We start from the raw sequence: 122,379 nt of genomic DNA, 5'->3' as shown, positions 1-122,379 counted from the left end.
CCTTGCATCTGTGGTCCCGGCGGCCCAGTAGGTGAGTCCAAGGCAATTCCAGTGAGCAGTCCTGCTTTTCTGACCCTTACGTGACAAACAGAGCCCACCCTCATCAAACCAGCAGGCGGTGTTGACAATCCAGCCAGCTGTGATGGAACAGCCCCCCAGCCAAGGGCGGGGAAGGACCCCTGGAGAAGTCCGAGCTGTTGAGGTGCCCAAGGAGCTGAGTATCTTTTACGGAGGGGGAGTCGCAGACCCACCAGCCTGCCCTCATTTTGCCCTCATTGTCTGAACTTTACCAAAAGCTTTCCCCACTCCTGCGAGGTAGGCAGGTGAGGGGTTTTATCCTTCATAGATGAAGATATTGAGTATCAGAAAGGTTTTCTGATGTTCCCAAGGTCTCAGAAAGTTAAGGAAAGTTCAGGATCCCTCCCCTGTGTCCCTTCTGCCACTCCTGCGAGGGCAGGAGGACATTATATACAAGCCCCATTTTACAGATGTGGCAACTGAGGTTCGGGGCGGGGCGATGACCTGCTGGGAACTGCATAAGCCCGGATATTTAGTCTGGACCATTCACACTGCTGCACGTGGTCAGCCGCCGTCTCAGGGCATGTGTCTAGCACTTTCTACATATTGGGTCCAGCAAACCCAGGGAAATGGTGTCATGGCTCTGTCTCACAGGTAAGGAAACCAGGGCTCAGACAGGTTTAAGTCATTTCTCCAAGCTTCAGGACTCCCCTGGGGGCTTACACCATCTGCCTGCGATCCAGGAGACCCAGGTTCAATCCCCGGGTGGGGAAGATCCCCCTGGAGGAGGAAATGGCTACCCACTCCAGTATTCTTGCCTGGAGAATCCCACGGACAGAGGAGCCTGGTGGGCCACAGTCCATAGGGTTGCAAAGAGTCGGACATGACTGAGCATTGCACAGCACCAAGCTTCTGAGTGTGGAAACGTCAGGGCTGTGGGATTCAAACCCCAAACTCTGGCTCTTTCCATGGCAGTCCCAGACCCATTCACTGAGCTAGATGCTTACTCAGCCTGATTCACGGGCTCCCGGGGGCAGAACAGGGGCTCAGCTGGCAAGACTTGGGGAGGTGGGATGGGGGACAAACGGGCCTCTCTGCCCCCTCCTGCTCAGCCTCTAACTATACCACTCATGGCTCTCTACCTGTGTGCCCTTGTGTGCCCGTGTGCACCTGTATGTGTGGGTGTATGTGATGTAACCGAGGACCCTGACATGGATCCATGCAAGGACAGGTTGTAGTGGACCCAGAGCATCCTGTGAAGCTTGTATTTATTTGTGAGCTTCCGTGTGCTTGTGTGTCTCTGTGGTTTTGCTCATTTATCTTTGCCTTGGGGTTTCCAGGTTTTCCAGAGGAGTGAGTGAGTTTGTGTGTGCATGTGCACACACAGTCACGGAGGGCTTCGTGACTTGGTCTAGAGTGTATTTTATTTTTTTAATGTTTACTTATTTGGCTGTGTAGAGTCTTTGTCGTGGAACATGGGCTTAGTGTCCCAAGGCATGTGGGATCTTAGTTCTCTGACCAGGAATTGAACCCATGTCCCCTGCCTTGCAAGGCAGTCTCAGCCACTGACCCACCAGGGACGTCCCTAGAGTCTATTTTAGATCCTCCTCCCATCTGTTGTCTGTTGTCAGGGCTCCAGCTCCTTCAGACTGAGAGGTTGAAGCTCCAGCGCCATCCCTCACCCTGAATAGAGGGTTCCCACGAAGCTTCCTCCAACCCTCAATCAGTGAGTGGCTTTTTGGGGAGTCAGAGCCCCAGGGGCGGGGGTGGGCAGTAGGGGGAGAAGGGCCGGTGGTCCAGAAGGCAGTGAATGGGGTAGAGGCAAATCAACCTTTCGGGGCGGTCCGGGTACTGAGGGGCCTGGTGGGCCCTTCTAGGGGCTGCAATTCCCAGACTGGCCTCGCAGCCCTCATATTTGCTGGGAAGGCTGATTTGCTATTCCAAGCCTCGGTATTTTCATCTGTAAGTGGGGATAATTATACCCCACATCACAGGCCAGTTGTACAGATAAACTACCTAAAGCACTTAGCCCAGCCTTGACATCCAGTAGCTAGAGAACCAGCCCAGGGACCTGGGGGCAGGGCATCTGGGGAGGGGGGAGGGCTCAGTGGGCATCAGTCAGGCCTGGGCATTCCTGGGCTGGTGGCAGAGAGCAGTGCCATGCTGGGCTGAACCCCAAATCCCCTTTCCATGTTAACACACCTTCTGCACAGTCATGCAGAATGGAAGTGGGGGGATTATCACACTCATGAACCCCAGCCCTTCATACACATACACACACACACGTGCACACACACACGTGTGCCCGCACACACACACACACACACACACACACACACAAAATGTGGGCAAGGACGAGAACAACATAGAGGAAGTGAGCATGTTCAGGCCTTTTCCTCACTGGAAACAGAAACCATTTATGAATATCATTACTGGCACCAATATATATTAGATTTAAATCATATCAATAGCCAAAACAACAACATTGCTATCATTACCATGGCCCAAGGAATGGCATTTGTGATAGTCTATCTGCCTCAAACCTTTGCCCTTTTATTACCTTCCTGGTAAAGTACATATTAATAGTATCACCTTCATCCACTCCGAATCACCCTCTCGGAAAACTGGGGCCCAGAGAAGCCAAGTGACTTACCTAAGGTCACACAGCAAGGACCAGAACCTGTGTATAAAAATCACAGCCCTTACTCCCCGCTCCAGCCCCGGTACTGGCCCCCCACCAGGCCCCCCACACACCCGTCAGGCTATTCCATACCCCAGTCACTCACTCACATTGGGCTATGGTGTTGTCCTGGTACAGGAGGGAGGGATCAGATGACCCTTAGAAAGCCTCACAAGGCAGGAGGCTGGGCTGCTAAGAGCCTCAGCCTTGGGTTTTCAAGGACCTAAGATGCTGAGGAAGCCTCAGTGCCTGTAAGGTGGGGACAGATGACCGCCCCAGAGCCTCAGCAGCATCCCCACCAGATCAAGGTAGGGGCCCTTTCCCTCACCGCTCTTGCTTCCTTGACCTGCCTCTAGGCCACCACCAACCTGGCTTTGTCCTTGCAGAATGGCGGGGTGGAGGCTGCAGGTAACTGTGGCACCCTGCGGAGGGTCCCTGGAGGCAAGGCTGATGCCGAGACACCCCGTTCCTGTGGTCCTGCCCTGCTGGATCCAGAAGCTTCGGGTGCTGGTCCCACTCTCAGCTGACCAAGATCTGAGCCAGAGGCCCGGCCACCTCTCCCCGGCGCACTCAGCCCCACCCCTGTGAATAATGCCACTTGCCTCATGGAACTGGACCTTTGATGATTTGGGGGGTGGCAGGAATGGCTGGAAGATGAGAAAGGGTTAAAGACCCATTCACCTAGACTTAGAGCACAGAAAGGGCTACCCTGCCGGCAGGAGGCGTCTTTCTAGCCCACCCTGTGCCCCCCAGACTCCCGGTCCCAACCCTCCAGGTCTCCAAACCCATCCCTGACTCTCAGGGTTCCACCTCCAGGCCCTGGGTCCCAGGCAATGCTCCCTCCCACCCTACCCCAACCACAACAGTAATTAACCCCAATGAACCCCAGCAAATAAAGATCTGGATTGCAGAAGGGAGGAATCATCGCTGCCCCAGGGTGGGGAACTCCAGAGTCTCCCAGGAAGACCCAACCCAGCATCATCTAACACCACACCCCCCGTGCTATTATTGATGCCTGGGTAGGTCCATGAGCACCCAGCCCGTTGGGGTCTGGAGTCTTCTCTATCCTCTATTTGTTTTAACTTTTTTTAAAAAAGCATAAAGTCTCCCTTTTTCAAAAACATATATTTATTTATTTATTTGGGGCTTCCCAGGTGGCACTAAAGAACTCACCTGCCAATACAGGAGATGTAAGAGACCCAGGTTTGATCCCTGGGTTGGGACGATCCCCTGGAGGAGGACATGTCAACCCACTCCAGTATTCTTTCCTGGAGAATCCCACGGACAGAGGAGCCTGTCAGGCTACAGTCCACGGGGTCGCAAAGAGTTGGACACGACTGCAGTGACTCAGCACACACGCACGCATGTGTATTTATTCAGCTGGACCTGGTCTTAGTCGTCATACATGGGACCTTTGATTTCTGCTGCATCATGCAGGATCTTTTAGTTGTGTCATGCGGGATCGAACCCTGGCCCCCTGCATTGGGAGCACGGAGTCTTAGCCTCGGGACCACCAGGAAAGTCCCTGGGGTTATTTGTTACAACAGCTAGTGTTAGTTTTCCTGATTAAGGCAGGCAGATGCCACAGAGAGCATTGAATCTTATGGCCAATAGTGTGACGGGGGATCACTGCTGGACAGTATATAAGAGCTGACGTTTGAAAGCAAGCTGTAGGGGGAGGGACTTCCCTGGGGGTCCAGTGGTTAAGACTCTGCCCTTCCGCTGCAGAGGACACAGGTCTGATCCCTGGTCAAGGAACTAAGATCCCGCATGCTGTGTAGCCAAAAAAAAAAAAAAAGGAAAGAAAAATAATGCAACTGGGGAGATGATGATGTCAGAGGAAGGAAAGACAGAACTGGAGCCCCTGGCCACCATAGATGCTCAATAAAATTGGTTGAATGGACTTCCCTAGTGGTCCAATTGGAGAAGGAAATAGCAACCCACTCCTGTACTCTTGCCTGGAAAATCTCATGGACGGAGGAGCCTGGCAGGCTTCAGTCCATGGGGTCGCTAAGAGTCGGACACGACTGAACGACTTCACTTTCACTTTTCACTTTCGTGCTTTGGAGAAGGAAATGGCAACCCACTCCAGTGTTCTTGCCTGGAGAATCCCAGGGACGGGGGAGCCTGGTGGGCTGCCGACTATGGGGTCGCATAGAGTCGGACACGACTGAAGCGACTTATTAGCAGCAGCAGCAGTGGTCCAATGGTTGAGAATCTGCCTGCCAATGCAGGGCATGTGGGCTTGATTCCTGATCAGGGAAGATTCCTCACGCCGCAGAGCAACCACACTCACGTGCCTCGACTACTGAAGTCCACGCTGCGCAGTGAGAAGCCCAAACACTGCAAATAGCAGCTCTCTTTTGCCACAACTTGAGGATGCCTGGGTGCAGCAACAAAGACCCAGCACAGCCAAAAATTAGATCAATAAATAATTTTAAAAAAAAAGTTGAACGAGTGGAATATATGAAAACCCTGGATAAACTTTGTAGGAGTGGGTGACGTCACCAGAGCCCCAGAGGATGGGCGGGGCTGGGATGGGGAGCGTGAGAATAGGAACAATTTCCCTGGGAATAAAGACATACAAGTGAGAAAAGGCAATCTCTATCCAGGGATCAGAGGTCAGGGAGAAGTCACTCTGCCCCAAGCCGGAGAGTAGTCAGATGTGGAGCTAGAACTTGGTAGCCCTCAAAGACCAAGCTGAGTAATTTACACTTTAGTCTGTGGTCTAGTCATCTCTACAGTGGGAGTGTACAATCTATTGGGATACAGAAAGGAAATATTAAAACTCCTATTGATATTTATCTCCCTCCTTTTTAGTGTATATGAAGCTACTACGGCTTGGGGAGGTTGAGTAACTTACCCAAGGTCACACAGCTAGTAAGCATGCCAGACTGCAAAGCTGCGCTCTTCACATGCCCTGAGTCTTGTGCAGACAGGTGAGAGGTTGAGTGGGAGCAGAGGTTGGTCTAGAGCAGAGTGGCTGGGAGGCGTAGATGGCCCCCAGCCCTGGCTCTCTCTGCCTAGCATCCCACTGTGGGCAGAGGGCCAGGAGCCTGCCCAGACCTGCCCCCTAGGACCTGTTGTGAGAAGCCAAGCAGAGAGCCTTGATGGCACCAGGCCTGCCTGGCCTACAAGCCAGAGCCTTTCACCCCAAGCTTTGTTCTCAGGTCTTTCTCATCTCTGCTGGGAGCCAGAAGGCAGTGGACCAGGGCTGAGAGCCCACAAGGAGCTCACAGAGAGGACTGAAGAATTTGGTAATTCAGCCGCTCTGCCACCCCACACACTCACTGTCAACCCCATGGCCAAGGGACCTCAGATGCCAGGCTCACCCTGCTTTCCCACACTTCAGTGTGCTACATTTATGGGTGACATTTACCATCTGAATTACACCTCTTAAAAAAACCATTACCGATTTTGAAAATAAAAAAATTGAAGTATAGTTGATTTACAATACTGTGTTAATGTCAGGTGCGCAGCAAAGTGATTCAGGCATATATGTGTGTGTGTATATATATATATATATATATATATACACATATATATGTATTTTTTCGGATTATTTTCCACTGTAGGTTATTCCAAGATATTAACCGTAGTTCCCTATTCTATACAGTAAATCCCTTTTGGCTTATCTACTTTATGTATAGCATTTTGTATCTGGAAATAATTACTTTTACTCATGTATTTGGCTGCACTGGGTCTCAGTTGCTGCATACAGCATCTTTAGTTGCGGCATGTGGAATCCTAGTTTCCCTATTAGTTCCCTGACCAGGGCTTGAACCCGGGCCCCCTGCATGGGGAGCGCAAAGTCTTAGCCACTGAGCCACAAGGGAAGCCCCAAGCTCTTTCCATTTTAAAGCAAAATCTTCTTTGCTGCTTTGTTTTTGCCCTGGTCGTCTTTACTGAGGTCTGATTAACTATAATAAAACACACGCGAGTTGAGTGTGCAGGTTAGTGACTTTTGATGGATGTATACACCCATGTAAACACCACCACAATCGCCATCTGGATTGTTTCCACCCTCCCAGAAAGGTTCCTCACATCCGTTTGCAATAAATGTCCCCCACCCAGCCCTCCCCAGGGAAGGATGGATGTGATTTCTACCGCTATACATTAGCTCCCCCCGTTCTTGAACTTCACATAAATGGGATCATGCAGCAATTGCGTCTTCTTAGCCTCCACCTAATGTCTGTGAGATTACACCAACTCATCTACACTGTTGCCTCTGCCAGTGCCCTTTTATTGCATAGGTTGTGTGAAGGTATCATATTTAGTGTGTCCATTCTCCTGTTGACAGACATTTAGGCTGTTTCCAACTTGGCTCTAATGAACAATGCTGCGATGATCGTTGAAGTTCAGGTCTTTATATGGATACGTTTTCATTCCCGTTGGGTGAATATCTGGGAACTGAATTACTGGGTGATAGTATGGAACTTTCCAGGTGGCGCTAGTGGTAAAGAATCCGCTGATTTTTCGCTGAGACTCCAGTGGGCTTCCCTGATGGCTCAGTCTCAGTGGTAAAGAAGTGCTATGCAGGATACACAGGAGACGAGGGTTTGAGCCCTGGGTCGGGAAGATCCCCTGGTGGAGGGCATGGCAAACCACTCCAGGATTCTTTCCTGGAGAATCCCATGGACAGAGGAGCCTGGCGGGCTACAACCATAGGATCACAGAGTCAGACAGGACTGAAGCAACTTAGCATGTACTGCAGGGTAGGTGTGATTTACCTTACAAGGAACTGTCAAACGGTTTTCCAAAGGGTGTGCACCGCTTCGCACTCTCCTCAACAACGAATGAGAGGTCCGTGACTTCACATCCCCTTGCCAAGGATTAGCACTGCCCGGCTATTTAACTTTAGCTATGCTCTGGATCTTATTGGGATTTTAATGTGCATTTCCCTCGAGACTAATGATGTAGAGCATCTTTTCCTGTGTTTATTGGCCATTTGTACCATTTTCTTTGGTGAGCTCTCTATTCAAGTCTTTCGGATTTTGTCATTCCCCCACCTCCCAACCCACAGCCCCTCCCCCGGCCATCTCCACCTGCAGTATCTTCTCTTGTTTTAAGTCGGTTCTAAATGAAGGCTGCCTGTCTCCAAGGAGACTACAGTCAGCTCCACCCCACGGGGATTCTTCACTCCTCTGAGCTCCTTCAATACACGCCTGCCTCTGCTCCTGTTTAATACAGCATCTGCCTCTGTATAGTACCACTTAGATGTCCAAAGGTTGGACGAGGCTGGGGAGGGGCTTCTTGGTACCAGGAAGTTCACAAGCAGTGGGATTCTGCCCTTAAAGAAGTATAATGCTGCACATTAATAGCAACTATGCTTTTTAAAATGATAGGTATCCCCCTCCCTGAAAAATGCCAGACTATCTGAGAAAGAGGAACATGAAGGTGGAATGGGGAAGGGGCAAGGGCACCCCACTACCACCACCCCATGCCTCTGTCTTAAGAATCTCTGATAAAAGCCAAAGATGATTGGGCTTGGAGGAGATGTCCTGGATTTGCGTTCTAGTTCAGCTGTTTAGTAACAGTTGGGGGGCTGTGGGCAGATCTGGGCCTCCATCAATTAAATGGGGATGACACCATCCTCTGGGAGTTGTGGGGGTTACACAAAACCTGTAAGTGCGTGGAAGCAGTGGTAAACTGTAAGGAACAAGGTGTGTTTGCTTGGGGGGGTGTGTGTTCGCCTGTTAAATTACAAACTCTTTAGAATACCTACCTGGTAAGAAAATCTTGCCTTTATATATATTAAAAAAAAAAAATTGGAGGGATAAACGCACAAGAAATCATGAAGGAAAATGCTAAGCAAGATAAAGGAATTGAAGTCCTGAGCATTCCGGACTCTTCCCTTTCCTCGCTGCCTCCTCCTGGCCTTCCTCTCCTCTTTCTCCTCCCTGGTCCAAAGGGCTCCTGCCCCCAGAGCTGCCGCCCCCACCACCCCAGGCCTCATTTTAGAGGGGCCTCCATATAAAACCAGGACTTCCGTACGAAAAAAGAGAAAGGACCCTCAGAAGTGGAGGAGGATGTTTGCACAACACAGCGGCTTTGCTCCCAGGGCCAAAGCCAGCCTCCCACAGCGCCGGGTCAAGGCCTGGGCGGATGCGAAGGGCTAGAGTAGGTGCTGCTCCCGTCTCCAGGGCCCTTTGCGGTGGCCTTCAGCCCCGGGCACCCCTGAGTGAGCGGAACCGCAGAGGGACCCCACCTGGATGGTCAGCTCTGAATGTGTTTCTCTACAGCAATCCCGTCTCACTCCCAAACCCAATGGGCTAGAGAGACAGCTCCCCACGTGCCGCTGCTAAAGCCAGATTCAGAGGGGGGCGCCCCCGCCCTGCCCCACCACCACTCAGAGGCCTGAGCGAGGCCTTCAACTTTCTGTCCCATGAATTCACACATATTTCCCTGCACTGTTTTAGGTCCTGAAGATACAGCTGGAGCAAAAGCGGCAAAGTGAGCCCTGCCGGTACCAGCGTCCCGTCTGTGGGTGGGGACATGGGACGAATGTCCGTGTCGGGTGTTGAGCGGCTGCTAAGTCCCACTGGGAAAAATACTTAAGTTCAGGGATAAAAAAAGGTCCCACAAACCCGAGCAGGGTGCGGCGCCGGAATTATATAAGGGAGTTATCTGAGGTCAGGCGGTCGGGGAAAGTCCTGGGGGAGGAGGGTCTCTACGGGGGTCCTCGCGCCCCCATCCCGCCCGGCCCGAGTCCCCTCCGCCGCGATTTGCTTCTGGCTCCAGGTGGCCTCCCCACCCCCGCGCATCCGTGCGCTCCTCCTGCGCCCGTTCCGGTCCCTCCCGCCAGGATGGTGGCCCCGGGCCGGCCGGGTCGCTCTGGGCGCGCACCGCGACACCGGGGGCGGGTGTCCCCAGCCGCGCGCGTGACTCCGCCCCGCCCGCCCCCGCTCGCGCTCGGCGCCTCGGCCGCCCGGCGCCGCAGACGCTCCCGATCCTCCGAGTCCTCGGCGAGTGCCCGGCCGGGAGCGCGGAGCCCATGGAGCCGGCTGGGGGCGCGCCCCGGGAGAGCGCCGGGGCCGAGGCGCTGCTGGGCGAGCTGGAGGCGCGGGTGCAGGACGTGGTGAGGGCGAGCTCGTGGTGGGAGCGCCACGGCGTGGACTGCGCCATCCTCGCGCTCAGCCTCCTCGCCTTGCCACCCGGTGAGGGACACGGGGACTGGGGCTGCAGGGCCCGCTGGGCGGCGGGGGAGGGTGTCGGGGACGGGCGGCGGGTGGGGTAGGTGGCGCGTGCCCAGTACCCTAGGACAGAGAGTCAACAAGGAAAGTCTGGTTGGGGTGTCCTGACTTGTGTACCCGGAGGTGCCCCGATGGATGAAGGGCAGTGGAGGAGAAAGTTGAGCCGAGTCAGGGAGAAGCGGGGGCGGGGTGGGGGAGGGGGGTGTTGGCGAGGTGGGGAGATGAGATGGCCTGGTGAGGGGGAGGGTGCTTCATGGGGCGCCCGGGGGAGGGGGCGAGGCGCCTGTCCCCTGGTCCTCGCCTGGCCTGGACCCCCCACCGTGCCCTCTCGCCACTCCTCTGGCAGGGGTGCAGAATCTAGACTTCCGGCCTCTCCTCGGTGAGTCACTGGGGCTCTATCTTGTCTCAGCGCCTTTAGAGAGAGCCAACCCATTCCACTCGGGCCTTCGTGGAACCTGCCACACTGCTGTCCGTGGCAGTCCCCAGGGCTGGGCCCTCTTTGGCCCGGGCTTCCAGGGGTGCCCGCTGGGGCTTTTGGGCCCAGATCTCCAAGAATCAGAGAAAGACCCGCCACCCTTACTGCTCTTCCGTTTGCAGCCAACCCTCTCTTCCCCACGCAGGGTTCCTGTGCCTGCGCTCTGACAGCCCCCTGGTCTTTGCTCTGGGCATCACCATCCTGGGGGTGTGCCACTACACGCTGACTGTCAAGGGCAGCCACCTGGCCACTCACGGCGCCCTCACCGAGTCCAGAGGCTGGAGCAAGGTCTGGACGCTTTTCTTTGTGGAGGTGAGCCTGGGACGGGGTGGCAGCCGCTGCGGGGCCTTGGTGTGAGAATCCAGGTGTGCACAGCCCTGTGAGCCCTCGAGGGCCAGCAGCTGCGGGTGTTGGCACGTGGGCCCAAGCGTGTCGCCTGCCTGCGCTATGGTCTGTGTGTGTCTGCGTGTGTGCACAACCCCAAGCCCTTGAGAGGGTAGAGGGCTGCATGAGGAATGACCAGTGCTCACCTGTGGCCTTGGACGCGGCCCGAGCACCAGTTTCTCCTGGGGGCCGCTCTCTTCTCTGCAGCACTGGTTCAGGGGGTGGACCTTCTTCCTCCCCCCAGGACTTCTGTGGCTGGCAGGTCCTGGCTGCAACCTTCGGGCTTCCTGGTTTTGCAGTTGCAGTTGCCCACGGACAGAGGGCAGGGGGAGCAGGGGCCTGGTATCTGTCCCAGCACCCCAGTTCCATAACAGCCCCCACCTCTTGACCCCTGGCGATGGTGGAGCCTCCTAGAAGCCCCCTGCTTCCCTGGGTCTGTACCAGGAGGGCCCCTCCTCTCTCCCGACTCTTGCCCCTCTTCTTCCACTGTCTCTCCCTCCTGCCTCAGCCTGTGGGCATGATCAGGAAGGCAAAGGTGTCTCGCCTGGTTCCCCTTCTGTCTGGACCAGTCTCAGGTCTCTGATGCTTTGAGCACCCCCTCTTCCCTCCCTTCCAGGTGACCCCCCACCATGGACCCTGGGTCCCTCATGAACAAATGTGAAAGGTGGTACCAGAGACAGTCCGTTTCTGCCAGGAACTGGTTACTGTGACCCATTAACTCAATTATTAGCTTTTCTTTTTTTAAAGAGCTTTTATTTGTTTACTGGCCGCACCACGAAGCAGGTGGGATCTTAGTTTTCCAACCAGGGATGGAACACTCGCCCCCTGCTTGGAAGCTCAAAGTCTTAACCACTGGACCACCAGGGAAGTCCCTCAATTACTAACTCTTAATAAAGTTATATAACTTTATAAAACTTTACAAAACTGTACACGCATGCACACAGGACGTTTTATAAAATTACAGTGCATGAGTTAGACAAGAGGAAGCAGGGTCTGTCCAGCACCCTCCATTGCCTTTGTCGTCCCCGAACCCACCTCTCCCACCTGCACACATTTCTATATTTTTTTCTTAAAGGGAAGGAGATTCCTTAATTTTTTATTTTTTAAAATATTTATTTATTTGGCTCCAGGTCTTAGTTGCAGCACTTGGGACCTTTGATCTTCGTTGCAGGGTCTTTAGTTGCAGCATGTGGGATCTAGTTCCCCAACTAGGGATTGAACCTGGGCCCCCTACATTTGGAGCGCCAAGTCCTACCCAGTGGACCACCAGGGAAATCCCTGCACACATTTCTAAAATGCAAAGGACAAGGGGGGGACTTCTGGTCCAGTGGGTAAGACATCAATGTAGGTTTCCCAATGCAGGTCCCTGGGTTTGATCCCCAGTCAGGGATCTAGATCCCACATGCTGCACCGAAGACCCGGCATAGCCAAATAAATAAAAATAAAGAAATATACTTTTTAAAAAGGACAAGGGGAACCAATGGGTCCTCGGGGTCCATTTCAAGACACTCTTCTTCCCAGGGACTCCTGAACGTTGGTATCAGCCTGACTCTAAGGTACAGACCCAACCCTGGAGCCAGGGTCAGACACCCGCCCCCCCATCCCCGAAAGTTTGTAATCACAAGCAGGGGAGGAACCAGGCACATTGTGCTATCACGTTGGTCGGCTCTGTCAAAGCTGCACTGAGCCCCAGGGGCCTGGGGGCAGCTGAGTAGGTGGACTCTTTCCAGGCTCCCCAGATGGAGGGCTCCAGCTGAACCACAGCCCAGAACCCTCCGGGAAGGACCCTGGCAGCCTGGCAGCCGCACCTCGTCTCGTCCCTGGGGACCCAGGGCAGTGGCCTCATCTTTGCCTCTTTAGTCCCTGGCACAGGGCTGAGCTCAATGTTTGTTGACGATGACCCTGCAGGGGACACGGGGACAAGGTCCAGGGAAGAGCGGGCTGCCGGAAGGTCACAGCCTGGAGGCGGGTGAGCCCCACTTAGTGGGGGAGGCTTGGCTTCCACCCTCGAGCTGTGACGGCTGGTATGCTGCAGGCAGACTGCAAATTCCTCGAGGACAACCTGAGTGGGAGGCCTCTGCTTTTCCACCCCCCATGCCTCAAGGCATGGCCCTGACTCTGGCCAACCTCAGGGAAGATCCCGCTCCCAGTGGGAAGGAGGGGACGGCTCCACCTCCTTGGCCACTGGCATGGGTGGGGCGGCTGGATTTTTTCCCTTTGTCAACCAGGCAGCGGACAGTGTCGGGGCCACCTTGGACTCACTGACTCCGTGACCTTGGACAAGTTACTTAATTTAGCATCTAAGTGTTGGTTTTTCCATGTAATAAATGGGAATAATGATGTCACCTCCTTTGTGAAACCAGTGTGAATATTAAACAAGACACCCTAGATCTTCATTAGGGCCTGGGCCTGACTCTTCAATGCCTGCTTCCAAGTAACAAGCTCCCCCACCACCCTCTTCACCTTTTTTCTCCCTCTGGAGGGAACCCACAGTCAGTTGCAAGGAAAAGGTTAGTGGTTTTTGTTACTTGTTTTGTTTTGTTTGTTAGCGTTTATTTTTTTTTAATTGCTTTAATCAAATGTTTTAGTTTTCTGGTTTTCTTTTTTTTAACACTTTTGTCTGCGCTGGATCTTTGTTGCTGCATGGGCTTTTCTCTAGTAGTGGCGAGCTGGGGTTACTCTCCAGTTGCGGTGCGCTGGCTTCTCATTGTGGTGGCTTCTCTTGTTGCGAGCAACAAAGCTCTCGCGCATGAGGGCTTCAGAAACTGTGGCTCCTGGACTCTAAAGCATGTGCTCATTAGTTGTGGCACATGGGCTGAGGAGCACCACGGCACGTGGGATCTTCTCGGACCAGGGATTGAACTCGTGTCTCCTGTATTGGCAGGCGGATTCTTTACCATTGAGCCACTAGGAAAGCCCAGCGTTGTTTATTTTTAACTGAAAGGTTGACCAACTTATACAAAGCTCAGTGGAGCTGTGTGTGTGTGTGTGTGTGTATTGAGGGGGCTGTTTGCTGAGGCCCTGAAACCATACCTGTCCTTTGCATCACACAGAGAACCAGCTCTTGCCACGCAGGATCTCAGCGGACTCCCTGGGACCCTCTTGGATCCCCGGCTCCCCCATCTTTCACGACCCGTTGTCTCTCTTTCATCCTCCGCTTCTCGACTGCCTGCGCTCTTTCCAAACTGTGACCCTCAGGAGGCAGCATCACTATAGAAGAACCTAGTCCCCTGGTCACAGCCTCAGGTGTCGACTGCGTGTCACTGGCTTTCCTGATGCACCCAGCCTTTGCCAGGCCTCTTTCACGATCTGCTGGCAAGAGCTGGGGGTGAGGGAGGTCACCCTCTCTTACCCGTTGGATCGGAGGGGAGGGTGGGCAGGATGGAGGGGGCAGCTGACATCCAGGTTGCTATTGCTTCTCTGCTAAAGTATCCAAAATCACATACGCCACTCACGCCAGGACTGACTTCCCTCCGAACACCGACTTCCCGTCTGTACCACAATGCTCCATTCCATTCTGTGCACCTCTGACCCTCTCTCTTGCCCACGGATTACCCTTTCCTGCCTGCTCCTTGTCCTGGGTTATGTCATGAGGACTTCCAGTTATCTTCTTGGGTACGGCCTGTCAAGGGCCACAGGAATGTAGGGGGCAGGCTGGAGTGCGCAGGCCCCCATGGCCCAAGTACTGAAACTTGGAAAAGTTTAGTTTTTAATTTATAGTTGATTTACAATGTTGTGTTAATTTCTACTATACAGCAAGGTGATTCAGTCACACACACACACTCTCACACACACACACACACACACATATACACACATTCTTTTTCATATTCTTTTCCATTATGGCTTATCATAGGGTATTGAATATAGTTCCCTGTGCTATAGAGTAGGACCTTGTTTTTCACCCGTTCTCTATGTAATAGTTTGAAACTGCTGATCCCAAACTCCCAGTCCCTCCCCCATCCCTCTCCCCCTTGGCAATCCCAAGTCTGTTCCTGATGTCTGTGAGTCTGTTCCCTATGTCTGTGAGTCTGTTCCTGATGTCTGTGAGTCTGTTCCCTATGTCTGTGAGTCTGTTCCCTATGTCTGTGAGTCTGTTCCTGATGTCTGTGAGTCTGTTCCCTATGTCTGTGAGTCTGTTCCCAATGTCTGTGAGTCTGTTCCCTATGTCTGTGAGTCTGTTCCTGATGTCTGTGAGTCTGTTCCTTGTGTCTGTGAGTCTGTTTCTGTTTTGTAGATAAATTTATCACATATAAGTGATATCTATCATATGGTGTTGGTCTTTCTCATTCTAATTTACTTAATATGATAATCTCTAGGTCCATTCATGTTGCTGCAAGTGGTATTATTTCATTCTTTTTTATGATTAATATTCCATATAATATATATATTATCACATCTTATAATGTAATCACATATTATATTCCATACAGTATATATTATCATATAACATATATATGTATGTATATTCCACATCTTCTTTATTCATTCATGTGTCAATGGGCATTTAGTCTGTTTCCATGTCTTGGCCTTGTAAATAGTGCTGTAGTGAACACAGGGATGCATGTATCTTTTCGAATTATAGTTTTCTCCAGATCCATCGGAGAAGGCAATGGCACCCCACTCCAGGACTCTTGCCTGGAAAATCCCATGGATGGAGGAGCCTAGTAGGCTACAGTCCATGGGGTCGCTAAGAGTTGGACACGACTGAGCGACTTCACTTTCACTTTTCCCTTTCATGCACTGGAGAAGGAAATGGCAATCCACTCTATTACTCTTGCCTGGAGAATCCCAGGGATGGCAGAGCCTGGTGGGCTGCCGTCTATGGGGTCGCACAGAGTCGGACACGACTGTAGCGACTTAGCAGCAGCAGCAGCAGCCAGATCCATACCCAGGAGTGGGTTGCAGGATCATATGGCAACTCTATTTTCAGTTGGGGAAGATTAACTCCTGCAATCAGGAGGGCTTTAGGGACTCCCTTGCAAGTCACTCACAGTCAAGATGTTCCCCTAAGTGGGAGCAAACAGGCCGTTACTAGTGCCAGTTACTAACCTCCATTGTGTCTCAACTTCCAACTCTCCTTTTAAAGTCGGCTTTGTGCTATGGGGGTAGCGTCACAGCTGGTTCACAGAGAGCCCAGGCTGGCTCTGCCCGGGGGGAGGGGTGTCACCCCAGGGGATGCTGTCACCTTCCTTCCAGCCCCCTGTGGTGGTGGTGGAAACCGAGCCCAGAACCCCCAGCCTGATTACTCAAAGGTTCTCTTCCCACCAGCTCCCTGTGGCCTTATCTTCTGGGCCCTCTGACCTTCCTTCTGTTTGGCCCCACCTGAACCCCAAGGGGTGGTCCTCTGAGTATGCGCCACTGTGATTTTTCAATTTTTTAATTAAAAAAAATTTTAGCAGGCAAACTCAGATCTGTAGTACAAAATATACTTTAAAAAAAACTTTTTTATTTTTGAAATAATTAGAGATTCACAAGACACTGCAAAAACAGATCAGAGAGGACAACGCGGTCCAGTGGACCCTTTACCTAGTCTCCCTCAATAGTTATGTATATTTAAATGTCATTCAACATTTGACATTCAGGACTTCCCTGGTGGCTCAGTGGTAAAGAATTCACCTGCCAATGCAGGAGACGTGGGTTCAATCCCTGGGTCAGGAAGGTCCCCCGGAGAAGGAAACGGCAACCCACACCAGTTTTGTTGCCTGGGAAAGAAAGCCCATGGACAGAGGAGCCTGGCGGGCTACAAGTCTGTGGGGTCGCAGAGAGTCAGGCACGACTGAGTGACTAAACAACAACAGCAATTCAGCACAACAGGACATTGACTTTGGCATGTGGTGTGTCTGTGCGATTTTATCATGTATGCAGATTTGTAAAATGTCCTTGCAAGGTGTCGTGTGGCAGCTCCCACACCTGTGGGTCTCCAAAAGCCTGGCCCCCTTGGGCTTGCCCATGGGCCTCCAGAGGCCGAGGATGCTGGAGCAGGATCAGGTGGTTGTCTGTGGGTGGTAGCACGGAGCCTGGTGAGTGTCCTTGGATCGGTGTGATGGTGGGGGGGGGGCTTGGAGAAAAGGGTGGGGCTGCTCCCAGGGGGCCTGGGGCTGCCCAGCAGGGAGGGGAGACTTGAAGGGAAGCTAGGTTTGCTGGGGAGATCTAGGGACTGAAACAGTGTCGATCAGTTGAGGCTCCATGTGGGCGCTGGCTGAGCAGCTCAACCTCACCGAGCTTTTGCTCCCGGCCCAGCCCTCTGCTGGGTGCTGGGGACACAATGGTGAACAGAACCCTCTTCCAGTTCCCCAAGGGCTCAGAGTCCAGTGGGTAAACAGGCACAGATGAATGACATCAAAATAATAGAAGTCGTAATTATATCAACTGACCCTTACTGGGTGCTTACTGTGTAGCTGATGTCAATTACTTAATAATCACGCCTCCCTGTGAGGTCAAACCTATTATCATCCTTACTTTGTAGACGAGGAAACACTGGTCTGGCAGGTTAGGTCACTTGCCCCCGGCTGCTCAGCTGCTACCGGAGAAGGCAATGGCACCCCACTCCAGTACTCTTGCCTGGAAAATCCCATGGACGGAGGAGCCTGGTAGGCTGCAGTCCATGGGGTCGCACAGAGTCGGACACGACTGAAGTGGCTTAGCAGCAGCAGCAGCTCAGCTGCTACACGGTGTAGCCCAGGGCCAGGGTAGGCAGATTGTGAAGGCGGTTGTGTGAAGGCCGTGGGAACACAGAGAGGAGAGAGCGTGCCAGGGACATGGGTGGTGTCTGCAGGTGTTTGGGGCTGTGAGGACTAGGGTGTGTCTGTGTGTATGCGCATCCGTCCAAGTGTGTGTGTGTGCTCCTGGCATCTAGCAGATAGGGGCCAAGGTTGCTGGTAGTCTACTATGCACAGGATATGGACCGAAAAATTGTGAAAGTGTTAGTCCCTCAGTGGTGTCTGACTCTTTGCAACCCCATGGACTGTAGCCTGACAGGCTCCTCTGTGCATGCATGGGTTTCTCCAGACAGGAATACTGGAGTGGGTTGCCATACCTTCCTCCAGGGGAATCTTCCCTTCCCTGGGATCGAACCCAAGTCTCCCGCATTGCAGGCAGATTCTTTACTGTCTGAGCCCACCAGGGAAGCCCCCAGTCCCCAAAGGCAATAGTGGCAAGGCTGAGAACCCCTGGTGAGAGGGTCTGGAGGAGACAATGTCAGAACAGGCTGGCTGGGCCCAGAAGTGGGAAGGTGGTTGCTGGTTCGACTTTTTGTGACCCCATGGACTATAGGACACCAGGCTCCATAGAGTTCTCCAGGCAAGAATACTGGAGTGGGTTGCCATTTTCGTTTCCACGTCCTATACTTAAAAAAAAAAAAAATTATTTGGCTGTGCCAGGTCTTAATTGCAGCATGTGAGATCTTTAGTTGCGACATGTGGGATCTAATTCCCTAACCAGGGATGGACCCCAGGCCCCCTGCACTGGGAGCATGAAGTCTTAGCCACGGGACCACCAAGTATGTCCCCAGGTATCCTATACTTTATTTGACAAACTTAAAGCGGGGAAGACTCCAGCCCACAGTCCCTCCTGCCTGAGGGATGCTGCCTCTGGGCCAACCCCCAGCCCCTCCTCCTCACCCTGCCCACCCTGTGGCCCTTTTCTCCTGTGCCCATCTCCGGAGTGACCCCTGCCCCCCAGGCCTTGAGCTGGAGACTCGGCTCCTGTCTTGATTGCCTCCTCCTCCTTGCCCCAGGTCCCTCCTTCTGCCCCTGCCCTTCTGGTCCTCACCTTTGTCAGTGGCCACACCTTCAGCCTCCGGCGGGCACCTGCCTCATCCTGACCCTCCCCTTCTGATCCAGTAAGTGACCTATTTGAAGCCCAAAGCTGTGTCCTAATCTTATAATGACGGTTTTCAATCCTGCAAAGTATTGTTTGCATAAAAATTAAAAGAGAAAAATATTAGAGGACACGTAAAGAGATAGAGGACCTCCCTCACCTCCCAGGAGGAAAATGGGGCAACTGGGGGGTGGGGTAGGAAAAGACCCCCCCCACCCCGTATACTTTTTGAATTATGCAAACATATTACCTGCTCAAAAAATAAATTATTTTAAAAAGTACCAAGTTTACCTTTGGCTGCTGGTGGAGGTCTGAGGATGCTTCATGAATAAACAACTAAATGAATGAATGAGAGATCTGGGAGGGACCCTGATTTATTTTAATTTTTATTTATTTGTTTTTGGCTGTCCTGGGTCTTTGCTGTTGTTCATGGGCTTTCTCTAGTTGTGGTGAGTGGGGGCTCCCCTTCGTTAAGGTGCTCAGGGTTCTCATTGCAGTGGCTTCTCTTGCTGTGGAGCACCGGCTTTAGGCGCGTGGGCTCCAGTAGTTGCCACTCGAGGGCTCCAGAGTGTGGTGGGTACCCCAGCTGTAGCTGAGAGACGTTGAGAGGAATTATACTGACGTCTGCCCCTCACTCACTTTGGCCACTTGAGGAGCCTGAGTGAGGCTAAGAGATCTAGGTTCTTAAGTCTGCCTGAGGGTTGTAGAGGGTAGTGATATCAAGAAGCTTCTGGAACTTTCTCTGGATCTGGATGGGAGATAGTCTTGGGCGAGGCCTGTAAATAATCCTTTGCAGCAGGACCGTCTGTAATGCATGGCCCTGTCCCTCTGCCCTTTGATGGGTGCACGTGATACACGCCGAACCCTGTGTCCAGTCTCTCTCCTCCTCCCAAGTCCACCGTGTTCCCTCTCGTTCTGGAAAGAACATCTAGATGGGAGGGAGAATTCCAGTGTATAGAAATAGCCTCAGATATGGGTTTCTTTTCTTTTTTAATGTGGGCCATTTTTAAACTTTTTATTGAATTTGTCGCAATTCTGCCTCTGTTGGGAAGCAGTGGGGTCTTAGCTCCCCAACCAGGGATGGAACCCAAACCCGAACCCCTTCATTAGAAGGTGAAGTCTCAGCCCTGGACCACCAGGGACGACCCCTCAGACCTGTTCTTATTCTTGCAAAAGGGCAGAGGTCACACAGATTCCAGAAGCTTGTGCTGAGTCATAAACCACGTGTAACATACACGGTGGCCCCTGCCCCCAATTCTCTGGTCTGGGCATGTGGCTGAGAACCTGGCCCCGGCAGGCCCCTGAGGTCAGGTTCCTACCACGCTCTGTAGGGTTCAGGCCCCAGGCTGTTTCTGGCTCAAAGCATGATCAGCTAGCTGCTCGTCTGAGCAGAGAAGTAGAGCTCGGGCAAGAAGGAAGAGCAGATTGCTGAGTGCAGCTAACATTTCTTGAAGCAAAAAGCAATGTAGACAGGCTCGGCCTTTGCAGCAGAAGTGTGAGGGAGGAAAACAGTTAGAAACAGCGTTAAAAACAGTCACGGACTTCCCTTGTGGTGCCAGTGCAGGGGACACGGGTTCGATCCCTGGTCCAGGAAGATCCCACACGCCCAGGGTCAGATAAGCCAGTGTGTCACAACTACTGAAGCCCGCACACCCTACACCCTGTGCTCGGGAACAAGAGAAGTCACCCTCGAGAAAGTCCACGAGCAGCCAAAAAGTAATTAGTAATTAAATTAAAAACAAACAAACAAAACAACAACAAAAGCCCAGTTGCTTTTTTCCAGTTATAGAACTGTGAGGCTCAAAATACACTTGCAAGCCTTGGGCAGAGCCAGGCTGGCCTCTGAGGAGGCCCTGGCAGATTCTGGCAACAGCTCCTTTGTGAACCAACTGTTTGGTCCTTTTTTTTTTTTCAATAGTTGATTATATTTTACGTTTTAAAATTTTATTTTTTATTTTTTTATTTGACTGTGCCGTGAGGCATTTAGGGATCCCTGACCAGGGACTGAACCCATGGCCCCTGCCCTGGGAGCCTGCAGCCTTAACCACTGGACCACCAGGGAAGCCCCCTGCTCTGCTCTTCGTGGCACTCACAGTGACTGGCATTGGGACGCCCTTCACATCCTCCAGGAAACAGGCAGGAAGCATCTTCAATAAAATTAGCAAAGTCTTCTGGCTTTTGGATAAAATATTGGAAGAGGCTGATGTTGGGTGTGTTGATTTGCATATATCTGCATGAGAAACACTTTTGTGCCTCTTTTACATTCAGAATGACTGCTCTTCTTGGAGTCAGGGAGCTGCTGCTGCTGCTCTCTACCAGCTTCAGACTTCCACGTGGGGTCATGCCAAAGAGTCACCCCTAGGAAGAAGTTAACTCTTGGCTGCCAATGGGGCACCCTCACCCTCAAAGCAGTGTCATTCAGGTGCAGATGTTTCCACGATGAACGCTTACGAAATAATTGCCATCAGATGCCCGGAGCTTTGCCTTCAGTGCGTCCAGTCCTCCAGCAGCCCTCTCAGACTTGCTGGCCTCCCGTCCCCAAATGCTTTGCAGCATCATGCTGAGTGGATGAAGTTGCTTTATTAAAAGATTATTTATTTGGTTGCATCGGCTCTTAGGGGCTTCCCAAGTGGCGCTAGTGGTAAAGAACCTGCCTGTCAGTGCAGGAGACAAGAGATGCGGGTTCCATCGCTGGGTTGGGAAGATCCCCTGGAGGAGGGCATGGCGACCCACTCCAGTATTCTTGCCTGCAGTGTTCCATGGACAGAGCAGCCTGGCGGCCTACCGTCCATGGGGTCTCCAAGAGTCCGAATGGACCAATGAATCGACGTAGCACGCTCACGGACGCACGCACATGCGCACCAGGTCTTAACTGCGGCACCCAACCGTAGGATCTTTTTCTGTGGCTCATTGGCTCTTCACTGCAGCGCGTGGGCTTCTCTAGTTGTGCTGCGGGACTCTTGATTGTGCAGACTCAGTAGTTGCTGCACACTGGGCTTAGTTGCCTCCAGGCAGGTGGGATCTTAGTTCCCCAACCAGGGATCGAACCCGCGTCCCCTGCATTGGCAAGCAGATTCTTAACCACCGGACCACCAGGGAAGTCCCAGGATGGGGTTGCGGTCCTAGATCCCCGAGAGCTGATGGTCAAGGCTGATGAGCTGGGAAGGCCCAGCTCATGAGGAAGGCAAGAAGGCCCTGGAAAGGCAGGGTCTGGGGAAGGAGGGTCTTTTGGAGGCTCCAAAGGTCCAGCTTTGCTCGCCTGTGATGTGGACCCCACCCCGCTTCTGGCTCCGTCCTCCAGGTATGCACGTCCTTCACTGCGGAGTACGCCAAGTATGGACACGTGAAGCTGCACCATGGCTACACCAACGTGCTGGGCCTGGGGGACTCAAGCACGTGGAGGCTGCCTTGCCTCAACCGCTACGTCTACATGTTCCTCGCTCCTCTCTTGATCCCCATCATAACCCCGCTGGTGGCTGTGGGTGAGTAAGCCAGGGCCGTGCCCTGCAAAGACCCGGTCCCCCCCACCCCTCTTCCCTTCTTCCCTCTCCGGCTTCGTGGAGGCTTCATGAAGGAAGCGAGGAGCCCTGAGTTGAGACCAGACAGAACCCTTCTGAGACAGCCTAGCAGGGCGGAAAGAACTTTGGAGCTGGGGCCCAGTCTGACTCTGCCGCTTACTGGCAGGTGATGACCGCAGGCAGGTATCTTAACGTCTCTGAACTTCAGGTTCTTACCTGCTCCTCAAGGATGGTGGGAAAGCCTAATGAGATCGTAGATGTAACAGTGCTTTGTAAATGCCTCACACTCTGTTGCATGTTATAATTTTTAGTCTCGTAGGAGCAACATCGTTAGATGGAAGGAGCAGGGCCTAAGGGGCTAAGGGCTCAAGCCCCATGCCACCACTTATTATTAGTATCAGACTGACCTCGCTCAGGTTGCTTAATGCTGTTTTCTATTCTAAAAATGGGTGAAAGAAAAAAAAAAAAAAGGGAATTCCTTGGTGGTCCAGTGGTTAGGACTTGGCATTTTCACTGCTGGGGCCCAGGTTTGATCCCTGGTCGGGGAACTAAGATATCGCAAGCCACACAGTGCAGCCAAAGGGGGAAAGAAAAGAGAATGAACCTACTTTTCAGGGCTGTAACTACCTCAGTCACCCGAGTTTGCACCACTCAGCCACCAGGGAGCCTGCTTATGTTGGATCGGAACCTTGCCAACCCCGACGCCCCAATCTCTTGCCCCTTCTGGCAGAGCGGCTGAGAGAGGTGGAGCTCAGGACGGCCCTGCGGACACTGGGTCTGATCTCCCTGGGCCTTTATTCTCAATACTGGCTGCTCCTCAACGTGTCTGGCTTCCGGAGCCCGGGCTCAGCCCTGGCCTGCATGCTCATCACCAGGTCCCTGCTGGCCCACCCTTATCTCCACGTCAACATCTTCCAGGTGAGGCCTCCCCTACCCTGCACACTGGGGAGGGGGGCATGGGGACCACCCTCCAGGGTGCCTGGCCGCAGGCTGGACTCTGGATTCTAGGGAGAGAGAGGCCACCAGCTGAAGCACCTCCCTACCCTTACCCTCTGCCCTTCTCCCTGTGCGTCATCACAGAGAGTTTTGGTCTCAGGTAAGGAGCTTATGTCTCGTTAACACTGGCTGCCGTTCGAGCACGGATGGGAAATTTATTAAGCAGCTTCTGCGCAAAGGTGCCACTAGTGGTAAAGAGCCTGCCTGCTAATGCAGGAGACGTAAGAGACCCGGGTTCCATCACTGGGTTGGGAAGATGCCTTGGAAGAGGGCATGGCAATCTGTCCCAGTATTCTTGCCTGGAGAATCCCATGGACAGAGGCGTCTGGCGGGCTACAGTCCATAGGGGTGCAGAGAGTCGGATATGACTGAAGTGACCTTGCACACACATGTGCAAAGTTTACTTGATTAAGCTCCTTAGGGACACAAGTGAATAGAACCCCAGCTCCTGGCCTCAGGGCTTTTACTGTGATGAGCCCGAGGGAAGTGAAACAAGGGCCATCACTGAGGTCCCAGCTGGCATGTGTCTAGGTAAGATGCTGGGGGAGCTGGAGATGGGAGGTCTTTGTAGGAGGCTGGCAGCTCAGCACTCAGTTCTGTGGCCACTTCTGTGGGGACGGTCACCTCCCTGCTCCCTGGACCAGTGAGGATCCCAGCCTAGCACTTACCACACGGCCATTAATGAGTTAATCTCATGATGCAGTCCCACGGTTGTGTTCCCTCTGCTTGTCCTGTGCGACGGGAAGTTCCCATTCACTTCCTCATCCTCTAGACCAGTGACAACACCTGGCAGAGGAGGTGTTTCATGAACCATGAGCAGGATTTTGATTGTTGAAAAGAGAGCAGAGAAGGGTCTCTTCGGGATGAAGTGAAGGCACAGGGATGTGAGGGACAGTGGGGGTAAGTCGTGGACTCAGAAGCCCATGGGGTCAGAGGGGCACTCAGACTCCCATTCATTGTGCTGACGGGGAGAGTGATCCAGGGATGGGCGAGGCTCAGCACAGGGCGCACACAGGGTCGAATCAAAGAATCTCAGCCTCCTCATGCCTCTTCTGGGTCCTGCTGGAGCAGGAGGTGAGATGGACACAAGGACCCACGGAGCCCCCGGGTGCCAGCTGAGGATGCCGGGGCGGGGTGGGGATGCACAGGTCTGCCCAGCCCAGCCCCAGGGCATGACCCTTGTGTCTGTCACAGCACATCGGGCTGCCCATGTTTTCCCCTGACAAGAAGCCCCGACGGATCCACATGATGAGCCTGGGGGTGCTTAACCTGCCCCGGCTGCCTGTGCTGGACTGGGCATTCGGCCACTCTCTCATCAGCTGCCACGTGGAACACCACCTCTTCCCCAGGCTCTCTGACAACATGTGCCTGAAGGTAGACGAGGGTGGGGCTGGAGGGGCTTGGATGAGGGAGCTGCCCTAGGATGGAGGGGGAGCCCCCTTCAGGGCCCTCTGACCAACTGACCTGGCCAGAATTTCCCAGGAAGGGTCCGCTCAGGGAACAAGCAGCAGTGTGGTTTTTGATCAGAAATGCTTGGGTTTTTGACCAGGCACTGTGACTCTGGACAAGTTAACCGAATGTCTCTGAGCCTCAGCTTCCTCATCTGTAAAATGGGACTAAGCCATGCTTGGGCTCCCCTGGTGGCTCAGACAGTAAGAATCTGCCTGCAATGTAGGAGACCCAGGTTCGATCTCTGGGTTGGGAAGATCCTCTGGAGAAGGGAATGGCTACTCACTCTAGCATTCTTGTCTGGAGAATTCCATGGACAGAGGAGCCTGGCAGGCTGCAGTCCATGGAGTTGCAGAGTCAGACACGACTGAGCAACTAACACTTTCAAGCAGTGCTTATGTTGACAGGTTTTGAGGATAATGGAGGAATGGACCTGAAATGTCAGGCATCTGTATGTGCTTGGTGAAAAGAAGCGATGGCGTTTATCCCCCAATGCTAAGGAAGACTGTCAGATAGTCAGCATCCCCGGAGAAGAATGCTGGGGATGAAACTTCCCTTTTCCTTGCCTGCTGGAAATGCGGGCGTTCTCCCAGTCCCTCAGCTCCTCCCCAGCATCATGGGACAAAGCAGACAGGAGTTGGGGGCTGGGGAGAGGAAGGGTCCCCATGAGGATGCGCCTACCTGCAGCCTCTCCTCCTGCCCACCTTCTGGCAGGTGAAGCCCGTGGTGTCCCAGTTCCTCCACGAGAAGCAGCTGCCATACAACGAGGACTCCTACCTGGCTCGCTTCTGGCTGTTTCTCCAACGCTACGAGGAGTTCATGGTGCAGACCCCTCCCATCACAGAGCTGGTGGGGCTGCAGTGAGGGGCAGGCCAGCCCAGCCACCCTGCTCTCCCTCCCGGGCCCAACCCTGGCTCTCCTGCCTCTGCTGGCCATCCCTGGGGCTGGGAGGGCGCCGGCCCCCACCCAGGGGCTGTGCTTCGCTCCACCAGAGTGTGAAGGCATGGGTGGACAGTGAGGCGGGGAGCTCACACCAGGGGTTCCGGGGGTCACCTGCCCTGCTTGCTTTTCTGGGTTTCGAGGAATAAAGGTGGCTGGGCATTCTGCTCAGTCTGGACCTCAGCCAACTTCATCTCAGGACTAAACAGCTGGATTCCCTCCTGCTTTCGCTCTGAGCCTTGGGAGGGCTAGCGGACAGGGGTATGGAGAGGCCCTAGGTTGGGGGCAGGCCGGGAGGGGCACCGAGAGAGAGGGGTCCACCTGCCCCCTGGCGAGGGCCTCCCTGGTGCCAGGGAGCTCTGGACTTGGCCACTGCTCCTTCCTGTGCCGTTTAAGGTTCTGGCCCCGAAGAAGCCCTCTCCCCAGGGACCACAGGGAGAGGTTACCTTGGGCAGACTTTCCTAGTATCTCAGCCAGGAAGCCTGTGCAAGACCCTGGGCTCAGCAGCTCCTGAGACCCACAGCATCTGTGAGATCAAAGTGTGTTGTGGGGAAGGGTCCAGGGCAGATGAGGGTAGCAAGGGGGTAAGTAGCTTTGAGCGGGACTTTGGCTAGCTCTCCAAGTCGGCTTTGTTTGTGATGTTCGCAAGGGGTGGAAGAATTTTCAATTGGGAGAGAGAGAAAATGACTGGGAGGGTAGCTGAGGCTGGAGAGGGGTTATGGGAACAGGCGCTGGAGGTCAGATGGCCTTGGAGAGGAGAGGAAGGAGGGGGAGAAGGATGAGGGTTCAGACACAAGAGCTGGGAGTCAAGGGCCACGCTTAGTTGTGAAAGGAATGTCTGCAGCCTGGGAGTGAAGCAAGATGTAAGGGAGTGACTGATGCCAGCCGGAGGAAGAGGCTAGGTACTGGGCACGCCACTGAGATCCAGCCCAAAGCTGGCGGCCTGGAGAGAGAGCTGGGAGCAGCACTGCCTGGAGGCTGGATGAGAAAGGGGGAGGCAGGGCACAGCTGGAGTCTAAGGGAGGGACAGAGGAGGAGCCCAGGCCTCTGACAGGAGGCCAGAGGAGTTAGTTTAAAACAGGGTTTCTCACTTTAGCACTGTGATGTTTTGGCCAGATAATTCTTTGTTGCTGGGGGCCTGTCCTGTGCATTGTAGGACGTTTAGTCACATCTCTAGCTTCTATCCACTAGGTTGCCAAGTTGTGACAATCAAAAACGTCTCCAGACATTGCCAAATGTCTCCTGGTTGGAGGGTGGGCAGCAAAAACCCTCTCTGGTTGAGGACGTGCAGGTCTATCCTGAGTGCGCGATCACCTTGTTTTTCAGTGAAGTCCCTGGATGGGTGAAGGGCATGCTGACTGATAAAGGGGAGGCTGAATGCCAGCACGTGGGGTGGGTGGAGGGGAGAGGGGCAGGTGAAGGCATTCTCTGAGCCTGGTCCCGTGAGAGCACCCGTCTCTGGTGTGGCCTTGGGTGGCTCTGCTGAGTAGCTCCCACTTGCCTGTCCAGGTCCACTCCCCTCTCCTCCACCCTGCCCTTCTCTCTGGAAGCCCACAGCTCCTGGCCGGTGCTCTCTCCTCCTGCTGCAGCTCTTGCTACTTCTGGAACAGCTCCTTCTTTTTGCTCCTTCAGGGCCTAGGGTGAAAGTGGCTTCCAGTTGTTGATCGTCCCCCCCGGGGGTGGGGGGCGCTTCACCACATCCTTCATCCTGCCACACCTCTGCACAAAGTTCCTTCATTAACCTCTCTTCAATCAGCCCCTCTGAGCACGCCATCTGGTTCCTTCTGGGAGGCTGACTGATAGAGCAGTTTTGGACCCAAGCATCCCCCTTGGAAGGAGGCAGGCTTGGCAGCCTCCCCCGCCTACCGCTCTGCTATATGTTACTGATGCTCTTTTGAAATGCATTAGCAACTCAGAAATGGCCTTAAGGTCTGGGAATGCGATTAATCAAACTGCTAGTTCTCCACATGAAAAATGCAACATCAGAAAAGGCCCCCTTGCACACTCCTGGCTAATGATTAAAACCATCCTAATACAACCAGTGACTCACTGTTATTGATCTGGGCCTGAGTGGGGAACGGGGTGAAGTTAGAGGCCCTGGTACCAGACCTGGCTACAAAGCAGGCCCCCAAGAACACTCTATCACTTTGAGGCTTGATTTTCTGTTACTATGGGATTGTGACTGGGATTGACTGGGCCTTGAGAAATGAGGGGAGATGAGAGGAGTGAATGAAGCCCTTTGAGGGCTCTGCAGAGACCTAAGGTCTAATTTACAGAGACATATTGGAAGGGATAATATTTATGATGATGTTAGCTAACATCAATTCAGAACTTACGGCACATTTTTAACCTATGCTATCTAACTTAAAAATTATTTATTAGGCTTTGCCGGGTCTTAGTTGCAGCATGTGGGATCTAGTTCCCTGACCAGGGATCAAACCCTGGCCCCTGCGTTGGGAGTTCAGAGTCTTAGCCGCTGGACCACCAGAGAAGTCCCTATGCTATCTAACTTTAATCTTTACAAGAAATTGTTACTATTTCCCCCTCATATTGTGAAGATAAGCCTTAGAGAGATTAAACTTATCAATGTCATATAGCTTGTACGTGGAAGAAGAAAGATTCAAACCTGGTGTGTCCAACTCCAGAATTCCTGCTCTTAACCACCAGAGATACCATCTCTGGGTAGGGAGCACTATAGGGCTTTATAGGGTGTCTATCCTGAATTCCTTCTCCTCCCATGTGAGATGATAATACGGATAAAATGGAATGTTAAGACAAACTCTTCATGTACACCCATTATGTGCCTCGCAGTGTGCAAACTCTGGGGATAAAAGAGGGTGATTGGGCCCCAGTCTCCTGGAGCTTATTGTCTAGTGCAGGAATCGAGAAACCTTTCCAGTAAAATGTTAGATGGTAAATATTTGGGGCTTTGTAGATGATATGGTTTCTGTCACAACTACTCAACTACTCAGCTGTGCCATCAAAGTGCAAAAACAGCCAGAGACAATATGTAAAGAAACGAACATCACTGTGTTCTATGTTTTTTGCCATGCTGTGAGACTTGTGGGATCTTAGTTCCCCGACCAGGTGTCAAACATGGGTCCTGGCAGTCTTAGCACTGAGTCAGTCCTAATTACTGGACTGCCAGGGAAGTCCCTAAATTTTCTTTTTTTTAAATTTTATGTAATTTTCACATGTCACAGAATATTATTCTCTAGTTTTAGAAAAACCATTTGAGGATATAAGTCCTGAACTTGTGGGTTATACAAAGACAGGTGGTGAGAGGAATTTGTGCTACAAACCGTAGCTTGCCTACTCCTGGTCTGATGGGAGGAGCACAAAACATAATGACTTATTAGAAATCAGAGCAGTATTTACTTCTCAGTAAAGGGAAGTAAGTGGAAGGGAAGGGAAGGGAAGGGAAGTGTCTAGAAGGGGCAAAAGGAGCTCCTTCGAGTGCTGGTCATGTTCTACTTCTTGATCTAAGTCATGGTTACATGGTTACGTCTTGTGATGATTCATCAACCACCACACTTATGGTTTGTTCAGTTTTCTGTTCATCATACTTTGTAAAGAAAAAAAAAAATCTGCCATTCCAGTTCTACAGGGATCAAGCTATGAGCTACTGCAGTCACTCACCAACAATGTTCCCTGAGGGGAATTCACGACGGGGAAAAACAGGAAGGGTTCTGTGCTTTGCATGCTGTTGTTTTAGTCCCTAAATCGTGTCTGACTCTTTTTGGGACCCCATGGACTGTAGCCCTCCAGGCTCCTCTGTCCATGGGATCTCCCAGGCAAGAATACCGAAATGGGTTGCCTTTTCCTGCTCCAGGGGATCTTCCTGACCCAGGGATCGAACCCATGTCTCCTGCAGTGGCAGGTGGATTCTGTACCACTGATCCACCTGGGAAGCCCTGTGCTTTGGATATACTGGCCCCCAGATAGTTAAGTTATATAACTAAGGAAGAATTTCAGTGACCCCAGATTCTCGCATCTTCCCATACATGGAAAAGCACTAAAATCATTAACTCAAGATGTTTGTTCTTTGTGGTTAACAATCTTTTTATGCTTGATCACATGTTATTTCCAGCAAAAAAAGGCTCCTCCCTTACCTCTTTGAAGCAGTGTCTCAGAGTAATCTGAGAGGCTGTCTTCCTGGGCAACAGTCCTCAGTAAGGTCCCGGAATAAAACTGAACTCACAACGTGTACATTGTGCATTATTCTTTCAGCTGACAACGTCAAATAAAAAGATAACTTAAGAATGATAAAGCAGTGTAATAAGTAATGAGGAGCTGGAGTGTTGAGGGGACAAAAAAGGGCGCTAACCCTGCTTGGGAGACGACGGGTCAGGGAAGGCCTCTTCAAGGATGTGCTTGACAGGAGGGCACTTGGGGCGGGGGGTGGAGGAGGCGGCATCACGAGTATTGGGTCAAATGTGACTAGGGCTGTCATTTAAAAATTCAACTTGTTCATTATAAATTTTGGGCCTTAATTTTCATCTTTTAAAACATTGCATTACAATATTATTACCTCGATTCTGAGGGTTTTGGCGCCCTCTTAAATTTTGCACTCGGGGCCAGTGCAAAATTCGCCTTCGTCTATTCCAGCTTGTTGGAAGAGGGTGGGAGACCTGGCTCTGTCCTTAGTACGGAGGGCAAGACCCTCCTGCTGGTCCCTCATCTTTGTAAAGGGGAGGACGGTTACGCAACAAGATCACCGAGGTTTAAAATTCTTCCTGGCCCGACCTGGACTCACCTCTTCGGGGTCAGACCATGTACACGGCGCCGGAGAAAGTGGGGTAGTCAACGTGCCTCGAGAAGACCCTTTCCCCAGACTTCTAGATTTCATCTTTATTACCCAATGGGCGGAGAGGTGCGCTTGAACCCAGCTTGTGATTGGCTGGAACCGAAACGAACCGGGATAGGCTCTCAAAGGGGAACGGCGTCTTGCGTCATCAGCGTGCGACGCGAGCCTCTAGAGGGAGCAGATAAGTAAACTAAGCTCCTTTCTAATTGGCTTGCCCTTTCAGGAGGGTTGAAACAGCAATGGGGATTTGCTGTCCTCCAAGTCTAGGCTCCAGATAATTGGAGAAAGGGTGAAGACGGGAGAAGTTTATTGCGTCACTTACTGCCCGGAAGTCCTGGGGGGCGGGCCTTCAGTGGAAGGGGGTGGGTCGGGGAGGCGGGCCTTTCCCTGTGGGGCGGTGGGGATAGAGCCGCCACGCCGTGCGGTCCTGGAGCGTGAGAGGCGGGCTTGGGGGCGGGGCCGAGCCTGTGGGCGGGGCAGAGGAAAGGCTGGGGCGGGGCCAGGGGGCGGGGCCAGGGGGCGGGGCCAGGGGAGGGCGGGGCGGGGCCGGGCCCGGCGCGGGAGTGCGGGGCAGCCGGCAGAATCTGGTCTCCGGGCTGGTTCCTCTTCCCAGGCATGGCTCCGCGCTGTTGGCGCTGTTGGCGCTGGTGGCCCTGGTCGTCTTGGACTTGGACTCGGCTGCCTCCTTCCAGGAGCACCCAGAGTAGGAACAGGGCGCCTCTAGGGCTGGGTGGGTGTTCGGGGAGGCCTGCGAGTGATCCCGTGAGAAGTAGGAGCCGAGCCGGGGCAGGGCTGGAGAGGGGAGAGGGAGGGGACCAGGGCCGAGACTGGAGGGGTGCACTCATGTAGACGGGGTGGGGGCGGTGTCCAGGGGCAGATGACGGCCTGTGCGGCAAGGTGTGAGGCTCCTGGGGTGAGACGGGTCAACAAAGGTGCGAAGGGGAGACCATGATGTCCACAGGAGTGAGGAGTGAATGAGGGGAATAAGGAGGTCTGTGGGGCAGGAGGGAAGTCTAAGGCGAAACAGGGGTCTATATGGGCGATAGAGGGCTCTGTGGAAGGAGAGGAGTTAGAAGAGATAAAACGGGGCATTGTGGGGAGATCCACAGGGGCGAGATTGGGTGATACTGGGTCTGTTGGAAGATGTGGTAGTCTAGCTGAGTGGGTCGGGAAAACCCAGTAAGAAAAATTAAGCAGTGCTGAGCAGGGCAGCTTCAGGGGTGATGGGGAGTGTTGAGTAGGCTCTCTAAAGGGGGCTCTGGATGTGGGTGAGATGGGGGCTCTGGATGGACACACAACCTTTGGGGATTCAGGTGGAATAAGGGACCCTGGCAAACGTTGAAGCTTCGAGGAAAAAGAGAAGGCGGGTGCATATGAGGGTGAAGCCTGGGAAACTCTGTCTTCTCTTGAACACTTAAGTTGGGATTTGGCATGGGCGAGGGAGTCTTGATCTGACCTTCCGCCCCCATCCCCCTACCCTAGACTTCGGCCAGAACTTCTCCACACAGGAGCAGACCCCCCAGATCTGTGTGGTAGGCAGTGGCCCAGCTGGCTTTTACACGGCCCAGCACCTGCTAAAGGTAAGCGACTTCCCCCTGGTTCCTTTTCCCAAGATTCACCTGCTGCTCCAGTCCTAAGTACAAGCCCCACCCCTTTGGGTTTTAAAAGCATTCCTGGGTTCCTGATGGGGAGGAGACTCCCAGCCCATCTGGACAGGACACTTCCTACATACTTTGTCACCTGGGGCTCCCCACTCTAGCTCCTCAGCTTGGAGAGATGTGTGTTTGCCTCCTGGGTGGTGTTCAGTGGTCCGTGGCAGACAGTTGGCTATGCTTTCTTGGCCAAGTACTCCAGGGAGCTTACTCCAGACCTGCAGGATAAATTTGTCCTGCCCCTCATCTTCCCTTCTTTCTCCTCTCTCTCCTCTCTGTCCCCAGTATCCTGCATCTTGAGGCCATCCCCTCTACTCAAGGCCCTCTGTAACTTTAGGCACCTCATTGCACTCTCCTTGCCAATACTTCCAGCTCTCCCCATGCCATGCTGATTTTTCAGCCTGCTCTCCACTCACCATCCTACCCCTTCCCCCCACCCCATGGCCAGAGTCTCAAGGTTTATAGTACTAGCCTTGGCGGGCAGGGCCCCAAGGTTGCTAGTTACCCTTGAAATGTCGGCAGGCCTTGGTGGGGCGGGAGTCGGGGATGGGAGAGGGGTGCGGGTGAGTTCAGCTGACTGAGGCATAGGACAATGACCTTACTGTGGAGAGACAAGAGAAAGGATGAGTATATTAATTATACACCCTACTTAAAAAGTAGGGTGATCAACCTTCCCAGTTTGTCAAGGATGTGAGGTTTTCAATCTTAAAGCTGGGAGGGTCCTGGGGAGGCCAGAAAGTGACCTAAGCTAACCTTCCAAGCAGCACAGGTAAAAGAGCTAATTACAGTGAAGTGACCAGTTTGAGCCTGGTTAGGTGGGATCAGTAAGAAAGTGCTTCCTGGAGAAGGTGTGTTTGAGTTGCACTGAAGGAGGCTCCCAGGCTCTGGAGAGGGTCTCCCACATGTAGGGCTTCATTACAGGCCAGTTGCCATGTGTTACGACAGACCTGGGCACTGGGAGGGAGACCAGGGATCTTCCATGGCTTGTGTAAGGGGAGCTGTGTGAGCAGAGCCTGAAATTTGGGGAGAGGGGGCCTTCCAGGCAGGATTTTCAGTGCCCCTAGTGTGAACAAGATGACATCACCCTTATGGAAGAAAGTGAAGAAGAACTAAAGAGCCTCTTGATGAAAGTGAAAGAGAAGAGTGAAAAAGTTGGCTTAAAGCTCAACATTCAGAAAATAAAGATCATGGCATCCAGTCCCACCACTTCATGGCAAATAGATGGAGAAACAGTGGAAACAGTGGCAGACTTTATTTTTTAGGGCTCCAAAATCACTGCAGATGGTGACTGCTGCCATGAAATAAAAAGATGTTTACTCCTTGAAAGAAAAGTTATGACCAACCTAGACAGCATATTAAAAAGCAGAAACATTACTTTGCCAACAAAGGTCCGTCTAGTCAAGGCTATGGTTTTTCCAGTAGTCATGTATGGATGTGAGAGTTGGACTATAAAGAAAGTTGAGCATCGAAGAACTGATGCTTTTGAACTGTGATGTTGGAGAAGACTCTTGAGAATCCCTTGGACTACAAGGAGATCCAACCTGTCCATCATCCTAAAGGAAATCAGTCCTGAATATTCATTGGAAGGACTGATGCTGAAGCTGAAACTCCAATACTTTGGCCACCTGATGCGAAGATCTGACTCATTTGAAAAGACCCTGATGCTGGGAAAGATTGAGGGCAGGAGGAGAAGGGGACGACAGAGGATGAGATGGTTGGATGGCATCACTGACTCAATGAACATGAGTTTGAGTAAGCTCCGGGAGTTGGTGATGGACAGGGAGGCCTGGTGTGCTGCAGTCCATGGGGTCGCAAAGAGTCAGACACGACTGAGCGACTGAACTGAACTGAACTGAAGTGTGAACAAAGGCTCCTCCCTGTGCATACTTTCCATGTGGGAGGTACTGGGGGTGGGCACCAGGGCCAGTTACAAGCTGGTCCTTGCCCACTGGGAGCTTCAAGCTACCAGCTATGCTCCCGCAACAGGAACACGAGGCACTTTTAGGACAGTGGCACTTAGCTGAGTCAGGGACTGTCTGTACCGCATCTCATCGCAGCCTCAAGACAACTTGCGAAACAGGTGGCATGACATGACTCTTGCTTCAGAGGTGAGAATGCTGGGGCCGAGCAAGGCTGCCCAAGGCCCCTCCGCTGAGCAGGGAAGGCCTGGGTTCTGAGCATGGACTGACCGATGGCAGAGCCTGCCCTTAAGGTCCATGCTGGGGCGTTCAGTTATCAACCGCTGGACGCTGACATGATCCAGGCATGGCTTGGCACTGGAAACATGGGCATGAGCAGGACAGATATGGTGCCCATGCTCAAAGACCTGACAGTCTACTTGGGGGGTTGTGGATAGAGGAGAAGAAGGTTTACGTGATATTCTAGGATTCTGATGGGCAAGGGGGCACTGTGTACAGGAGGGACACCTTACCCAGCCAGAGGGGGTGATGTCCTTGATCAATGTCTAAAGGACAGAAGGAGGGGTGGGGGAGGAGGCCAGAGAGCCCCAGGCACAGAGAACTGTCTGACAAACATCCAGAGGAAAGAGAATGCAGGTTTGGGGATGGGCGAGTTCAGGAGGGTAGGAGGGTGGAAGGGTGAGAGCAGAGGCTGGAGGAGGTACACAGGCCCAGGTGCTGGGGACCTGGAAGCCCCTGAGCAGGTTGGACTCTGGCAGTTTCTCTTGGTGCCGTCCACCCCCCTCCCTCCATCAGAGTCCCCTGGAAGACTGGTGAAATGCACATTTCTGGGCCTAGTTTCCACCTAATCAGGCTGTGACTGGGGCCCAGGAATCAGCATTTGAAAACAACATGCCTCCCTTTTTCCTGAGTGCGCAGTTGCTACAGGTGGTTGGCTTCGCCAAAGGGCTTTAGGCGGGGGGTTGAAAGCACCCTCATTTCGATCTGGAGCTCTCTGCCTGCAGGGCGGGAGGCGGGGCTGGTGGCCAGGAGTGCAGTGGGAGCCACTGGGGTGGCAGTGGGGAGGATGGGGGTCTGATTGGACACAGTTGAGGGGAGTCAGAGAGGAACCCCAGCTTCTGGCTTGGGGTGGAAGGAAGCTCGGGAGCAGAGCGGGAGAGGTTTGGGAGAAGAGGGACTGGCTTCCATCCGGATCAGTGTGAGGTGTCTCAGATGAGCTGTCCAGGGGTCTCAGGCTTGGTAGGAGGGCTGGGCGGAGGAGAGTAGAATGTCATCAGTAAGTACACAGGAATTTGAGGTCATAGGAGGGAGCGATGACATCTCCCCAGGGAATGTGTCCTGGGTAAAGGGGAGGGGACCTCAGATTGGAAGAACCTCCACGAATATTCTTGTTAGAGAAGGAATAGAGCAAAGAGGACCTGGGAAAGAATAGCTAGAGGGATTGGAGGGACGGGTAAGAGCTAGGTGCCAATGCAGGAGACACAGGAGATAAGGGTTCAATCCCTGGGTAGGGAAGATCCCCTGGAGGAGGAAATGGCAACCCACTCCAGTATTCTTTTCTGGAGAATCCCATGGACAGAGGAGCCTGGTGGGCTACAGGTGGGGTCCCAAAGAGTCGGACACGACTGAAGTGACTTAGCACTCTTGTGAGAGCTAGGAAGGAGGGGGTTCCTGGAAGAGGAGTCCGGTCCTTTGAGAGAACCAGTGAACAAGTCCAGCAGGTTTAGTCTTATGGAGGTGGCCTTGGAGAGGGCCCTCCGACCTGGAGGGAAGGCTCCACAGCTGAAAAGAAGGAACGATAAGATGGGAAGGCAGATAGTGTATGATACTGACCTCCAGGCTAAACAGTTTTAACTTTGTCCCCTGGCCAGGCAGCCAGGGAAGGTTTGTGAGCCAGGCGGTGAGACACAGTCACCACAACAACCGCAGTGACAGTAATGACAGCTCTTGATTAAACACTCGCAGCGGGTCTCACCCGGGGCTGAGGGTGCAGGCCTTGCTCATTGCATCTGGAGCATCATGCCAGAAGGAATGTTCTGTGGTCCAGAGAAGTTAACAATCATTCCAGTGGCACAGAGTCAGATAGTGGTGGCGCTGGGTCAGGTCCCGCAGCTATTGACTCCAAAACTTCAGCTCTTCAAGGGCACAGCAAGGTCGGTGGGGCGGAGGGAGGTGGTTCTGGTGCTGCCTGTGGATGGCACAGACGGGGAGAGTCAGGAGGCACAGTGGGCAGTGGGGGGCCTGGACTTGGACACAGGCAGTGGGCTTCTCAGGTGGCGCTAGTGGTCAAGAACCCACCTGCCATGGCAGGAGACATAAGAGACACGGGTTCGATCCCTGGGTCGGGAAGATCCCCTGGAGGAGGAAATGGCAACCCACTCCAGCATTCTTGCCTGGAGAATCCCATGGACCAAGGAGCCTGGCGGGCTACAGCCCATGGGGTCCCAGAGTCGGACACGACTGAAGCGACTTAGCACGCAAGACACTTGGCCCCACCAGCCACTGCCCTCTTCCCCAGCACCACTCCCAGGCCCACGTGGACATCTACGAGAAACAGCTGGTGCCCTTTGGCCTGGTGCGCTTTGGCGTGGCGCCCGACCACCCCGAGGTCAAGGTGGGTGTCTCTGGACTCAGAGCAGGGGTTAAGAGACTTTGGTCAAGATGTGGGGGTGGGGGAAGGCTCCCGGACCTCATGGGATGACCCCAGGATCTCTGGAGGGGGCGATACCCCAAGCATTGTGGGATGAGGGTGGCACTGCCATGGGCCCTGGAGCTGCCCCACCCTCTAACCCCTCCCCTGCCGGGCCTGGCAGAATGTCATCAACACCTTTACACAGACGGCCCGCTCTGACCGCTGTGCCTTCCATGGCAACGTGGAGGTGGGCAGGGATGTGACTGTGCAGGAGCTGCGGGACGCCTACCATGCCGTGGTACTGGTGAGTGCAGGCGGGTGGGCGGGGGTGGTGGCTGAGGGGACGCTATGGAGAAGGAGCTGGAAGGAGGCCATTGGGAGCCTGGGGGATGGGCTGCCCGGCTCCTTAGCTGCTGCTGAGGCCTCTGGGTCTGTCCTCAGAGCTATGGGGCAGAGGACCATCAGGCCTTGGATATCCCCGGTGAGGAGCTTCCCGGTGTGTTCTCTGCGCGGGCCTTCGTGGGCTGGTACAATGGGCTTCCTGAGAACCAGGAGGTGAGTTTGGGGAGCACTCCCCCGGCCTCTTCCACCCCACTCCTTAGCCAGCTCTTGGCTCCCACAGCTGGGGGGAAGGGGCAGCCACAGGCCTGGGAGGCGGCCGGTGAGATGAGATGTGACATATCAGGCTGGCCGTAGGGGGAGGCCTCTGGGAAGAGGGAGTGATGGATGGTAGGGGAGGGACCTGGGTTGAAGCTCGGGTGGGGGGTGGACTTTCTGAGCACGGAGGAGCCTGAGGCTGAGACCAGCCTGACTGAGGCCCAGGCTGGGTGAGCCTCATCCCGACCTATGCCTTCCAGCTGGCCCCGGACCTGAGCTGTGACACAGCCGTGATTCTAGGGCAAGGGAATGTGGCTCTGGACGTGGCCCGGATCCTGCTGACCCCACCTGAGCACCTGGAGGTGAGTGGGTAGGTCAGGGGCTGGAGGGGTGGGAGTGGGGGGTTACACCAAGGAGAGGAGGCCCCTGCCTGCAGGGTTTGGGCCTCATCCCTTCATGCTGAACTCAGCGCCTGCTTCCCCACAGTGCCGGGCAGAGGCCTTCTAAAAGGCGGCTTTATCTTATGCCATTTCCTCATCACTTTCTGCAGCTACATAGGCTTTTTAAAAGGAAAAGTTTTCCGTGTACACATACCACGCCCCCTGCTCAGAACCCGCTCAACACACCTCCTATGTGTGTGTGCCTGCTAAATCACTAAATTGTGTCCGACTCTCTGCGACCCAACCACTGTAGCCCACTAGGCAGCTCTGTCCGTGGAATTCTCCTGGCAAGAATACTGGAGTGGGTTGCCATGCCCTCCTGCAGGAGAAGTGAAAGTCGCTCAGTCATGTCTGACTCATTGAGGCTGTATAGTCCATGGTATTCTCTAGGCCAGAACACTGGAGTGGGTAGCCTTTCCCTTCTCCAGGGGATCTTCCAGACCCAGGGATCAAACCCAGGTCTCGCACATTGCAGGTAGATTCATCTTTAATTAATTTTTTAAAATAATTTCATTTAGTTTATTTTTGGCTGTGCTGGATCTTCGTTGCTGTGCAGACTTTCCTCCAATTGCATTGAGCAGGGGCTACTCTCTAGTCGTGTGAGGGTCTCTCATCTCGGTGGCTTCTCTTGTCTCGGAGCACAGGCTATAGGGTGCGTGGGCTTCAGTAGTCGCAGCTGCCGGGCTCTAGAGCGCAGGGTCAGTGGTTGTGGCTCACGGGCTTAGTTGTTCCGGAGCACGTGGGATCTTCCTGGATCAGGAATTGAACCCATGTCTCCTGCATCAGCAGGCGGATTCTTTATTACTGAGCCACCAGGGAAACTCACCTGTATTCATCGTTTAGTTCTTGGTTCAGTTGTTCCTTCCTCCAGGAAGCCTTCCAGGACCACCCTGAATAGGTCTACTTCCCTGTAATACCCTCCTTCCGTAGACTTGGCTACTTCTTGTTCCGAAGTATGTTGTCACCACTGCAATGTTACACTTATTAATGAATATTTGATAAGCCTGTCTCCCCCCAGATCAGAAGCTCTGTGAGGGCCGGCACCATGTCTCTTGTTCACCGTTGACAGTGTCTGCTATGCCCCTTGCACACTTGGTAAACACATGTTGAATGAAGATCGTCGGCCTGGTTTGCTACTCAGTTCAGTTCAGTTGCTCAGTTGTGTCCGACTCTTTGCGACCTCATGCACTGCAGCACACCAGGCTTCCCTGTCCATCACCTGCTCCCAGAGCTTGCTCAAACTCATGTCCATCTAGCTGATGATGCCATCCAACAATCTCATGCTCTGTCGTCCCCTTCTCCAGCCTTCAATATTTCCCAGCATCAGGGTGTTTTCCAGGGAGTTAGTTCTTCACATTATGTGGCCAATGTATTGGAGTTTCAGCTTCAGCATCAGTCCTTCCAATTAATATTCAGGACTGATCTCCTTTAGGATGGACTGGTTTGATCTCCTTGTAGTCCAAGGGACTCTCAAGAGTCTTCTCCAACACCACAGTTCAAAAGCTTCAATTCTTCAGCGCTCAGCTTTCTTTATGGTCCAGCTCTCACATCCATACATGACTACTGAAAAAACCATAGCTTTGACTGGACAGACCTTTGTCCGCAAAGTAATGTCTTTGCTTTTTAATATGCTGTCTAGGTTTATCATAGCTTTTCCTTCAAAGAGCAAGCGCCTTTTAATTTCCATCTGTACCGATTTTGGAGCCCAAGAAAATAAAGTCTGTCACTATTTCCATTGTTTCCCCATCTGTTTGCCATGAAGGGATGGGACGGGTTTGCTGCTAGTTGGAACCATCTGCAGAATTGGCGGCAGTGCTCTGTTTGGCCACCAGAGGGGACAGTGTTGCCATTTCAGGCTGCCAACCTTCTCACCGCCCAGGGTCTGGACACCAGCAAATGGAGAGTCCCCTTCCGCTGTCATTTTCCAGTGACTTTAAGGTCTTCCTTTTGTGCCAGAAAACGGACATCACTGAGGTTGCCCTGGGAGCCCTGAGACAGAGTCGGGTGAAGACGGTGTGGATCGTGGGCCGACGTGGACCCCTGCAAGTGGCCTTCACCATAAAGGTGCTGGGGTCTGAGGGACAGGGGCCAGGGTCCCTTGGGAGGCATGGCAGGGCAGAGCTGCCTGGGGTGGACGAGGGGGAGCCAGGCAGGGCCCCCTGGGGCCCAGTGCCTTCCGTGGTGGTGGGTGGTGGTGGTGTCTCCCCTGGGCTGGGCTCTGGGGTGGGCTCGGGAGTGGACAGCGCTCTGGACCTGACCCTCTCCCCCACTGCCCACCCCACCCCCAAGGAGCTTCGGGAGATGATTCAGTTACCAGGAACTCGGCCCATGTTGGATCCTGCGGATTTCTTGGGTCTCCAGGACAGAATCAAGGGTGAGGGGCCCTGGCCTGGCCCCCCAGCTCACTAGGAGGGAATGGTCTAGGTCAGAGAGGGCTGGGGGGGAGGGAATATGAGGAAAGGGCTGGAACCCGGACACCGCCCTGAGATATCCTGCATTGCTAACAGAGGCCGCTCGCCCGAGGAAGCGGCTGATGGAACTGCTGCTTCGAACAGCCACGGAGAAGCCAGGGGTGGAGGAGGCTGCCCGCCGGGCATCAGCCTCCCGCTCCTGGGGCCTCCGCTTCTTCCGAAGCCCGCGGGAGGTGCTGCCTTCGCCAGATGGGCGGCAGGTGGCAGGCATCCGCCTGGCAGTCACCAGGCTGGAGGTGAGTCTCCTGTTATCCAAAGACACCCCCATTCTCAAGTCTCCCTACCCCACAGCCTGGTGTTTCCCACACTCTCCCCACAGGGCATCGGTGAGGCCACCCGGGCAGTGCCCACTGGGGACGTGGAGGACCTCCCTTGTGGGCTGGTGCTGAGCAGCATTGGGTATAAGAGCCGTCCCATCGACCCCAGTGTGCCCTTTGACCCCAAGCTTGGGGTCATCCCCAATATGGAGGGCCGGGTTGTGGATGTGCCAGGTGAGAGGGTGTGGAGGGGGCTGGACAGGGAGGCTGGTGTCTCTCAGGGCTGTTTCACATTCATTCCTTCGTCGGGTGACATGCATCGAGAAACTGTTCTGAGTCAGGCCTTGCCCCAAGACCCACCCGCCTCCTGGCCCTACGAGAAGTCCCCAGTGTAGCTGAGATGCCCACTCGTATGTCTGGTTATTAAATCGGTCAGGGTACTGAGGCCTACTCTGGGCTAGGCCAGGGCTGAGACTAGAGATTAAGCAGCAGCTTAGCCCTTGTCCTCTGCAGATTACCAGCCTGCTTAAGTATCCACATGTGCGATGTGCTCAGTCATTTAGTCCTGTTCCACCCTTTGTGACCCTATGGACTGTAGCCCGCCAGGCTCCTCTGTCCATGAGGATTCTTTGGGCAAGAATGCTGGAGTGGGTTACCATGCCCTCCTCCAGGAATCAAACCTAGGTCTCCCGCATTGCAGGTGGAGTTTTTAATGTCTGAGCCACCAGGAAAGCCCAAATAACCACACACCTATCTAGTTATTAATTCATTCAGTCAGTGTTTACTGAGAGCCTGCTGAAGCAAAGTGGCAGAACCCGGCTCCTACAGGGAGCTCCAAGATACAGGGACACTAAGGTGTAAGGTGGGGGGCAGCGTGTGGTAAGAACACCTGGGTGTGTTTGGGGAAGAACTGAGGGCCGTGGGCAGAAGACAGAGTGGGCCCAGCTGATGGATGCTGGGGGGCCATCCTCCCAGCATGTGTGTCCTGGGGCTCAGGGTGCCCAGCCCAACTTGCCGTTCCTTCGCCCTCTGTCACCCCCACACCCCCAGGCCTCTACTGCAGCGGCTGGGTGAAGCGGGGACCCACGGGTGTCATCACCACCACCATGACCGACAGCTTCCTCACCGGCCAGATTCTGCTGCAGGACCTGAAGGCTGGGCACCTGCCGTCTGGCCCCAGGCCGGGCTTTGTGGCCATCAAGGCCCTGCTGGGCAGCCGAGGTCTGGGCCCCATGTGAGCTCCCGGGAGACGGGAGTGGGGTGTGGGAAAGGTCCCTGGGCTGGAAGGAGGCTGCTCCCAGCTGGGGCGGGGGAGCAGGTGGAGGCCCTGAGCCATCTTCCCTCTGCCGCAGGGGTCTGGCCCGTGTCTTTCTCAGACTGGGAGAAACTGGATGCTGAGGAGGTGTCCCGGGGCCAGGCCTCGGGGAAGCCCAGAGAGAAGCTGCTGGATCCTCAGGAGATGCTGCAGCTGCTGGGGCGCTGAGCCCAGATCCCAGCCCGGCCCGGCGCAGAGAGAAGAGGAGGGTGTGCCCAGATCCCAGCGTGGTTGGAGAGGAGGAGGCATGCTGGGCAGCGGAGAGGCGTCGAGGTCAGCCTGAGCGGGACTCTGCACCCCAGCCGCATCGCCTGCCCGTCCTGGCATAGGGCCCTGGCTGCCTCTTCTTCAGGGGCGTGGGAGCACTTTCTTGAGCCAGAACGTCACTCCTGTTGGTGTGGGTACCTTTCAGCAAGGAGATAACTTTAGTTAGGGATGGAGGCAGGTACAGGCTGACCTCCCTCCCTCCTGTCTCTCTCCTGCTGGACTGTGGAGGGTCCCCAGGTCAGGAATATGCTGGAAATAAAGCACCTGCCACCGAGGGTCACTGGTCCGTGTGCGTGACTTCTTTCGAGGCCCAGGGTCACCTTCCGGCCGCAGCTCCCCTCCAGTCGCCAGGTGGCGCTGCAGAGCCAGCTCCCTGCCCCCGGGGGGCCGGTGGGGTTTGGCAGCCCCGCCTGGCGCCCACCCGTCTTCCTAGCTTGGCCCTGCTGCTGCGGCCGACCTGCCTTCTGCCCGCCCTGCAGGCACCCTGTGACTCCAGCCTGCCCGTTCCGCTGGCCCTCCTGTCGGGTCCCCTCCCTGGTTTGTCTCCAGTACAACCAAGTGCAAGACAAAAAGTGGGAGCCGTGGGGCCGCTTGCCCCGCGCGTCTCTATGGCCCCTCGGACTGGTCCGGGGCCCCCCGCCCTCACTCCCAACGCCTCCCCGCCTTGTTGCTTTCCAGCCAGATAGACAGGTCTTTAAAAGATAGCACCCCATTGTCCCTAGCGTGTTCATCATCTTTTCCCCAGCCCCCCAAGCTGCCGGCCTCACTTTACAGACTGGGGGGAATCCTCGAAATTAACCAGCCCAAGGTCACACACCCAGTGAGCCTGAGGCTCGAACCCAGGGCCCCGGGCAGCCTGTTTTTTCCGAGGCTGTGGGGTCTGGGGACACAGGGAGAAGGGACACGCCGGCGGGGTGGGCCGGCTGGGGCGGGGCGGAGGCGGCGGGCCCCGGTGGGGCGGGCCCGCGCGGGTGGCGGCGGCGGCGGCCAGCCTCCTACACAGCCGGCTGGCGAGCCCCGGGAGCCGGAGGCGCGGCGCGCCGCCCAGCCCGGGACGGAACCCGGCGCCGAGCGAACCACGGGAGGGGCGCGGGGGCGGGCCCGGCCCCAGTCCGGCAGGCCGCGCCACGGTCACGGGCCCCGCAGGCGCCCCTGCCCAGGCGCCCGCCGAGCTAGGACAGCGCGCCAGCGCGCGGAGCCGAGGCGCCTTGACATGCACCGCGCGGGAGGCGGCCGGCGCGGGCTCTGGGCGCGGGCGTAGCGCCCCTTCCTCCCGGTGAGTGGCGGGTGGCGAGCGGGGGGCGCAAACTTCGCCGCCAACTTGGGGGTGGGCTCCGGCGTCTCGCGGGCAAGGACGGCGGGGACAGACGCGGGGCACCGGGGAGAGTCTGGCGGGCTCTAGGAGCCCGAGGGTGGTGGAGCTAGGGGGCCGGGACCTGGGGCACCCGGCCTGGGGGTTCAGACCCAGGCGGGCGGGGACGAGGTGTGGGAGAGAGGCCGAGGTGCCAGGCGCGCGCGGCGGACGTGAGGGAAGGACGCGGGCGAGGCGCCCAAGACGTTCGTCTCCCGGGTCGCCGAGCCCTCCGGTTCCCTTTTTCGCCAGGCGCCGCGGCACCGCTGGGGAGGGGGCGGTGCGGGGACGCAGAAGTCGGCGCTAGGAGCCCCGCAACTGTTGCTGCGGGAAGCCGGGCGAGGCTTGGGGAGCTGGAGCTGTGGCTGAGCTCAGCCAGAGCAAAGGGGGCTGGAGAGGGCGCGGAGCAGAGAGGACGAAAGGGGCTGTCGGTGGCTCCAGGAGCCGGCCGCCTGCTCCCGGAGGTCGGCCGAGCATCTGCCCTCGCAGCCCCGCCCCGTCACCGGCTGTGAGCCCCCACCCCAGGTCCCCACCTCCCAGCTCTTTCTTCGGTGCTACCTCCCTCCTCTGATCTCAGGGAACCAGCGTGGCTTCACGGGGTGGTGGGATCTCCCCAAACGCTGGCCCCGTGCCCGGCGGACCCAGCCAGGCTCGAGGCTGGGAGACGAAGAGTGGGCGAAGAAGACCTGGGAGACGCGAGAGCCCCCCCACCCCCTCGCGCCCCGGTGCGCTGGGCCTTGGCGGCCGCACCATCACATTGCTCTGGTCTCCCCGGGCTTCGACCAGGATCCCCGACGGCGGGGAAGGGGAGCCGCAAGCCTCCTGCTGCAGAAAGAGGTTCACGCCTAGGCCTAGGCGGGCAGGGACAGGGCCATGCGAAGGTAAAGTCACCCAGCGGCCAGAACATCCCCAAGGGTGCATCCCATGAGCCATGGAAAGGTCCTGCCGGGTGAGCGAAGGGGGAATTCCTGCCGGGCCCTGACGCTCACCCTCCTGGTCCTAGCCCTGCTCCCCCGGAGGGACTTCGGGGCTCTGTCCCCAACCCTCCAAAACGCACAGCCCTGGCTTCATCCAGGAAATTGAGGAAGGGAACTTGGGGGGTGGGGATCTCCTGCTCTGTCTCAGAGCCCGTCTAGTTTCTGGCTGCGCCAGTCAGCTTCCAAGCTGTTCCTAAACTCGGTACGAGGAATTCGAATATTAACGTGAAGGGGACCCAGTAGACCGAGAACCTGACTCCCGGATTCGCCCTAGGGCAAGACTGGGCTGGTACGGCGCCCACAGCCCCACCTGCCAGGCAAGCTCGGCGCTCCCCACCCGCGGGGCTTGAGGCGATCCCGCTTGGGGGCAGCGGGGATGGGGACCTAGGAGCCGGGGAGGTCCGCAGAGGGCAGCGGCGAGGCGGGGGGCACGGGGTGCGTGGTGCCCAGTTCGACCGCCAGGAGGCGTGGCGCGGGTCCTGGCGTCCGGAGTCGCCGCCGCAGCATCGCAAGTGTCCTTGAGCCGCGGGTGACGAAGGCTCTCGCCGCTCGCGCCCCCTCCTCCCGCGGGGGGAGCCTGATGCCACGTTCCCTATGAATTATTTATCGCTGGCCTAAAAATACCCCGAACTTCACAGCCCGAGTGTAAGAGATTCCCCTGGGGGTCCGAGTGGAATCAGTGGCTAGGGGTGGGGAGTTAGTCTTGCAGGAGGGAGACCTCGGTGCCCGCGCCAGTGGGGGCAAGGTGGAGGGGTGGTCTTCTCCCCTGCCGCCCGGGTTCTCTGGCGTTCGGCAGAAGGGAGACAGGGAAACCCGACGGCAGAGCCGAGGTCGCTTACCCGGTGGGCGGGAAATCCAGACCGGCCGCGTAGCTGGGGTCCCTCGGCTCCTCCGGGAAGCGGCGCGGTTGGTGGGTGGGGCTGACTCCGGGGACCCAGGCTCTCAGCCTGGGGCGCGGCGGGGGGCGGCCCTCAGATGTCTGGCGTGGGAGAGTATGTGCACGTCCGTATGCGGGAGCCTGCCTGGGATTAGGGGAGCAGGGGAAGAGAGAGAAGAGCCCAAAGTATGTGGAGGTGTTCGGGCTGTTCAAGGTGATGCTGATGTCTTGGAAGACTGACCATAGCCTCCCTCTCCCGGGCTTTTTTTTGGGGGGGGGGTCCGAGTGTTCATCAAATATTAACAGCCCCTTTGCGAAAGGTGTGGACTGCAAGTGGGTGGACAGAGGTCTGGAAGGCAACAGTCCAGCGCAGGGCGGGGGCATCCTGAAGTGGGCATGTTCCAGCCACAGGGTGAAGTGACAGGAGCCATCCCAGAGACATCGACGGAGCTCCCCGACCAGAGGTGGTGGTGGGGAAGGGCAACTGGCCTGGAACCAGACCCAGACCCTCCGTGTCCTCACCTGTGTGTCGGGAGCTGCTGCGAGGTACTAAGGCAGGGGCTCTCTGTGGGAGAGGAATTTACCTGGGGCTCTGAAAGTTCTGGAATTTGTCGTGTAGACGAGAGAGGCAGAGGGAAGAGGTCATTGTAGCCCGAGGGAGCAGCAGAGCAAAGGCCTGGAGATGAGGGCAGTGTGGGGCCATCTGGCCACCAGACTGGAGGGAGGAGGAGGTCCACAGAGGGGAGGGCAGTCAGGGTGTGCGGGGCTCTGTCCGTGGGACCAGGGTGTCCGGGCTTCATGTGCGGGTGCCAGGGAGCAGCTGTGCTGTCTGAGGAGGGGTGTAGCGGCCAGAGGACTATTTCTGGCCAGGGGGTCAGGTGGTGGGGGGAGGCGGAGAGGTAGGAGGCCAGGGGGAAACAAGTGGGAGACAGGGTCATGCGGGGGCTCAGGTCTGACCTTCTTGACTTGCCGGGGAGGCTGGATGCCCTGTGGTGCTGAGACTGTGAAGCCTGAGACTCTTGGAATCTTCCCATTGCTCTTTTTCTAAAAAAATGTTTTTTACATTTATTTTTAATTGGAAGATAATTGCTTTACAATGTTGTGTTAGTTTCTGCTGTACACTGAAGAGAATCAGCCATGCGCGTGTACTTAGTTGCTCAGTCACGTCTGACTCTTTGCGACCCCATGGACTGTAGCCCACCAGGCTCCTCTATCCATGGGATTCTCTAGGCAAGAATACTGGACTAGGTTGTCATTTCCTCCTCCAGGGCATCTTCCTGACCCAGAGATCAAACCCCGTGTCTCTTGTGTCTTCTGCATTGGCAGGTGGATTCTTGACCATTGTGCCAATTGGGAAGCCTTTCCCATTGCTCTTTGAAGCTTGGGGACTGCCTTGACTGGGGTCCCTCCATCCACAGGCATTCTGTGGTCACTCCTGGGGAGAGGAAAGACCTTGCCTCTCCTTGCCGATTCCAGCCCTGGAGGACACCTTCCCATCTGAGAGAGTCTCTGGGGGCGGTGCCCACTTGGAGCTGAGGGAGGACCTGGGTCCTTCATCTACAGTCATGAGGCCCGAAAGCAACAAAACGAGAGCCATGTGTAGGCACATTGGAAAAAAGGAAAAAGAAGTGAAATGAATTCTAACACTATATTGTGTCTGAATCAATGTATCTAAAATATTTCTTCAACATGTGATCAATATAAAGATATTAACGAGATATTTTCTTTTTGTAATATGGAGTTTTTGTTATCCAGTGTGTATTTTACACCTACGGCATACCTCAGTTGGGATGAGCCTCATTTAAGGGCCTGATAATCACATGTGGCTGGTGGCTGCTATATTTGACAGCACGGGTCCGGAACTCAGAGCTGGGAGGCAGAAGTGGGGGAGGCTTCAGTCTTCCCAGGGATGGGCAGCTGAGCATAGAGAGCTTGCAGGAGAAGAAAGGAGCCTGACAGTGTCCTGTGCTGGTGTGACTCGAAATCTCTGATTGAAGGTAGCAGTGGACATGGCGGGCTTGTGTCCCTACCCTAGAATCACACTGACATTCTTTTTATTTATTTATTCGGCTGTGCCGGGTCTTAGCTGTGACGCTTGGGGTCTTTGATCTTCGTTGCAGCATTCAGGATCTTTAGTTGCATCATGCGAACCCCTAGTTGTGGCATGTGGGATCTAGTTCCCCAACCGGGGATTGAACCTGGGCCCCCTACATTGGGAGCATAGAATCTTAGCTACTGGACCACCAGGGAAGTCCCTCCAGGCTGACATTCTCAGTGTACCGGGAAACCCTACACAGGGGGAGATTTCAAGGGCACAAGAACAAGTACGGTATTCCTTCCCCTGCCAAAAATCCTGTCTTCTCATTCTGAAATGAAACCTGGCCCAGCCCGGTCACCCTTTGGCCCTCTCGTGTTCAGAAGTTTCATCGGGGAAATGATAGAAATGGAGGGGGTGGCAAAGCTGCGGCCGACGGCCAGCTGGGAGGGAGAGCCGCCTCCCTGGGCACCACTCAGCAGTGTGGCTGTTGGTCCCAATCCAAAGCAGTGATGCTTGTTTCACGAGGATACACATTAGGCCCTTGGGGTGGTTAAAAAAATCCCTCACACCAGCAACGGCCCAGAGAGGCAACTCACATGTGAGATACTGCGGGGATTGCAGGTGACCCCAAGCCCTCAAAAACTCAGTGGGGTCACACTCCTGCTGTGGAAGAGCTGCTACTAATTGAGGCCATGGAGGGAAGAGTAGGGATGTCCAGGGCCCAGGAGGAGGGGGCTTTGTGTGCCAGGCAGGGTTACACAGAGCAGGGTCCTCAGGGATGTTAGATTCAGCTTAGGATGCAGAAGAGGTGTGTGTGTGTATGTGTGTGTGTGTGTGTGTGTGTGTGTGTGTGTGTGTGTGTGTGTGTTACAAGAGTTGCCTTCCTTTACCTGGCTATGGGGCTGTCACCTAGACAATAAGGATGCTAATAACAGTGGGTAGCCCTCTCACTGCTGTGAAGTAGTCCTGTGATTATTGCAGGCAAGAAATCATGGCTCAGAGAGGCTAAGCAACTTCCCCAAGATCACACAGTCAGTGAGTGGCAGAACTGGGACTTGAACTCAGGTCTCCCTGACTCAAATCCATGCACTTGGTACCAGGTTAGCGTTTGATGTGTAGCTTCCTGGGACAGAGCCCAGATGGATAAATTTCAGAGGTCTGGCCTTTCTAGCCGAGCGTGCTCTTCAGCAGCAGAAGGGAAGTCATGAATACCCATCCGGGCCACGGTCTGCCCAGACCCTGGTCTCCAGGCTGCACATGGACACTCAGCTAACCTCTCTGCCTCTTTCTCTGTGTCTGTCTGTGTCTGTCTGCCTCTCTCTGTGGAAGGAGGCTCCTCCCTCTTCTCTTTCATCCTCTGGATGTCTGTCCCTCTGACTCTGGCTTTCGCTTCCTCTGTGTCCTTCTTGTTTTTTCTCCATGCCTCCGTCTCCCTGCCTGTGCCTACCCTGCTCTCTCTGCAGGACCCTCCGGTGGACATGGGTGTGGCCCTGGGCCTGGCCCTGCTGCTTACCTCACTCCTCGGGGCCTGGGCAGGGCTGGGCCCTGGGCAGGGAGAGCAGACTGTGACGGTGGCCGTGGTGTTTGGGAGCTCGGGGTCCCCGCAGGCCCAGGCCCGTACCCGCTTCACCCCCCAGAGCTTCCTGGACTTGCCCCTGGAGATCCAGCCACTGACCATGGGGGTCAACAACACCAACCCCAGCAGTCTTCTCACCCAGATCTGCGGGCTCCTGGGTGCTGCCCGGGTCCATGGCATCGTCTTTGAGGACAACGTGGGCACCGAAGCCGTGGCCCAGATCCTGGACTTCATCTCCTCCCAGACCCACGTGCCGATCCTCAGCATCAGTGGGGGCTCTGCTGTGGTCCTCACCCCCAAGGTGCCCATTCAAAGTCACGTCTCCCCATCCCTTGAGCTTGGAGCCAGGCTGGGGCTGGGAGTGTGGGCTGAGTCTGGGCCAGAGAGATGCTTGGGTCCCGGGAAGGTGGGATTGGGTGGGCCCAGCAAGGATGTGGGGACTGAGAGAGACATGGGTGAGGGAGGGGAAGGCTGTGGGAATGATGGTCCTATGTTCTGGAAGATAAACTTTCTGAGCTGCTTTCACATTTGTGATTGGATGAGGGGTGAGCAGGTGAAAAACCCACCTCTGGTTCTGAGACAGCCCTGGCTCGCCTTTTCCCTGTTTTTCTGGCCTTCCTTGGTCAGGCTCCAGGCCCCAGCTCGAAGGACCAGGCTGGGCATGGGATCTGAAGTAGCCAGGCTAGAACTTGTGGGGCAGGTCACTCTCTGAGACCTGGGGGAGGCATACTCTCGCTGTCTGTCCCGGGGGGAGAAAGTTCTAAACACACATTCACCTGTAGTCACAGCTGGGATCAGCGTCCGGAAAAAAACACGAGGTGCCACGAGGGAGTCCAATAGGGCCCCTCCTGGGTCGGGGGCTGGTCAGAGAAGAAGGTCTCTTAAAAAGTGACACCTAAGCTGAGACCTGGAGGATGAAGGGGATTGACAAGTTGTGTGTGGGGGGTGGAGTGGGAGTGAGTGTCCTAGGCCAAGAGAGTAGTTCTAGGCAGTTTACAGTAGTGCAAATGTTCGGAGGCGAGAAGGAGCAGAGTGTATAAGGAACAGAGAGAAGCCTGGAGACGGAGGTGAGGTCCCAACTACATGGGAAGATATTTGGGTTTTACCCTAAGAAAGTGAGGAGCTGAAGGTGTTGAGGGGAGAGACTGATCTATTTGCCCGTCTTTTATGCTTATATTTTTATTATGGGGAATTTTGAGCATACATAAAAATAGAAGAGTTCAATGATCCCATTTAACCCCCAGGCCAACCAGGCCTTATCCTTACTCCCACCCACTTTCCCTTCTTCTGTATTATTTTGAAGCAAAACCCAGATGCAATATTTATCTCATCCATAAATACCTCAGTACACAACTCTAGATGATAGTTCTTTACAAAGTAATAAAACCACCATACATCATCCCATCTAAAACACAATAAAAATCCCTTAACAGCAGAACACATCCAGGCAGTGTTCAAATCTTCCCCCATTGTCTCATAAACATCATAAATGTGTATGTTAAAGTCTGTTGACTTGAAGCAGGAGCCAAACTAGTGTCCCACGTAGCGATTGGTTGGTACCACTTCCAAGTCTCCGTCTCAAGTCTCCTCTTCCATCTCTCTCTTTTTTCCTTGTAAATTTGTTTGTTGAAGGAACTGGTTTGCTTGTCTTATAGGGTTTTCATGGAGTTGCTTTTTTAAAAGATTGGGACAGTCGCAGTGTGGTGAAATCATGGTGGGGCAGAGTGGCAGCAGGGACCCTACAGCTTGGAGAGGACTGCCCTAGTCCAGGCTAGATCTGGCAGGGCCAGGGTGCTTTGTGGTGGCCGAGGCAGGGGAGAGAAGGAACTTTCTCACCGCCAGGGCTCTGTAGAGGACGAAGCTTTCCCAGTTGCCTCTGGGCCTGACATTATCTCTCAGCACAGGTGACTCTCCACTCTCACAGTGCTGTAGAAAAATACAGACGCCCAGTGTGCTGTTTCTGAGATGCCCATTCAGTTTGGCGGGACTAGAGGGCTCTAGAGTCATCTGAAGAGTTTGTTGAAATACAAATCCCTGGGCGCCATCCTTAGAGAGTCTGCCCCAGCAGGTGTGCATTGCACCCCGAAAATTTACATTTCCTACAAGCGCCGAGGTGACGCTGCTACTGCCAGTCTGCGGTCCAGACTTGGTCAGGCACCAGAGTTTTAAAAATACTCTCCAGGGGATTCTCCTGGACAGCAGGGGCTGGGAACCACGCGCGGGACCCGAGGGAGGGATGAAGGGCATAGCAGGGATAGGGGCCGCAGGGGCGCCCAGCATCTTGCGATGCAGGGGCGTGGGGGCGGGGTTAACCGAGGGGCGGGGCACGACCGGCCCCGCCCCGCTCAGGCCCCGCCCCCGCCCCGCAGGAGCCGGGCTCCGCCTTCCTGCAGCTGGGCGTGTCCCTGGAGCAGCAGCTGCAGGTGCTGTTCAAGGTGCTGGAGGAGTACGACTGGAGCGCCTTCGCCGTGATCACCAGCCTGCACCCCGGCCACGCGCTCTTCCTCGAAGGCGTGCGCGCCGTCGCCGACGCCAGCTACCTGAGCTGGCGGCTGCTGGACGTGCTCACGCTGGAGCTGGGCCCCGGCGGGGCGCGCGCGCACACCCAGCGCCTGCTGCGCCAGCTCGACGCTCCGGTGCTGGTGGCCTACTGCTCGCGCGAGGAGGCCGAGGTGCTCTTCGCCGAGGCGGCGCAGGCTGGCCTGGTGGGGCCCGGGCACGTGTGGCTGGTGCCCAGCCTGGCTCTGGGCAGCACCGACATGCCCCCTGCCGTCTTCCCCGTGGGCCTCATCAGTGTCGTCACTGAGAGCTGGCGCCTCAGCCTGCGCCAGAAGGTCCGAGACGGCGTGGCCATCCTGGCCCTGGGCGCCCACGGCTACCGGCGCCAGCACGGCGCCCTGCCCGCCCCTGCTGGGGACTGCCGCACCCACCCCGGGCCCCTCAGCCCTGCCCGGGAGGCCTTCTACAGGTAGGCACCTGCCCAGGGCATGGGAGTGAGGGGGTGCTTCAAGGCCCGAGGTGGCAGGGAGTTTGGGCTTGCCTGTGACACCTCCCACTAGCTGTGTGACCTGGGGCCGAGTAACCTCACCTCCCTGGGCCTTAGTTTTTCATCTGAGAAAAGAGCGGGGTGTGAGAATGTGGTGAGGACTCCGGGGGTCAACATAAGGAACAGTAGTAAATACACAAATGCTACCAGGTGGTGGTGGTGAGCAGAGAGGTGGTGGGGGAGGGTACATCCGGCCCTGGGCTGGGCGGTAGGCAGGGCTCAGGGGACACTGGCTTCTCCCCTCCTCGCAGGCACCTACTCAATGTCTCCTGGGAGGGCCGGGACTTTTCCTTCAGCCCTGGTGGGTACCTGGTCCAGCCCACCATGGTGGTGATTGCCCTCAACCGGCACCGCCTCTGGGAGATGGTGAGAAGGGGGTGAGCCCAGGGGCCCTCGGTATCCTTTCATTGTGTCCCCTCTCCTTGCCCCTCAGCTGAGTCCCATCTGCCTCTTATCCAGCCCCTCATCCTTCAGTCTCAGCTGAAACATCTCCACTGAGAAGCCTTCCAGGTCCCCCTGGGTGGGTGAGGCACCTCTGCTCTGGGCTCCCACACCACTCTGGCCTCCCTCCACTATAGAACTTATTAAGCACTCTTATTACATAGTCCTGCCCTTGGAGGAGTAACTCACGGCTGTGTTGGCTAGATGGATGGAAAAAAAATAGACTGTGGGGAGATCCTTGCTTATGAAAGAAGGTTTGCAAAGCATTATGGGAGTAGAGAGGAGGGGCAGAAATTGATTCTGCCTTCAAAGGAGGAAACTGGACAAGTTTTCCCAGAAGTTGGAACATTTGGTCTGGGCTATAGACGGTTGAGTAGGAGCCCACAAGTAAGGGATACTGGTCTTGTATAGACCAAGGGGAAGAAGAATGTGGAGCATTTTTAATCGATGTGTTCAGGGGTGTGGAGGATGGGGTGATGGAGAGAAGTTGAACCTGAGTGTGAAGGGTATTTAGTGCTGGGCTAAGGACTTTGTGTGAGGGTCCAGGGAATGAGTGTGGAGAGAAAGGCTCAGGTCTGGGCTTTAGGAAGACTCCTTTGGCCAGCAGCAATGTGGAAGCTGGGCTGGAAAGTGTGAGGACCAGAGGCCCGGGAGGCTTCAGGGAGGTCTTCCCTTCTGGGCGTGCCCAGCCCTTTGTCCTGACGCTCCTGTTCTCCAAACTCTCTCGCCCCAGGCCCTGCTCTGGCCTGTCCCATGTGACCCTAGGAGTGGTGGGGGGATTCTTGGTCCTGGCAGGCCCCCCCACAGAAGCCATACCTACAGGATGGGTACAGTAGGGCTGAAGGTCCTAGGCTGAAGCCGGTCACCCTCTGCAGGTGGGGCGCTGGGATCACGGCGTCCTCCAGATGAAGTACCCCGTGTGGCCTCGGTACAGTGCCTCCCTGCAGCCTGTGATGGACAGTCGGCACCTGACAGTGGCCACGCTGGAGGAGCGACCCTTTGTCATCGTGGAGAGTCCCGATCCTGGCACAGGCGGCTGCGTGCCCAACACCGTGCCCTGCCGCCGGCAGAGCAACCACACCTTCAGGTCTGCCAGAACACACGGGGGTGGGGGGGGGCGATGTTAGCTGTGCACCCCTGAGTGATGGCGGGAGAGTGTGTGTCTTATGCTCGGGAATGGGGGCAGGGTCCGCATGCCAGGCTGAAAGAGCCACTGGCTCTGACCCCGGGTGGTCTTCTTGGTGGCAGCAGCGGTGATGCGGCCCCCTACACCAAGCTTTGCTGTAAGGGCTTCTGCATCGACATCCTCAAGAAGCTGGCCAAGGTGGTCAGGTTCTCCTATGACCTGTACCTGGTGACCAATGGCAAGCATGGCAAGAGGGTGCGCGGAGTGTGGAACGGCATGATTGGGGAGGTAGGCCCGCCCCCAGGGTGCCCGAGCCCACCTACCTGCCCTGCCTGTCGCCCCGGGCCCCTGCTCCCCGCCCCGACATCTGTCAGCCACCCCCAGATAGTCCCTTAGGTGTTTCCTCCTGTGCTGGGGATCCATTGGGGTGAGATCCAGGCCCAGCTCCCAAGGGTCTCCAAGCTGGCACGGGGACTGTGTTGGCACCAGTGATGACTGCAGGGGTGCAGCTCTGAGGACTCGGGTGGAGGGTGCTGGCCGAGGAGCCAGGAGGGGAGCGAGAACCCCTCCTCCGATCTGGGCCTGACCCTCAGGTGTACTACAAGCGTGCGGACATGGCCATCGGCTCCCTCACCATCAACGAGGAGCGCTCCGAGATTGTGGACTTCTCCGTGCCCTTCGTGGAGACGGGCATCAGCGTGATGGTGGCCCGCAGCAACGGCACTGTCTCCCCCTCGGCCTTCCTGGGTGCGGCTCTGGGTGGGGAGGGGGCGAGGGTGCTGCGGAGGGACCCCCACGTGGATGTATGGAGCCTGGGGTGGGCCCTTGGAGGGCAAACATTGGGTGACAGGACCCTGTCGCCGGGCAGATGGAGAGGGGAGACCAAGGCTTGCTGGGGAGCCTGGTCTCCCCAGGGGTGGCATCTCCCCTGGGGCTCCGCTGCTCTGAGAGTCAGAGACTCCCTTGGCTCCGTCCAAGGGGCTGGTGACCAAGCGGACCCACCTGTCTGCACCCAGGCCTCCTCTGAGCCGCCTCCCTCTGTTCCCAGAGCCCTACAGCCCTGCCGTGTGGGTCATGATGTTCGTCATGTGTCTCACGGTCGTGGCCATCACTGTCTTCATGTTCGAGTACTTCAGCCCCGTCAGCTACAACCGGAACCTCACCAGCGGCAAGAGTAAGCTCCCACTCGGGCCTGGGAGGAGGGAGCAGGCTTAGAGCTTCCTGGAGGGGTGGGCTCAGGGCTACGGGTGGAGGGGTGAGGGTGGTTAGAGGGTGAGAGGATGGGGGAGTGGAGTGGGGGGAGCCTTTCAGAGAATGCCCCCTAGGTGGGGTTCCCGGCCTTCAGACAACACGCAGGGGACCCGTCAGATGCATGAGAGGGAGGAGCAAAGTGAGTTGTGCTCTGGGCTGGGGATGGCTAGGGATGGGGTTAGTGGAGACAGGAGCCGTGGCCTCAGGTGGGCTGGACCTGATGCCCTCTGTGCTGGGCAAGAGGAGCCCCAGCGTCTGCCCTCTTGCCCCCCAGGGTCGGGGGGCCCGTCCTTCACCATCGGCAAGTCCGTGTGGCTGCTCTGGGCGCTGGTCTTCAACAACTCGGTGCCCATTGAGAACCCCCGGGGGACCACCAGCAAGATCATGGTGCTGGTGTGGGCCTTCTTTGCCGTCATCTTCCTCGCCAGCTACACTGCCAACCTGGCCGCCTTCATGATCCAGGAGCAGTACATTGACACCGTGTCCGGCCTCAGTGATAAGAAGGTTCTGGAACCCCTGCTGTTGGAGGGGGGCAGGGCGGGGGATGCCGTGGGCAGATAGGGGCAGGGCTTGGTGGGACACAGGACAGCTGGAATCAGCAGAACTGGAGGCGGGAGCAGGAAGAAGCCAGGGAGCCTAGGGAGGGGAGAAATGGCTTAAGTCCACTTAGTATGTCTTGAGTGCATCTTTCCTTGTCCTGGCCTCCGTGTCCTCGTTTGGAGGACACAGGCATGGCACTGCTGCTGCTGCTGCTAAGTTGCTTCAGTCGTGTCCGACTCTGTGTGACCCCATAGACGGCAGCCCACCAGGCTCCCCCGTCCCTGGGATTCTCCAGGCAAGAACACTGGAGTGGGTTGCCATTTCCCTCTCCAATGCATGAAAGTGAAAAGTGAAAGTGAAGTCGCTCAGTTGTGTCCGACTCAGCGACCCCATGGACTGCAGCCTACCAGGCTCTTCCGTCCATGGCATCTTCCAGGCAAGAGTACCGGAGTGGGATGCCACTGCCTTCTCCAAGGCCTGGCACAGTCTCTAAGACAGCTCTGCCATTCCTGTGCGAGTCCAGGCTACGGGGATGGGGTTGGGGGTGTTGGTGCCTGGAAGGTCGGAGGAAGGGTTAGGAATGCCGACAGCCACCTTCTGCCCGCAGTTCCAGCGGCCACAGGATCAGTACCCGCCCTTCCGCTTTGGCACGGTGCCCAACGGCAGCACGGAGCGGAACATCCGCAGCAACTACCGTGACATGCACACCCACATGGTCAAGTTCAACCAGCGCTCTGTGGAGGATGCGCTGACCAGCCTCAAGATGGGGTGGGTCTGCAGTCCTGCACCCACCCTCTGTCTCTACCCACGTGTCTCCCCGAGAGACCCAAGGTGGGGATGGTGAGACTGGGTTGCCCTGTAGGACTCCTGGGGAGGGGCAGAGTGAGACAAAAATGGGCACCCACCAGAGCCCAGGGACACAGCTGTGGTACTGACCAGGGTTCAGCCTTGCCCCCAAGTGTTGGTTATGACCTTCTTAGGGTCTTTAGGGGCCCAGAAGGCAGAGAGGGCATGTCCTCCAGGGGCAGAGAGCCCCCTGGCCTCTCTGAAGGGGGAGGTAGGGTTCCCAAGCTGTGGCAGGGGGCTTCTCTGCATCCAGGACCCCAGGGAAGAGAAGGCTCTACCCACCCCACCCCCGGGTTCGGTGCCCCTCACCTTGCTTGATCGCCAGCCTGAGGGCTCAGCCTGTCCCCCAGGAAGCTGGATGCCTTCATCTACGACGCTGCTGTCCTCAACTACATGGCTGGCAAGGATGAAGGCTGCAAGCTGGTCACCATCGGCTCTGGCAAGGTCTTTGCCACCACTGGCTATGGCATCGCCATGCAGAAGGACTCCCACTGGAAGCGGGCCATAGACCTTGCACTCCTACAGTTCCTGGGAGACGGTGGGTGCAGCTGCTGGTGGGGGCTGGGGTGGGTCCCACGTGGTTGACAAAGCCCGTGGTTGGGACAGCTGCCTGGTGGCTGGTCAGCATCTCCACTGCTGTTCTCTGAGTGCCCAGTGCCTGTGGGCAGGGACAGAGGCTCTGGGGGTGGGAGGCTGGCACAGTAGTTGTGTGGGGGCATTAAGAAAAACTGGAGGGGGACCTGGAGAGGGATGAGTTGGCCAGGAGGGAGCAGGAAATAGTTGTGGAATCCTTGAAGGAGGGAGCTCAGGCCACACAGCGGGGGCTGAGGTGGGGTGTCTGAACTCCTTTACTTTTTCCCAAGACCCCTCTCCTCCATTTCCATCTTTTTTTTTTTTTAACAACAGCTATCTTTTATTTATTAATTTATTTTGGCTGCGCCTTGGGACATGCGAGATCTTAGTTCCCTGACCGGGGATTGAACCTGTGCCCCCTGCAGTGGAAGCTTGGAGTCCTAACCACTGGACAGTCAGGGAATTCTCTCCATTTTCATCTTGAGATGACTTGGGAGTGGTGCCAAGAGCCAGCCTAATACCAGAGCCCTGGCCCAGGCTGGCCTTGGTACCGAGAGCTCACACCTGTGAGCAGTCCAGCTGGGCTGCTCCGAGACCCAGAGAGAGCTCTAAATTTAGAGTCCCAGTTAGATAAAGAAACTGGTTTTCCATCATTGCTGCAGAGTAATGCGAGTGATAAGAGTGAAGGTGTTTGCAGCCTCCCTGGAGGCCTAGGTCTTTTGTCTCTGTGTGCCCAGCTCCATGCCTGGCATGCAGGTGATCAATAAGTCTTTGATGAATAAATGAATGATAACATTTACCCAGTCAACAAGCCTTTACTGGGCATGTGGGAGGTGAGCGTGTCAGAGGCTGGCATTGCACCCCCCCAGGTCCCACTTGGCCCTTCTCCCTCCTGCTTATTGACACCCTTTCCCCCCTCCTCCCCTGTATGGCTGATCCCTGTGTAGTCCTACAGGTGGGTGGTACCCTGGCCCCAGACCCCGCCTCACTTCAGGCGTAGGTGAGCGCTGGAAGCATCCTCCCTGAGCCAGGTGTGCACCCCCCACCCCCAGGGGAGACCCAGAAGCTGGAGACGGTGTGGCTCTCGGGGATCTGCCAGAATGAGAAGAACGAGGTGATGAGCAGCAAGCTGGACATCGACAACATGGCGGGTGTCTTCTACATGTTGCTTGTGGCCATGGGGCTGGCCCTGCTGGTCTTCGCCTGGGAGCACCTGGTCTACTGGAAGCTGCGCCACTCCATGCCCAACACATCCCGGCTGGACTTCCTGCTGGCTTTCAGCAGGGTGGGTGCCCGTCCACCCTCGCCAGGCCCCAGCTGTAGGGGCACCAACCCAGCTGGCCCCTGGCCCCATTTACAGATGTAAAATCTGAGGTCGGGAGAGGTGGCATGGCCTGCCAGCATCACGCAGCAGATGAGGGGCAGAGCCCTTCTCCAACAGGCAGGGCAGGACTTTGGAGCCAGACTGACCTGGGTTCGAGTCCTCACTGCCATTTACAAGCGGTGTGAGTTTAGGGGGAGTTCATCTCTTGGCGCCTCAGAGCTCCTCTGTAAATGCTCCCGGCGGGACATAAGAGGCGTCTAACAAATGTTAGCTTCTTCCTGGGACTTGAAGATGCCTGAGTTGATGGTTTCCACCTGGGCGAGGGGCGTGGGGCGGGGGGCGTGCAGCGTGGGGCGGCCCGGAGGGCAGGGCGCGGCTCACGGCGGGTCTGTCCCCTCCCTCCGCCCAGGGCATCTACAGCTGCTTCAGCGGCGTGCAGAGCCTGGCCAGCCCCGCGCGCCCGCCCAGCCCCGACTTCACCGCCGGCTCGGCCCAGGCCAGCGTGCTAAAGATGCTGCAGGCGGCGCGCGACATGGTGACCACGGCAGGGGTGAGCAGCTCCCTGGACCGCGCCACGCGCACCATTGAGAGCTGGGGCGGCGGCCGCCCTGCGCCCCCGCCGCCCGCCTGCCCCGGCCCGCGGCCGCCCACCCCGGGTCCTCCCCGCGAGCCGAGCCCCACGGGCTGGAGGCCGCCGGGCGGGGGCCGCGCCGCGCTGGGGCGCAGAGCCGCGCAGCCCTCGGGCCGCCCCCCGACGCCCAGGCCCGCCCTCCCCGACGTCTCCAGGGCGTCGGGCCGGCGGGCCTGGGAGGCGCGGTGGCCGCTGCGGCCCGGGCGCCGCGGGCGGCGATTCTCGGCCTCCGAGCGGCGTGCGCTCCCGGAGCGTCCCCTGTCGCCCGAGCGCGGCCACTACAGCTCCTTCCCTCGCGCCGACCGGTCCGGACGCCCCTTCCTGCCGCTCTTCCCGGAGCCCCCGGAGCCCGAGGACCTGCCGCTGCTCGGGCCGGAGCAGCTGGCCCGGCGGGAGGCCCTCCTGCGCGAGGCCTGGGCCCGAGGGTCGCGCCCGCGCCATGCTTCCCTGTCCAGCTCGGTGGCCGAAGCCTTCACTCGGCCCAGTTCCGGGCCCGCCCGGTGTGTCCGCCCAGGCTGCGGGCGCTTGATACCGGCCCAGTCCATGCGGCTGCCATCTTACCGAGAGGCCTGCCAGGAGGGGCTGTGGGCCGGGCCCCTCGCCTGGCCGCACAGACAGCACGCCTGCCTCCATGCCCATGCCCACCTGCCGCTTTGCTGGGGGATTGTCTGCCCTCACCTCCCACCCTGTGCTGCCCACGGCCCCTGGCTCCCCGGGGCCTGGGGGCCCCCGGGGCACAGGGACAGGACCCTGGGGCTGAGTCCAGAATACAGCGACAGTGGGGAACTGGAAGGGGTCAGCAGGGCGGCCTATGGGACGCACGGCTTTCCACGGCCTTGCACCTGGAGGCGGATCTCCAGCTTGGAGTCAGAAGTGTGAGGGCTCAGGTCCTCCGGTTCCTGTTCAGCTGGATCCTCTGCCTGGCGCTGCCAGCAGTTAGCGGGCAGGTGGTCTCTGGCTTTCCTGGCTTCTGTCTTGAAATCCAACCGAGTGACAGATGATATCTTCATGGTCAGCTCAGTGACCTCAGCGACCGCAGTCCTGTGGCAGGTTGGGCTTCTGCTACCTTCTTATGCAAATCCCTTCCCACCTGGCCTGGAGTCATGGAGGGAGCAGCGGGGTCTCCCTCCCCTGCCATGAGCTGGACCCTGGTTGTGGCTGCTGGGGGCTTGGTGTGGGAGGCATGGAAGCTGGAACTTGGGGTTGGGACAGGGCTGTTGTGTGTCTTGTTCCACCTGGCTGGAGATTTTTTTTTTTTTTTTTTTGCCGAGTGCTGGAACATTAAACCAATCTTTTACAACCCACTGGCCCTGCCTGCCTCATTCTGCATCCCCGGAGGGGGACACACAGCAGCCTTTAGGTGACAGGAGCATCATGGGAGTATTCCAGGTGAGGTGCCTGCCTACAGCAGGTGGGCAGCTCCTTTGGTGGGAGTACCCAGGAAGCGAGGCTGAGTGAAGACTCCAGGCAGAAGCCACTTGGATTTCAGTGTCAGCTCCCTCCCACCCTGGTGCCAAAAGTGACAAATGTGCTCAGCAGGGGGCTCTGGTGGTTGATGGATGGTGTTCATCCTTCAGTGTCCTTGAAAACAAGGGCTCATGCCAGGGGCTGTGGGTGCCCTGCCCTACCAGGGGCCCCAATGGGAGCCTGACAATGTCATGGTGCCGATGGTGCGGGGAGGTCTGTCGCGGGGAACCTGCTGGGCTTTCCTGGCCAGAGGTATTCACGCCATGGTGGCTGTGCTGGGCTAAGACTGCCTGCCAGTTCTGGAAGCCTGGCACGGGTGGGCTTCTGGGGTCAGGACTCCTGGGGCTGGGAGGACCCCCAGGTCAGAGAATCTGTCCCACATCTCAGTCCTTTGTCCTCCAGCCCCACCTCCTTCCTCTGCCTCATGTCATTGGCTGTGAACCATCTAAAAAGACAGCTCTTGAGCACCGTTTTCAGTGCTTTCACGTCTGTGATTACATTTAGCCCCACAATGACTGAAGCCAGCCAGCAATCCTTCTTCCATCCACTCTGCAGCAGAGCTTTTCTGACTGTGGGCGTGTGAAGCCCGTGGCCTTTCTGTCCTGGACAATTTGGGTGAAGCAGGGCGGAAACTAACCCCGTGCCTTAGGGAGGAGGCCAGGGAGGGTGGTGTTGGATGCCAGCACCACGTGCGGCCGCTGCCCAGTGCCCTTACCCTCACTACTCTTCCTCGCTGGCTTCCAGGAGGCTGGGTTCCCTCACGAGTCTCCAAATAGTCCACTGCCTAGGACTGGAGCCACGAAAACTGGAAATTTTTTTTGTTTGGCTTTAGGGATAAGAGCAGCTGAAATAGTAGAGTGGGGGAAATTTCTAATACCCCTCCATTCGCAGCCAGAGGGCCTGACCACCACCAGTTTAGGGGGCTCCCATCCAAAGTCAGTTTCACTTTCTCTGCCCCATGGATTTTCACAGATTCAGATCCAGAATCTGGGAGTTCCACAACAGGTGGTGAGTGTGGGTCTGACTGAGTGCTAGGGCACAGCCTCTGGAGGTGAGAGGGTTAACCATTGGCCACCAGCTCCTGGATCTGAGCACCAGCCCCTGGATCTGAGCACCAGCCCCTGGATCTGAGCAGGCTGCAGTAGGTGAGGCTGGGAGGGGGTTGTGAGGTCCAAGCTGCTCTCCGCTTCCTGCCCAAGATCATTAATAACCAAGAACTGTAAAGATAATTAAGAACCACATGTGGGGCTGAGCCTGCTGCTGGCTGGCTCTAAGGAGGAGCCCGTCCGGCGCCCAGGGCAAGGCTCCTGGCCGCCCGGCTCCTTCTCTAGGAATGTATTCTGGGGAGAAGCGCGTCTCAGCGGGGAGTGGGGGCAGGAAGGATGCCTTCTGCAGGTTCAGATGCCTGCTGCCCCTCTGCAGGAGGACTAGAGAAGGTCCTTCGTGATCAAGGGGAGGGCAGAAAGCCTGGCAGGGGCGCAGGGAGCCAGCTGTGTGGGTGAGTGCATGGTTATGTTCAGTAATCGTAAAGCAGGGCGTGACTGGGTAGCAAACAGCCGGCTGAACCCAGACACCAAAATGCTGTGTTTTTCTTTTGATGGGACACGCGGGGAGGGAGGCATTTGGTCACGTCTCAGCTGCAGACATTTCCCACTGTCTCACTCCATTCCCTCCTGCTGTCCTGGTCACTGTGTTTCTCCTCTGTCTTTATTGAGGGGCTCATCCTCTACACCTCCTCCTTCCTGGGGCCCAAGTGTGGGGAAGGGGGCACAGAGCTTAAACAAGGGTGGGCAAGATGGTTTCGGTCAGGATACCCGAGCTTTGGTTCCGTCTTGGCTCCAGAACTCCCCAGCCTGGGCTGAGTCTGGGGCTGTGAAGGGGGAAAGGCTGCCCTTCAGTTTGCAGGGGAAGTTGGGGAACCAGAGACTCCCTCCTCTCCAAAGCCCTACAGAATTCAAGTGCATTTCCTGTTTCTGAATCGTGGCAGGCAACTGCCAAAAAGAAGACACTTGACTCCCTAGGCGGCTATGAAACCAACTAGGTGCCTGAGGACCAAGGCCAGGGGTCTTTGATGAGTCCAGAGGGACATGGCTACACGTGCAGTATGTCTGGTGAGGACAAGGGAACTGGGTGTCAGTACACCGTAAGAGCTTTCTGAGCACTTCTGTGCCAGGCACTATGCACAGGACTTCAGCTCCCGTACGGGTCAGTGACGCAGGTACAAAGGACGGGAGGAGAGTGCTTGGAGGTTGCTGCCTGCAAGTGGCAGGTCCGATTTCTTGGTCTCCACTCTTAACCTGAAAGTTATGCCACTAAGGTTCACGTGGAGAGTCCCCAGTACCATGCCTGGAACACACCTGGCACTCAAGAGATGTCCCTTCCCCCTTTCTGCGGTCTACACCATGAGCCCCAGGCCCTGGGGAGGCGACATCGTACAGCTCCCACCTGCAGCTCTGGATCCTGGTTGCGGAAGAGCCAGGTGTCAGCCCCAGTCAGGGGTGGGGTCTCTCAAGAGGCGTCGTTTCAGCCTTCACTGGCCCAGTGCCAAACACACTACCAGCTCTCCCCCTAAGCCAGTTCCCTGGGAGGTGGGGGCTGCTCCTGGCCTCCCCTACCCTGACTTTGGCCTCTGCCTGTTGCTGAGGCTGCTCCCGCCCCTGTTTTGGCAAGAACAGCTGTGTGCTGAGGGCCTGGCAAGGTGCCTGCTGCCCACCTCCCACCACTTGGCAGTGCCTCCTGGCCTGTCACCCGCCATATGCCTCATCTGTAAGCCCGCAGCCGCCTCTCTGGCCTCAGGTGAGGGCACAGCCAGGAGCTGCTGGCACAAGGCTCAGCATTTCACGGGGAACAGACAGAGTAGGCTGACTCCCACCTTGACCTGGCCTGCCCTTGGGGCCAGGCTGGAGCAGGCAGTGCAGGTGAATGGCATCAGGTCGCGGCCGCTGAGTTTATATCCTCCTCTGCAGTGACAACTTGGACTTGAGCCAGGTCGGGCTGGCATTCTTTTCTAGCTTCTCCACCACTGACTACAGGGCCGTCTATAGACTAGAAGCCATCACCCCACTTGCCCACTTCCCTAAGCGTGTGTCAACACAGCCGAACATGCTGGATGGGCAAGGTGAGCACCTGGGGACCGGTCAGCTGTCAGGTCCTCGGCGCCTCTCCCCCAGGGCCATCAGCAGCAGAGAGGACGCTGACCCCATCTGACCTCCAGCAGGACAGACGTTAGGCAAACAGCAAGGAGCAAAGGGGCCCAGACTGGCAGGGGTGAGGGGCCATGGTTTGCCATCATTGACGTGGTCACCTCGGGCCACTTCCTTCTGGGACTGTGGCTGCCTGGCTGGGAGGCAGAGCGGAACGCGGCCACCCGACTCTGCGCCTGTCAGCTCCAGATTGCCACATAAATCAACCTGGCTTTACGACGCTAATAAATTTGTGTCCAAAATTTGGTTTGGAGCCTGAGGCGACAGGATGCTTTGATTCGCTTTGTCCTTAAGCAAGAGGGAATGTAATTGGAGAAGGGTAAGCACAGATGTTTTAATTGACTTTTCAGCTGGGCAGCCCCAGGGAGGGTCCCAGCCCCAGGGGCAGGGTCACCGTGGAAGCCTCCCGGCCCCGCCCACCCAGCAAGGCCTCCTGGGAGGCAGCTGCGAGGGCAAACGGGGAAGGGGCATCTTTCCAGGAGGATGGAAGGTAACAAACAGTACGTTGGACGAGCTGTGAGGACAGAAGACGCGCGACAAGAGTGAGAAAGCAGGTTGTGGCAGATTGAGACACGGGACTCTCACAGGCCGGGGGCTGCCCCGGGGGCCCGAAGGGAGGACTGGGACCGCCTGCGGACTCCCCGTGTTCTTGCAAAGCCCGTGTCCCCCTCCCCAAGACCACCGTGGGCCTCAGAAGACCTGGCGTCCACGCTCTGTCCAAAGTTTGAAGACGGTTGAGGCGTGTGGGAGTGGAGGGGGCGGGGAGCAGGCTACAGGGATTCCCTGGAGAGCAGAGCAAGGCACTGAGATCAAAGGACGGAGGGGCAGGGACCCTACCCCAGAGGCTGCTCCTGTCCACTGCTCTGGGCTCCAGAACAGGAGGATTAGGCCCAGGGCCGGGGGCTCGCCAGGGAGGGCCAGGAGGAGCCCCCAGGTCCTGAAGCAGGAGAAGGCACGTTGAAAATGCAGTTCATTCGAGTCGCCCATGTCTCCCAGGGAGGCTGGCCCAGCAGGTGCATGCATGATTGTGGGGGGGGGAGGCGGGTACCACATGAAGCTGGTGAGGTGCCTGGCAACCTGGCCCTCCTTCCATGGGAAGTGTGAGGGGGCCCTATCTCACCCCACGGCACCCAAGGGGACATGAAGAGAGTGGACGTCGGGCCGTACCCACAGCCCAGCTTGAAAGGGAGCCCCTGTTAGTGTTGGAGTGGGGATGGGGACATCCGGGGGCCTCTTACAGGGTGGGAACCATGGGCCACATTCCCGGGGTGCTCCCAGCCACGGTAGTGACAGCTGAGGGTCGTTCCCCTCCAGTGGCCCTTGTACGTTGGTCCCTGCCCCCCCCACCCTGGCACTGCAGGAGGCCCAAGGATCTGTTCCAGGGATGTGTGGGCTGCTGTGTCTGCGAGGAAAGGGCTGCTTCCGCCTGCTGCTCCGGAGTCATCGTGGACTCAGGAGCCCGGGACAGGTGTTGGTGCCCTCCGTGTGGCCCTCACCACTCTGGTCTGGGGCCCCTGGGACCAATTAGCACGTCCGGTCCTTGTCACCGGCTGGCCTGGCGCTCCCCTAGGAGAGGTACTTGGCACCTCCAGGCCTGGTGGGAAGGTGAGCCCTGCCAGGCCCAGTGGGGAGGACGGGAGGGCACTGGGCTTGCCCCGGTGGAACGGGTTTCCCAGATGAAGATGCAGGAGGGGCTGGGAGAGAGGCTGGGGGACACGTGTCTTGTATAAATAGTGGCAGTGCCAGCACTGCATCTCCACCGTTCCAAAGCAGAGGGCTTGATTCCAGTAACCAGTCTTATAACCTGGGAGCAGCCGTGTGGCCCTGCTGTGGGACTCGGCTGGCTGGGGGCAGCCCCAGGCAAGAGGACCTGGAGGAGAGCAACCCCAGCGAGGTGCAGACTGTGTGGAATCCTGGGTGGGGAGGAGGTCCCCTCCAAGAGCCCGGGTCTTGCCTGCCCTACTGAGCCCAGGAAGGCAACGGGCTCTGGGCTCTGCCAGTGGAGGGCCCCTGCCCCTCTCATCACCAGACACGTCCTGCCATCAGAGCTTGGTCTCGCTGAGGACGATGTTGGCGGTGACAAAGAAGAAGCAGGAGAAAGCCCAGAGCAGCACAAAGCCCACCCAGAAGGTGTGGCGGAAGGGGGACCGGTGCTTGTTGACAGTCCCGTAGCCGAAGGCCAGCTGGGTGTCCTTGCGGCAGAGGTACACCAGGAAGGCTGGGATGACGTACTGGATGCCCGTGCCCGCGTAGGCCCCCGTGATGCCCACCAGGGACTCCAGGTCGTGGGTGCAGAAGGCCACTAGCACAGGGGGCAGCAGGGTGATGGTGGGGAACGCCACGCGGTCCACCACCCAGGGGTATGTGCCCCCCTCGCGGTGGAAGAGGGTCTTCCAGTTGTTGCGGAGGGTCACGGCGATGATGGGGAAGTTGGTGCTGATGGTGAAGACAGGGAAGAGGGCCAGGAAGAAGCGCACGGCGGCCAGGCCCACCACATCGCAGCGCGCGAAGTTGAGGGTGTACATGTCCAGCAGGCTGTCGCCGCGGAAGCAGAAGATGGCGGTGAAGGAGAGGAGGCCGTAGAACGCCAGGATGAGCACGTAGTCCAGGAGGACCAGGCGCGTGAGGTGGCGCTTGGAGGAGACAGGGGTGAGGAGCGACGGCAGGGAGTGCTGGCACATGAAGGAGTAGACGCACACGCCCAGCAGGTTCCGGACGCCGGAGAGGTCGGCCAGCGGCGGGTGCCCCTCCCCGTGCCCGTGCGCGATGCGCACCAGGGCCAGCACAATCATGATGGCGAAGGCTGGAAGACAGGACGGGGGTCAGGCAGGTAGAGAGGAGGGGCAGCCCCACCTGGGGCCAGTCTCAGGTCTGGGGGCGGTGACCGCAGGACCCGAGCCCCAAAGGAAAGCACACTAAGATTCCCAAGGCTGTGAGAGTCATCCTTGGGGGCAGGCCAGTGGTGGCTGCTGCTGTGGGGGACTTCCCGCCCACTCCCCCCACCTGCAGGTACAGGAAGGTGTCGGGGATGGGGTGGAGGGTGCTGGGCACGGCAGGAGGGCAATCAGCAGAGTAGCTGTGCACTGTCCCCTAGGAGGAGCGCAGGTTCCTGGCCAGGCACGCCCGCTCCCTTACTGGCCCCACGGCTCTGGGGGTGGGGGGTTTCCCACCAGCTTCCTGGCAGGGGGCAGGCCTGGAGAGGGTTCTGGTCACTCTACTTCCTTTGGTTTAAAGACTGGGTTGTCTGAGGATCGAGGGTGGGGGAGTGTGGAGGGCACACTGGGAGGAGCCATCCTCCTGTGTGGTGGTGGTCGGGGGGATGGATGGACGGCAGCCCTGGGCAGAGGATGGTACCCAGAGTCACTCGAGGCAAGAAACAGCACTGGGGACCAATGCTGGGGGAGCGGAGGCCAAGGCTGGAGGCTGAGGCTGTGTTCTCCTGGACAGGTAGGGGACAGGAAGCGACTCTGCCCGGGGTGTGCTGCAGAAAGGGAAGAGGATCAGGGACTTTGCTGAGAGCAGACAGAGCTCCGGGCTGGCTGCACTCTTACAGCGGCCCTCTGCAGGCCTCACGCCCCGAGACGGTGTTCCTGAACGTCAGCGCCTGGAAGACAGACGCACTTGAGGATCCTGTGGACGCTGAGTCTCTGGCTTCCCGAATCTGTTATCCAGAGTTCCCAGAACTGCCACCGTTAGCCACTCCGCACATCCAGAGAACCCCGGCATTCCTGTCTCCAGTGCCAGAGTCCACACACCCCTGCTGTCCCTGCTCAGACCAGAACTGACAGCCCCTCCAGCCTGGGCCCCCTCCGCTCAGGAAAAGCCCACTGTGACCCTGACATTTCTCGAGGAGTGACACAAACGAGGGGGAAGGGACAGGGGCTGAACAGACTGGCTGCCGGCCACGTGGCTCCCGCCTGCCAGGCCGTCGCAGGCTCGGGGGGCTCCCCCCAGGTGGGAGGCTGGGGGTCTCCCCACTGTGCCCTTCAGGCCAGGTCACACCGTCCGCTCCCCGGAAGGGAGCCCTTTCTCCGAGGACGCGCGGGAAGCCAGACGGCCGTCTGCCCACAGTGGCACTTGGGAGCAGGACGGATGGAACTGTCATCTCTTACTTTTAATCGGAGCTGCTGACGCCACCGGGCATTAGTCGGGAGGAGGGGAGCCAGGGAACAGGCTGTGGAAATTGCCAATAAAGACGATGATTTGTTTCTAAGGCTCTCAGCCACACCCGTCCCTGCTGCTCCTGATTCCGGGGGCCCCACGACCGAGGGCATCACAGGTCCTGCCAGCACTGGTCAGTCAAGGGGAAGCGGCGACCCAGTTCCCCCCTCGGGGACACCTAAGACCCCGGTGGTCTGGCTCGTCTGTTTTCTCGGGGCAGGTGCGGCGGGGGGCTTGGGGGGGCGTGGCGAGTCAGAGATCTGTGTAGGAAAGCTGCTTCCAGGAAGTGCACTGGGGCAGGATGTGATGGCTGGTGGGTGGGGGGTACCCAGGGGAAAGCCTGGACACAGTGGAGGTGGAGTCCCCCACGTGCCAGGGAGTCTTGGGATTCCCTGGTGGCTGAGTGGTAAAGAATCCTCCTGCAATGCAAGAGCCATAGGAGACACGGGTTCGATCCCTGGTTGCCCTGGAGGAGGGCATGCTAACCCACTCCAGTATTCTTGCCTGGAGAATCCCATGGACAGAGGAGCCTGGTGGGCTACAGCCCATGGGGTCACAAAGAGTCGGACACGACTGAAGCGAGTAGGCAGGGAGTCTGCCCTGGGCCAGAGAGGGTTACGGAGCAGAGCTGAGCAGGTGAGGTGGCTACAGCTGGCCTTGGGCCCACCTGGTGATTAGCTAGTCAAGAGGCTGCAGCTGACAGTTCTGCTAGCAGAGGTCAGCCACCTGAGGCAGGGCCAAGGCCAAGGGGGCAGCTGCTACAAGGCAGGAGCTCAGTCCCGCCATGCCATCACCCGAGTGTCTGGTGGTGACCTGCCGCTACTCCTGGCCCAGGCTGAGGCTGGCGCGTGCTGTGAAAAAGGTACGTGGGAAAACCTCCAGCGCTCTGTTGCTTGGCCGAGGGGCCCTGGGTCTGGTGGGCGTGCAGGAGGCAGGAGAAGCTGGCTGTTTGGACGTGGGCCTATTCCTGCTCCCTCCAGCTAGGAGGCTGGCTGGCGCGTCTCTACTCATCTTCCTCCTCAGCTCTAAGTCTCCAAGACATGGTAAGAAACGCAGGCAGAAACTGGCTTGCTGACTGCAGAACGAGCTATCTGGTTGGTCCTCATGGGTGGCTCTGACCTTGAGGGGTCCTGGCGCCGGGGGTGCAAGGCCCGGCTTCCCCGGAGCTGCCTGGTCCTGCCCTCGGAACCACGCTCCTTCATTCCGGGCCCTTCCCTCCTCCAGGCTGCCAGGGGAGCCGAGTTCAACAGCCGTCTCCTGGATTGATTGTCTCATCCCCGGGAGATGGCTGCTCCAAAAACTCATCGGGTCTGATCGTAAATCAAGATGAAACGAGGGTGACAGGCTGTGAGCGACGGCTGCGGCCAGGAAGCACGGAGGAGAGCAGGGCTCTGAATGCACACGGGATGCCCAGGGCGCTTGGGCGCCACCACGGACAGCTCGTGCCCCCGGGTCGTGGCCGCGTGGGAGAGGGGACGGGGCAGCGAGCATCCTGACGTCTGGGCGGGCAGGACCTGCAGTTCCCCGGGGCACGCACGGCGGGCTGGGCTTCTCTCCGTGCCTCACAGGCTGCGTTCAGAGAGCCCACATGATGGCTGGGGTCGCAATCTGCGGCCATCCATTTCCACCTGCATCCCGCACCAGGCGTCCTGCTCCAAGGAGTGGGGAGGAGGTGCGGCGAGCTGTTGGGGAGGCAGCCCTGGGGGTGGGGGGAGCAGCTGGGGGCCTGACACACGTCGCCCAAGGAGTGGCTGTCGGCCTCGGAAGGGGCAGCTGCAAGGTGAAAAGCGGGGTCAGAAGGCTTCTCTTTTAATATCGGCGGCACCAGCCTGGGGAAAAACAACTGACCCTGTTTTGTGTGAATCAGGGTGCTCACCGGGACCATTCATTCATTTAGCGGTGATGTCCTGAGGGTCCCCTGTGCTGATAACTACTCTGGGCATCTGTGGATGGTGCCCTGTGCCAACAGGAATGGTCCTAGTCCTTCTAGGGCCTACAGTCCAGGGGGCCCACCAGGTGGAACTTATAGGGGAGAAATGACAACAAAAGAAAGGACCAGCTAACAGCCACGTGAGCTACAATGGGGAGATGCGGAGAGCCCGGTCTCAGGAGGTCCAAGCCAGGAGAGAAGATCACCTGGGGGTCACAGAGGGGAACCACGTGCCAGAGTCGGTTCGGGAGAACCCGTTGGGCTGTCCCCATCGTGGTGCAGGAGGGGAGGGTCAGCCTGAAGGGAGCGGTGACGGGGTCAGGGTCCCTGGACGTCATTTGCTTCCATGCCCTGTTCCACCCTCAGAGTATTGATCCACCTTGAGCTGCTCCTGCATCGCCTTGGGAGGGAGGGGCAGAGACAAGGCAGAGAGACAGGAGCGGGAGTCAGGTCCTAATCTCTGTACAGAGCCTGATCCCTGAGCGGACAGCTTGGAGGAGACATCTCCCTGATTCCTTTTCTGAGGAGGTCAGGTTGAAAGTAAAATTTACACCAGGGCGGGCCCTCCGGCTCAGGCATGTCCAGTTGGCAGTGTCGGGTCAGTGGGGTCATGTCATTGCCAGCTTTCCGTCCCGGGGACATCGGAGGCCTTAAGTATGGTGGTCAAGGTAAAATGTTATACCAAGACCCAGGCTCATGACAGTTAAGTCATCAGCGAGGCCCCTAGGGTGCTTAGCTGAGAAACGCCCCTTGGTCACCTGCCCTGATTTGCACATGACACTTAAAAGACACAGGACTGAGGTGTGAACCTGTGTTGTCTTTAAAAAGCCCAAGGAAAAGTGAGCTCTCAGTTGCCCGGAGCTGTGACCACTTGGGTGGCCTGCCCGGCAGAGGGGAGGGGACGCACTGCTGGGTGGGGCTGGGGGGCGTTTCGGAAGTGGCCTCTGGTCCTGGGTCACTGAGTCAGAGGGACGTTTGGGTAAACGTTCGAGCTAGAACAGAGCTCCTCTGGAAGGTGGGGGGACTCTGCTCAGCGGCCCGAGCCCAGCCCTGACCCCTGCTGTCTCCTCTGTGGGCCCTGGAAGGAACACAGCTGTCACGGGAGGAGAGGGGACGCATGCCCACTAAGGCCAGGCCCCTCATCCTTGATCCCCGAAGAACACAAACATGAGGAGACACGACTGAGGGCCAAGGGTGAAGCCAAGGACTCCTTCCAGCGGTGTCCCGGGTGGGGGCCGTGCCAGCAGCCCAGCCCCTCCCTCCGGGCCAGCGCTGTGCCGTGCTTTGCCCGGGAGGGGCCTGGTGCCACCTCCCTCCCTGAGCTCTGGGCCTGGCCCCAGATGCCGCCCCCACACACCCTGCTGTTCTCGGAGCCCCGCGAGTGGCTCTGCTCCCACACGTGTGAGGCGCAGGCCATCCGTCAAGGAGGCTGTCAGGGGGAAGTGGGGAACCAGCGTGCCATGGCTGATGATTACGAATGGCCATGGGTGCCCATCCCAGCTCGGGCACCGGCGCTCCGGGTGGGGAGCTGGGTCCTGGAGAGAATCCAGCATCCTCCTTCAACCCCCAGTGCCCTTGGAGGTTGGGTCTTCAGAGCTGGACTGCCCCCAGGCCCCAACCCTGAGATTCAGGAGGGCTGGGAGGAGCTGATGGGGTAACGCCAGCCTGAGCTGAGAATACTGAAGATCAAGCAGTTTCTCGGCCCTAAAAGCAGGACAAGTGGCTGGGCAATTGTTCCTTATACAATAGGACTGGCTGGGAACAGAGAGCTACTGGGCAGGTTCCCAGGACACGCAGGTGAGGGGTGTGAGCGGCAGCTCAGCCAGGAAAGCTCTAACCCCTCGGAGAGAACAAGAAGGAGGGAGGGGGCCACTGCTTTTCTTCTGAACGAGCTTAAGTCCTCAAGTTACACTGGGTTCAACTCCTGACCCTGTCACTGAACTGTGTGAGCCTGGGGTGGTCACTTCACTTCTCACTGCCTCTGTTTCATCACCTTTAAAAAAGGGAGATGCTCGTGGGCACGGGGAGATGGAATAAGATGTTATGTAAAAAGGCGACAAAGATCTGTCTAGTCAAAGTTATGGTTTTTCCAATAGTCACGTATGGACGTGAGAGTTGGACTATAAAGAAAGCTGAGTGAAGAAGAATTGATGCTTTTGAACTGTGGTGTTTGAGAAGACTCTTGAGAGTCCCTTGGACTGCAAGGCAAGGAGATCCAACCAGTCCATCCTAAAGGAGATCAGTCCTGAATATTCATTGGCAGGACTGGTGCTGAAGCTGAAACTCCAATACTTTGGCCACCTGATGCGAAGAGCTGACTCACTGGAAAAGACCCTGATACTGGGAAAGATTGAAGGCAGGAGGAGAAGGGGATGACAGAGGATGAGATGGTTGGATGGCATCACTGGCTCGGTGGACATGAGTTTGAGTAAGCTTTGGGAGTTGGTGATGGACAGAGAAGCCTGGCGTGCTGCAGTCCATGGGGTCGCAAAGAGTCAGACACGACTGAGCGACTGAACTGAACTGCATAAGGCACAGGGCAGGGCCTGACCCACAGCAATCACTCAAAAACGTGTCTGTCCCTTTTATCATCACAGAAACCTTATTTCCCATCTGGATAGCCCAGGCCAGCAGGAAAACCTGTAAACCCCAAGTCCTCACCTAATTGTCCTTTTGCTCAAGGAGGGTCCTGGGGTCAACCCACAACCTCACTCAGGTCGAGTCCCAGTCATGACCCTTCCCTGCTGAGCGTCTCTGGCCCAGGTGTCAGCTAATCTCTAGGGGTCGAGGAGGACCCGGGGCAGGCTGCTCACACCTGCTCTATGAACCAGAGCCACCTCTTCCTACTCCACCGAAGGTCACACAAGGCCAGGCTGTCCCCACCGCCCGGTCGTCCATGGGGGCTCGGCGTGTGCTCTCTGTACGGGGCTGGGTGGGAACCAGAAGGGAATTGTTTGGGCTCCTCGGCACTCGTGTTGGCCCATCCTTCCAGTCATCGCCCTCCCACCTGAGCTCGGGCTGTGGTCGGGGCTGGGGCTCCTTTCACACCCCAAGAGGACAGGACGCAAGGACACACTCGCTCTCTGGCTGGGAGGGGCTCCCTTGGGGGGAGAAGGGAAGCAAGGCCCCTGAGCAGATGCACTCAGCTCCAGAAGCATCGTGGCCCTGGGTCGGATTTCGTGCCAGGCCCACAAGACATTCTGTGATCGCTGGCCTTGCCGGCGTACCTCGCACAAGTCCCCTGGGTTTCGATGAAGGAAGGGACTGTAGATCTGACTGCCTTTTCCTGCGGGATCAGCCCCTGAGGTTTCCAGAGGATTCTAGCTCGGTGGGCATCATTATCATCTCAGAGGCAGAAGAGAAGGGCATTTAAGTAATCAACTTAGGGGACGGAGGTTCTGCTCCGGAAGGACTCAGGGCAGAGCCTCAAGGGTGTCAGGAGGAGTGGGTTGTTGATCAAGGGCAGGTATTTGAGTTTCTGAAGCAATCAAGCCTTAAGTACAAAATCAAGAGCTCTGGCCTTTTCTTCCTTCGACTTTCCACACCCTCAAGGCATGGCAAGTGGCAGCTGGGAGGGCAGGCTCTTGGTTCTTCCTTCTTAAGCTGTCTGAGCCAGCTCAGGTTTGTAATCGCTGGGAGAGCGCAGCCCAGGGGCCTCTGGCTGGCGGGCGGACTAATCTCCTTCGGGGAGACCAGAAACATAAAACTTCTACACTGTCACCTTTCCTGAAGGCGGCTCAGTCCTTTCTAAGCCTTTTCTCCTTGCTACTTCCCCCTCGGATTTGTATGTCTAAGCCCTAACCCCTGATGTGACCGCACCTGGGGTGACTGCGTGCTTCCCAGGAGGGTGCTGGAAAGAATCCGCCTGCCAGTGCGGCTGGGCACGGGGCCGCTAAAGAGCTGTTACAGGTCAAATGAGGTCATAAGGGTGGACCCTAATCTGATGGGGTACGTGCTCTTTTTTTTTTTAAAGAAATTAAAAAAAAGTTTTATTTAGTTATTTTTGGCTGCTCTGGGTCTTCATTAGCGCACGTGGGCTTTCTCTAGTTGGGATGAGCGGGGCTTACTCTTTGTTCTGGTGCTCGGGTTTCTCTTGTTTCGAAGCACCGGCTCTAGGGTGCGCGGGCTTAAGCTACTCTGCAGCAGGTGGGATATTCCCAGACCAGGGATCAAACCCGTGTCCCCTGCACTGAAAGGCAGACTCTTAGCCACTGGATCACCAGGCAAGGCCCACGTGCTCTTAAAAAGAGAGAGAGGGAGACAGAGCATGTGCTGTCCGCACACACAGAGGGAAAGCCACGTGGCGGCATGGCGAGCAGGTGGTCATCGGTCATCTACGAGCCAGGGAGGGGGGTCTCACCAGAAACCAGCCCTGAAGGCTCCTTGACCCTGCGTTTCCAGCTTCCAGAACTGAGAAAATAGACCTCTGCTGTTTAAGCCACACAGTCTACGGTATCGTTACGATAGCTTGAGCCCACTAAGGCAGCTGATGAGCAGTGGCTGGATGCAGAGAGAAACCAGGAAGGCAAGAAAGAAGGGAGGCAGTGCTGTGACAAGGGCGTGGGGCTCCCTGGGGCCACAACTGCCCCAATACGGCCACTGGACCTGGCTGCCTGGCTCCGGTTCACCCTGGCCCGAAGGCAGCCTGATTCTGAGCAGAAGCGTGCCTGTAACCCTCGTCCGTCAGGCATCTTGCCTGTCTGGGCCTCATCACCCTTCCTCTGCTGGAGTCCAGGCAGCTGGCCTGCTGACCTCCTGGACGAGCAGGAGTCCCTGCCTGAAGGCCAGGTCAGCATAAGTGTTGGCCACACGCAGGGCAGAGCTGCCGACAGCAGAGGCCACTCAGAGGGGAGAACCAGCCAGGGTCTCTGCTTGAGGCCAAGCCGAGCTCTCAGGTCAGCCCTGCCGCTAATGAAAGGGGTCATTTGGTGACAGGCGGCTGGCCCTTCAGCAAGCTTTAATTAAGTGTCCTCTCTACCCTAAGAGCCTTAAGACAGCATCCTCCGGTTCTTCTCCTTTCAACTAACTTCTGCGTCTGCAGAGAGAACTTTTGGAAAACCAAGAATAAAATTAAGACCAGAGTGAAACATACATAGAAAGGTTTTCCTCGATTCCCTCTGCTGGCTGTGTAACAAGTGAAAGCTGGACACGAGGAGAGCCCTGGACAGGGGCCCGAGGCGGGGGATGTCAGGGAGGGAGCAGCAGCAAAGGCTCAGGACGAGGCCGGGCTGGGAGGGTAGATGGGGGGTCCTTGTGCTACTTTCATTTAGGAGCGGGGGGGGGCTCCTTCCTGGCCTTCTGAGAAGCACCAGTTGCGTGAGGGGACGGCACTGAGTGGCCATGAAGGAATTCAAACACCGAGTTGGCCTGTCGAGCCAACAGGATGTGGGCAACAGATGGCCCAGGCGTGGACGACCCTGGGCTGCCGGTGGTGACGGATGAGAGCAGTCCCACCAGGAGACGCTCGGCTGAGATCAGTCATGGATCCATGGGGGAGCTGGCCACTCGGCCACAGATAATTCTGGGGACGGGCAAAATCGGAGCCCTCATATTCCCGGGTGATGTCCCCTCCCGGGGACCTTCTGCCACTCAGGCCAGCAGCCCCGGGTCCCCCCTCTCCCTGCTGGCTTGGCCTGGAGGACAAATCTGGGGCACCTGCCGGGGGAGGTGGGGCATGCGGGGGCCGAGGAAATCCACGCGGCTCCGGCGTATGCACAGACCGTTGTGGGGGATGGTGCCTGACCCACTTTGAGGGGAGCACAGAGACGGGAATAACGCGCGTGGTGCTGCTCTGAATACACGATCAGAGGGAAGGCAGCCCTGTGGGTCCCTGACAGCCCAGTCCAAGGAGGGCTGCCGCGCCAGAGCTGCCTTTATTAGAAAGAAGCAGGTTTTTAATAACACTGAATGGGGCGCCCTGAGCCGAGCCAGCTGTGTCCCCAAGCGGGAGGTGTCTGCCGGGGGTGGGGCGTGGGGGGGATGTCGGTAATGGGGGTGAAGTGATGCTGCCGCTGTGGCCCCTTCCAGCCTGAGAGCCGCCCCCCTGCCCCCTGCCCTGGGCAGTCCAGGGGCCACGGTCCGCAGCGGTCGGTTAAGCAGCTGGAGGCTCCAGCTCTGGGGTCACAGCTGCTGGGACTGCGGGCCTGAAGGACAGCACTGTCGTCTGCGTCCCCTAAGTGTCCCTGGTAGACGCATGGCTGATGGTGAGAACTAGGAGTTAGGAGGAAGCCCGGCCTCTCTGTGAGGTCGGCCTGCGTCTCATTTCTGGTAGGCTTGGGCTTTCCTTGAGGACGTGGGGGTGAGGTTGGTGGAGAGCAGGGAGGCATCCCATCTGGTGGGCCTGGGGCCCAGCGCTGGGCCGGGGGGTGTGCGGGAGGGGAGGCTGGACAGAGGCAGCCAGCAACGCTCCCAGATCTCAGTGGGGATACCCAGGGACACAGCTCTTTCTGGGGTGGTTGGGGCCACATCCCTGACCTCCTGGATAGCCCCAAGGGAGGCTCACTCTGGGGCCGCTCCTGAGACGTAGTGGCCAGAGATGACGATGGTGAGGGCATGCACAGGGCTGGTGTCTGGATGCTGGAGCACTGTGCATTCTCCACAGTCCCATTGTATCTTCCGGGTCTCCCAAACTCAGCCGCCTGGTCTCCCCAGAACTTATTTGACCAGCAAAAGAAACCAATGGTGGTGCTTGTCAGACACATTCTGACGTTTTCCTGACAACGTGGCTATTTGCAAAGGCCATCGGCCCTTTAGGTCCCAACCAGGGGCTTCTGGCAGAGGGCATGGCCGATGCCCTGGAGGGACCGGCCCGCAGGCTTCTCAGCTCGTCTGGAGCTCTGGCGGGGGGGGGGGCCTGTGCTCAGGCAGGGTCCCTGCAGTCTGCCCTGGCCTCAACAGATGGCAGAACAAACTCCTAATTACGCACGAGAAAGCTTCCGGCTCAGCACATCTATTTATGATTTTCCGGTCCCTTCGGTGTTTCTTCTTCCCTGTGCCTTCCAAGAACCCAAGCCAGCTGATTGCCACCCTATCTGCCCTCCCCGCGCCGCTCCCCCGGACATCCTGGGCCCTAATCTGGGCGGCGGGGAGAGACAGGGTGGGCGGGAAGTGGGGAGGTGGGGGCGGGGGGACACGGCCACAGAGCTGCCATTCAGCAGCAAAATGAAGAGGGGGTTCGTCGCAAACTGACAACTTGGCACACACTCGAGGGGAAAAACAGGGCCAGGGTGCTCACTGCCTCTGGAGGAGTTCTAGAAAAATCAAGTGGGGTCATTTGGGGCCAGAAGCGAGACCCCCCCCCCACCGCATGATATCCCACAGGCAGGGGTGACTCGCTCCCTCCCACGGCGGGGTTGCCTGGCGGTTCCCCGGGTAAACGATCTCTGCTCCCTGTCCCCCCCATCCTGCTCTGCCCTGTGCTCTGGGGTCAGGACCGAGGAGACCCCTTCGAGCAGGTCTGCAAAGGAAAGTGCCCGGGTGGCTCCAGCGCCCCGGGCTGGGAACTGAACCCCGGGCTCAGCTACCTGTTAGAGGGCTGACGTCACTGGGTGGCTGGGCTTCCACCCGAGAGGGCTTCGTGTCAGACATGGCTTTCCTTTTCGAGCCCAGAGGCCTGACTCTCTCGAGGAGAAAAACGACAGGCCTGAGCTGGTGGAGAGGCTGCGGCCAATTGATTATCTCTCGGATCAGAGGGAGAAGAGGGGCAAGGGACTCGCAGAGACAGCCATGTCACCACCCCAGGCCACCTCCACGGGCCGTTCTCCGCCTCGGCCCTCTCTCAAGGCCACGGCCGCCTCGCCCCGCCAGGGGCTGCCTCCGAGGCCCCAGGGGCTGCAGGTGGAGACTGGAGGAGGCACCCTGCGGTCCCCTCGCTGCCCTGAGCATGGGAGGGGCTCTGGCCAGGAGGAGGAGAAACAGATCGGGGTCACAGGGGACAGGGGTGGCCCGCGCTGGGGGAAAGAGCAGCCTGTTTTCTAAAGCAGCTGAGCCGTGGGTTCCACTCCGTGAGCCCCGTCCTGGAGGAAGTGGAGGACCCCAAGAGCAGAACCGGGAGGGGCAGGGGCTGCGGGAGGTGCCCGAGGACCCCGGGGCCCGGCTGGCACTGGGAGCTCAGTGTGGCCTCTGCAGGTGGGAGCCGGGTCTGACCCGAGCCTGGGGCCGCCTGGTGTCCAGACCCCCGCCCCTTATTTACCGTCAGCCTCCTCTCTCCCTCCTATAACCCTCTCTCTTCTAACACAGGCTCCGCTCACCACACACAGACAGGACCTCATCACGCTACACAGGCCCCCCGGGGACCCTGGGGGCCCCTCTCAGGGGTTCTGGGGGGCTGGGGAGACCCCTCTGCCAGGCCCATCAACTGGAACAGCAATAGCATCTTTGCTTTGAGACCAAAACCAGTGTGTGACTGATCCCAGAGCGCCTGCTGGGGACGGGGGTGACAGTGCCTGCACGCCCTCTGGTTGTGGGTCCAGGTGGGTCCCGGCCCTCCCACGTGACTGACAGGATGGTGTCGGAAGTGAATGAACTCCCAGCCGCCGACCTGGTGTGGGGGAGACCCCCGAGCTCCCCCGAGGACAGTGGGGGTCTTGCTCTTTGCAGCCTCAGTTGGAAGGTACTATGGTGTCTTTTTATGCCCTAGTAGCTGGGTTTTATGGTTGTGCCGCGTGGTGTGTCCATGAGAACAAACAGCAGCTGCTCTCCTGCCCTGAAGGGGCCCAGCCCCACCCAGGCCTCTAGGAGCCCCGGAGCACCCCTCTGGGTTGGTGGGGACCCAGCACAGTTGGAACAAGTGGTCCTGGGCTGAGCCCCGCCTTTGCCATATTACCTCGAAGTGACTTATCTTTTTTTGGGACAAAATTTTCCACCAGTAAAAAGGCACAGAGCACCTGCCTCCTCCCTGCCCTCGGGAGTCCACAGGAGCCCCCTTCACCTTCCAGCCCTGGCTGCGAGCCCACGTGGCCGTCTCGGGAAGACTGGGAATGAGGGAAGCGAGGCAGACCTCAAGATGCTTGTCAGACTCACCGATCCATCTCATCAGGGACGTCAGGATCTGCAGGTACTTGGTCTTCTGGATGTCAAAGAAGGTGAAGGGTCCGAGGAGGAGCGTGAAGACGGCCTGGTGACAAAAACGAGAGTGAGAAGGTGCAGAGGCCGGGCGCGTGCGGCACACCAGCGTGTGGGGAGGGCACACTGTTCCCGCAGCCTCCAGCCATCACCTAACCACTCCTAACCCAGGTGAGCGCCCGGAACGGCAGAGGCCCCCTGGGGTCAGACAGCACCACCTGGTGAGTTCCTAGGACTACGGCTGCAACAGAAACTGAGACCCATGCGTCTCTGATGTTCCTCATACTTGTGGTCCTGAGGGTACTTTCTAGGCAAATCCCAGGTGATCTCTTGGGGACATGGCCCTGCTTGCTTCTCTTCTCAGTAAGTGCTGACCGAGGGGGTCACGGGCCCGGCAGCAGGCTGGAGTGAGCACAGGTTAGGAAGATGAGGTTCCAAAACAAACCCCAGGTACATCCCGGGTTCTCACGGTTTACTGGGAAGAAAGGATGGAGGGGCGGGGACGCAGGGGCCCCGATGACCCAGCACAGTGGGAAGGACACCATCCTGAATGGTTCAGAGGACAGGCTCAGTCAGGATGTCGGTAATCAGCAACATCTTGAATTCAGAGAAAAGGTGAAGCCTGGAGAATCGGAGCCAGTGTCTCCGGGGACAGAGCCGTCAGAGAAACATCCTGGGCTAGGAACAGCAGGAAGCCTGGAGTGGACAGGTATTGGGGGTGGGAGCGGTGGGGGTGCCGTCACCGGCCCCCTCTCTGCCCTTCATCTCTGGAGAACAGGGGAGAGCGAGTGCTTCCTTAGGGGGAAAACAAAGGAGAATTCAAACCCGGCCTTCGAGAACTGGGATCTGGGAAATCCGAACCCTCTTTGCAAAAGAGAACAGGGGGGCGGATAAACGTGGCCCTGTGGAGACACTGGGGCTGGGGACGGAGGGAAGCTGAGGACCTTCATGCCAAGCCGGCTGCTCTGAGAGTGGAGCGATTAGAAGCTGCTGGGTGGAGTTACGAGGATGGCACCATTTCCAACCTGCCACTCGGAAGCGGCAGCGGAGGCAGCAGACCTTATTAACATGTACACTGTGCCGTTTTATCACGTTAATGCTAATGACACGCGCCAGAGATGTGGCGGATGGTGCCAAGCCCGAAAGTGGGGAGCAGGGCTCGCTTTGGGGGAGTCAGGGCTGGCCCTGGGATCCGGGTGAACATGTCCCAGCTGCTTGGCCTGGTGGCCAGTCCCTGGCTCCCCCGACAGGGGTCGAGGGTGAGCCCATTTCCCTCCCCCAACTCCCCCCGCCTGGAAGGGGAGCAGGATGTGGAAGAGGCTGTGACCGCTCATCCAAGTCCATTATCACTGTGAGAATGAATCCAAGTCCATCATCACTGTGAGAACGGCAGGAAAGACCAAAGTGAAGCTTAAGCAAGGGCTCTAATTAGCTGGGGTGGGTACGGCCTCTTGGCAGTCCCCCGGGGCTGGGAGACTTCTGGAAGGAGCTTCTTCCCAGGGGCCGACAACCAGCCCTGCTTCCGCTCTGGAAGGAGCAGCGGTTTCAGCAGGCGGGGTGACGGAGGAGGCGGAGGACAGGGCTCTCGAGCAGTCCTCGCCGGAGCCCCTGCGGCCTGGGGACACAGTGAGGTGACAGTCACCCAGTCGTGTCTGACTCTTTGCCATCTCATGGACTGTAGCCCGCCAGGCTCTTCTGTCCATGGGATTCTCCAGGCAAGGACAGTGGAACAGGTTGCCATGCCCTCCTCCAGGGGATCTTCCCAAGCCAGGAATCAAACTCTGGTCTCCTGCATGGCAGGCATGGCCCAGGGACACACTGAAGTGAGGGGTCACCAGCTCTCGGCCAGCTGAGCCAGTCTGTCTGCAGCACCATCCGCAAGTCACTTAGGAAAATTACCACCTCAGGGAAACTTTCCACTGATGAATTTCTCTTTTGAAGGATGGGGGCGGGACACATCACGTGGAAAAACATGGACCAAGCCACCTGCCATAAACGTTCTCCAATGACCCTGGGCTGCTTGAAACTAGACTGTGTGCCTGGGCCAGGAGTTGGGGTGTTTCACTTCTGACCTGCGATACCTTCAGCTGTGGGTGCTGGACATTTTCTTGGTGGGTGGCTTATGGTGTGGGGTCAGATCTCATCTTGGAGGCCTAAAGACTGGGTTTTAGAAGGTTCCACTGTGTAAAAACAGGGAGATCACAGAACCTGCCCCGCAGGGAGGTGGGGAATTCTGCTGCTGCGGGCCACTCGAGGTTTCCTCTCCAGGAGGGACCCCGTTTTCATCCTCCTCCTTGGGAGATACCTCAACATCCTTTTACACATGAGGCCCCATTGCATACCCCCCTGTAGACGGGACTCTGCTGACAGACCCTTCATTTAAAGGGGCGGAGTCCGGAAATGTACGGGAGGTGCCCACCTAGTGCCAGGGAGCGTGAGTCGGGCTGGGAACGAGGGTCCAGCCCCACTGGGCTCTCTGGGTCCACGAGTGTGACAACAGGTCTGTCCTCAGGGTCGCGGCAGGTGGTGAAGGGGTCTTTGGGGAGATCAGGTCAACAGCTGTGACATCCGTGGCTGGACAGCGGCTGGAATGTGCTTTCTTTATCCCCCCAGGTCGGGACCACAGACCGAGACACAGCGCAAGCTGGGGCTAATTAAGGAACAGGTGTCCTCTGCAAATTGGTTCAGCCAGATACGGCATCCAGGGCGGGAAAGGGCAGGGGGCTCGGCCGGCGGCATGCATGGCCTCACCGCGGTGCGGCTGCGAGGTCTGGCAGGGTGGGGTGGGGACACGGCCCCAGGGTCCCGGGAGTCCAGCTGGCCCGAGCTCACTGCTGGATGCTGAACAGCCACGCGTGGCATTGCCTGTCTTCCCTTCTCTTTTTACCCAAAGAAGGAATGAAAAGGCAGGAGACAGTCTGTCCTCCTGGGTTTTCCTGTCCAACCCGTGTCACATTATAAATTAGCTGGCTCCCCGAGCCATTTCCAGACACCCAAATGCCATTGATCAGTTCAAGCTAGGGATCTGTTCAAGGCCTCTCCGAGCCGGACTCATTACAGGAGGCAGGGACACCAACTGCCATGGCCAAATGTGTTTCTTTAAAAAAACAGACAAACAAAAAGAACGAATTCTTTGGTCTCTAATGAAACCTTCGAACTGGTCGTGGGAACAAAGTCTGAGACCCAGGAGGGTGCAGACAGGGCCGCGTCTGGGTCTCTCTCATCCGGCTGGTGAGTCAAGACGCCCACTGAAGGCCCCACGGAATCCGGGTGGTCCTGGTGGACAGGAGGCGGCTCACGTCCCCAGCACGCTTGGCCATGGCCCTCCCAGTGTCCCAGGGGGCTCGGCGAACTTGACCGGGAGTCTCAACATTCGACACGGCTGCCTCTCCACCTGCGTCCCCAGGCAGGTTAAGGGCGCCACCCACCTCCGGCTGCTCCCACAACCCCCGAGTCCTTCCTCACCCTCTGTGCTGAGGTCCAGCGACTGCTGTAACCTGACAGCTTAAAACCACAGGAGTGTGCTTTCTTACAGTCTTGGAAGGGACGGACACAGGGAGCCCGGGAGGAGTCAGAGGGGTGTGTGTGTGTGTGTTGGGAGGGGAGGTCACAGTGGTAACAATGCATAAAGTGAGAGGACTCAGGTGGGCAGAGGGCTGGCGGCAGGTCGGGACTGGGGAGCCGTCCGGAGCCCCGTGTGCCTGTCCTGATCCCTCCGGGGCCCGAGCTCGCTGGCACCCGTGTCCCCTCCCCACGCTCAGCCCCAAGCAGACCTGCTCGTGCCCGACACGCACGCACGGTTTCATGGCCATCTGTAGCGTGACACCAGCTACCTCCTGCAACAAGCGACAGTGACGAAACAGCCTAGATGAGCAGCAGAACGGTCACCAGGCAGGGGCCGGGCCTCGCTTTGCTGATGAGGGGGCGGAGGGTCTGCAGAGGCTGGTGACCCAGGAAGCAGCGGACCCTGCCCCCCGCCCCCGACCGCTGTGATGTGCACGCTCCCCGCTGTGTGAGGCTGCTTCCCCGCCAGGACGCCTCCTCTCCCCACTTCCAGCTGGTTCTCACCCTCATGCCTCTCCCCTTGTGACTGCTCCTTCCCCCTCTACCTTCCTTCTCTCTGTCACCTCTCAAGCCCACTCAGCTGCCAGTCTCCCCTGCCAGCTTCGCCAAACGTTTGCATCCTCACTGGGGGGCTCCTGACCGCATCACCAAACGCACGGTGGGTACCACACCACTTAAATTCTCATAGGTTCCCTGTTTTGTTTTTTTTAATATTTATTTGCTGCCTCAGGTCTTCGCTGTGGCACATGGGTTTAGTTGCTCCAGGGCACGTGGGATCTTCTCGGGCCAGGGATTGAACCCGTGTCCCCGGCATTGCAAGGCGGAGTCTTAACCACCAGGGAAGTCCCTGGAGTTTCAGCATGAAAGGCCAGCAGAGTCACTCGGCACCTCCATGCTCTAGGACTGGGGGTGGGGGGCGCTCGGACTTCTCTGTTAATCCAGCAGCGGTGATGGAGCAACACGTTCTGGAAGGGTGAAGGGCAACATGCTGCCGGATCTACCTAAACACACAGAGACCCTTGGGCTGGTTACGCGGTACACGGGGCCCCGGGGAGCCAGTTCACGCATACCTAGGGCACCGCTGAGCCTCTGGACTGATCCTGGAGGTCATTTCAAGTGACAAAGGACACAGACGCCTCGATCACAGGGCCGCCCTTGTTGGGCAGCTAGGGGTTAAGAGTTAATTGGGGTTAATGGCAACTCAGCATGAACTCATCCCTAAATGGGAACTGAACTTTCAACGTGCCCTTGAAGTACAGTGAAGACATGCTCAAGGAGTCTATTTTTATTTCTCAAGTGGCTGTGAATGTTTTGGTTGGGGAGTTTACATCTTCCCGACTTGAATTACAACGTCTGATGATACGGCCACGAGGAGGAGGTGCACACTGGGGCAGCGAGGGGCAGAGTGGGGGCCGGAGGCTTCAGGGCCACACGTTCAGGGTGGGGGTCTGTGTCCTGAGGGCACCCCAGCTAATGGTGAGACCCCAGAGTGCTCGTGAAGGTCCCAAAGCGCATCACGTGTGCAGAGAAGGCAGTCAGTGAACATCAGCCCTGGCCTCGTGGCCCCAGCAAGGGTCAGCACACCCTCGCGGGAGGACGGTGTGAACTCCACCCATCCTCCCAACATGCCGGGACAGGGTGCAGGAAACAGCTGAAGCCAAGTGAGGTGCCCCTGCCACACAGCGTTAGGTCAGGACTGCTCCTGCTGCATGACCTGCAGCCCGAGCGCTCTGCAGGGCGAGTTCAAGCTCATCCCCACGGAGCAGAGGATGGACGTGAGGGAAGGAGAACAGGCCTGTGCACGGCGCTCAGTGACACACGAGCAAAGCTTATCAGGAGAGGCAGCGTGCCACCGAGAGGAGGCCGCCTGGACGCTGCAGGCGGACCAGGGAGGCAGCGTGCCACTGAGAGGAGGCCGCCTGGACGCTGCAGGCGGACCAGCACTTTCGCAGGAAACAGAGGGTGAGGTTTCTGAAATGACAATCTCCCTCCAGAGGGCGGAGGACGGGCGGTGGGCGGCTGATCCTGAGAGCACGGGGAGCCCTGTTGTGGGAACAATGGGGCTCCTGCCGGGACAGGCTGCCGGCCTTCAGATGACCAGCCTGGCCACGATGCGGATGCTGCCAAGCTCTTACTCACCGATCCTTCAAATACATTCAGCTCATGGAGAAGGGGTGATGGAGACAGACGGAGGCCAGATGCCTCTCCAGCCCCCGAATGAGCTGCTTAGAGCAAGTCGCCACGTCTTAGGGTCCCTGGGTCCCTCTCTGGCTTCCCCCAAACCTCACCCAGAAAGTACCTGGGAGATGCCTGCTGAATAGAATGAAAGAGTCAGGTGATGCCTGAAGATAAAAGTGGAGGCTTGAGGCCCAGACACTCTAAAGAGGCTTCTGGAGCACAGAAGTCAGCTCTAGAAACCCGCTATCATCTCATGACATCTGCAGCAGAAAGCCAAGTCGGCTCCTGTCAAACAATTCAGCCCCACTCGGATTGAGTGAGAGCCGAGACACATAACACCTGTGGCTCCTGTCCAAAGGCAAGTGCGTGCCTGCTGAGGAGGCAGAGCCCGGGAGAGGGGGGCGCAGAGCCAGCAAGGAGCCGGAAGTTACAGGTCCCCCAGGGAGTTCTTAAGCAGCCACTGGGCTACAGAACAGAGGCAAGAAACGAAACCCACATAGTGGGACCTCGACCGCCCGTCAGACCTGGGGATCAGGGAGAAAAGACCTGTTCCCAAGCCTGATTAACTCAGAAGAGGATGCAACTCCGGGGGTAGCTTCTGGGGAGCAATGCAGACCGGCCAGGGAGGGGGTACCTGAAACACCTCTGCTAGAAGATGGGTGAAAACGCTATTTGTCTCTGAGATGGGGGAGTCTGGGAGAGTGACTTCGGGGAGGAGCCACGGAAGGGGTGGTTGCTCCCAGCCCAGCACGTGCATTCAGCTCTAGCTGTCCAAGCCCAGAGGATGTGAGTCGGTTGGTTTGGGGTGGGGAGGGGGTGGCCTGGAAGAGAACAGCCAAGAGGCCCCGGGACGGAGCCAACGCAGCAACTGCTTGAGACGAGGGCTCCGGGGACTGCCTGTGCCATCTGAGAGGGGAGGGCTGGACACAGGCTGGTCCAAGCCCCTGGGGCGTCTCTCGCATCGGCAGGCGGGTTCTTTACCCCTGAGCCACCAGAGAAGGCCGAACCAACATTACTGGGTGCCTACTGAGAGCCCAAACACGACAACATCTTCCATCTAAGATTGCTTTTTAATCCTGATGCCCTACACGTTGGTTATTGTCTTCATTTTGAAAAAAAAAACAAACTGAGGTTGAGGGGGACTAATTAACTTGCCCATGATCTCATAACAACCAAGACAGCTGAGACCTGAGCTCAGAGCTTAGGCTGTCTGTATCCAAGGCCTATTCTCTCTGCAGAGCACTTGACCTCCTCCCTTGATTATGCCCCAGAGAGAGTCTCTCCACCACCCCCTCCAAGGCTGGCTCCCGGGGGTGCTGGGGGCAGGAGGGCTGGGCCGGTCCAGTGGCATTAGCCTGGCACGGCTGCCACCTCCCTCACCCTCTGATTGGAGGAAAGGCCTGCGCGCCTGTGTTGTCTCTTTCTCAGCTGAAGAGCCAGATGGTACCCGGTGGTGGGCAGGGTTCCAAGGATTTGATGCCAAAGCTGCAACCCTTGTGGTTTGTGTGTGTGCTGGAGGGGGAGACAAACATTGTGGAAAACCCACGCAGTCACTCACTAATGATGATAAGCCCCTGGGGTTTATAAAGGACAGCCTGGCTCCTTACAAGTGTGAACAGAGAGATGGGGGTGGGGTGGTGGTGGTGCAAACCCACACTTCCAGGTGAAAGACTGAGGAGCTTGACCTTGCACGAGGTGGGCTTTAAGCACATGATGACAAGGAGCTGGGGAGGGTCGGGGGCTGTGGGAGGATGAGGGAGGCGGGGTGAAACAGGTGGAAGGCTGGGGGCCCTGCCAGGGGAAAAGACCTGACTTTGGAGCCAGCACTCGTCCTAACGTTAACACTTCACCGCTCACGTTCCAGGAGACAAGGGGCGGCAGAGACAGAGACGGGCGGTGAGCCAGCCTCAGCCTCCTGGCGACTGCTCCCCGCTATCTGCAGCGCCCACCCCCACAAAGACAGGGCGCCCCTAGGCCCTCACCGAGGGGCAGCTTCTGTCCCGGCAGTGAGGAGCAGAGGACGGCCCAGGACCCTGGGAGAGGGAGGGCTGGCTGGCTGGGGAGGCCACCTGAGGGGTCCCGTCCGTTCGGACGCTCACAGAGCAACCTCCCGGTGTGTGGCCGGCCTCACGCTGGCTCTGGAACCAAAGGTGGACAAGGCGCAGCTCCGGGCCTTCAGGAGCTCCCAGTGAGGCCTGGGAACTGCACGTGGATGAGAGACTGATTAACGCCACGGCATGGGGGGGTGGGGGGAGCCCCTGACTCAGCCTGGAGTAAGTGAGCGCCTATCAGTCTCTGTAGCAAGGGGAAGGCATGAAAGGGGTGCAGAGCCGTGAAAAGCGCCCAGCATCTGCGGGGGTCAGTGGCCAGTGAGGGTGAGGAGGTGGTGAGAGAGAAAGTTCCAGAGATTAGAGCAGACCACATCTCGTGGAGGAGTTTAGAGCTGTCTCACACAGACAGAGGCATTTCTAAAGGGTCCTGAGCAGGGAAACGGCAGGCAGGTTTACCTAAAACCAGGCTGAAAGAGTCAAAGACAGAAAAGCCTCATGACCTTGGGGCAGGCCTCATGCTGGACGGCGGGGAGGGGGCTGGTGAGGGGCACCTCTCCATGGACAAGTGGTCCAGGCGCCTGGGGCCCCAAGGAGTGCCCCCGAATCCCCCGGTGGAAGCCGGTTCCCATGGGGTGAGATCTGAAAAGGCCTTGAAACACTAGAACTGGAAGTCCCGGGGGCTGGAGGAGAGAAGGCAGGGCAGGGACGTCCCCGTCCAGCTGGGCGCGGTGACAGCCGTGGGAAAACGCTGAGCTGGCCCTGGCGGGGAGCCCCGTGGAGCGAGGGAGGCACACGAGCCTGGGGCGGGCTCCCAGGCAACCCTCTGCGGCAAGAAGGAAACAGGCCTTGGGACTTCCCTGGGGGTCCAATGGATAACATGCCAGGCTTCCACTGCGGGTTCGATCCCTGGTCAGGGAACATGACGACAGGTCTCATAGAGGGAGGCAGCGTTTTTCTAAAGGGCAGCAGGGTTTGAAAGCTGCAGGAGAGGGTGGCAACCTCGCTCCTGAGGCTCAGCAAACAGAGGCACCGAGAGAACTTCTCAGGCACCGTGGGCCTGGTTCACCGCGTCCCACTCTTCAGCTACTGAAATCTGTCTGCCGAGAACTGGAAACAGCTCTGGGCCCTGGTCTATTTCTGCTGGATGTCAAGGAACGGGAGAGGAGGGGGTACTTGGCATTCCTCCCCGCCTGGGCCAGGCCAACTTATTACACATTGTCTCATAGACACAAGGAAGCTGGAGGCACTGGCTTTGTGATCCTGGGGCTGGGGAACAGTTCTCGGGGCCAGGCCAGGATCAACTGGGCCTTATGGGTCCTCAGAACAGGAGGCCTTGAGGGGAACAGGCGGGCGGGTATCACTCTGCATCATGGAGTGTGTTACAAGTTAACGGCAGGTGGGGACTCTCTGGGCCATCAGTCCTGCCCCTCGGCTCCCTTGGGAGAAAGCACCTGTGTTACGAGTTAACGGCAGGTGGGGACTCTCTGGGCCATCAGTCCTGCCCCTCGGCTCCCTTGGGAGAAAGCACCCACATCTCCAGCCACGTGACCCTGGGCTGGGTGGGCTGTGAGCCCCGTGGATCTCAGGACCCGCACGGCTGTTGGTGCCTCCAGGAACCAGCTGGCATCTGACTGCTTCTGCTGAGACCCCCACCCAGGGACAGGAGGCAGCAGAGCCATCACCGCTGGCACCTTGGCCAGATGCGCGGGCACCCCACCCTCCGCTTCTCTTCCCATCTCTGTGCAGGGAGAGTGGGTGGTGCTGCGAATCGGGCTCTTCGTGGGGGCAGAGTGGAGGAACTCGGGTGCCTGGACACGGGAGCCCTGCAGCAGGCAAGCACGGGCGGCTGGCTGCACCCCTCCCCTGTGGACCGCCAACCTCCAAACAGTCAGGAGGGGGCAGGACTCTTTGCTGGGTGCCCAGTAACCTTGGAGGTGGGGACGGGAGCTGGCTGATGAAGGAGCTCTGTCGAGTCGGGTATGAGAAATCTCGCTGAAGACCCCTGGCTTCCTCCCTGGTGGACAGTCAGAGCCCAGGGGCCTCTCCACGGGGCTGGCACGCTGTGGCTCCAGGAGGAAGCACCACCCGCTGGCCACAGTGGCAGAGGGAGACTGCTGGAGGACCCGCTTTCTTGGGGACGCTCAGAGAATGAAAGTGGCCTGAGGAGGGCAGGAGAGCTGCCATGTCCCTGTCTGTAAGAGGCGTCCTGGTCTGGGAAGAATCTACATGCCATGGGGCAGCTAAGCCCACACACCGCAACTACTGAGCCTGCGTGCTGCCATTACTGACGCCCGTGCACGGAGGGGGCGTCACCTTCAGTCTGTGACTCGTGACGCCAGCCCGGAGGCCTGAGATGCCTGCCCGTTCGTTCCTGGGGGAGGCTAGGCTCGGGAGGGCCCTGACCCCCGCCTCCCTGGCTGAACCTCGGGAGGCAGATCCAAGGGAGACCAGGGCAGGCCTCTCCCCGGGAGACTGGGTGTTGGCAAGACCACGTACCGCTGCGAGAGGGCCTCGGCCAGCAGACTTTCTCAAGGGAGAGAGGACCCAGAGTCACCCTTGGAACTGGTGCAAAGTACCGATAATAATTTTTATTTATTTTTGGTTGCGCTGGGCCTTCGTTGCAGGCTTTCTCTAGTTGCGGTGAGTGGGGCTACTCTTTCTTTCGGATCACGGGCTCTAGGTGCCCCGGCTTCAGTAGTTGCCACACCTGGGCTCAGCAGTTGTGGCACGTGGGCTCAGCCGCTCCACGGCACGTGGACTCTTCCTGGACCAGGGATCGAACCCGTGTCCCCTGCTTGGCAGGCAGATTCTGACCCACTGTACCACCAGGGAAGTCTAGGAATCTATATTTTTCATACGTGCCAGTGGTCCTGGAACCAAGCTCTGAGACCCAGTTGAATGAGACTTGTGTCCTGACCCGGGGAGAGGAAGGGCTGAGCAGCATTCCTAGAGGCCGGTGGCCTGTCCCTGGGGTGGAGGGCAGCCTCCTGAACGGCGGTGAGCAGTTTTCCTGCCAGAACTGCTCAGATGTTACAACTTAGTCGGGAGTGGGGGGTGGCGGTGAGGCTTCCAGCCATGATCAGCACCCAACCTGGCCCACCGATCACCTCCCTCCTCCCGTCAAGGTTTCCAGAGAGCATCTCAATCCGCAAGGTCTTCCCGGAGCTCAACTCAGAGGCCCTGCAGTGCCCTGTGACCCGTCCTGCCTTCACGCAGCATCTGCTTGGCGACGCCCTCTGCAGTGCCCCTCTCGGCACTGGGAGCCTCACTAAAACGTGCCTTGGCTCGTGCCTACTCTCGGCTAACCCATGAGACAGTCCGCCCATGTGCTAATTAATCAGATGTCATCACTGATCTGCACCCTAACTGCTCAGCCCCGTCTCATCACGCCCGAGTTCCGGGCACCTCTCTGCTGCCTGCACATCCTTTGGGGTTCTTTGGCTCCTGCATTCTCCTTGGGGCCGGCCTGCGGGCTGGGTACTGTCAGTCCCTGCACGGTTTGCAGGGCCAGCACCACTGGCTGGGACACCAGCCACACGGAGGAGTGCAGTTATTACTTTAGAAAGAGTGCTTTATTTAATTAAACCATTACTGCCAGGGCCCTGGGGCACTGTTTAGAAAGACAGCTGATTCTGCTTATAATAGACACCCTGTAACAGAGTGAGCATCGCTCAGGGAGGGGCACGGCCTCCCAACTCAGCAGGGTTGTTGCAAGGACTATGGACTCATCTGTGCCCTGAAGCATCGGAGAGACGCAGAGCTGGAGGAGGAACACGGTTTGGCATATACAGCTCTGGTCCTAGTTAGCACAAAGTATTTAAGAACAACTCATATTACTCTTAGAACTCCTGAGAGGCTGCTACGCTTCCTTGATCACAGTTCTTTCCCAGACTTTTTGGGAAATGAAGCCAAAAAAAAAGAGTAAGGGAGAGTAGAGATCTGAAATTGACAACTGGGACATTTCCTTAAAGAATACAGAGTCTTTTTTTTTTTTTTTTTATCTCTTTGCCCAGAAATGGGAGGTTTCGGAGCAGAGGGGATATAGAGATGACCAGAGCCGGAGCATTTTGGGAGATTTCCTGGAGCGGCTTCTTCTTTTTTTCAAAATGAATTAATTTGGCTGTGCCGGGTCTTAATGTGACACGCGAACTCTTAGTTGCAGCATGCGTGTGGGATCCAGTTCCCTGACCAGGGATTGAACCCTGGCCCCCTACATTGGGAGCTTGGAGTCTTAACCGCTGGACCACCAGGGAAGGCCCTGGAGCAGCTTCTTGAGATGACTAACTGAAAACACACACACACACACACACACACACACGGGTCAGTGGCCAAGGACCTGCCCGAGGCGCTCGTGAAGCAAGGAGAACCAGCTTTCTTACCCTCTGATCTTGTTGAGCACAAACAGAGAAGCCTGGCACTCAGGGTGTGTCCAAGATCAGTATGAAGTGTGGATAAAAATGGTCCAGGAAGAGCACAGTGCAGAAGGTCCCCAGCGGGGATGAACACTCCCCACGGAGACCTATTTGGAAGTTTCCCAACCAAATTGGCCTGTGCATGAGCATGGGCCATGGATATATTTTTAATATACTCCATGAAGCTTTCCTGGCTTGGGGCTGTGTGTGTCTGTCTGTCTGTCTGTCTGTGTCTGATGTCCACGCCAAATCCACATCGGCTTGTTTCTATACAAGCCCGGCTCTGGATTCCCACACTTTACACACGAACATGCGGATACTAGAATTTACCCAAGAGATGGGCTTCTAAAGGTTCTATTTATAAATACTTAATTTTCACAGAACAATGTTTTAGACACATTAGGGAAACCAAGAACTCAAGAGAAACCTGTCGTGAGTCCTTCTGTAAAATAACAAACTGTTCTGTAACAAGTAATTACCCCCCTTGAGTTTGTTTTTATATGGTGGGATTTTCATATGATGGGGCTTCTTAGAAGTCTGCTGGCAGAGCCTGGGACCGGCTGCGGCTCACAGATAACTTCCCCCCTCGGCGCTCTTCTCTGGGACTGGGGAGCCGGGGGGCAGGGAGAAAGGACGAGACACCAGACAAGCCAAACTGACAGCTTCCCACATGCCCAGGGTACAAGCAGCTGGTGCCCAGGGCAAGTCCTGTTTATAAGGATGCACGCACTACTTTCCAGGTGACAGAGAGGGGCACATTCTAACAGGGTCAGAGAGACACTGAAGCTGTCATTGTCAGAAGGGGTCTCGGGAGCTGGAACCGAGCTCCCTTCGCCCAGCAGGACGGAAGGAAGGGCAGAGGGTCCCAGCTCACCCGGGGAGTAGCTTCTGAGGCTGGGGGAGGGGCCGTGGGGACTGTCTTGTGATCCCGACTCCCACTGCCTGGTGTTTTTACTGGGAGCTTGGAGCAGGCGGCACAGGGGAGTCAGCTCCGTCCTCTAAGCTGGCGGGTCAGGCATCAGCCATCACAGAGGCAGGACGCGGGGCGTGATGGATGGCGAGCTTAACGCCAGCGGACAGAACCCATGTCCCCGAGAGCCGCATTAAGAACAAAAACAACCAGCTTCTCACTGCACTGGAGGAAGCTGGGGCCAAACGACCCAGGGCGTTGGGGGTCGGGGAGGGGGTGGGGGGGGTCACTGTGGTCCAGCAAGGGGGTGGGGGGTCACTGTGGTCCAGCGAGGGGGTGGGGGGGGTCACTGTGGTCCAGCGAGGGGGTGGGGGGGTCACTGTGGTCCAATGAGGGGGCGCTACCCAGGTCTCCTCGGAAAGGTGAGGGCTGGTCCAGAGCAACGCTGGGCAGCACTGGGCACAGGCTGGAGGCTGCGCCCAGACGCCAGTGGGGGGTGAGGGCTGCAGGCCCTGGGGGTGCCCTGGCAGGAGCTTGAGAGACAAGCCATAGTGTTGGAGTGAGTGACAGTGTAATTTGAATTTCATTTAGGAAGGGCGGGGGCTGGGGGTTGGTGGAAAGCACAACAAAACACCAGCAGCCACTCCCCCCACTCCCCCCACTCCCTGGAGGAGCTGGAGTGGCAGCTCCCTAGGAAAAGCAAGGAAGAAAAAGGCAGGCCCGTCCCTGTATTATTGATTTCCCCGAAAAAGAAGACAAGCTAATCCTTTAAAGTCAGTCATCCTTTAAAGTTCTGGGACTTCCCTGGTGGTCTGATGATTAAGAAACCGCCCTGCAATGCGGGGGACACAGGCGTGACCCCTGGTCGGAGAACTAAGGCCCCATGTGCCTTGGGGTGACTGAACCCGCATGCCACAACTAGAGAGTCCACGCGCTGCAGGAGGCAAAAGACCAGATGCAGCCACGAAAATTAAAACAAAACCAACCAGCCTTCCTGGAGCCTCCGGAACGGGATGAGGCGCGGACACTGGGAGAGGAAAAGGAAGGCAAAGAAGACGGCGAACCTGGTAGCCCAGGTAGGTCCCCAAACAGTCTCCATCCCACAAGGGAGGCGCCTGGATGTCCCAGACCCTGTGAGGCCCCAGCGGCAACCCCCTCCCTGCCCCAGGTGGCCAGGAACCTCGTCCAGCTTGTTCTGGTTTGGTGCTGGGCTGAGTCCCGACCCATGGGACTCAGATAGGGTGATGTCCCCAAACAAGGGACTATTGGGCTGTTTACTGTGCTGAGGACTCAGCTCTGGATTTGTGGATGGAGCCAACCCCTGACTCCTCCACGGAGACGGCTCATCCTGCCAGCATGGTGCTCGTCCTCCGGGGCCATGCCTCCAGTCTCTGTGGCCCCTGCTTCCTTCCGGGTCCCCTACCCTGTGCAAATCCAGGCACAGCGCTCACACTGTCTCCTGTTGGAGTTGTGCTCTGGGGGCGCAGGCTGGCCTCCCGGGTTGGTCCCCGAGAGTCCCCAGGTCCCATGAAGTCACTGCTGCCGCTGAAACTCGTTGCCTCACACTGACTTTCCCTCCTCCCTGGTCCCGGAGGCCTCTAGGCCACCTCCTGCCCCAGAACCGGTGAGAATAAATATGCAAGCGATGGCAGCGGTGACCCACTTATTAGCAGATGCCACAACCCCAGGGCACCATGGCTGGTGCTGAAATAAGAGAGAGAGAGGCTGGGGCAGGGAGGGGAGACGTCCTTGGGCAGACACACGGAGCTCCAGCTATTCGAGTGAACGGGAGAAGCCCTCCTGGCCACCAAGGAGCGAGGGGCAGCAGGAGGACGGCGCGTCCATCAGGTGGACGGCGGGACGTGCCGACACAGATCACTGAGCAGATCCCATCTTGGGCAGCCCCGCCCCGACCTCTGCAAACATTAGGCTCCAGGACTGGCCAGCGGGTCCCCTCGTATCTGCGCCCTCATCTCTGCCTCAGCTCAGGGACCCCGGGGAAGCCACAGTCTCCAAGTCTCAGTTTTCTCTACTGTGAAATGGGATGATGCCATGGACCTTCCTGCCTGGCTGGGAGGGCCCGACAGGAAACGAGGAAATAACTGGTAACACGCTACACCCCCGTGAACCACACAGCAAGAAGGACCCGGCAGGGCTTGGCCAGGTGCTGCAGGCGGGGACGTCACTCCGTTTTCCACCCCCAACAAAAAGGATGTTTTCCCTTCACTGCTACTGTTCTAAGAGATTGCTAGGTTTTAAAAAGGGGATTACGTGCTGTTTTAATTGTGGCCGGTGGTAGAGGCAAGTGGTGCCATGTAAGACTGAGACAAGGTGGATCAGAAAACACAGCCTCCTGCCAGGGGTCCTGGAGAAGGCCCAGAAGGACCTTCAGCACTAACGTGAGCCCGAATCAGACTGATCTGCTCCTTCAGGAAGAAGAGTCCAGCAGGGAGAACCACCCAACCCCTGCAGACCCTAACACACACCCTGCTTCTTCAAGGGGTGTCCGGCGGGAGAGGCCCCTCTGTCTGGCAGAGGGTGGCCGCACCTCCCTCCTGGGTCACCCGGGCCCTGGGGGTGGAACTCCCAGCTCCTGCGTTCAAGGCAAGCCAGGGTGATCTTGTCCTGCTCCAAAGCGGCCCACGAGGGGCCCTCTGCCTGATGCTACAAGTATGAGGCCGGGTCTCCAGCCAGGATGAGCTCCGCTCTGCCATCTGCGTGCCTGGTTCTGCCCGGCCTGGCCTGCTGGGCGGCCAGTGCCCCAGCGGCATCGATCCACCTGTGAGTGGTGGAGGTCGCTCCTGCTGCCGGCGAGGAGCCCTCAGTGCTTGGGGAGTCCCACTGCCCCCCAGGACTGCCCTCTGACACTCTCGAGGAGGTGACGCTGATGGGGCCTGGGGTGTGGGGTGCGACTGAGGCTAGACGGCACCGCAGGAACGAGGACAAGACAGCTGGGCAATGCCCTTGACTCGAGGGGAAAAACGACACACGTCCCGCTTCCAAGATGCTCAGGACAGTCTGATTCCTGGACGGGACTCATTTCCATATGACTCTGCCATTCACCGGTGGCCCCTGACTCCTCCTCACCGTGCAGGAGAATGAAATGCTAAATCCTGACTTTGTTTCCTGCCCAAATCTGAGACGCTGAGCAGAAAGAATCCCAGGATGCTCCCCTGCCTGCAGGCAAGGTTGCGGGTTTGAAAATGCTGGGGCATCAACACTTTTCCATTTGATCCTTCAAAGGAGCGGGGTGGGGTGGGGTGGTGGGAATGGGGATGGGGTGGGGATCTGAGGATCAAATCCGGATGTTAACTCGTGTGGGCCTTCCGGATGGGGCCCAGGTCACCGCTGGCCCCAGCTGTGGCATCTTGCTGGGACGCCCAGGGGGCACACGTGTCTAAAGAGACCATCCCCAACTTCACAGCACCCTGTGGCTACTCCAAGGAGGAAGGAGACGGAGAAACTGACTCAGATCAGCTGCACTGGAATCACAGGATGTGGACGCAGCTCGCGGGCCGCGGGAGGGGAGGAGGAATTTTCCGTTCGTTAAGGTCAAGGGCTTCGGGGAGGTGACTGGTGGCTGCGGGTAGAGGAAGCTCCCTTCTTAACAGCACTCACGATGCTACACATGGGCTGGCCTCCGAAGGCAGTTAATATCCTAAGTGTCCTCGTCCTGCATGCCCATCTCAGCAGCATTCCCGGGGAGGCATAGAAGAGACTATTTCCAAGGACTTTCTAAAAGCTAAATCATAAAGTAGAAGCCAGAATATACTGGCCTGGAAAAGACAAGAAGTGGCTATCAGAGATCCTTTGAAATAGGCAGGCTGGGCAGGTGCACGGTTTACTGTAGACAAAGAACTGACTGTGTCTGTAGTGGGAAAGGGGCCTTAAACCCACCTGCTGCCTTGCCCAATGTGGCAGCAAAACAGCTGGTAGAAAGCATTGCCATGGGGGTGTGGGTGGGGGGCCTTCCCTGGCAGTCCAGTGGCTAAGACTCCGCGCTTCCAACGCAGGTGGCCTGGGTTCGATCCCTGGTCAGGGAACTAGATCCCACCTGCCGCAGCTAAGAGTTCACATGCTGTTACTAAAAAGAACCCACATGCTGCAACTAAGACCAGGCGCAGCCAAATAAATAAATATTTAAGAAAGGAAAGAAAGAGCTGTGGTGGGAATCTCTAGCCTGGAGGGACAATCTTCCAAACATGAATGACTGTGGTGGTGGGTTGGGGGTGGGGGGGGGAGGCGAGAGAAAAGGATGCCCCTCGTCTCCCACGACCTAAGGGCCCACCCAATGGAGCAAGGACACAGGGGTGAGCCCCTCAGGCCAGACTTGGGAGGGAAGGCGCCCTTAGCACAGAGCGCTCAGGGCTGAGGAAGGAAGCCCACTGCGGCCGACCCCCTCCTTCAGTCACTGGGCCGCTTCCAACGCACTAATGGGACCCCGGGAGCCACATGCGAAGTTGTAAAATAACGTCTGAGACGGTGCCGAAGTCCGCCTGCTTGGAGTTTCTCCAAACCACGCAGAAGAGCTTGTCTAAACTGAAAACCTGAGATGTCAACAACCCGCAGGGGAAGGGCTCTGGTTCTGCTCGGCCTCACCCCCCGTCCTGTGTTGTGTGGCTTGTGGGGGCCTGGTGGCAATTAGCTTCGTGAGTTATAAGTGTAATATCTGGGAGATGAAGGCAGTAATTAATGCCTGTGTGCTTTCCTGAAGGGTTCCTTCTGTTCGCCCAGAGAGTTATTGAGATTCAGGGAGGGAGGCTTCCATCATGTGGAGGGTTTACAGGGCTAAGAGGAGGAACGATTTAATAAGGCAATAATAATGGTGCTAAATAATTCACCGGGCCCATGGCAGCAGCTGGCACTCCCAGCGCCCCACGTCTGTTTTGCGGACGGGCGGGGGAATGTGCTGGACAGACCCTGCACAGCCTCCAGCAGCCCCACCGGGGAAGGACCCACCCGAGGGGCTCCCCCGCTGACCCTCAGTCTTGGATCTGCCCCCCAGTCTGCGCTGAGCCTCTCGGACCCTTTCCTCAACTTCCTCCTTCTGCTATGTCGGTCAGAGATCCAGATGGGTCCTTACACTCACCGACGCTTTTGCTAATTCTATCAATCATGGTTTGTTGAGATGCTAAGAGGCTAACAGGCAGCCAGTCTTCTGGGGGCCCTGCGGAGCCCTCTGCCTGCCCCCAAGGCCAGGGAATGGGGCAGTGGGGGAGTGGCGCTGGGAAAACCTGCCACCCAAGTCCTACTGGACCTCGGGTGAGATACAGTCCTCCAAGAAGACAGACTCCTGGCTGGAGCTGACCGTCGGACTGTTTCAGAAACAGAGAGGAGAACGGGTGTCTCCCGGGGCTGGGCCACAGGACTCCCCTGGGGGCAGGTCTAGAGGGTGGGGCTAGGAGGGCGGAACCAGTCCTGGGGGTTAACTGAATTCAGAGCTGAACAGTATAGCCACAGTGGGGCTGCAGGAACCGCTGGCAGGATGGACAATTAAGGGGCCGGTTCCCTGCCTCTCTCATGGCTCTGCCTCACGCTCCCCCTCAGCTAGGCGGCCATGTGTCAAGCTGTGTGTCACATAATGCCCCTAAATCTGTGTCAGGGCTGAGGAGCACCAAGAGGAACGGGAGAGTCTTAACAGACGCTGTGCACACGAGAGGGAACCGTTTCTGAGTCCTGCCTGCAAACCAGGCAGAGACAGACACCCGCCTCTGGTTTATTACCAGAGACTCATGGGGCGTGTCATTCAGCTCCAAATACCCCCTCCAACCCACAACCTCTCCGCAACCGCACAAAGCAATCAAGACTGAGCCTGGAGATTCATCTTCCCTTGTCTATAAAGAGGAGGGGAGACGGAGAGCGAGCTGGGCTGATCCCTCCTTGTGTGGGGAGCTGCCTGTAATCAGGGTCTCTGTGAGACAGCTCAGTCCCACCCACCCAGCCAGGAACCCCTGGAACCACTCATGCGCTTGTGGGTTGGGCGGGTGGAAGGTCAAAACAGGAAAAGCTTCCAGAAAACCAGCCCTGGCCTCTTAACGGGGCTTTGCTAAGCGTGCCCTGAAGCCCTGAGCTGAGTTTATGGGAGTTTGTCGCCCTGGAGCTGGCAGCGACCTGAATGCCAACTCCAAACCACACATGACAGAGGCCTGGTGGCCTGGACACCCTGAGACTGGCGCTGTAATGACACGATCCACCTTCCTACCAGGACCAAGAGCCCCAGAACTAGCCAGGGTGTGGAGCTGTGTCGATGCTCCTCTCTGGGGAAAGCTCCAGCTGAGAGTGAAGGCGACTCACAGGCCCGGGTCCCCCGCCGGCCACTCACCAGGTAGATGCGGTAGGCGTCCATGCGGCGCAGGGGCCCCCAGCACGGGTCCGTGTCGTTGTACTTGGTGTCGGCCTCCACGCCGCACGAGTCGTTAACTAGGGCGCTGCTGATGAAGAGAGCAGTGGCTCGGTGTGGGCCTCCCTGCTTGGCTGGAAGCCGACAGAACCTGCTTTTGTCAATCTCGGGCAGTCGCCCAACCTCCACGCACCCCCCTGCCCCCACCAACTGTGGCTTCGGGTCCCATGATCTGACTCTGCAGGCTTTCCCGTCTCTGGGGGCAGGCACCGTCCTCTAAGCCCGCTGCACCATTTCTCGGCCACTCGGGAGCCCCTGGTGGGAACCCAGGTCCCCTTCCCAACGGGGCAGGGAAGGGACAGTGGTGAGGAACGTGTGTCTGCAGGCCAGGATGCACGGCTGGCCGTGGCATGCGCAGAAAAGGGCCTCGGACACTGAGCTGCTGGGGATGCTGATGGAGTCGCTCAGTGCTGGGCTTCTGCCCCAAGAAAACACCGTCCCGACCGCCCAAGGGAGCCCGTTTGGCTGCAGCCGGTGCGGGCGCGGGTGGGGACACTCACCAGGTCACCTGCATGAGGGAGAAGGGCACGGCCGCGGCGTAGATGGCCAGGTCCCCGTACAGGTAGACGATGATGCAGAAGTAGAACAGGTTGACCCCCACTGGAAGCAACAGAGCCGTCGGTCAGGGAGCCGCCTGCCTGCTTTCTCACGGCGGCGGCATCTCGCTCTCCGAGCGGAGTGGGGAAGGCCTCCCCCAAGTCCCCTCTCTCACTCCAGCTGCCTACACGGTGATGCTGGTGGGAGACGCGTCTGCTCGTGACTGTCACCTGAGGGGGGGCTGGGCCAGGCTGGATCAGAGAGGTTCTGAACCCAGAGCGGCTGCAGAGTGAGCGTGGGGCACGGACGGGCCGCAGAGGACCTGGAGGCGCCTGCGCTCAGGATAGGCTGCCCGGCAAGGGCGGGCGGGGAGGAGGGGGGATGGCCCGCGCCAGGGGCCTGAACCCCAGGGCTGGCCTGGGCCAGGGCTCCTTTGTAGCCACACGCAGGGCTCCAAAACAGAAGGCTGGGGGACTGAAAAGCAAGAAGATCCCAGGGAGCGGCCCAGCTCTGGAAGCTGAAAGTCACCCAGTCGTGTCCGACTCTTTGTGATCCCATGGACTATTCAGTCCATGGAATTTTCCAGGCCAGAATACTGGAGTGGGTACCCAGGGATTGAACCCAGGTCTCCCACATTGTAGGCGGATTCTTTACCAGCTGAGCCACCAGGGAAGGCTGGAAGCTGAAAACAAGAGGGTAAAAAGCCCTGGATTTCCAAAAACTGAGTGCCTCATTCTGAATGTGGCCCATCACCAAGCACCCAAGGGCGAGGCTGGTCTGGTGTGTTCGGGGTGGGGAGTGGCTCACTTTCCTTCTTACCAGAATCACCTACGGGAAGGATGCTGACAAGGAGGGTCCCTCTGCAGAGGCCAACCTTGGTCCCTCTCCCCCAAGGAGGGGCCTAGACTAGGACCCTGGAGCTCAGCTCTGGTCTTAATCCTATCAGCCTCGTTTCCCGGCCCTGGCAAGTCCCTGACCATCTCTAATCCTGTCCAGTGAGAAGATTCAGCCCGTTCTAAATTCCATACGTGATTCCTGCTGTAAAGACCAGGTGTAAAAGTGCTTTAAAAAAGCACCCGGGCCCCACGACCTCAGGGTCACGGCCCCAGACAGCCAGCCTCAAACTCCTGTTCAAACTGATGGCCTGTTTTTGGTGTCACTGATCTCAAGCTGCTGGTGTTGCTGGGTCCCCAGGGGCGGTGGAGAAAGCCAGGGACAGGTTCCTCCTGGGCCGTCTGAGATTGGCTCTGCTCCTAGGAGTCTAGGGGGAAAAGACTCAGAAGACATTGTTCTTGGAAGAACCCCGGAGGGCTTCAGAGAGTGCCGATGGCCAAGCTTGGCGGCCCCTGGGGGGTCACCGCCGCTCACCCCCGGGCGCTGAGTCCGCCTCCCCCTCAACTCCTGCGGGGAGTCACCGCCCCTCCCCACTCCCAGCCTCTCCTCTGCCCGCAGTGCCCTCGTGTCAGCTGTTTATAAACTGACACTGGCCCTCCCTGATCAATAAATTTCATTACGAGACACAAAGTGGGAGGATCAATGCACTTCCTTGAGGACAGCAGTGACCAGGCCTGGCATTTCTAATGACGGGACTGAGTCTGGACCCCCAGGAAGCCTTGTGTGGAGGGAGGCAGCCCTTCCAGAGGTAACAGGGATGATGGGTGAATTAGGATTGACTTGAGCAGTGGTTCCAGTTGGGGGGGGGTACTGACTGTGCCCCCCACCTCCTGCTGAGGACATCTGGCAAAGTCTGAGGACATTTTTGATTGTCAGGACTGGGCAAGTGCTATTGACCACTAGTGGGGACAAGTCAAGGGTGCTACTCAACATCCTGCAACACGCAGGGCAGGCCGCACAGTGAAGAAGGGTCCAGCCACACGGCAAAGGGCCGAGCTTGAGAAACCCTGGAGCAGACGAGGGGAGAGTGTCCTCTAGGTCTGAGCTGCTCTTAAACGAATATATTTATTTTCTATCAGTTTTGGGGAACCTAGAAGCCTAGACTGCGGGGCATACATAGACAATATAAAAAAACCTGAAACTGAAAGTTCCTAGAATTCTTAAAGAAATCAGAGCGGACTGTAAAACATGAACATTAGGAAGGAGGTTTAAGAGGTGTATGTTCTCGCTTCGATGTGCATTGTTTCAGAAGCTTGCATTTGCCAGGAGGCTGTGCAGCGGCAGTCTCTTATAATGAGACGGGGAGAGACACAAACAGGACGGAAGAAGAGCACAGAGGACCCAGACACAGCCAATCTCGTTCTGATGAGTTCTGAGAGTTCTCGCTGAGGCTGGTCCGGTGGGGAGGGCAGAGGCAGGCTCTGGGGTGACCTCGATCACCATCTCCTGTCGCATCCCACCATGGTGATAAGTGGATGCTTGGTGTCCTAAGAAACAGCCAAGAAGATTCTAGTTTCCACAGTCCCCGCCTCGGCTCCAGCTCAGCGCAGCCACATTCAAGACTGGAAAGACCCAGTGGAGACGCTCCCCTCTGCAAACAGGGGGCTTGGACGAAGGGGCAGAAAAATCTCCCAAGGTAACTGCAAGGTCAAGCATTTCCTGAGATGTGTCTGACTCTCTGTGAAGGTTCGGGCATTACAAAAACTAAAGCCTTTAACAGATCATCTCCCAGAAGAACAAGATTTGGGATGGAGGCCTAAGATGTTGTTGCCGGAACAACCGACATGGACGGCAGCATCTGAGCTGGCCGCTGTCCTTGCGATGCCACCGGGCAGCAGGTGGAGTGCGCTGGGAGGTCACCATCAGCCCTGCAGAGTCCAGACGGCGGCCAGAGCATGGGCTCCTGGCGCCCTCTGCTGGCCACACACCCACACACCACCCTACTGTCCTGGACACAACAGTCCAGAAGAAAAGACACAAGGCAGAAGCAATCAAGAAAGAGGCACAGAACCACCGGCCGCCTCCACTGGAAAGCTGTTTGGGACTCAACCTCTATGAGCCATAGTTGGTAGCGAAAGTGAAAGTAGTTCAGTCGTGTCTGACTCTTTGTGACCCCATGCACTATACAGTCCGTGGAATTCTCCAGGCCAGAATACTGGAGTGGGTAGCCTTTCCCTTCTCCAGGGGCTCTTCCCAACCCAGGGATCGAACCCAGGTCTCCTGTATTGCAGGCGGATTCTTTACCAGCTGAGCCACAAGGGAAGCCCCCATAGTTGCTAAGTTGTTGTCTTTTAGTGTCTGACTGTTTTGTGACCCCCATGGACTGTAGCCCACCAGGCTCCTCTGTCCATGGGATTCTCCAGGCAAGGATACTGGAGTAGGTTGTCATTTTCTTCTCTGAGGGATCTTCCTGACCCAGGGATTGAACCCATGTCTCCTGCATTGGCAGGCGGATCCCTTACCACTAGCTGCTTCTTTATTCCCAATGCACTGAACAGGGAGGGAACCCAGAGAACACCCTGAAGGGGTTCGGGCATCCCAGCAAGGTGGCTGCTCAGGCAAGAATCTGCTCCTCCCTCTCCCGTGCCCTGTCCCCAGGCGAGGTGGGACCCCCGCCCCGGGTGCCCCGGCCTGCAGGAAGGCACCAGCTTCCCCCGCCCACTCCCCACGCGGAGAAAGCACCCCCACCTTTATTGAAGAACATGGAGGCCATCTGGCCCATCTCCACCCGGTCTGTGATCTCGAAAAGGTTCGATCCGCGTCTCTCTGTGGAGCCAAGAGGAAAGGGGGGTGTTTTTTTTTTCCCCCACGAGGACAAGTTCCTAGGGGGGGTGCTGGGCTCACTGAATCCTCCAGAATAATGAAATCCCAAGGGGCTCAGACGCTTAAGAAAACTTTTCCTCGTGTTTCCTGCTTGAAACATTTTTAAAAACAGCCATAGAGGAGGCTCCCTGGTGGTCAGGACTCTGAGCTTCCATCGCAGGGGTCATGGGTTTGATCCCCGGTCAGGCAACGAAGATCCCACATGCCTTGAAGTGCAGCCAAAAAAATAAATAAATAAAGGAAAAGAGAAAATGTCTATGGAAAGGGATCCAGGGATGCTCACTGTGGGGTGAGAGGGAAGGCGGGGGTGCCTCCCCAGCTCAGCTGGGCTCTGGGTGTGTGTCTGTCCGGTGGGTCAGGAAGGAGGAGGGAAGTCAGAGACCCGACACTGACTCGGGCTTCCAGGGGCCGAGGTCCAGGGCCCTCCCCACGCCGCAGACAACAGCTGGCCCGGGGCTCCAGGACTGCCGCTCTGCTGTATGATCCCTGTTGCCTTCCCAGGATCAGCCCTCAGGTGGGAAGTACTCTCAGAGGGTCTCTGCAGGGAGAACCCCCGCCCCCATCCTGAGCCCTCTCCATGAGGAAGGGGAACCCCATGGACCAGAGGGAAGCGCGGCCCGGCCTGGAACCCCAAGACTTACGCACAGACAGGATGGGCCGTTTCTCCGCCCGCTCGTAGCTGTCCTGGGCGAGAACATCACTGTCGGAGGCCGAGGAGGAGTCATTGTCGTCTTCCTCCTCCTGGGAGGGGGCGGGATGCGGAGGGTGAGGAAGACAGGAAAGAAAAAGGGGACACCCAAGGGAAAGCCTGCTTGCTTTCTCTCTTTCTAGAAGGTATCTGAGCAGGGAGCTTTCCATACTTCCGGGCTGTCACATCAGAGGGTCAGAGGCGCTCAGAGGGGAGGTGCAGCATGGGTCCTGGGATGAAGGTTCCCAGGTCGGAGGGAGGAGGGAGCAAGGAGGGGCTGCTCAGGGAGCACTGGGGGAGGAGGGAGCAAGGAGGGGATGCTCAGGGAGCACTGCGGGAGGAGGGAGCAAGGAGGGGATGCTCGGAGAGCACTGGGGGAGGAGGGAGCAAGGAGGGGATGCTCAGGGAGCACTGGGGAGGAGGGAGCAAGGAGGGGATGCTCAGGGAGCACTGGGGGAGGAGGGAGCAAGGAGGGGATGCTCAGGGAGCACTGGGAGAGGAGGGAGCAAGGAGGGGATGCTCAGGGAGCACTGGGGAGGAGGGAGCAAGGAGGGGATGCTCAGGGAGCACTGGGAGAGGAGGGAGCAAGGAGGGGATGCTCAGGGAGCACTGGGGGAGGAGGGAGCAAGGAGGGGCTGCTCAGGGAGCATTGGGGGAGGAGGGAGCAAGGAGGGGATGCTCAGGGAGCACTGTGGGAGGAGGGAGCAAGGAGGGGATGCTCAGGGAGCAGTGGGGGAGGAGGGAGCAAGGAGGGGATGATCGGAGAGCACTGGGGGAGGAGGGAGCAACAGCAGAGGCTGTGCATATTCTGGAAGGTGACATGGCTGCAAACTTCAGCTCTGGGCTAGGGTCCAGAGTGGGTCCAGGTTCTGGAGAAGGGAATGACAACCAACTCCAGTATTCCTGCCTGGAGAATTGCATGGACAGAGGAGCCTGGTGGGCTACAGTCCATGGGGTCGCAGAGTCAGACACAACTGAGTGAGTAACTTTCCTTAACTTTTCCGGGTCCCAGAGCTGCCCACGGTCAGGAGGGGGGAGTGGGGGAGGACTGGCCAGCTCTCTGCACACGGCAGCTGGAGCCCAGGGTGGCCCACACACCTGGCGGGTTTCCAGCCTCTTCCAGCGGAGCTGAGCGTTGGCTGCCCCCATGGCCTCCACCACAAAGGTAGTTGTCATGAAGCTGCAGGGAAAGCCCACGGGTTAATCGCCAAAGGCAGGGAGGAGGTTGGAGGAGGTACAGAATAAAAGCAAAAGCCATTGACAACCAGACCCGACCAACCAGCCAGCCCAAAGCATTCTCTGCTGAGGAAGGAACCGCAAGTCCCAGGATGGGTCTGACCCTGTAAGAAAGCATGTGTGCCTCCACAGCGCCTCGCACGCTCGCCCTGATATCTGTTTATATTTAGAATACATTCTCAGTACACAGGAGACCAGGGTGTGAATTAAGCTGATGGGAAGGAGAGAGTGTGACCTTGGGGGAGAGGTGACTCGGGGGCAAGGTGGTACAGCACCCCAGGAGGGGCCTGTTGGGGGCAGAGGTGGGAGAGATGGGGGGCAAGCAGACACCAGGTGAGGCTCTACCCTGGAAGCAGGAGGCTGGTCCACAAGGGGGCTGCCCGGAGCTTCTGGGAAGGGCAGCAGGCAGCTCTCACTTCTCCTTGTTGGGCAAGCGGTCAACCCCCAGTTACACATGCTGATGAACAGAGCACGGGTGTGGATAACTGAAAAGGATGCTTGGCTTTGGAATCGCCCTCTCCTTCTTACTTTGTCAGGAGGTGGAGGGGTACTTTTACTTTCCTAATAATCTGGCTAATATTAAAATAATTGTTATTTTAATGTTAGCTACTACAATAAATGAATAAAGAATGCAATAAATCAATATATTTAATGAATAAGTTAAAACATATTAATAGATTAGTCTAATAATCTGGCCTGAATCAAAACGGAGCCTGGGAGGTGGCATCAGACCTTTGTGCAAAGTAGGACTAGAATGAAGAGCATCATCTACTTTTCTTAAGGAAGCCGGAGAGAGCGGGGTGACAGCAGGAACGCTCTGTGAGCGGCCCTTATGGGGCAGGGCCGGGTTCCTGCTGCTGAAACCTGAGGGACCCTGTCCCTGCCGAAACGGAGCCGGTGGAACATTCAGGAACATTCACCTCCCTCTTTCTTGAAGCCGCTGGGCGGGCAGGCTTGCCGCAGGCCCCCCCGGCTCACCTCCAGCGCTGTCACCTGTTGCAGGCTGGCAGTCAGGGGGTGGGGACAGGGGCCCCGGGTTGAGGGGAGCGCCCAGGAATTAACCCACACTCAGTGGGGGTGGGGCAGCCAGCCCTGAAACTCCAGCCACGGCAGCTCCTCCTAGAAAGGTTTCTCATTATCTTGCCTAAGTGACCATTTTAAGGGCTTTCCATTGCCTCTTCTTTGGGGAAGTAAAACTAAAATCCATCTTAATTAAGGCATAAAGAGGCTCTCCAGGTTGCATGAAGCCAGCTCATTGATCATGCTGGAATATAATGGGTTGAGTGGGGGGTGGGGGCCCCTGCCTGGGGGGGCCCCAGTAACCACTTCCCTTTCAGGTGGCTGCCTGCACTGAAGGTCCTTTGAAGGGGATGGCGTAGTCACAGGAGGACAAGGACATCTAGGGCTCCCAGCCACAGAGCGTGCAGGATGTAATGAGCCCATGGTAACTTGAGGCTAGATACACCCCCCCAGAGGAAAACACGGGAAGGAAGGGGAAAAACAGGGACTTTTTCCCACCCTGTGCAGCCTCCTCTAGGTCTTAGTTGACTTCAACTACTAAATTCTGTGGGGCTTCCCAGGTGGCTCAGTGGTAAAGAATCCACCTGCCAACGCAGGAGATGTGGATTCAATCCCTGGGTCAGGAAGATGTCCTGGAGGAGGAAATGGGAAGCTCCTCCAGTATTCTTGTCTGGAAAATTCCACGGACAGGGAAGCCTGGCGGGCTACAGCCCATGGGGTTGCAAAAGAGCAACTAAACAAGTGACTTCTTGTTTAGTCACTAAACAAGAACAGAATCCCTCTCTAGCCTGGGGCACCTGCCTGTGAGTTCCCTGAGGAGTTGCCTGCAGAAGCACCAGCTGCCGCATGCCAGGTGAACCACGCACACCTGCCCAAGGTGTGGGCGCCCCAAAGGCTGGGCCTCCTGCTCACTGCTGGGCACGAAGCCATGTGACGTTAACACCTGGATATGACTGCACCTGCCTGCTTATCGCTGCTCGGTGAAACTATCTTAAACAAACTCTAAATTCCGAGCTGACTGCCAGGATCACCTGAAACGTTAGTCGGAGTCTCTTCTGTGGCTGGGTGGGAATTTCTCAGGGAACGAACGTCGATGGTCACATTCAGAAATTATGGGCACAACAGAGGAGGAAAGCCAGCCAGGGAAGAAACCCATGAGCCCCACGTGAGACATCCGGGAGCCTAACTGGAGGTCTTCGCTTGTTTTTTTTTTCCTACTAATGCTTTGCTGTGCCTCGGGGTATGTGGGATCTTCGTTCCCTGACCAGGGATGGAACCTGTGCCCCCTGCAGTAGAATCTCAGAGTCTTAACCACACTGGACCACAAGGGAAGTCCCTGGAGATCTTAACTTTCCAGAGATCGGGGGTGGGCAACTACTCCATCAGCATGAGCCCCCGAGACCTTTGGGCCTCCTCTCCTTGCTCTGCGAACCTGTTACCAGATGTCTTCTCGGGCTCCCCGGGGAGGCTCCCCCAGTTTCACCTCCAGCACCCCCACTCCAGGATGGCCTCTTACCTCATGAAGCCCAGGAATACCAGCAGCACCAGGCTGACCAGCCACCCGGCCGTGGCAAAGGCCTTGGGCATGGTGAGCGCACCGGTGCCCACGATGAGGTTGAACATATACACCAGTCCGACCTGGAACCGAGAGAGGCGACATCTGAGCCCAGCAATTGACGAGCCTCACCACCCCCAACGGCTCCCAAGGGTGACCCTGGTGACAACAAAACCCGTGGAGGCCAGGAGGCCTTAGCCCGGAGGGCATGTAGGAAGGGAGAGCTCCTCCCGGGTTCCAGGAAGGCAGGATCTGCAGCTGGATGCTGGGCGACGAAAGACCATGGTCCATCCATCTTTTCAAAATGTCTCTGGGGCTCAGTTTTATCCTCCTTTTTCGCGTCATCACCCCATCACCTCATCAGTGCATATTATTCGGAGCTGCGTCTTAGATGGTAGCTCTCTGCTCAACCTGACTTGCAGGTTTCCTGAGGACGGGCCAACACGTCTGGGGTGACCTGGCACACAGACCAACCCACGCTGCTGACCCTCCAAAAAATCCTACTTTTCCAAGACCACTGAGCATGCGACCCAGTCCTCCTCCCCACCCATCCATGCAACTGCCCTTTGGGACGTCAACATTCATGCTGGTTTCCCTTTTCCCGCCCTCTTTTTTTAAATTTGAGAGGGAATTCCCCAGGGGTCCAGTGGTTAGGACTTGGTGCTTCCCCTGCTGGGACTCAGGTTCAATCCCTGGTTGGGGAACTAAGATCCTCCTGCAAGCCTCGTGGCAGGGCCAAAATTAAAAAAAAAAAAAAAAAAAAAAAAAATTGAGATATAATAATTCACGTGCCATAAAATTCAGCCGTTTAAAGCACACAGCTTTTTAGTATATTCACAAGTTCTGCAGTCAGCACCACCATCTAATTCCATTTCATTATCCCCAAAGAAACCCCCTACTCACTGGGAGCCACTCCCAACTTCCTGTCACCCCTGGCACCCCACCTCCCAGTGGAACTGCTGAGTCACTGACTTCAGATTTGAAGCTTGAGTTCACACCAACTCCAGCTCAGCTAATTCCAATGATTCCTTTTTCAAGATCTCTACCGTGAAATTCTCTTCTTTGACCGGAAGCCTCTGCTCCCACACCCTGTCCATCCTCACCCATCTGCCTTTGTGCTCCCTGTTTTGCCCAGTCCCCCACCCTCCCTCCCCAGGCCTCCGGCTCCGCCGTGGCCTCACTGATGGGGTTGGCTGGCTCCTCAAAGCTCGCACGGCCCTTCCAGCTCCCCACATCTTCCCTGTTCTAACCTTTCTGATCCTGGGCCTCGGGCTTTGGAGATGAATCAGCACCCTCTTTCTCAGTTCCCTAATATGAAGCTGCTAAAGGCTTCTGGAATTCAAAAAAAATTCTAACGATGATGGGACTTCCCTGGTGGTCCAGTGGCTAAGACGCTGCATTCCCAATGCAGGGGCCCAGAGTCCATTCCTGGTCAGGGAACTGGATCCCACCTGCTGCAACTAAGGTTCAAAGGCTGCAACTCAAGACTCCGAACGCCACAACTAATATCCGGTGCAGCCAAATAAACAAATAAATAAAAAATATCTTTTTAAAAAATTTAAAAAAAACAATTCTAATGCTGAGTCCTCTGACAGATGAGGGTCCCTTCCCCTGTGGTTGCGGCATCAGATTTTCTTTCCTCCTCGTGGTGGACTTGCAAGCACGTCCCACGTAAAGGCTCCAAACCCAGACCCGGGGCTCCCGTCTCTCTCAGGTACACTCCCCAAGCCTCACGCCTCCCTTTTTCTTCTCCCTGCACCGAGCAGCTTGCAGGATCTCAGTTCCCCAACCAGGGATCAGCCCCTGGGCCTACAGCAGTGAAAGCACCAAGTCCTAACTGCTGGAACTCCAGGGAATTCCCAAGCCTGGGTCCTCCCGAACTCAAAAATCGGTGCCTCCTCCCTCCCCTGCTCCTGTCTCTGGGGACCCGCGTGCTTCCTCACTGAGAGGCTCAGCCCTGCCCCCAAGCTGGGCTCAGTTCTTTCTAGAACCCTCTCCTCCTCCCAGCTCTTCCCCTCTGCCTGCAAACACTCTTTGATACCTTTAACACACCGCTTTCTAACTTTCCCTTAACCAAGTCCTCCAGGAAGCAACTATGGGTTTCCCTGGTGGTTCAGATAAAGAATCCACCTGCCAATGCAGGAGACACAGGTTCGATCCCTGGCCCGGGAAGATCCCACATGCCACGGAGCAACTAAGCCCACGTTCCTAGAGCTCGTGGTCCTCGGCCACCGCAATGAGAAGCCCGAGTGCCGCAACTAGAGAGCAGCCCTCACCCCCCGAAACTGGAGAAAAACCCACGCGGCAACAAAGACCCAGCACAGCCAAAAAATGAGATAAAAAATAAGAAGCAACTATATCCTCTGCCTTCATCTCCCGCAGTTTGTGGTTTCCATCCCTAGAACTCTCTTGAAATTGCGTGCTTAAAAATCACCAATGACCAAACAAAAAACAAACAAAAAAGAAAAGTATAATCACCAATGGCCTCCTGTTTGCCTAACCCAACGGCTGTGTTAGTCTTTAACCTTTCTTACCGACGCTGGCAGTCTCTTTCTCTCTGTGTATCTCGTCCTCAGCAACATCACTTGATCCTACGGCTTTAATTATCACAGGGGACAGAAGAGGACTGTGCTTCTCTTAGGGCAAACCTTTCTGCCTGCTAGTCCCCTCCACCTAGACACCCCAGAATGGCCTCAGAACGGCCTTCCCCTCCATATCTCAGTGCTAATGACCTTATTCCTAGGAGCCTTCACAAAAGCACTTGCATACTTCTTTGGAACCATCCCTCTTCCCTCAACCATCAGGCGAGGTGTACAGAATCGATGGAAAAACTGGATTCCAAGAACACGAACGACTTCCATGGGGTTGGATGAACTGACAAGCAGGATGCTCAAGTGTGTGACTTCTTGACCTAAATAGGATTGACTGCGGAAGGCGGGGGCGGGGGGCAGGGCGGCCAACTTAGGAGGTCGGGCTGAACGTACACACATAACTATCCATAAAATAATCAACAAGCAGCTACCATACAGCACAGAGTCTTTCGTGGGTACTGTTCGCTTTATAACTCAAATGAATCATTTCTGGCCTGAACTACAACAGCAGGTTCCTAACTGATCTCCCTACGCTCCACTAAACCGTGTGCTGCATTCTAAATCAGAAACGCACAAACTAGGACCCATTCTCAGACGAGCCTCAGTTGGATTTAAAAGGAAGAAGTAAGGAGTGTCGGTCACCATCCTGGGGCCCATCACAGGGAGGCTGGAGGGGCCAGGCGGTGGTTAGGAAGGGAGACAGGCCTCGGGGCAGGGGCTGACTGGCAGAGTGCTGGACAAACGGGAGGGCGTCCTCTAGAGAGGACACAGCTCTGCCCAGGGTACCAAGCTTCTGTGCCTCCCACCCAGCCCCTCAACCCCCACCCACCACGGGATGGGGCGGGGGAGGCGGTGCCCACTCCAACGCCGCTCCCACTGCAAAGCCCCTCCCAGTCTCCCGGGTCTTTCTTGCTCCCAGTCTCAAAGCCCTGGATTGAGAGCACTTCTGATGCCCTAGTTTGGGTTTTTGGTGTTGATGTGTTTATCTTTCCTGTTACTAAACCCGAGGCTTGCTGCGTCTCACTGCGTCTCTCTGCATTTCTCGGGGTGCCTGGCAGATGGCCTCGAGACGGGAATCCTCGGTGGCCCCGGCTCAGTTCCCTCTGCCGTGAATCTGACAGTCTTTGTCCCAGTCTCACTTTGATCCTGGAGGCAGATCCCAGTCCTGTGTTAAACGTTCTAGTCTCATCTCAATCCCTAGACGGATCCGAGAAGGATCAAGAGAAGTCTGAGCTGTCTTCCTCTGGCTCTCGATTGGATCACACCACCAGCACGAGATGCTTCCCCTGCCGAGAGTCCTGGCCCAGGGTGACGTTGCAAGAATAAATGTGAGGGTGACAGCTGACCTTTTGAATTGACTTTTCAAAGATGTGAACGTCCTCAGGCTAACTTTGACTTTGTGTGTGTGTTAGTCGCTCAGGCGTGTCTGATTTTTGCAACCCCATGGACTGCAGTCCGCCAGGCTCCTCTGTCCATGGGATTTCCCAGGCATGACTACTGGAGGGAGTTGCCACTTCCTACTCCAGGGGATCTTCCTGACCCACGGATCGAACCCGAGTAGACTTTTTACTGCTGCGCCAGTCGGGAAACCCCAACTTTGACTTTTGCTGGGGTTAATTTCAATGACTGGCACTTGGAGCGGAGTACCTCCAGGCGTGGGCGGGTGTGGGTCAGTGAGCTCGCCCAGGTCTGCTCGTTTGCTCGCTTACTCAACGGCTACTGAGAGTGTCCAGTGATCCTGGCCTTGTGCTCAGAATCCGGGGGACGACACGGAGCAAGATGAGCAAGAGGACACAGACAAGAAAACAAACAATGGTCACCACCTCGGAGAAGCGTTTGGAAGGAAAGAGCCAGGGCTCAGTGACAAAGAATAATGGGGCAGCACCTCCGGGAGAGGGTGGCCTTATGGGGACATCCAAGCCAGGAGCTGAAGGCTCAGCGGGAGCCGTCCAGGCAAAGGGCCAGGGAAGCGACTGGCAGGGATGAAGGCCTAAGGTGGGAGAGGGGGAGGGACATTCCAGGAGGTGAGGCTAGTGTGGCTGGAGCATGGCCAGCAAGGCTGCAGACAGACTCCCCAGCCCTGGTGCACGGGACAGGGAGTCCGACGCCACTGCAGGAGTGTGTGCAGGGCACTGAGAGACCAGGCCCCGGGCGAGGGCCTAACGTCTGATCTTCCAGCAGCTTCATTCCTTGCATGTTGCTTTTTTTTTGGCCACACTGCAGCGTGGTATGTGTGTTTGCATACACTCAGTCGTGTCTGACTCTTTGTGACCCATGGACTACAGCCTGCCAGGCTCCTCTGTCCTGGAATTCTCCAGGCAAGAATACTGGAGCCGCCTGTCATTTCATTCTCCAAGGGATCTTCCAGACCCAGGGATTAAAGTCGCATCTCTGGCATCTCCTGCACTGGCAGGTGGATTCTGTACCACTTCTAATTCCCCGACCAGGGATCGAACCTGTGCCCCCTGCAGTGGAAGCACAAAGTCTTAACCACTGGACCGCCAAGGACGTCCCCTGCATATCGCTTTTATAAGTGGTAACACTTATGAAGAGCAGAACCTTATTTCTTTACGGAAAATGGCTCTGGTGATGGTTCTCACGATAGAAGTTAAGAGAAGGCAAAGAGACCTAAGAGAGTGATGGTTCTCGGCCAGAAGTTTTATAGGAATGTGAATTCCCTGGTAGCCCAGTGATTAGGACACCACACTTCCAACACAGGGGGCACAGGTTCAATCCCTGGCTGGAGAACTAAGATCCAGCAAGCCACGACACAGCCCTCCCCTCCCCACTCCCCCAAAAAAACTTTCATGGGGAAATTAAGAAGTACAAGAGGCATTTGTGAATTCAAAGATGGCTGAAGGTGTTGGGATGTAAAAGTCAAGGGTCTAATGTCTAGCAGGGTTTCTCAGACAGAGCATTGGTGATACTTGGTGGCAGGTTATTCCTTGTTGTGGGGGTCTGTTCTGTGCATTGTCAGGGTGTTTAGCAGCATCCCTGGCCTCTAGCCACTAGACTCCAGTAGCCCCCACCTCGCCCCTGTGTTGTGACAGTCACGGGGTCTCCAGACATTGCCAAACGTCCCCTGGTAGGCAAGACAGCCACTAGCTGAGAACCACTGCTGATAAACGCGTAGTGAAATAATCACACTCCCAACAGAAACTTCCAATAGATCTCAGTGAAAAAGACCCTTTAAGAACCTGACAAAGAAGTTAATTAGTGATCAACTGTTGGCAGTTAGGAGCAGAGATGGGTAATCCCATTTGTCTTGGGTTGTTGCTATTTTTCAGTTTGAGGCTAGTATTGTGGGCCTGGGGGTGGCGGAGCGGGGGGAACCCTATAGGAAAATGTATGGGGTCTCCACCTTCCTGGCCAGAGTTAAACCGTCTTTACTTTCTGTCAAGGGGATCAGTAAGGACCAAACCCAAGGAGCAGAGCAAAGAGGAAGCAAACCTGAGCTGAGCGCCAGGTCGGGTGGAAGGGAGTTGCGAGGCAGGAGGAAGCCAGTGTGTGTGTGGGGTCCCCTCTCCTGCTGGTTGGTGACTGTTCTGTGGGGACCGCCAGGGAGGCAAGACTGAAAGCAGAGGAGTAGCGCCCTGCTGAGGTCTCAGTAAAGCGGCCCTGCAGACCGAGCTTCCTCCCATTCTTGACTCTTCCCTGTGGCTGACCCGGAGAAGGCACAGTTCCCCTGGGAAGGCTGACCCGCCACCCCCTACCACGCTCTAGGGGTACAGCGCAATGTCCCTGTGGCCTCACCCACGGATGCGCACGAGGTCGGAGTCACCAGCATCTTTCAACAGCTTCCCCAACGACAGTTGTCACAGGAAACAGAAGGTGGTGGAGATGGGGAAGCAACAACTGGGGTTTCAGGCCGCGAAACAAGCCCTCTTTCCTTCGAAAGCACCGTCACCCATCTTCAGTAAGACGGGCTGGCGGGGAGGCGGCCTCAGCAGCCACCTCTCCGTGGGCGGGGACCCCCTTCTTCCTCTATTCCGACCACGGGATCCCTTCAGTCCCGTGCCACTTGCAGTCCCCATACACGGGGGCACAGACAAGCCTGTTCTGAGATCACCCGTGAGGGCGAGGTGCACAGGCCTGAACCATGCTCTCTGACCCCCACTGTCCTCAAGAGGGCTTGTCATCTGAGTCCTCTGCGAGGCTCATCACACGTCGGCGATGCAGAAGAACGCAGGCGAAGGCAAACACCCCTGACACCCACGAGTGGCGGGAACTCACCACAGGCCACACAGACGCAGGGAGAGGCATGGGGCTGGGAACGCAGCGCTCCGTGTCAGGCTCTCCCAAGGCAGCCAGCACGGTTCCGCCTGTGCTCTGCTGAGTGGGGGTTCAGCTGCAGGGGAAAGCAGAGCCTGCAGTCCCTCTGGGCTCAGTGCGGGGAGTCGGGGTGGGGGGTGCATCTCCAACCCTCCTGCTGGTCTCACAGGGGATCAAGAACCATTCTTGCAGGATGGCAGAGTTCCAGAAACCTCAGGCTGGAGGCGTGTTCTCCGCTCAAACCCTGACTGCCAACTCCTGCTTAGTGCCACCTCAGCCTCAGTACCATCCACATTCCCCCACCTCTCTCTCCACCAGCAGGATTAGAGAATGCGAGCTGCTGTTTATGGCCAATACCCAGAGGAGGCCCTTGAATGCAGATCTTGAACAACACTCAACACATAGGAGATGGAGGGAAAGAGTTTTAAAAAGCGGAATTTGCTGAGGCTTTTAGGTCTCACTGCCCCATTTCCTGTGGGCACATGCTGACATGTCAGATGATTACTGCACAGCTGGAGGCCCAAGAAAAGTGGGCACATCAAAGGCTTTCCTTCCCAAGGCTCAGCTACAGAAATAACTCATTTCCTCGCCTCTAAGCTTACAGATGTTGGAAGATAATGCAGGAGCTGTAGTGACGTTTAAAGACAGTGTGGACATGTCACTGCTGATACACAGAGGAGGCTGTGAGCTGTTACATAATTCCACAGATGAAAGGAGCATGATCCGATCCATTTCAAGGTTCAAAAAGACTAAACCTGATAAATTACGAGGTGAAGGGGCTTCCCTGGTGGCTGAGGGGTAAAGGATGTGCCTGTCAGTGCAGGAGATGAGGGTTCGATCCTTGGTCCGGGAAGATCCCACATGCCCCAGAGCAGTTAAGCCAGTGACCCACAACTACTGAGTCTGTGCTCCAGATCCCGGAGTCGCAACTACTGAAGCCCACATGTCCTAGAGCCCACGCTCCACTGAAACAAGAGAAGCCACTGCAATGAGAAGTCCAAGCACCGTACCTGGAGAGTAGCCCCCTGCTGGTCACAACTAGAGAAAAGCCCATGTAGCAATGAAGACCCAGCACAGCCAAAAAAAAAAAAATTACGAGGTGAAGAAGGGGCCCTTAGAGTCACACGTGACTGGCACAGGACCTTGGTGTGAGGGTTTTTCTCAGCTGTTCTCAGAGGTGCTTCCTTATCCATCACATCACCACTTCACAGAGACAGAGCATGGGTCCCCAGGGAAGTGCAAACAGGTCAGCTGTTTAAGGTTAGGGGCTTTCTAGAAAGAGGACTTTGCTACTTAAGGCAGTGCTGCCTTTTCTTGGGATACTTAGCAGCACTGGGATACTTGGTAGCAACATGAATCAATCATTTGATTATTCCAATCCTCCAATCCTTCAACTATTCACCCAGGCCAAGAGGTCTCCGTGATGGAACCATGACCAATCTGCTACAACACAAAGAAGATAAACTGAGTGTATGTGTGAGGGTAACGCAGACCCACAACAGTGAGAAATCCATCATTGTAACTGTTCTAATTACAGGCTCCAGCGAACCACAACTGGAGGTCTCCGCGTGCTTTCTCTGCCTCTTACGCCATTCAAGACTATAAAAGTTGTGCAACATAAAGTTCAGCTAAGAAGTGAAATGGTTTCAAACTGCTGAATGGAGCAAAACCCAGAGTCGACAGCTGACAGCACACATCCACCTGAACTGACCTCACTGTCTGCAAGTGACAGCAGCCCTGAGATAAAAATAAGGGGCAAGCAAGTCCATTTTGTCTTCCTGACCACGCTCTGATCAACACGTAAAGAGTTAACAAATCTGACTCTCATCCTCTGTTCACCACGGCTTGCTGCTGACTCGGGTTCCCAGACTCCAACCGTGAAAGCCGCAGGAAGCAGTGTGCTTCTCTAGAAGCCAAGGGCACCGATGTGGGCAAAATAGGCCCCCAAAGTGAACTCACGTAGGGAGAATAGAGCTCCCCGGTCTCTGTGATTTCGCCTGCCATTTCCCAAAGTGAGGAAGGCTCCCTCAGCGGTCAACGCTCCTTCTACGCCGGAGTGGCAGCTGCTGCAGCTCCCTGGAAAAAGAACAGACTTCAGCTTTCTCATGGATTTAGACAGTGGTTGGGGATGTCTGCAGGGCCACCCCTTCCCTGTCCTTTAATCAGACACTTAAGGCCTCAGGGGCTTCCTGGGTGGCTCACACAGTGAAGAATCTGCCTGCAATGCAAGAGACATGGGTTCAATCCCTGGGCTAGGAAGATCAATGGCAACCCACTCCAGGATTGTTGCCTGGAAAATCCTATGGACAGAGGAGCCTGGCGGGCTACAGTCCATGGGGTCGCAAAGAATCGGACACAACTGAGCGACTAACACTTTATGGCCTCAATATCTGTCACCAGACAGCCGGGACAGAAGTATCTCCCTGTATGATGACACCTGGGTGGTCTCTTCCTACCTTTCCCTGGCTGTGCAGGGCATGCATTCATTGCTGCTCAGACTGCAAGTAATTTAAGGATCCTTGGATGCCACCAAGTCTCACCCAGCACACACTCTGGTTATCCACATTCAATGCCAGCAACAGCGAGCTCACGATCGCAACAGGGTAGCCAAGTAACTGCCTCCCCCGCCTGGGGCAAGGGGCTAGCGGCTTTCCGAGGTCACTCCCCAACCCAACTCCTCGTCCCAGAGCTTCGTTCAGGGCCTCCGCTCCACGTCCCCCAACCTGCCCTGGGGCTCTCGCTCCTCTGCGATCCTCTTCCATTTTCCTCCCCTCTCCTGAAGGAGCCCCGAGCCGAGCACGACCCCAGCCCACCCCAGCCTCTCGCCCCGACACCTGCAGCGAAGCCGGCTCCGGGCCGCCGCGGCCGCCGCCTGCGATCCCCGGGGCTGCGGCCGGCGCCAGCTGTCCAGCACCAGCGCCCGCAGCGCGCATGCGCCCGCGCCGGGAGCCCACCTTTTCCGCGCGCGCCGCGGGCGGGGCGCACGGCGCGGATTGGGCGCCTCGCGGGGCGGGGACGCGCGCGCGCCTCCGCGGCCGCCGTCTGCGGGGCGGAAGTGGGCGGGGGCGCACGGGGCGGATTGGGCGGGGTTCCTGGGGACGGGGGCCGCTCGCGCGCCTCGGCGGCCGCCGTCTGCGTGGCGGAAATGGGCGGGGCGCGCGCCTACGCGCGTGCGCGAGGGGCGGCCGTCGGCCCGGCGGGGAAAGTTGGGGCCGGGTGCGAGAGGTGGGCGCCTGTCCGGGCAGAGGAGCGGCTGTGGATTTGGCCGTCCCCGGGACCCCAGTGGTCGTGGGGTTCGAGAAGCGTAGGCTGTGACCCCTCATAAAGGGCAGGCGATCGAGGCCTTCAGCCCGCCTCCCTCGAAAGTGGCCCAGGATGGGGCCCGGATGGCTCGCGAGAGCCTCCTGGCGGGAGGGGAGTTCGCTGGGAAAAGGGGTTGGAAACAGGTTTACGACGCGGCAGAAAATTAACCGTGGCGGGCGGCGTCTTAGGACTGGGGCAAGTGATGGGAGTTTCGGTGATAAATCTTGGTGCTTGGCTGTGAGGCCCATGCTTGATGGCTCCTTGAGATGCGAGTCCAGGATTGTTTAATTGTCTTTCACCAGCCCGGTTCCCCTCCTTGCAAGGGGTTTAAAGGCCGTGTTCTCTGAAGTGTTTGGAAAGGAAGAAGGATGGAGGCTCTCTCTTCTGACAACTTAGCCCCGGGAGGCGTTTAGCGAATTGAGAGCCCAGGCTCCCACCCTAAGTGGGAGGAAACTCAGGTGCTGAAATCTTTGCCTCCCTGCTAGCTGCAGGCTGCTACCATGAGGCTAAATCAGAACATCTTGCTGCTGGGGAAGAAGGTGCTGCTGGTCCCCTACACCTCGGAGCATGTGCCCAGGTAACCACTCCCCTGACATGGGCTGCAAGCCAGTTCTCCAGGGGTCAGCGAGGAGGGTCAGCCTATCTTAGCCCAAATCTCAGAGGCTGTTTTTCTCCGAGGAGGAGAAACATTGGTGCGAGAGGTCATTGCAAATAGGAAAAACTGAAAACTGAAGCAGAGGGCAATGACCTCCCTGGAGGTAGTAACCAGTCCCCCTGTATCTCCCTTTCACCCCGCCTCAGCTTCCTTCTTGGCCTTTCAGCAAGGAATTCCTTTATGTAAACTACATGTGGGTGAGGAAGAAAACGTATTGTCTTCTCTTCTGATTGTAAAAGTGTGCCGCCCCTCTGGTGCCAGTAAATAGGCTCAGTTCTTGGAGACTGAATGCTCACCTGTTGTAAAACTGAGCCGACGGGTTGTTGTGAGGTCTGTTGTTTGGAACGGCCAGGAATGAGTCACAAGGTGAGGCTCTTGTGGTGGCCGTTAGAGAATGTCTGGTAGAGAGGGCTGGTGGTGCTGTGGGCGTGTATTCTCTGCTTGTGGTTTTCCCTTGGGGGGTTTCTGGCACCCTGCCTTCGTGGAGATCTGTCCAGCCTTCTTTGCTGAGTTCGGCTTGCCATTACATCTCAGGAATTTGAGAAATGTTTAGCTTCCGGCTGCTCCCCCACACTGACCCCTGCGACAGGAGAGAAGGCTGAACAGATAGGACTGGCTCCTGCTGTCTCTGGCTACTGGGCGTGCGGCCTTCTGCCGTAGGAGCCATTATAACCCTTTCTTGGATCTTCTCTGGCCCTCTGTTAGCCGTAGGGGTTTGCCTCTCAAGCATCCGTTTCTTCATCTCATAAAACGTCAAGACTTAGGCTTCTAAATCGGTCCTGCTTGCTGAAGGCTGCCCCTCCGCCCCTGTAGGTACCACGAGTGGATGAAATCAGAGGAGCTGCGGCGTTTGACGGCCTCAGAGCCACTGACCCTGGAGCAGGAGTACGCGATGCAGCGCAGCTGGCGGGAAGACGCGGACAGTGAGCAGCGGAGGAGGCCCGGGCTGGGCCGGCTGTGGGAGGGCTGATTCCAGAGGCCTTCCTGGGTTCCCTCCCTTTCCCATTCCCTGCTGGGGCCCCAGAAAGTTTGCCAAAAAAAAGCACTTTGTGAAAAGCTGGGGAGGTGCCTGAAACCCTTAGACTGTGATGCCCCCTGAAGCCAGACCCCGAAGGTGGGGGCTGATGCTTCTGCTCTCTTGCCCACTCACTGCACCAGGCCTGGAGGGATTTAGAGAAAAGAAAGCTTGTGGGGCTCTGGCTGTAAATCAGGCTGCACCTCTTGTGCCCCTCGCTGCAAGCCCAGTTTGGTCTTTGAGTCACACCCCCCTCTGAGAATGCAGTCCCTGTTTGCAGAAGGCCACTGTCTCCTGCAGGAGGCTGCTTTTGGGCTTTGTAATCAGCGGGAGAAAGTGCCAGGTCCCCTTTTCTGCCAGATTCAGAGACAGGGCCGGTTCTCTGGCTCAGGTAGGAAGACTGGCCTCCGCCCTCCTGTGGGGAGAAGGTGACGACCCCGTCTCCCCCCTCAGAGTGTACCTTCATTGTGCTGAATGCAGAGAAGTGGCAGGCCCAGCCGGGCACCAGCGAAGAGAGCTGCATGGCGGGAGATGTGAACCTCTTCCTCACGGATCTCGGGGACCCCTCCTTGGGGGAGATCGAGGTCATGATTGCAGGTTTGTTCCACCTGGCCCTGCCCTCCCTCCCCTCTTGCCCTCAGATCTGCTGAACCTGAAGCCGTCGAAGCTGCATAAGGCACCCAAAGAGCTCGGTGCAAGGCCCTGGCCTTGGTGAGCCCAGCACCTGGCCGGGCAGACCACACTTGGCATCCTGTTAGCCTCGCGGCTCACCCTTGTGGTTCGTTTTATTCCCATCTCATGCGTAGGTGTGAACTTAACCTTTGGTTTTAGGATCTGCAGGCTGCAATCTGCCCCATATTTGGGGTGGACTGGGGACCCCCCCAAAATCAGTGCTCTTCCCTGGAGCATCTTCCTATGCCGTGAAGAGCCCCCCGTTTCTGTGTCCATCGTGTGTTCTCTTTCTAAAGGGCTGTGTGCACGTGCTCGTGGGGCAGCACACTGAGCTGAAGGGGTCAGTTTTGGGGTCAGGTTGCTGAGTGTTGCTGATCTGTGAGATCTTGGGCGAATCATTTAACTTTTCTGGGCCTGTCTCTTCATCTGCAGAATGGCACCCATATCTGCAAGCTTCCTAGGGTTGTGAGCCGGGCATGTAGTGTCAGTGACACTTATCATTCCTCCTAGAGCCCAGCTGCAGGGGCCAGGGCCTGGGCACGGAGGCTGTCCTCATGATGATGCTTTATGGTGAGGAGGGCCGGGCAGGTGGTTCCAGGGGAGGCAAGGAGGTGGGGGGTGAACCCTCAGGCCCAGGGGTGGGGGCAGGTGGGCTGGAGGGGGCTGGGAGGGACAGAGGGCTTCATAGTGCAGCTGACCCTCTCTGATCCCTTCCGAAGGAGTGACCAGGCTAGGTCTGACCAAGTTTGAGGCTAAAATTGGACAAGGAAATGAACCAAGCATCCGGATGTTCCGAAAGCTTCACTTTGAGCAGGTCAGGCTGGTGCTGGTGAGAGGGTGAGGCCTGGGTCTGGGTGGGGGGCCCGGTGGTGCTCGGACTTGGGGCTGTAACTTAGCTGGCCCTGCTCTGTCCCTGGCGCACATAGGTGGCTGTGAGCAGTGTCTTCCAGGAGGTGACGCTCAGACTGATGATGAGTGAGCCGGAGCGGCAGTGGCTTCTAGAGCAGACCAGCCATGTGGAAGAGAAGCCCTATAGAGAGGGGGCGTCAGAGCCCTGCTGACAGCCGGCACGTGGACAGGCCTCCCCGTGTGGATGGGTGTGGAAGCCCAGAGCCCTGCCGCAGGTGAACGGATGGAGCCTGGGGCGCAGGATGTGCTGGCCCTGCTGCAGGCTGGGAATCTCCTTATGGGGCCCTTCAGACTCTGGGCTGGACTCAGCCTTGGCCTCCTTCTGGCTGGTGCTGTGGCTGGGCTACTCCAGGGTCAGCCCCTCCTCCTGGCCAAACCTGGACTCAGACTGGAGTGGGTGGCCCGAGTCCACAGGCGGACGGGCAGGTAGAGGCGGAGCTGGGGACCGGGGGCGGGTGGGGCCTCCCTTTCCCCCAGAGGGGCCGCCCAGGCTCGGGTGGGAGTAAAGCGCACTGCACGCAGCTGGCCCTGTTCTCTCACTGGGCTGACGGTGTGGGGAGCTTGGTGCTCAGTCGTCCTGCAGAAGCGGAAGGATGTGCCCCCGGGAGGTTTGGAAAGGAAGGTCAGCCCTGAACGACAGCCCAGTGGCTGGGAAAGGGGGTGGGTGTCCTGGTCTTTGGAGCCAGATTTGAGGGCGGGGTACATTAGTTCTGGATACAGCTCCGTGTGGCTGGAGCACCCCCCACCCCCCGATGAAGCTCGGGCCTCCTGCTCAGCTGCAGGGGCTGCGGGAGGAAGCAGAGGCCACCTGGCCGCGGCCTCCTGAAGGCACCTTGCTCTCCCCGGCTCATCCCGCCACCCCGGGAGCAGCTCCACCTGCCGAGGCCACGAGGGGGCGCCTGTGGCACAGGCCTGAGATGGCCGGGCTGCATGGCAACCAGCGCTTAACTGGCAGCCGGGCACCTCAGAGCCAGCCGGGCAGCCTTTGACGTCTGTCTCATTACGCCCCGTCGTAGCCCGGTGGCATGGTTTCAAAACACAATCGGAGAAGAGACCTTTGAGGGCACCTAGGGTATTTTCGTGGAGAAGGAAATGGCAACCCACTCCAGTAGTCTTGCCTGGGAAATCCCATGGACAGAGGAGCCTTGGCGGGCTACAGCCCGCGGGGTCGCAAAGAGTCAGACACGACTGAGGGAGGAGCAGGCGCTCGCCAGAGGCCCCAGAGCTTTTGATGGCAGAGCCAGGACTGTGGCTGAGGACTCCCAGCTCCCAGGCCTCACCAGGTAGGAACGTGGAAAACTAGAATCTAAAATACGCCTGAGTGCTTTCTTGGTGGCTCAGTGGTAAAGAATCGCCCCCTGCCAATGCCGGGGACGCGAGTTCCAGCCCTGGTCTGGGAAGACTCCCACATGGCAGAGCAGCTGAGCCTGTGCATCGCAGCCACTGTGCTCTGGAGCCTGGGAGCCGCAGTACTGAGGTCTGTGGGCACCACAGCCCGTGCTCTGCAACAAGAGGAGCCACCGCGGTGAGAAGCCCACGCCCCACCACTGGAGAGCAGCCCCTGCTCACTGCGGCTAGAGAACAGCCCGCGCAGCATGAACACCCTGCACAACCATAAATAAAATCATTAACAAAACATGCCTGAACCTAACACACAGACTGCTTGCCGGGGCCCCAGGCCCCTCCGTGACAGTTGCCTCTGAGCCACCTGTTCCTTCCACCTGTGCGAGCTTAATCAGAGTCAAAAGTCCTTAGGGCCTCCCCACCCAGCAGGTGAGGTAGGGAGGGCCCCTGCCCAGCCTGGTGGGGCCGACGCACCTGCAGGGGACCTCCATCAGAGGTCACGGTGGAGGCAAGGGTGAGTGGGGTCAGGCCAGGCCCAGACTAACTGCTGCAGTTGTTGGTGCTGTGATAAGGGTTTGGGGAGATTTCACCAGTGGTGGAATTCTAACCTTAACAGGTCTAGCGATGGCCAGATAGTGACCTTCCCTGTTTGTTCTCCTCAGTCCCAGGAACCTGGCTTGAGTGGCCTCCGGGTGGGATGGAGGACAGCCCAGGGCGAGTTTCCCTTCCTCCTGCCTGCCCACGAGCCAGGCCCTGCAGGCCACGCTGGCAGATGTCCAGGATGCCCTTGGGTCAGCAGCATAGAGACCCGGACCTCCCGTGGAGGAGCAAGGCGTTTCACCCTTGGAAAGTCCCCTCCACCCCACGTGCCACAAGCATGTCCCAGGGTGCAGCAGGCTGGGTCTGTCCTCCCCATCCCCGCAGTCAGGTCCATGGCCAGGTAAGATGAGTATCTGGGGGGGTGGGGGACCAGCTTGGGAATCGGCACCTCTCTGGCTGTGGGCAGAAAGATTAAAGCCAAGCCTTCTCTTTCCAAGTCTGGTTCCATCGTGGATTCATACTCAGAACGCTCCTGGGATCCGAGGTGGCTCTTAGAGCC

The 122,379-nt window shown here is 57.2% G+C and overlaps 5 protein-coding genes and 1 non-coding gene across 56 annotated transcripts; 5 read left to right on the top strand and 1 right to left on the bottom strand.

Annotated features, from left to right (window-relative positions):
* The first annotated feature begins 9,485 nt into the window (after positions 1 to 9,485).
* FADS6 (fatty acid desaturase 6) lies at positions 9,486 to 25,656 on the top strand. The gene is made up of 6 exons (XM_081575187.1): positions 9,486 to 9,855; positions 10,512 to 10,678; positions 21,873 to 22,053; positions 22,820 to 23,007; positions 24,280 to 24,459; positions 25,249 to 25,656. Exons 1-6 carry the CDS (start codon positions 9,693 to 9,695, stop codon positions 25,396 to 25,398), a joined length of 1,029 nt encoding a protein of 342 aa, XP_081431313.1. The 5' UTR covers positions 9,486 to 9,692; the 3' UTR covers positions 25,399 to 25,656.
* TRNAE-UUC (transfer RNA glutamic acid (anticodon UUC)) lies at positions 22,566 to 22,637 on the top strand. The gene has a single exon. It is a non-coding gene; the product is annotated as a tRNA-Glu (tRNA).
* Positions 25,657 to 30,412: 4,756 nt separating the features above from the next.
* On the top strand, positions 30,413 to 42,110 carry FDXR (ferredoxin reductase). 19 transcript variants are annotated; one of them, XM_081575167.1, is made up of 13 exons: positions 30,413 to 30,465; positions 30,894 to 30,983; positions 31,763 to 31,860; positions 36,370 to 36,465; positions 36,665 to 36,787; positions 36,925 to 37,038; positions 37,341 to 37,442; positions 39,477 to 39,584; positions 39,810 to 39,894; positions 40,028 to 40,227; positions 40,311 to 40,482; positions 41,299 to 41,469; positions 41,601 to 42,110. In XM_081575167.1, the coding sequence occupies exons 2-13, from the start codon at positions 30,896 to 30,898 to the stop codon at positions 41,729 to 41,731; spliced, it is 1,488 nt and encodes a 495-aa protein (XP_081431293.1). In that variant the 5' UTR covers positions 30,413 to 30,465; positions 30,894 to 30,895; the 3' UTR covers positions 41,732 to 42,110. The 19 variants fall into 19 exon arrangements, with proteins under 19 accessions (XP_081431293.1, XP_081431303.1, XP_081431306.1 ...); XM_081575177.1 differs by having other exon boundaries at positions 30,431 to 30,465; positions 41,625 to 42,110; XM_081575180.1 differs by lacking the exon at positions 30,413 to 30,465 and adding an exon at positions 30,478 to 30,569 and having other exon boundaries at positions 36,689 to 36,787; positions 41,625 to 42,110.
* A 6,441-nt stretch (positions 42,111 to 48,551) lies between these two features.
* Positions 48,552 to 59,306, top strand: GRIN2C (glutamate ionotropic receptor NMDA type subunit 2C). Its single transcript, XM_081581420.1, has 12 exons — positions 48,552 to 48,950; positions 51,019 to 51,617; positions 51,947 to 52,061; positions 53,012 to 53,223; positions 53,385 to 53,550; positions 53,856 to 54,009; positions 54,311 to 54,436; positions 54,788 to 55,017; positions 55,661 to 55,821; positions 56,250 to 56,437; positions 57,525 to 57,757; positions 58,206 to 59,306. Exons 1-12 carry the CDS (start codon positions 48,552 to 48,554, stop codon positions 59,304 to 59,306), a joined length of 3,684 nt encoding a protein of 1,227 aa, XP_081437546.1.
* Positions 59,307 to 63,406: 4,100 nt separating this feature from the next.
* Positions 63,407 to 116,306, bottom strand: SLC38A12 (solute carrier family 38 member 12). 7 transcript variants are annotated; one of them, XM_081575164.1, is made up of 11 exons: positions 116,217 to 116,306; positions 115,342 to 115,458; positions 113,344 to 113,458; positions 106,481 to 106,602; positions 103,807 to 103,888; positions 102,662 to 102,761; positions 101,886 to 101,963; positions 98,267 to 98,366; positions 97,689 to 97,797; positions 78,210 to 78,303; positions 63,407 to 65,900 (listed from the first exon to the last, which is right to left on the bottom strand). In XM_081575164.1, the coding sequence occupies exons 3-11, from the start codon at positions 113,371 to 113,373 to the stop codon at positions 65,140 to 65,142; spliced, it is 1,476 nt and encodes a 491-aa protein (XP_081431290.1). In that variant the 5' UTR covers positions 113,374 to 113,458; positions 115,342 to 115,458; positions 116,217 to 116,306; the 3' UTR covers positions 63,407 to 65,139. The 7 variants fall into 7 exon arrangements, with proteins under 7 accessions (XP_081431290.1, XP_081431291.1, XP_081431284.1 ...); XM_081575165.1 differs by having other exon boundaries at positions 97,689 to 97,794; XM_081575158.1 differs by lacking the exon at positions 113,344 to 113,458.
* A 244-nt stretch (positions 116,307 to 116,550) lies between these two features.
* On the top strand, positions 116,551 to 121,572 carry NAT9 (N-acetyltransferase 9). 27 transcript variants are annotated; one of them, XM_081575157.1, is made up of 8 exons: positions 116,551 to 116,607; positions 117,177 to 117,262; positions 117,487 to 117,706; positions 118,154 to 118,263; positions 118,809 to 118,952; positions 119,538 to 119,597; positions 119,750 to 119,841; positions 119,954 to 121,572. In XM_081575157.1, exons 4-8 carry the CDS (start codon positions 118,167 to 118,169, stop codon positions 120,086 to 120,088), a joined length of 528 nt encoding a protein of 175 aa, XP_081431283.1. In that variant the 5' UTR covers positions 116,551 to 116,607; positions 117,177 to 117,262; positions 117,487 to 117,706; positions 118,154 to 118,166; the 3' UTR covers positions 120,089 to 121,572. The 27 variants fall into 27 exon arrangements, with proteins under 27 accessions (XP_081431283.1, XP_081431269.1, XP_081431263.1 ...); XM_081575143.1 differs by having other exon boundaries at positions 119,747 to 119,841; XM_081575137.1 differs by having other exon boundaries at positions 119,747 to 119,856.
* The last annotated feature ends 807 nt before the right edge of the window (positions 121,573 to 122,379 follow it).

This window comes from Giraffa tippelskirchi, chromosome 3, assembly GCF_054371585.1.
Source record: "Giraffa tippelskirchi isolate mGirTip1 chromosome 3, T2T-mGirTip1v1.2.pri, whole genome shotgun sequence".
NCBI classification, from domain to species: Eukaryota; Metazoa; Chordata; class Mammalia; order Artiodactyla; family Giraffidae; genus Giraffa; species Giraffa tippelskirchi.
Note: the sequence above shows the minus strand (reverse complement) of the source record. Positions and strands in the feature narration are given on the sequence as shown.

What these genes read in the sequence shown, in the direction of transcription:
- FADS6 (XM_081575187.1), top strand. Translation starts at nt 9,693, where the DNA reads ATGGAGCCGGCTGGGGGCGCGCCCCGGGAGAGCGCCGGGGCCGAGGCG. An exon ending in CCTCCTCGCCTTGCCACCCG is followed by an intron (nt 9,856 to 10,511) that starts GTGAGGGACACG and finishes TTCCCCACGCAG; the next exon opens with GGTTCCTGTGCCTGCGCTCT. An exon ending in TCCACGTCAACATCTTCCAG is followed by an intron (nt 23,008 to 24,279) that starts GTGAGGCCTCCC and finishes TGTCTGTCACAG; the next exon opens with CACATCGGGCTGCCCATGTT.
- FDXR (XM_081575167.1), top strand. Translation starts at nt 30,896, where the DNA reads ATGGCTCCGCGCTGTTGGCGCTGTTGGCGCTGGTGGCCCTGGTCGTCT. An exon ending in CCTACCATGCCGTGGTACTG is followed by an intron (nt 36,788 to 36,924) that starts GTGAGTGCAGGC and finishes GTCTGTCCTCAG; the next exon opens with AGCTATGGGGCAGAGGACCA. An exon ending in TGGCAGTCACCAGGCTGGAG is followed by an intron (nt 40,228 to 40,310) that starts GTGAGTCTCCTG and finishes CTCTCCCCACAG; the next exon opens with GGCATCGGTGAGGCCACCCG.
- GRIN2C (XM_081581420.1), top strand. Translation starts at nt 48,552, where the DNA reads ATGGGTGTGGCCCTGGGCCTGGCCCTGCTGCTTACCTCACTCCTCGGG. An exon ending in CTGTGGTCCTCACCCCCAAG is followed by an intron (nt 48,951 to 51,018) that starts GTGCCCATTCAA and finishes CCCGCCCCGCAG; the next exon opens with GAGCCGGGCTCCGCCTTCCT. An exon ending in GGCACCGCCTCTGGGAGATG is followed by an intron (nt 52,062 to 53,011) that starts GTGAGAAGGGGG and finishes CACCCTCTGCAG; the next exon opens with GTGGGGCGCTGGGATCACGG.
- SLC38A12 (XM_081575158.1), bottom strand. Translation starts at nt 115,386, where the DNA reads ATGGCAGGCGAAATCACAGAGACCGGGGAGCTCTATTCTCCCTAC. An exon ending in ACGGCCCATCCTGTCTGTGC is followed by an intron (nt 101,964 to 102,661) that starts GTAAGTCTTGGG and finishes TTGGCTCCACAG; the next exon opens with AGAGACGCGGATCGAACCTT. An exon ending in GTCCCTGATGAGATGGATCG is followed by an intron (nt 65,901 to 78,209) that starts GTGAGTCTGACA and finishes CCTGTCTTCCAG; the next exon opens with CCTTCGCCATCATGATTGTG.
- NAT9 (XM_081575127.1), top strand. Translation starts at nt 117,186, where the DNA reads ATGAGGCTAAATCAGAACATCTTGCTGCTGGGGAAGAAGGTGCTGCTG. An exon ending in ACCTCGGAGCATGTGCCCAG is followed by an intron (nt 117,263 to 118,153) that starts GTAACCACTCCC and finishes CCGCCCCTGTAG; the next exon opens with GTACCACGAGTGGATGAAAT. An exon ending in GATCGAGGTCATGATTGCAG is followed by an intron (nt 118,953 to 119,537) that starts GTTTGTTCCACC and finishes CATTCCTCCTAG; the next exon opens with AGCCCAGCTGCAGGGGCCAG.